General features: G+C 30.5%; 11 protein-coding genes, 1 long non-coding RNA gene and 1 pseudogene across 17 annotated transcripts in view; 8 read left to right on the top strand and 5 right to left on the bottom strand.

Annotated features, from left to right (window-relative positions):
* LOC137806291 (auxin efflux carrier component 4-like) overlaps positions 1-895 on the top strand; it is a 5,586-nt gene extending 4,691 nt beyond the window's left edge. The window contains exons 5-6 of the mRNA XM_068606315.1: positions 153-229; positions 326-895. Of these exons, the coding sequence (XP_068462416.1) occupies positions 153-229; positions 326-392 (144 nt within the window). The 3' untranslated portion in view covers positions 393-895. The remainder of the gene's footprint in view (positions 1-152; positions 230-325) is intronic.
* A 10,587-nt stretch (positions 896-11,482) lies between these two features.
* LOC137805758 (uncharacterized) lies at positions 11,483-12,408 on the top strand. Its single transcript, XR_011080233.1, has 2 exons — positions 11,483-11,730; positions 11,878-12,408. It is a non-coding gene; the product is annotated as an uncharacterized lncRNA (long non-coding RNA).
* A 13,155-nt stretch (positions 12,409-25,563) lies between these two features.
* LOC137808827 (uncharacterized) lies at positions 25,564-27,472 on the top strand. Its single transcript, XM_068610106.1, has 3 exons — positions 25,564-25,961; positions 26,103-27,375; positions 27,419-27,472. Exons 1-3 carry the CDS (start codon positions 25,564-25,566, stop codon positions 27,470-27,472), a joined length of 1,725 nt encoding a protein of 574 aa, XP_068466207.1.
* LOC137808875 (small nucleolar RNA R71) lies at positions 25,955-26,060 on the bottom strand (annotated as a pseudogene).
* Positions 27,473-42,808: 15,336 nt separating the features above from the next.
* On the top strand, positions 42,809-51,996 carry LOC137806290 (protein RAE1-like). Its single transcript, XM_068606313.1, has 11 exons — positions 42,809-42,987; positions 43,091-43,177; positions 43,296-43,373; positions 43,509-43,702; positions 44,646-44,787; positions 45,840-45,920; positions 49,011-49,139; positions 49,237-49,314; positions 49,773-49,844; positions 51,271-51,351; positions 51,688-51,996. The coding sequence occupies exons 1-11, from the start codon at positions 42,940-42,942 to the stop codon at positions 51,736-51,738; spliced, it is 1,041 nt and encodes a 346-aa protein (XP_068462414.1). The 5' UTR covers positions 42,809-42,939; the 3' UTR covers positions 51,739-51,996.
* A 3,483-nt stretch (positions 51,997-55,479) lies between these two features.
* LOC137808825 (DNA glycosylase/AP lyase ROS1-like) lies at positions 55,480-63,857 on the bottom strand. Its single transcript, XM_068610105.1, has 17 exons — positions 63,776-63,857; positions 62,146-62,964; positions 61,066-61,156; positions 60,080-60,524; positions 59,354-59,433; positions 59,169-59,253; positions 58,974-59,065; positions 58,763-58,831; positions 58,637-58,673; positions 58,483-58,565; positions 57,319-57,651; positions 56,817-56,859; positions 56,689-56,746; positions 56,527-56,606; positions 56,382-56,447; positions 56,192-56,306; positions 55,480-55,595 (listed from the first exon to the last, which is right to left on the bottom strand). Exons 1-17 carry the CDS (start codon positions 63,855-63,857, stop codon positions 55,480-55,482), a joined length of 2,694 nt encoding a protein of 897 aa, XP_068466206.1.
* A 6,800-nt stretch (positions 63,858-70,657) lies between these two features.
* Positions 70,658-78,459, top strand: LOC137806289 (uncharacterized). The gene is made up of 7 exons (XM_068606312.1): positions 70,658-71,189; positions 73,840-74,081; positions 74,162-74,284; positions 74,777-74,893; positions 75,023-75,205; positions 76,536-76,677; positions 78,202-78,459. Exons 1-7 carry the CDS (start codon positions 70,793-70,795, stop codon positions 78,354-78,356), a joined length of 1,359 nt encoding a protein of 452 aa, XP_068462413.1. The 5' UTR covers positions 70,658-70,792; the 3' UTR covers positions 78,357-78,459.
* Positions 78,460-83,089: 4,630 nt separating this feature from the next.
* On the top strand, positions 83,090-84,885 carry LOC137806288 (MLP-like protein 328). The gene is made up of 2 exons (XM_068606311.1): positions 83,090-83,360; positions 84,534-84,885. The coding sequence occupies exons 1-2, from the start codon at positions 83,165-83,167 to the stop codon at positions 84,785-84,787; spliced, it is 450 nt and encodes a 149-aa protein (XP_068462412.1). The 5' UTR covers positions 83,090-83,164; the 3' UTR covers positions 84,788-84,885.
* A 1,159-nt stretch (positions 84,886-86,044) lies between these two features.
* LOC137805757 (protein C2-DOMAIN ABA-RELATED 9-like) lies at positions 86,045-89,729 on the bottom strand. The gene is made up of 3 exons (XM_068605683.1): positions 89,610-89,729; positions 87,739-87,834; positions 86,045-86,350 (listed from the first exon to the last, which is right to left on the bottom strand). Exons 1-3 carry the CDS (start codon positions 89,721-89,723, stop codon positions 86,045-86,047), a joined length of 516 nt encoding a protein of 171 aa, XP_068461784.1. The 5' UTR covers positions 89,724-89,729.
* A 5,864-nt stretch (positions 89,730-95,593) lies between these two features.
* Positions 95,594-98,780, bottom strand: LOC137805756 (protein C2-DOMAIN ABA-RELATED 9-like). Its single transcript, XM_068605681.1, has 3 exons — positions 98,576-98,780; positions 97,136-97,231; positions 95,594-95,970 (listed from the first exon to the last, which is right to left on the bottom strand). Exons 1-3 carry the CDS (start codon positions 98,696-98,698, stop codon positions 95,665-95,667), a joined length of 525 nt encoding a protein of 174 aa, XP_068461782.1. The 5' UTR covers positions 98,699-98,780; the 3' UTR covers positions 95,594-95,664.
* Positions 98,781-107,273: 8,493 nt separating this feature from the next.
* Positions 107,274-109,012, top strand: LOC137806287 (uncharacterized protein At4g22758). The gene is made up of 2 exons (XM_068606310.1): positions 107,274-107,958; positions 108,665-109,012. The coding sequence occupies exons 1-2, from the start codon at positions 107,733-107,735 to the stop codon at positions 108,853-108,855; spliced, it is 417 nt and encodes a 138-aa protein (XP_068462411.1). The 5' UTR covers positions 107,274-107,732; the 3' UTR covers positions 108,856-109,012.
* Positions 109,013-118,011: 8,999 nt separating this feature from the next.
* Positions 118,012-123,503, top strand: LOC137806286 (uncharacterized). Of its 6 annotated transcripts, none has more exons than XM_068606304.1 (7): positions 118,012-118,305; positions 119,633-119,895; positions 120,025-120,086; positions 120,191-120,269; positions 120,351-120,489; positions 121,626-121,739; positions 123,013-123,503. In XM_068606304.1, the coding sequence occupies exons 2-7, from the start codon at positions 119,726-119,728 to the stop codon at positions 123,202-123,204; spliced, it is 756 nt and encodes a 251-aa protein (XP_068462405.1). In that variant the 5' UTR covers positions 118,012-118,305; positions 119,633-119,725; the 3' UTR covers positions 123,205-123,503. The 6 variants fall into 6 exon arrangements, with proteins under 6 accessions (XP_068462405.1, XP_068462406.1, XP_068462410.1 ...); XM_068606305.1 differs by having other exon boundaries at positions 118,024-118,155; XM_068606309.1 differs by having other exon boundaries at positions 118,164-118,305; positions 120,028-120,086.
* Positions 123,504-125,210: 1,707 nt separating this feature from the next.
* On the bottom strand, positions 125,211-139,777 carry LOC137806283 (lysine-specific demethylase JMJ26-like). Its single transcript, XM_068606298.1, has 13 exons — positions 139,131-139,777; positions 138,918-139,033; positions 138,648-138,747; positions 138,425-138,560; positions 137,803-137,866; positions 136,980-137,721; positions 135,004-135,333; positions 133,998-134,477; positions 132,634-132,706; positions 132,465-132,550; positions 131,929-132,048; positions 125,835-125,893; positions 125,211-125,637 (listed from the first exon to the last, which is right to left on the bottom strand). Exons 1-13 carry the CDS (start codon positions 139,458-139,460, stop codon positions 125,613-125,615), a joined length of 2,661 nt encoding a protein of 886 aa, XP_068462399.1. The 5' UTR covers positions 139,461-139,777; the 3' UTR covers positions 125,211-125,612.
* Positions 139,778-144,179: the final 4,402 nt, after the last annotated feature.

Raw genomic sequence — 144,179 nt, 5'->3', positions numbered from 1 at the left:
CTAAAATATCTTAATTTTAATTGATGTCTGGTTTTTTACTGTATGTATTTTGTTTTTTATTTTACAGAAGGAAATTACAAAAAATGATATATATTAGGAATTTTTTTTGAGTAAATTTTTAAATTTTGGAAATGTTGTTGTGGTTGCATTAGGCTGCACTTCCTCAAGGGATTGTTCCATTTGTGTTTGCTAAGGAGTACAATGTTCATCCAGCCATTCTTAGCACAGGGTAAGCATGATTTTCTCCATCTCATTCTTGTTGCCATCAACAAACAAAAATTAACCTTTTTTTTTTTGTTATCTTCTCTGAAAAATTCAATTGCAGGGTTATATTTGGGATGTTGATAGCACTTCCGATTACTCTGGTCTACTACATTCTCCTTGGTTTATGATATTCTAGTGCCAAAGTAACCAAGAACGAAGGGAAAAAAATTATGCAAGTGAATTTGAACCTTTGATATGATTTTTGAAATTGGAAGAAACTATATATGACTAACTAGTAATTTCACAACAGAGAGGATGCGATTGAAAGTTTCCAAGAGATTGGGAAATTGAGATAATATGAGAGTTTGGGAGTACAAGAGATGATGATGATGAATTTTGAAGAACCTCAAAGAGGAAGGAATAATAGAGACATAACAGAGAAAAAAGTAGAGTTAGCAAGTGAATGGTTCCCTTATCTTTTACCAGCTTTTGTAAATTTTATGAGAAAATCCCGTTTGGGTCATCAAATTAAGAACATGGTTCAGTAAGTGCATGAGTGGAGGAAATCATTTGAATGAAAATGAGATGAGACTGAGGAAAGTCTTTCCTTTTTCTTTCTTTTTTTTTCTGCTCTTTTTGCATTATTGTTGTTGTTACTATTCTTTAGCTGAAATAAACTAACTTTTTTACACTTTCATTCAATAAATTATTGTTGTATATGTTAATTTTTATAATAATTATTAGAAACGCCATGTTAAAAATAATTGATGATTTAGTAGATTATATGAAAAGGTTTATACACAAAGCATGATAATTAAACTTATTATTTGCCGTTAATTTTTTACTACATGGGTTCTTTACAATTTATTAATGTTCTTGGATGAAGAGGCTTCTTTTTCTTTTAAAATTAAAAAAAAAATGATCAAGATAGTTTTTACCAAATACATGCTCTTCTGTGTGATAAATTGAAAAATGATTTAGAGATAATTTTATATACGAAATTTACAATTTTCGTTTAATTTTTATTTGTGAAGTGAGAACATCAGGATAAACTAAACACACAAAAATCACACACACCATGCTCAATATAAACTTATTGAAGTGACTCAAATGCACTAGTTCTATTTATAAATGCATGTCGTTCCATCACATATGAAATAGTTTAAAAATACATGAGTGATATCATATTAAAAAAGACTCTCACAATCCACTTTCCACTTGAATATTTTTTAACAAGAACTAGTTACATAAGTGTCTTAAGAAAAAAACATGACTTTAATTAAGTTCAAATATCAACTCAAACAGTATGATAGGCTGTTAATTAAGTCAATTTATATCTACGGATGGATAATGTGATGTTAATTGAGTTTACTTATCTTGACTGAAAAGGATGGTTTTAATGGAGCTCATTATCTCGACTCGAAAAGAATGATATGGTGTTAACATATGTCGATTTACAAAGGATGATATGGTTTTAATTGAGCTGACCTATATCGACTCATAAAGGATGATATGATGTTAACTAAGTACACCTATTTCGACTCATAAAGGATGATATAATGTTAACTAAGTACACCTATCTACACTTGAAAAGGATTATATGGTGTTGGATACTCAACTAAAAAGGGTAATATGATTTTAACTAAGCTTACCTATGTCAACTTATAAAGGATGATATGGTTGATATTTTTCATTTAGTAGTTAAATTAAATTATTTATGTGGTGACCGTCCAACACAGTGCTAGACCGTCCAAGACAGTGCTAGATCGTCCAATAAAATGGTAAACCATCTAACACCAACAATGCAATATTGTAGATAAGGTCAAGACACTACAAGAAAAATTGTTATTATCCACTGATATTTACCTACGGATTTGGATCCTATGTAAATTGAGAGTTACCTACAAATTTTACATAAGGATTGTTATCTGTAGGTAAAAATGAGTTACCTACAAATTTTTCCATATATAATAACAAAATAGTATGGTGGAAAAATTCGTACATAATTCTGATGAACTAAGGTAGAAAATTGTTACCTACAGATATTACATACGAAATTATTTGTGGATAATTGCATATAAATTAAAATCCGTAAATAATTATGTAGGAATTAAAATTCATATATGGTGTTGGTAATTATTATAGTTAATTCGTAGATAATTATATTATTATTATTATATTATTAATATGATTATTAATATTATTAATAAATTCCTATTAATAATAATAATAATCATTATAAGAATAATAATAATTATAATATGATTATTTGTTTGGTGTAGTATTTTTTTTTTTTTTAAAGTTTTCATGTTAGGCATCACTTTACAACTTGACATCTCAGCTAAGCTGACACCTCAAGTAACAACAATAATTTGTCATCAGATGAAAACAATATTATTAAAAAAATTACAAAAAAAATGGGGAATTAGACCAAAAACCATATGTTAACAAAAACGATACATAGGTAGACTATGCATATTCATAAAAAATTAACTTACCAGCACACACACTCCCTTCACGAAAAATATAAGTAACCCTAAATATGATTTTCCCACACTAATTAAGACAAATATTTCATCGATTACGAAACATTCACATAACATTATACGAAATGTAAAACCTTTGTTTATTTTTTATTTGTGAAGACAAAACATCACAACAAACTAAACACACAAAAATCACACACACCATGCTCAATATAAACTCAATGAAGTGACTCAAATGCACTAGTTCTATCTATAAATGCATGTCGCTCCATCACATAAACACTCATATGAAATAGTTTAGGAATACATGAGTTATATCATACTAAAAAAACTCTCAGAATCCACTTTCCACTTGAATATTTTTTTAACAAGAACTAGTTCCATAAGTGTCTTCCAAAATTTCCTAAAACGTTATCACATGTTCTATAAATGTAGTAAAGTAAAATTGGTCCACAATACAATTATCTTTCCCAATATTTGTTTAGATATAAATAAGAGAACATGGACAAATAGTGAATTAGGAGAAAAAAAACATGACTTTAATTAAGTTCAAATATCAACCCGAATAAATGAATAATGTGATGTTAATTGAGTTCACTTATCTTGACTAAAAAAGATGATATGGTTTTAATGGAACTCACTTATCTCGACTCGGAAAGAATGATATGGTGTTAACATATATCGATTCACAAAGGATTTTATGGTTTTAATTGAGCTCACATATCTCGACTCATAAAGGATGATATGATGTTAACTAAGTATACCTATTTAGACTTGAAAAGGATTATATGGTGTTGGTTACTCAACTAAAAAGGGTTATATGATGTTAACTAAGCTTACCAATGTCGACTTATAAAGGATGATATGATTGATATTTTTCATTTAGCAATTAAATTAAATTATTTCAGTGGAGACCATCCAACACAGTGCTAGACTGTTCAAAACAATGTTAAGCCATTTAACACCAAAAAGAAAATATTATAGATAAGGTCAAGACACAACAAAAAAATTTCTTATTATCTACTGATATTTACCTATGGATTTGGATCCTATGTAAATTGGGAGTTACCTACATATTTTATATAAGGATTATTATTTGTAGGTAAAAATGAGTTACCTACAAATTTTTCCATATATAATAACAAAATAGCTTGGTGGAAAAATTTGTACATAATTATGGCAGATTAAGACAAAAAACTATTACCTGCGAATATTACATACGAATTTATCCGTGGATAATTACATATAAATTAAAATTCGTAAATAATTAGGTAGGAATTAAAATTCATATATGATGGTGTTGGTAATTATTATAGTTAATTCTTAGATAATTACATTAATATAATTATTATTAATAGGATTATTAATATTATTACTAACATTATTAATATATTATTTCTAATAATAATAATAATAATCATCATTATAAGAATAATAATAATTATAATATGATTAAAATATTTATGTAGTGATTCTTTTTATATAAAAACTTTCATCTTAGGCATCATTATGTAACTTGACATCGCAGCTAGACTGACACTCTAAGTAACAACAATCTTCTGTCATCGCATGAAAAAGTATTATTAAAAAAAAAATTACAAAAAAAATATGGGGACTAAACTAAAACTCATATGTTAACAAAAACGATATATTGGTAGACTATACATATTCATAAAGAATTCTAAGAACAAACTATATGGAAGCCTATGATACCAATGAAATGATTCTCTATGAATAAATCATAAATTAGCCAACTTATCAGCACACGCATTCCTTTAACGAAAAATATGAGTAACCCTAAACCTGATTTTCCAACATTAATTAAGACAAGTATTTCATCGATTACGAAGCATCCACGGAACATTAATCCTAGTAGTAAACGCAACACAAATCACAAATCAAGGCATAATCACATTCAAGCCATACATTAGTAAACCTCATCTTTTGAGCTTCCTCCATAGCATGTATAACTCCATAAATTCAAAAATCATAGCAGTCTGAACTTCAAGAAACACAGAGAAAGCACCAATAAACTCCCACATACTCTCACGAAAAATACCTCCACAAGTAGCAAGACTAGGATATCTCCTAGCAGCCCCATCAGTGTTAATTTTAACCCAGCCTGATGAAGGGAACTCCCATCTAACAGAAAGAGGACGAAGAACTTTACCAGTACGAGTATTAATACCAAAAAACTTAATCACGTTGAAATCCAATATATCATTCTTCATTGAAACTTTAAATGAATTTCCCACTAGACAAGTTAAATCTTTAATTACCAAAATAGTCCTAAAAACATCAATCTTATCCTGAAATCTACCATAATTCTTCATACGTCATATCATCCAAATAGATAAAGTTATCACAACAAGCTTAATCAATTTAACCAAATGACTACCATCACTCTTAATAAAATAAAGAAGATCATCCTTATTAGAGACATGAGAAGTAAGAAAAATTTGTTGAGTCCAACCTCAAATAGACAAAGCATTAGAACATTCAAAATATAAATGTTGAATAGATTTCTCGTGTTTTTCACAAAGCGTACACATAAAATATATATGCAAATCTTTATTCTAAATGTTTGGTGTAGTGGTTAAAAGTTATATGTATTATGGAACTTAGATTCAACTTTCTTCTAGGACAAATTTTATTATATAGTTAATAAGATTACTAATAAAATTAATAATAAGAAGTATATAGTATTAATGTTGAAGTACATTTACACTATTCGAAATCATTTAAAAAAAATATAGCATGTACCGATAAACATATATTGCACAAAATCTCCAACTACAATGAAATAACTATCTCAGATTCAAATTTATCTCTTTTATAATAAATATGTTGATAGAGTTAACTTTTTTATTTAAGTGAACAGAATGTTAGACTTGTAAAAGAATAAGAAATATATCTTTCCTTCTTAATTTGTTAATTTACTTTTCTACCAAATTAGTAAAAAAATCATCACGATTAATAGAAAAGATATTAGTATTTTTTTAATAAAAGGGAATTATATTAGGAGTTAATTGCTTGTTTGTGTTTCACATTGATCCTAAGTCAAACTTTGACTAATTCAGATTGAGCCGGTCTTCTGATTCGGTTAATGTTGTGTGAAGCACAATTTGGGTTGGGGTGGTGAGTGAACTCTGGAATCACAGGAATTTTATCATATTCAAAAGAGGTGTCGCGAACGCGTCTAAAGTGTTTGTTTTGGTGCAAGTAAATATTTGGTCTTGAATTTCGGTAAAAATTCGCTCTGCTTCGTTTTCCTACTCTAATTGGTGTTTCGAACCTTTGGTGTGTATGAGGATGATTTCTTGAAGTTTTTTTTTCAGGATTTATTTTAACGGATAGGCTTTTGTTAGTTAGTTTTGTGGTATTTGTTAGATGTTGGTTTCTGTATAAGGGTTCCACCACCCCTGAAGTAATTTTCATTTATTTATTTTTTATTGTTGATAAAAAAAATTGTATTTAAGGTTCTTTTAGGAGAAAACAAAAATATAACAATTTTTTATTTTAAATAGGAAAAATATAGACATTTTTTTGCACATGTGATCGTATTTTTATAAATTTCTTTATTTTTAATTTATTAAGATTAAGTTGACATATTTTATAATAACTTTTATTATATATTGACATATATTAATTTTTAAATAAAAAGACAATATAAAATAGTAAAAGTAATACTAGTTTAAAATTAATATAATACATTTTAATGCTACATGTAATTCTCTTCAAGAAACATAACATTATGGTTACATATTATTAGATAAAAATATTTATAAAAATTTAAAACTAAAAGGTATTGTAGTCATTAATTATACTTTTAATTGAACTTACACTATTCCAAAATAAACGAGGATAAAAATAATTTGAAAGAAGTGTACTCCAAAAAGTTACATTAACTTTATATATAACTGTAAATAACATAATTGTGCAAATTTTTTTCTATTTAATGCAATAAATATATATATGTAAATTATTTAAAAATTAGAAAACATATAAATATATAATTTAATGAAATTTAATTTTTTAAATAAAAATAATAATTTCTCCAAAGATCAAACCTTCTAAAAGAAAGAGAATAAATAATAATTATATGATATTATACCTAATCCTTGACCTCTACAGGTTTATACATGATATAGTTTTTTTGTTATAATAATAATCTTAACATTAAATACAAGTATTTGATTATAGTTACCTCCATGCAATATTTTTTTATTTAAAAAGGTAACATGATACCTATAAAGTCGTCCAACTTCAATTAATAACCTGTTTCATTGGCAGGGAACACACGCACAGAAAGGTAGCTTCGAAGTTATCGGTTCATCATCTCCATAAATTGAGAACAACCCTTTTTCTTCTATCTTTCACTTTCGGACCACAAAAATGAAAACCTCAATCCAACATCACATTCATTTCACTTTGTTACGTTGGAGGTCACAATATTTTAATGATCTTCGATCCATTTCTAGTGTCGAATACACATTCATTTCACTTTGTTACGTTGGAGGTCACAATATTTTAATGATCTTCGATCCATTTCTAGTGTCGAATACACATGCAACAATTGTGCTGAATTGAGAGGTTTTGGGAACTTGTGGTTTGTCCAATATTACTTAGGGTTAGACAAGAGGCACAAAATCACACAAAGACCAACATGCTCAACTATGAAAACGATGGATGCTTCTTCTTTACGACACCTTCATATACCTCTCATGGCATTCTTCTGTGTACATAGAAACAACCATTTGAAGTGCCTCACGTGTGGTTCTGTTTCTGAAATATATGCTAACTTATTTCATATTGTAGTCTCAAAAACTAAAATATTAAAATAATAAAATGAATTGAAACTTTTCAAATATTATTAATATATTTAATCTCGTCTTAATTTTCAACTTAAGAAAATGATTAGTTTTAACAATGTTATATTAGATTTTCTAAAGTTTAATATAAGTAAAGATAATAAATAAATTTGTATTAATGAATTTTATTTAATGCCCATACAAGCATCTAAATTGTTCAAATATGTATTAAGAAGTGAATTTTAAGTTTAATTCAACCCCATAAAACCGACTCACAGGATTGAAGTTTTCACCCACTTATACATGAAAAGTTCTAATATCTAGTCGATTGGATCAGTGATATCTTGAGAAATGTGTATTAAATAAAGAAATGTGTATTTTGAGATGCATCACTAACAACATTATATTTTTTTATAAATTTTTTAAGGAAAAATAGTTAATAAATATTTAAATTAATACAAATGCTGGATATAAAGGATGGGTATGTGTTTTTATTTAAAAAAACAAAGATAAACAAGTATAGGAAAACTAATAGGCACCTCACTCACTCACTACCCTAACAAAAAATATAATATTAAATTTTTTATTATAGAAGAATGACATGTTCCTTGAATTTTGGTCATGGTTGTACCAACCACACACCCAAGAAAAACATGCATGAATTTATTTATTTTCTATCTTTTGTAGCTTTCAGTGTGAAAGTGACATCCATTCCTGGATTCATTGACATATCCTTAGCATAAGCAGTGACCATTGATTAGCAACTGATTATAGTACCACTTAAAATAATTTCAATTATGTGAGTGTGCAATTTTTTAATTTGTTTATTATTCTTTTAATTAGTTTATAGACATATTTGTCGTTGATTCACCAAGATTCTGGAAGACTTCATCCAGAGAATCTTCCACACCTATGTAGAAAAAGTATAAGAATGGGTCTTCAATAAAAAAATAAAATATAAATATATATATATATATATATATATATATTTCTAAATTAATCAAAATAGAGTGTCCTCTTTTAACTTAAATTAAATCTATTAGATTTGATTAGAACATGGATGCAAGTTTTGACCATTTTTTAAATCTGAAAACCCACTTTTTAAATAAAATTAAATGCAGATTTTAGATCCATTGATAGGAATATTTATAACCAATATAATATTGATTACGTTGATATAAATTTTTAAAAGAAAATAAATTTATTTAGTTTAATTATCAAATTATATATTTTTTATTATCATTTATATTATTTCTTAAATTAAAAAATAATAATAAGATAATCAAATAATTTATATTTTAGAAAATAAAATTGTGTACATGCTGTGAAATCTTCAATTACACTAATAATTTAATTATATTAATTGTCATATTCAATTTTGAACATAATACCTTCCAATTTTGTTGGGTTCCCTCATATTTATCTTCTTTTCATCTCAAAATACTTAGTTTTAGACAACATAACTATATACACAATTTGGTTGCATTCTCAGATTTTTTTTATGTCTTTCTCATTATAATTTATGAGTAAAATGGATAAACAAAAAGAATAGAACTTAATAGTTGATAAATATAGGAAGAATAAAAATTAATTTTATAATTTATTATTATAACATAAAAGAAATATATAAATTGTAAAATTATGAAAAAATAAAAGAAAATTGTTAGAAAAACATACCAAATCTTGATGATGTTTGCACATAGTTCTCTTTTCTATAGTGATAGTTAAAGTAAGTAGTATGACTAATTTGTAAAGCATGATCTATTTTTAAGAAGTTGTTGAGTAAAAACTTGATTTAAAACTATTTTTCATTTTTTATTTTACAATCTTTATGAATCTATTCATCATCTCAATTTCAAGTAATAATTGACTATGTGTTTTCAAAAATATGTTTATCAGGTTTCTCATTTAATCGATTATATAAAGTTTAATTGATTGTTTTTAAAAAAAAATTGATTTCACATATGTTTTGGATATAATCAATTATACCAAGCTTTTTTAAAAACTCAATTTTTCAAAATAATAAGTTAGATTTAAATAATAATTACATTATTATTAAAGTGTTTTTCACTATTGAATGAATATATCACTACAAGAAAATCATGAAATAGAGACCAATTTTTTAAAGACCAAAATAGTTTCTAAATTAGTTTCTATTGTTATTAAATAGTTTCTAAATTAGTATCTAATTAGCAACCAAGGTTTTAACTACTAATTATTTAATTTCTAAATTTGGTCTCTAAAACCTTAGTTGCTAATTAGATACCAATTTAGAAACTATTTAAAAATAATAGAAACTAATTTAGAAACCAATTTTTTTTTAGTTTCTAAAATGGTCTCTAATTTAGTTACTATTGCAACTAATTATTTTGGTCTCTAAAAATTGGTTTCTATTTCATGATTTTCTTGTAGTGGATAATCGATTATCATTAATAATAATTAATTATTTTGATCAACTATTTCAAATTTATTTTATAAAGGAAGTCTATTTTCATTTGAAACATATTTTTTCACACTTTTATAAATAGAGAGCTTTGTTATATTCTAAGAAGATTTTCACATAGTGTTTTTACATAATACAACTTGTTTGAAAACAGATTGTTCAAGATTCATCAAGAAAAGTTGATCATATTTTTACTTTTCATATCTGGTCTCTTATTGCTTTCTCAAATTCAATGATCTTTGAGTCTTCTAACAAGAAAATCAAATGCATTCATCAGTTGAGTCAGATAGGTCTTGTAGGCTTCGCAACTTAGGTTGACGTGACTCTTCTTCTTCATCATGATCTGGAGAATTATTGTTGTATTTATTGGTGCAACACTTAATCTCTGTCTTTGTTTTGCCTCCAGTTGATTCTTCCAGTCCATGTGCTTTATTCATTCACTTGTACAACTTGACTCACAATCACCTTTTTATCAATGGGATTAAACAACTTAAAAGCCTTTGTGTTCTCTTCATACCCAATAATCACATATTTGATACTTTTATCATCAAGTTTGGTTATTCTTTTATCTAATACATGCGCGTAGGCCACACTACAAAACACTTTAAGGTGTGTTATAGTTGGTTTATGACTGCTCCAGGTTTCTTGTGGTGTTTAATTCACCAATTTTGTTTGCAAACATCTGTTTTACACCTATACAACACATTCCACTGCTTCCGCCCAAAATTCTTTTGCATGTTTTGCTCTTTGACATTGATCGAACCATATAAAGTATTGTTCCTTTTCCTTTCCAGAACGCCATTTTGCTAAGGTGAATATGGTGTTGATGTAGTCCAAGCCTGGAGTGGGATGAATGATTGGATTGGCAATGGAAATGAATTGACGAAAGAGCATCGAAGTTTAAAGAAAGTGAGAGGTTTCAGTGGAATTGAAGGTGTAATGAAGGGAAAGAGGTGTGGCCAACTTTTCTTGGGTTTACTAGGCCAATTTGGTTCTCTAGCAAAGGAGATTTGAGAGAGAATGAGGTTTCAAATCTGAACTCTTCATTCAATAATAGAATATCTGAATACATGAGCTTGATTTAGGGTATTTATAGATGAGGGTAGCTTGTTTCTTAAGCTACCATAACCTTAGTTAAATGGACTTAACTAAGGTGAGTAGAGGTGACTTAAAAAGATCGTGTACGCTCCCTTTGAGATGCTCTAGGGACCCTTACTTATATGACACTACAAAAAAACGTGTATATAGTGGCGGTTATAATATGGCGGTTATTAAAAACCGCCACTATTATCTGTATAATACGATAGTTTTATAATCGCCATAATTATCCTTTGAAATATGACATTTAGAACCGCCATAATTATCTTTGTAAATTAGTGCTCTCCCGCGTTTTGTTCCCTCCATGTAATTCCTAAATAATTCCCAAAATTTATTCTCTAAACCTATTTTCCTCTGCAACTCACCGCCCACTCACCATTTTAGTCCCAAGAAAGCCCAATAGTGGCCCAAACATTGAAGTATTCCTCTCTCTTCAAAAACCTATTTTCCCCCAAAACCCTAAAACCTCCAAACGTTGTCTTGGCAACCCTCTATGGCTGCATTCTCTAATCACTAAACAATGAGACCCCCCAAAGGCGGTGGGTGCGGTGGAGGTTTCAGGGGTGGCCGCGACAGTGGCGATTTCAAGGGTGGTCGTGACGATGGCAGTCGCGGTAGAGGTGGATTTGGTTGTGGCGGTGGAGGATGCGCGGTTTTCGCGACGAAGGGCCACCCTCCAAAGTCATAGGTTGTTTTTTCTTCCATTATGAAACTTAAGAAACGTTTAAATTTCTTTGTTTTCTATTGGGTATTTAATGAACAGTGTCTGAAGCCTAAAAAGTATCCTGCTTTGTTGATTTTGTTGTTGACGTTTAATGGTGTTTGGTGTATGTAGAGGTTGCAACGTTTATGCATGCATGTGAGGGAGATACAGTGACGAAGCTTATGAACGATTGGAACGAAGCTTATTCCCTTTTTCAATGCTCCTATCTATCTGAAAAACATGACTCAGATTGGGAAAAATGATGAAATATTCGGCCCCATCAATGAATCAATGGGTTTCTTTCTTTTTCTTTTTTAACTTGTTGGTTGCTTTTATTTTGGAACGGAGTAGTGATGTTATGGTGGTTTATTTGTGAACTTGCAGTACTTCTCAATTAAAATGATGGAAGAGATTGTTGCTACCTCTTATTCAACTGGTGACAAGTTTTACATTGATCTATGGAAACTGTTACCTCTTGCAAGATTTCTTCCACAACCCGAGTATGGCATCTTTGCATCTCTTTGCCAAAAGATGAACCTTTATGAGTATCATACAATTAGTTTTCCCATTGATGTGTTGTATATGGAGATGAATAAGGGTGAAGCAGCGCCCAATTATTTTTGTTCATCTTTGTTTGAGGTGAATCTAAATTTTTTTGGTTTATGGCTACATGTTTTTTTACTATCCATGCCACATCATTGTTTTAAGTGAATTTTGGAGTAAGAACTGTTTCATAGGTTGTTTTTGGTATATGTTATCCATGCCTTAAACAATGTTTTTTCATGATTACTTAAATTAGGAATACTTTGAATGTTTAACTATTATTTAAGAAACAATTTTAAGATTACAAGTCTGCACATTACAAAGGCAATGGAGGATGGCAGTTTTGAAGTGCTTGTGGATCCACGTTTAGAGGGGATTTATGACAAGCAACTAATGGCTTGTATGGTGGCTTGTGTTGCATTTAGCATAAGGCACTCAACAAAGAGGTGTCCAAAAATGAGTCAGGTAATTAATAATATCTCTATACATTCATATCACTTTCCTCCTATTTTAAATCATTAATTTGTCACATGTTATTTTCTCTCTTTTCTAATTGTTGTTGTTTATATAATTTGAATAAGCTTTGTTTAACTTAAGTTATGATGGATGAATGAATGAATTAATTAGGTTGTGAGAGTACTGGAGGGTGATGTGTCAATAGAAGTGCTTAGTGAGTTTGGTGCAACCAGTGAATACAGCCTCAAACTTTCCATCCCAATAAGTCAAAAATCATCTGCTGAATATGTCATGCGAGGAGGGTATGAGCTTTCATCCACACTCCTTGGATATATAATATTCTTTTCATTTATTTTTTAAAATTTGAAAATTAACTCTAAACATATTTTAATTTATTTCAGGCACCGGATGGTGGAAGTTGTATTTCATCACTGAACCAGAATATTATTGGGTCAAGTGGAGGAAGCAAAGGCAGCAAGACAAATTAGAATTAGGACTATGACATTAGTTGTAAACAAATAAAATTTACATTTTGACAATTTAGTTTACTTGTTTTTTTTTTATTAGTTTGACATTATCAACTTTGTTATCTTAATGAATGAATAAAGTCATTTTTAATTATTATATTTATCAATTTTAATTATATTATGAGGTATAATTTTATTATAAAATTAATTTATCTTATAATTTAATTATATTATGAAATTTAATTGTGTACTGAAATTTAATTATAATATAAAATTAAATAATATTATGAAATCAAATTATAAAATGAAATTAAATAAATTATTATAAATATTAAAAATTAAATTAAATTTATATTATATCGTATTAAGTGGCGGTTAAAACTGTCACTATTTACGTTAGAATTGGTTTACCTAGTTTTAAAATTACGACATTTATAACTGACGTTAATTACACACTTAAAATCGCCACTTTATACAATGCATAATATGGCGTCTGCTACAACGGTTCTTAATTGACTGCCACATTAAACTTTGTGGCGGCAAGAATTCTGGCGGTATGCGGTACCGCCACAAACGTATAATGCGGCGGTTAAAAACGCCAGTTTTTACGAAAATAACCGTCGCATTATACACGTTTTTTGTAGTGTGACAAGTTAAGGTTTATAGAGTGTCTTTGTTCATCTATAAAGTACTCTTGAAAAAAAAACAAAGTACAGTTCTCATACATGTTTATTCTAGTATTTATACAAATAGTTCTTCTATCTTTTATTCTTATGTAAGGTGGCTTGGATGGTCCTTCATCACGTGTTGTCAAGAATCTTTTGATATCTTGTTTCCTCGCAATAGTTTGTTAAAGCAATTGACATGTACTCTTTTCCTTTGTCTAACCATAAAGCCTTTATGTATAAATTGGTTGTTTTCTCCACCATCGCCTTAAATTTTTTTAACACCTTAAATGCTTTTGATTTTTCCATCAAAATATGAATCTAAGTCTTTCCTTGTATAGTCGTCAATGAAAGTAATGAAATATCTCTTCTCATTAACAAACTTGGGAGTGATTGGGCCACATATGTCGGTATGAGCCAACTCAAGGCATCTCCTTCCACGATATTTCGCCTTCTTTTGAAAATTTGTTCTTTCTTGCTTACCAAATACACAACCTTCACCAAATTTCTTGATGTAGTCCATGTTCGGTAACTCATGGACCATCTTCTTCTTTGTTAACTCTTTTAGCACACCGTAATGTAAGTGTCTAAATTGTAAATTCCATAACCATGTTTTGTCCTCCATGTTGACTTGCAAACACCTCTCTTTTATATTCTATAAGTTGAGTTTGAACGTTCGATCATTTGACATGTCCACGTATGTGAACATTCTATCATTTTTTCCTTCAAGTACAACATTCGATCTTTCATGAAAATCTAACATCTTTTCTTCAATAATTGCCCATACTAAGAATATTACTTTCAAGTTAGGTACATAATAGACATCCTCTATAATACCTTTTTCTCCGTTCATTTGGGAAAAACATATTTTTTCCTGGCCTTTTACTGGAACCTTTGTTGAGTCTCCAAAAGACACATGTTCATCTTTTATCTCTTGTATATCAATAAAGATGTGTTTATGGCCACATATATGATTACTAGTACCAGTATTTAGATATCATACCATGTCACTATCAAGAGTGATCTTTTTCTCCTTCATTCGCCATCATGAGAATCCCTTCATCTTTTGTCTCGTTTTCTTTGACTAAATTTGCATTTTCTTATAATTTTTTATCGGCATAACAATCATTTGCGTAATGTCCATATTTTTGGTAGTTGTAATTGATAAGTGTCATTACTTCTGACAACACGGTGCACTTGCCGTAAAAATTCATCAGTAACATTCAACATTTGGAAGATTTGAACAATCACCTCTTCCACAACTGTGGCCTCGTCCACGCCAATTTTGTCGGTTCGCCTGTCCTCTCTCTTCATTGTTGTATCCACAACCACAACCTCCGTTGCCACCAAAGTCACGACCTCCACGTCCTCTTCCTTGGTTATGTTGAACATATATCACCTTGTCTTCCTTGATGATCATCTTTGTTTGTAAGGCTTCCTCCAAGACTTCTTTTTTCTTTTTTTTTCATTTGTTGTTCATGTGCTTCAAGAGAAACCGTGAGACCATCAATGATCATTTCTTCCAAATCTCTTTACTCCTCGATTGCACATACAACATTTTCAAAGTTATTGCTCAATGATAAAAGAATCTTCTCCACGACCCTTACATCCGTGAGAGTTTCTTCACTGTGTTTGAGTTTATTAACTACCGTTTGCACACGAGTAATGTAACTAGATACATCTTCTGAATCCTTCATATCATGACCTTCAAGTAGAGTTTGAAGACACATTTGTTTAACTCTATCAGCACCCTTGAACACCTTTTCCAAAATGTCTCACGCTTCCTTCGAAGTTGTGCGTCAACAATCTTCTCAAAATTGACTCACCAACAAATCGATACAACATGTACAAAGTTACGTTATCTTTCGATGCTCCTTCAATGTTTTGTTTTGGAATGTTGAATATCCTGTGATATTTTTTGGTTCTTTGAAACCTTCTTGGATCACCTCCCAATCATCTTGATATCCGAGAAGAACTTTCATTTAGATGCTCCAATTATCATAATTCGCCATCTTTGGTGCACAATTCATGTCTTCTCTAATAATAGGTATACTATAAATTATATTTAAAATTATACTAACAATCAAAACAACCAGAATTAAAAGTAATAATTATTGATTATTTAAAATTAAAAAAAAAACAAAATTGATCCCAATTAAAGGTAATAATTATTGATTATTTAAATTTAAAAAAAAAAAAACTGATGGCAGCTTATGCTTAAAATGTTTTGCATTAAGATTATACGTAGTTCTGCTACTCCATTTGCGGTTGTTGCGTTTCAGTATACGTGGGTACATACTACATATGTTAAGGTTGCACGTTGCTACTCCTTTCGTTGTTGTCGGGTCTCAGTTAACATATATGTAATACTGTGTAATAAATGCATGTAAGGTCCTGGCTCCTTTCTGCTGCACCTCTGTTTCTGTTTCGGTTTGTGAAGGTTCAGTTTGTTTACACGTACCAGTTTCTGCTGCTCCGTTTTCGCCATTCTTTTGAATTTACCTGTTTGTTTTCTTTTACTTAGGGAGCATGTTGCTGCACCTAGGTTAATAAGCATCAAGGTTTCTGCTTCTTTTCTTTTTCTTCTGCTCTACGTCTCAGTTTTCAATATCTATGTGTTTATTTGCATATGCTTTCAGCCCCTACACTTCTGAACGTGTGCCGTTTAGTGTCTTTTGGTAAGCACGATTATGGCTGTACGACGTTGGCAATCTACACGTTTTCCTTTGTGAGGGGTAACCTCAATTTCTTGGTCCATGTGGCACGGGTTTCAGTGCCTTTGAGATATGCTTTTTATGTTCAAAAATGTTACTTTCACACTGAAAAAACACTTTTGTGTTGGCATGGAATTGGTAGCAAAGAAAAGCGTTTATTAGCTTTTGTCCCAACTTGTACGTTTTGCATGTGTGAGAAAAGCTTTTATTAGCTTTTGTCCCAACTTGTACGTTTTGCAAGTGTCCTTTTTTGGGTCTAGAGTTTTTCTATGACTATATATGCTTGGACTTGGCTCTTTTGTGATAGATTGAGATCCAATTGTATTCTAAAAATAAATAAAAAAGTAAAAAAAAATTAACTTTTTGGAAGCTTGATATGAGTTATATATGTACTTTGGGTCTTTTAAATATAATTATAATTTTGTAATTTTTTTAAATATTTTTGCACCGGTTAATTTTAATATAATTGCTTAGTTTATACTACCTATACTAAAGAATTGTTTAGATAGATATATGACCACACGCTTCATCTCATGTCAAATGTCTATTATTTTATATAATAAAAATTTAATTTTGAAGTACCTTAAATAATTTGTTGTATTTAACTTTTAAAGTAAAATCACGAATAAATAAAACACTTGATTATTTGTATGATTGTAGGTATCGTCTCATATTTAATCTAATTTTTTAGTAAATATTAAAAATATTTTTTGTAAATAAAACTCATGTAACATTATTGATGTATATATAATTTACATTATTTTTTGTTTATTGTATGATTTATAAGAGTATGAAGCACAATTGCTCGTCCTGTCTTATTTTAATTTTATTTTAATTGGCGTGAATCAAGAATCAAGAAATTAAAAATGTTAAAATTTGAAAATTAAAAATATCAACACAAAAACCATCTTTTATCCTAAAGAATTACGTAAATATTGATTTACCATTGTAAATGGAAATACGTAGAAGCAAAGTCAATTTTTGTCGAGACCAAATAATAATTAACCATTTTTTGTTCAGGTTGTATAATTTTGAAGAAAACAATCAGAGAGAATGTCCTCCCTAATTTTAGTAGCATCCAACCTTCTCCCATTCAAAGAATTAACACATGGACATCTAAACTTTACTCCATTATCACTATTAACAATATTGTGTTATGTAAATTGTATAAATTTTTCTACTCCTCTCATACTCAACACTAATATGTGCTAAATTAATTCAATCTCAATCCATATGTACGTTTTATAACCATAACAAATATTTAAACATTTTCCAAATGAATGAAAACCTCACTTTTTCAATCAAAGGTGTGACCTTATCATATTCACTTTTTCTAGTTCATTGGTACCTAAATTTTAAACAAAATTTCTTAAATTTCAAAAAATTTAGACAACATTTTGCATTGTCTTTAGACTACACAAAACAAAAGTGGTAATCAACCACAATCACATATGCACCTAAAGATCAATATAAAATGCAATCAACCAAATTTCATAAAATATATGTACTAATGAACTATTAATAAGTTATTAATTGTCCAACCGGGAAACTATAAGATTCACTACATGCAACAACAATGGAATATCAAACTAAAGAAACTAAGTTTGTGCATTTAGCAAACCAATTAGAAATAAATTATATTAAACAATTCTTATTTCAAACAAAATTTCAACATCATAATACATAATAAAACAATTTACTTTACCGAGACTCGAACACCCCATACCCAATACTAATACTATTAAATAGTGATTAATATTCTTTAACTGTCCAACCGGAAAACTAATATTCACTCCATGCAACAACAATGGAATATCAAACTAAACAAACTAAATTTGTGCATTTAGAAAACCAATTCAAAATAAATTATAATAAATAATTATTATTTCAACCAAAATTTCAACTACATAACACCTAATAAAACAATTTACTTTGTCGAGGATCAAACACCCTCATAACCCAATACCAATGTGTTTAAAGATTTCAGCATAACAACAATCCTTAAGGAACCATTATCGTTTTCGGTCATCAATTACACTATTTGCATTAGTGTTCGTATGCCTTTCTCCTTTCCTAATGATTTTATTCAATTCTTTAAAATAGCAAGTAACCATTTGGTCAAATATATTCACATAACTGTTGTTACTTACTCCTTGTGGATACTTTGGAGGATGAGAAATCATGCTAGGTTCCAACAAAATATAAATTTAAACTCTTCCATTCACACTATTAAAGGGTATATTAGGTTGTCAAGTACTCAGTACTACCTCTAAAAAAATCTATGAATAATGAAATGACTAACTTTTTTATTTTGAAGTTCTTTAACATCAACACTAGGCCTAGGAAAGGTACTTCTACTATTCAAGTCATTTAGAAAAAATTTTATGTGGGTTGGATTAAAGTCAACATGGATATTAGAGGGTGTCCAGGGTATGTAATTTGTGGTGGTACTTCTAGAGGTAGTCAGGGTGAATATATTAGCAGCCACATTTCTTATAAGTATCCATAAATATTAATGGAGTCATTCGTACTATTGAGCTCTCCTAGGTTAATGACTATATGTGTGTTTGCCTTGAGTTTGATTCTTCTTTGTTGTGTTACGACTTCCCTTCTCCTATGATTGTCCCTTGGTCCATTAAAGATAAATGGAGAAAAAACATGAAAACTTGTGAGGTTATGGAGTTCAAGGTGTCACACATCTTTCGTGAAAGGAATCAATATGCTAACAAACTTGCTAATATTGAAATTGAGAAAAACTTAGACTTCAAGTAGTTTAGTGTTATGCCTTTGATTATTAGCTTAGACGTTTTTCATTATAGGTTTCAACTCCATTTGTTCTGATTGGTATAGTTTCTTAGTTTATGTTTCTCAACATGAGTTTGGTGTCATTCCACCATGTTTTTGTACTTTTGTTTTTTGTCTTTTTAATGGATTTGTTCATGAAATGAAAGATAATAGTCGAATCTTGGAGGGTCAACTTAAATGAGATGTTAAAATTCATAATGATGTCTAAGTTAGATTTTATAAAAAAAATCATGTTTCTAAAGGTATTATAATGAAAATTAATTATTTTGGTTATATTTTCATAAATCTACTTTTTTTTCTTTATCTTTCTTATATTTATATCTATTAACTAAATTTTTATTATCTAAAAAAGTTACCAGTAATGAACCATGATAATTTAAAGTGTTTTTATTATATATTATAATAATTAATAAAAAAAATATTTATATGCATATTTTATTACCATTGCACTTTTAGCAGTTATTTTTTCTTATGCTGATAATTATATAAAAGTTTTAATTATATCTATTATTTTTTATTATTATAAAAATGTTAATAGCACCTATATATTTCCATAGTATAATGAATTCGTAACATTTTATAAAGGCACTAAAGTACTTCTATATAACCTACATCCACGATTTTGAAATTCTAACGCCTACATTACTTCATCATATGTTTACCTGTTAACACGTTTACAAACATATCTTTTATCTTCCAATTGTTGAGAATCTTTTTTTTTTCAACAATGTTTTTTGTCGACCTCTTCATAATCTTCTGCCAATCTTCATTGAGCAATTTAATTCTAATAGATCCATTTAGAAAATACTCCTTCGATTGACCTTTTATTATCACTGAGAATATTACTCACATCTCTCATAGCAACCCCATGTTCCTTTGTATCATTGATTTTGAAAAAATCAACTACAACAATCCTTGAACTTTAAAGTTGTTTAAAGAAATTGAGTCTAGTTCCAAGTAACATCGAATTATTGGTACCAAAAATATTAAATATGTTTTTTCATTCCGCTATTTTTATGTAAAATTGATTTTTGTCCCCTTTTTTTTTATCAGGATCGATTTTCGTCTTTAGTCCAACTTTTAGACTTCTTGGATATTTATAGTAAGAAAGCTATTAAAATGGGTCGCTGTCAGATTTTTCTTTTACGTGACAAACGGGCTTTTATCGTGGATTAAAATGTTAAAATATTTTATGTTGACTCATAATTGACGTGAATGTCATAATATTATAATATAGTCAACGAAGAGAATTCATTACATAAAAAAAAACTATTTCAATAAATTCCTTACTACAAGTATTCAAGAGATATGTTGGAGATCCAACATCGACTAGATATAAGAATATTACATTGTATATAAGTTGGTGCAAACCTCAGCTCATGAGTCGATTTTATGGGATTGAGTTAGGCTTAAAATCCACTTCATAATATGATATCAGAGTTGTGTGTTGTTTTAAGCTGCTTTCTCAGTTGTCATGTCCTTGGAGCTAAATCTAGGCCATCCACTATTGCTTCTAAGGCCACTTGTATCACCTATTTGAGCTGATTATGGCATTTGATCCCTCAGTTCCATCAGCCCAAGCATCTGATCATGGACTAAAGATAAAAGCTAAAGTGTTATAGTAAAGAAACATACTTAATATGCAGGAAAATTCGTACATGAAACACACACTAGAGTAGTTATAGAAAAAATCTAGCTTGAGAATAGCTTGAAGAAACAAAAGCTATAGTAATAAAAAGTGCAATGATGGTGTGATGGTGTGGACAGTGTGGAAATTGGAAAAAGCAATATATGGGGTCCATGCTCATGAGGAAACCCATATTGGGTTCACGTGAGTGCTGGGGTATGTTGTGTAAGAGTGTTGGATCCATGCCACAAATGGAGTTTCTATTATTGCATGGAAGCGATAGAGAAGGAGAAAGAGAAAGAAAGCAAAAGAGAGAAGCTTGGATAGGATTAGGTTACAACTAAGGTAGGGACTCAGAACAACCAAGTTTTCATCCCTTGCAACATATCCTCCCTTCATAATACACCTTTATAATACAAAAGGAATCAATGGACCCCAACTTTTTGTTCAATAAAGGTATCATGCTGTTGGATCAAAACCTAATTCTTCTGAGTGTGAGATACCATTAAATAGTTTATTTCTCAAACGTTTGCTTTTCTAGATATACATACCAAAGATTCATTTTTTTTATATGGACACTTTGTTACATCATGTTAACATGAATTTTGATATTAACCATCATTGATCATACCATTCACGTGGCTCATGTGTTAGTATGAAAGCATTGTCATATAGTCTCTCATTTGATAAAGATGACTTTGAAACTTGTTTATGTTATACAATAGTGTCCTTTCTGAATCTACTTTTCAACAACTTCAAATTTCCTTCAACCAAAGAAAAAAAAAGAAAGGTTTAAGAATGAACATATTAATAGAGAATCGAATTTAAAACAAGTCATGTTACCTTTATTTTTAGGTTCACTTGTAATTATTAACCAAGCTTATCGTTCTTCGATTGAACTGCAATTTGAAGTTAAGAAAAAAATACACCATAATATGAGGTTAGGACATGCCATAAGATGTTGAGGTTAAGACAACTGAATGGTTGGCAATGAACGTATGGATAGAGAATTGAATTTAAAACAAGTCATGTCACCTTTATTTTTAGGTTCACTTGTAATCATTAACCAAGCTTATCGTTCTTCGATTGAACTGCAATTTGAAGTTAGGAACAAAATACACCATAATATGAGGTTAGGACATGTCATAAAATGTTGAGGTTAAGACAAGTGAATGGTTGGCAATTAAGGTTAAGAAAGTCATTGATCATGTTTGTTTATGATTAAAAGTTCTTGATTTTATAGGTTTTTATTTTCAATTGTGTTATTATATATTTTTTTATTTAATAGCTTAAATTTAATTGAGTGAATTAATTAATTATTTTCGATTTGATTTGTAATAAAGTTTAATAAACCTGAAATTATTTTTATTTATTTATTTTTACTGATAAAAAAAAAGTTAAAAAAAAGTTTGATAAGGGTAATGAGGACAAGAAAGGACTTGGTGGCCAAGGAAGAAAAAGTAAGGAAAGGGCATAATAATGGCTCAGGGAAACCAGTTTGTTTTCAGGTGCTTAAGACTACAATGGAAGATGTTTTGCAAACTAAGAAAAATCAATGCTTTGGAAATCTAAATTTTCAATAATTCATTTATTAGAATTGTTATGTAAAATGCATGATTTTATTTACCTATTGATTATTAATTCAATTATCATTACATATGAATAATACTCTTCAAAAACAAATCTTATTCCAACGCGCCAAACTTATAGTTGACACAAAACTACTTAATGTTACATACGAAAATATTATGACCCACCACATTAACATTTTCATATATTTCAACAATGGTAATGAATGAATTTAAAATAAAAATAATATAACGAAATAAGGTTAGTGAAAATAATTTAATTACCCTAAAGAAATGTATGTTTTTATTAGAAGTACAAATTATTACTTCACATTTTTAGGTAAAAGATTATTCCTATATTGTTAAGGATTTGAGAATTAATATTAAATACAGATTCAAAATGCAACTATGATAGTAAGAATATTTCAACAAATCTCTTACCATTAAAATAAATATCAACACTAAATTAATTTCATCTAGTTAATTAAAGTTTGTTTAACGAAAGTTAAAATTACTCAATTAGTAAAAATAATAATAATTGAATAAAAGAGCATCAAAGAAAAAAATAATAAAATAAGTTTTTAAAATAATAAATAAAAATACTAAAATCTAATAACAAATATAGATTAATTTGAAGAAATAAAAACAAAAATCGTTTTATAATAAAAATATTTTCTTGTCTAGTTGATAAAACTCTAAATTTCATCTTGTATTTTCTCTAATCTCAAATGTGTTTACAACTAAAAAATAACAAATAAAAAAACAAAATCTATATTTTTAAAAGGAAAACAAGACCCTTTCAATAAATGTTTTCTTTTATAAAAGGTAAAAAAATTATCTTCTCAACCACCTACACATCTCAACTCCCCCACAACCAGGGGTGTGGTCATACCATATCATTTAATTAGATTTAAAATTCATATATACTTTAACTAAATCAAATTTATTTGTATTTTTTCAAATTCATTTAAAATAGATTAAATCTACTTTATCAATTAGATTAAATCCATCTAGATTTGGATACAGAATGACTTGGATCGACTTGGATCCGAACCGACTTGGCTAGACCTAGACTCGGGCTGACCCGACTAGACCTGAACCCAGGTCGGCTCCGCTCAACCATGATTCGGGTCGACTCAACTCGACTTACACCCGGGCCGACTATGTTCGATTTTCCGGCTCAGCTCAACCTAGGCTCAAAACGACTTAACTCGACATGGTCCCAGTCACACTCAGCTCGAAATTGGCACAGGTTCACTCAGCTCAAAATTGGCCCAAGCCCACTGATAAGTGTCTAATTTCAGTAATATTTTATATTAAAATATAGGCACTTATGAGGATGTATTGCTAATTTACATATAAAATAATCCCTAATTTATGAATTTATACCTTTTTACATTTTTTATGATCTTTATTTAAATAAGAGTATTTTATTCCCAAATTTGGTGTTAATTGCAGATTTCTAAGGAAGATTGGAGATTTGGATTAAAGATGAATGATTTGAGCTAAAAAGATAAAGATAGAAGGTCCCAGAATGGAAAAAGATGCAAAGAAAGATTGGGCCTTTTTTATGTTTTATCATTTAGCCCATTAGCGCGACATAGGAAACAACCTAACCCTAGAAAACTAGGATAAATAGAGGGCTAGAGGCTCAACCTTAGGGTGCGAGATTGAGAGGAAAACACCATAGAGTGAATTGTAACCCAATTGGGAGAATAGAAGGTGCTAGAAGTATGCGTGGCTAATTCTACCCTTTGGGGTTGGGAGTAATCTGCTCAAACTCTTATGTATTGAGGTGATATTTTATATATTAATATTCAGTTCTTGATTGATTATTGGTATTGTTGTTTTACTTTTAATTTTCCGTGACAAATTGAGAATCTTAAATCTAATCGGGAGGTATTTTTAGGGTTCGGACCTAAACAACCATACTTAACATATTTGAGTGCTAGGAATAGACTTGAAATGTTAATTGCTATTAAACGTCTGAGCTTCGTTCTAAGTTGTTCTTATAATTATGCGAGGGATTCGATAGTTAGGGGACATTCTTAAGGATTTTATATGCGAGGAATCGATATAAATGATTTTTATACGGGCATCAATTTCAATCAAAGAACTTAATATTGACATGCTAATCAAAATACTTGAGAGTGAGAGAGATGAAACTAATCCTTATTTTTCCAATTGAAACAACTAATTCTTTGTTTGTTTTCTTATTGATCAGTGCCAACACAATTAATTCAAAACTCTTTTAATTGTTCTGTTTTTATATTTAGCGATTATTGTACTCGATAATTCACTGTTCCTTGTGGGATCGATATCCGTCCTTAGGGACAATTATTACTTTTGACAAACGCGGTGCACTTGCCGTAAAAAGTCATCAAGTTTTTGGCGCCGTTGCCGGAGAACAGATTTGAATTGTTGAGTATAATTTCCTAAATATTGTAAATATTTCATTTTATTTTTATTTCTTTTGATTTTGTTTATTTTATTAAAATTAGATTTGATTTGATTTGATGTTAGTATAGATTTGCTGTTTTTAAGAAGGAAAAAAGTTATTGTTTTTATATTATTTTCTTTTCTTTTCTTTACGTTATTTATTTTAGTTTATTTTTATTTTATTCTGTTTTGATTTTGTTTTGTTTTATTATATTTTATTTTAGGATTAGTTTACGTAGTTTTATTAGGTAGTTTTATTTAGATTTACGTAACTGTTATTTATTTGTTTTAATTATATTTTATTACTAGTTTTAGTTTTTATTTTATCTATATTGTTTTTTTTTAATATTTTTGTTATTTTTCTCTTAACGTCGTTTTAGTGTTTTATTTTTGTTTTTGTGTTATTTTTATTTTATTTTACATATTTTGTTTTTATTTCAAATTTTTTTATTTTATTTATTTTATTTTATTTTTTAAGAAAAAAAAGTACTCTGTTTTTTTTTCTCCACTAATATGTTTTAGGAAGAAGGCAACATGGCAGAACAACAAGCACCACCTCCTAGGAGAACACTTGGAGATTATGTCATGTACCAAGGACTAAGACATTTTTCTAGTATTGCAATACCTACTACTGCTAAGGCCTTGGAAATAAATCCCGATTTTCTCACTCTCATCAGTGCCTATCAATTTACAGCAATGGAACATGAGGATCCATATTCACATTTGGATACATTTTATGCATTGATAGGAACAATGGGTTTTCAATCAGGTGATCTTGAAAATGTTTATATGCGCTTGTTTTCTTTTTCATTGGCAGGAAAGGCTAAAGAATGGCTGAAATCGCTTCCAAATCAGAGCCTCACTAGCTGGAAGGATGTAGAGGAAAATTTTTTGCAAAGATTTTTTCCAATTTCTCGCTACATCAAAGCAAAGTCTGAAATCTCTATGTTCAGACAAGGAGCAAATGAAGTCTTTTGTGATACATGGGAAAGATTTAAGATGATATTGAGAAAATGCCCAAATCATGGGTTTGAAGATATTGCTCAACTGAGCATATTCCTGAATGGTCTCAGATCTGACATAAAGATGCTCCTAGATGCTGCAGCTGGTGGCACAATGATGGCCCTTGATGTAGAACAAGCGACAATAATTATTGATGCATTGGCATCAACTGATTATAAAGCCCAACATGATGGACAAGATCTTCATAATAAAGGGTTGTTAGAAGATGCACTCTTGGCTAAAAATAAGATTCTGACACAGCAGATTGAGCAACTAATTGCACAAATGGCTAAATTGCCCCAACAATTATATGTTGTTCATTCATCTCAAAGCCAAAGTCAGTCAATCAGGTGTGATTTTTGTGGAGATGTTCATCCTAATGGTCACTGTTTTTATCAGAACAATTTACCTGAAGTTGAGGATCCATCCATGCTTGAAAGAATGAATAAAGTTGAAGACGCTCTGACAAAGATTGTGAGCGTGCAGGACAATATTATGAAAGCGCAGGACAATAGCATGGCCATGATTAGGAGCATAAAGATCCAGATGGGACAACTAACCAAACAAATTGCACAAATTCCAGAGGAACAAAATGGCCAGTTTTCAGTCAATAGCCAAACCAATTCAAAAGAGCATTGTGATAATGTAGTGGCTGAAAAAGAAGAAAAAGATGAGACAAAGGGGAAGAGAGATGAGAAAGAGAGAAGTGAGGAGGAAAAAATAAAGAGGAAAAGTGAAAATAAGGAGAGAGGAGTTCTTGAAAAAGATTTATCATATCCTCATTCTCCTTCAAAAAAAGAGAAGGAAAGAAAATTCTTTGATAAATTGCTCCCTAAAAATTATTTTGCAGGAAATTTGAAGCAAGATTCAACATTTGAAAGATTTCGAAAGAATAGGAGCTATATTGAAGAAAGAAATATAGAGCTGGAGGATGGATACAATGTCATTATTCCAAAAGGCTTGCCTCAAAAATTCAAGGACCCAGGGAGTTTTAACCTTCCCGTGTCTATAGGTGCTTTATTAGTAGCCAATGCTTTATTGGATTTGGGAGCAAACATAAATATAATTCCTTTGGCAATGCTGAAGAAAATAGGGGATTTGGAGATTAAACCCACCAAGATGACTTTAAAGTTAGCTGATCAAGTAACCAAGTATCCATATGGTGTGGTTGAAGATGTTCTCGTCAAGGTGGATAAATTCACATTCCCTGTGGATTTTGTTGTGATGGACATGAAAGAAGATGAGGAGGTTCCCTTGATACTTGGAAGACCCTTTATGAAGACTGCTAGAATCATAGTTGATGTCGACAAAGGAGAACTTCAAGTTAGAACTCAAGATGAGGAGGTAACTTTAAATCTTTTTTATGGTCATAAAAATTTTAATGCAGGGGAAGAATGTGTACAGAATGATGCAACAAAGAGAGTTGTCCATCTTGAAATAAACAGGCGTCAAGCTAGATGACGTTAAACGAGCGCTTACTGGGAGGCAACCCAGTCCACATTTTAGTTTTATGTTGTTTTATTACCTTTGCTGATTTTATTTAAAATAAAAAAATAAAAGTAAATAAGAATAATAATAAAAAAAATCCTATATGCCTCCTAATCATTTTGCAGGTTATGTATTTTTGACCTGGGGACAGGTTCTATTATTCAGGGGGCAGATCCAGCAAATGAAGCAAGACTGTAGATAAAAATTTTAACAAAATGCTGGATGACTTCTTAAGAATAGAGGATTGAACAAAAATATGGTTTTATCTCTCTGATTCTCTTTTCTTTTCAGTTATTTGGATTTTTTCTTATTTTATTTATTTTATTTTTCGGTTATTTTGTTTTCTGTTTATTTGCTTATTTGTTTAGTTTGTTTTTATTGCTTATTTTAAATAAATTTTCCTGTTTTGTTAGTTTGGTAGTTTAAGTTTTGAATTATCTTTCTTGACTAAATTTCAGTTTTAATTTGTTTGTTTTCTAGTTTATTTTTTTTTCTTTTCAAATAAAAAAGAACTAGAATATTAATTTTGAATTGTGGAAAAAAGAATTTGTGTTTAAATATTAAATAGTGAGATGAATTAGACACAGGTTAGAAAAGAAAATATGATTGAATCCCTATTCAAATGTAGTTCAAATATGATACATGAAAATTTAACAGGATGATTGATTAGGACAGATAATGACAAGACAAAAAAGGAATGAGACCATTTAAACCAAGTGAGTGTGTGAACCTTAAACAGTTTTGAGAGTTTTACTGATGAATTGACAGTTGTGGTTGCTTAAATTTTATTTTTGTTGCATCATAAAAGAGCATGAAGATGATTGAGGCATTTGTTTGTGTTAATTAGGAGCCAGGGCTAAAAAGTCAACCTTTATATTAGAATTCCATTTTTTTATATCCCCTTTGGGCCAAGAATTTTTTTTGTTAATATTGCACCTCAACCTTTATTGATATAATTTTCTACCCTTTAGCATGTCTAAGGAAGGAGAACATAGATGCAATACATATAGAAAAGGGAATGGTTGGTTCTGATTTTGAAAGTTCAAAAAGTTGAAAATAGGAAGAATCTTTTCCTATTATTGAAAAAAAAAAAGAGAGAGAAACAGAAGAAGAAGAAGAAAAAGAAATAAAAAAAAAAGATAGAAAAAAAATTTCATGAAAAGAAAGAAAATGAGGAAAAAGGTGACATCGAAAGAAAGTGGTAATTAGATAACATATATGTTCTCTATAATTCCGGCTCAGCTCAACCTAGGCTCAAAACGACTTAACTCGACATGGTCCCAGTCACACTCAGCTCGAAATTGGCACAGGTTCACTCAGCTCAAAATTGGCCCAAGCCCACTCAACTCGACATGGGGTCGAAATAACTCAACTCGACATGGACCCGGGTTGACTCGACTCAACATGGGCAACGACCTACTCAACTTGACATGCGCCTAGGCCGACTCGACTCAGCATGGGCCTGGGTTGACTCGACTCGATCTGGGCCCAAGTCGACATGGCCTAGGCTGGCTGGGCTCGACATTGTCCTAGGTCGTTGGGCTCAACATGGGTGCAGGTCGGCTAGGCTTGACATGGGCGAAGATCGACTTGGACCGAATCAATTCAGCTCGACATGGGCTCGGAAGTACTCAGCTTTACCTGGACCTTGGCCGACTCGGCTCTGCTTGGACCTAGGTAAAGTCGACCTAGTACCATGCTGACTCAACTCGACCTAGGCTCGAGCCAACTCAACCTAGGCATGGGCTGACTCGTCTCTACTTGGGTTCAGCCGAACGCATATCGACCTAGGTCCAGGCTGACTCGGCTCAACATGGTTCTAGATCAAATGGGCTCGATCAGGGCTCGAGTCGACTCAGCTCAACTTGGGCTTGATCCGGGCTCGGGTCGACTCAGCTCAACTTGAGTCGAGTTGACTCAGCTGAACCTGGTTTTGTGTCATCATGACTCGACTTGGGCCGGACCAATTCGACTTGACCTAGGCCCGGATCGACTCACCTAGACCTTGGCTTGGGCCAACTTAGCTTGACCTGTGCCCGAGTTGACTTGGCTCAACTTGGACCCAGGCCAACTCAAAATCCATTTTGGATAATCCAAAAATGTATCCAATCTATATCTAATCCATCTCCAATTAAATGGATTGGACTTAAAATCCAAAATATTGACTTAAAAGTAATATGGATTTGGATAACTATGAATTGGATTTGACAATTTGGACTTTTTGTCCACCCTTATCCACAACCTTTTGTCAGTTTTATTAAAAAAAAGATAAACAAATTATGAAAAGGTGGGAAAAGCTGATAGGGGAATCAATAAAAAAGTAGTGATAAATAGAAAGATTGAGAAAGAAAGGTATCCACAATACAAAGAAACTGAAAAGTGAGAAAAGAGAAGACAAGCAACTGTTAAAAGAAGGAAAAGAAGATGTGGAAGACTTATGGCTCTCTCAATGAAGGTAGAAATGGCTCTATAGAGGGGGGGGGGGGTTGAATGGAGTTTGAACTCAATTGGCGAGTTAACATGCAAAACAAATGCAACATCTAAACTAGTATAGAGTATAGAAAAGTAGACACATGTTTATACTAGTTCAACCTACAACTTGGACTACGTCCAATCCCCTTAAGCAAACCACTTAAGAGATCTCACTAAAATGATTTTGAACACCTCTCTAGGACGAGTATTTAATGTTTCTAGGCACGAGTATTCAACACCTATCTAGGCACAAGTATTCAATAAAACAAATGGGTTTCTCCATGGAAATGAATGCTTCTACCAATTCTCTAGATTAAAAACCATGGTGTTTCTCTTCTCCAACACCTCTTGAGTTTATCAATATTCTCTTAACTTATTAAGGTTTACATCGTCTCTAGATCTTAAAAAGCTTCAAGAAGTAAATTGGGAGTGTTCATATAGTCAACTAGGAGAGAAAGCTTAAGCTTTGTATTCGCCGCAATACACAATCCCTCCCTAAAGACCTAACTTAACGGTCTAAGCTAGGGTAGAACATTCAATCCATCGAGAGATGCAAACACTATATAGTATGCAGACTCAATGATCTGATGATTATACAAAGACATAAACTTTCTACCTTATCCAGGAGTGGTTAGGAGCTAAAAGAATACTCATTAAGTTAGTATTGACTTAGGAAGGAATACTCAAGGGAGTAACCAAGAATTGCTAGGAGCCTAAAGAATATTTGTTGAGTCAGGAGTGATGAGTCAAAAGAATACTCAACAGGGTCAACGGTATTACAAACTCAACTGGTTGTGATGAGTCAAAAGAATACTCAACTGGTTGTGATGAGTCAAAAGAATACTCGTTAAGATAAGAGTGACTTGTGGAAAGAATACTAAAAAAATAACCAGAAAGGATTACGAACTCAAAAAATACTCATAAAATTAGATAAAAGTGACTACAAAGCTAAAAAATAATTAAAGTATAATTCACAATAAGTTCAACTCAACTTAGTTTAGGAAAACATTGAAGTAGTGTTGTACTTCTTAAACTTCCTACGTCCAAAACCAGCACCAAATCGCTTCCTTCTTCAATCAATCTTCATCTTCTTATGCATTCAAACCGAGCTTCATTCAACTTATTTCAGATGGAGGTAACTCAACTTCCATCAATTAAGTAAATATATATATTCATATTTCATTAATATAAATAATGTAGATTAAAATATAAGAGAAATCAATAGAATATTCTTTTGTAGCACTGAACTAACAGAAAAATCATATTGTCACGGTATTAAGATTGTTTAAACAAAGTTAGCGATTCTTTCTTAATTTATTAATAATTTTAAAAAATTAATTATGAAATATATCTTTATTAGACTATTCAAATTGAAAATTATTTATACTATTTGATGAATTTAATTTATTCTTTTTATCAGTAAAAATAAATAAATAAATATGAAGCAGTTCAAGATAGTCCAACCCATATATTTTGAATTGAAAGCTCACAATAGTCTAAACAACAACAAATCTTTCACAAACAGATCAATCCAACCTATCACTAATCACTAATGGATTCAATTCATATGTATAGTATTTCTACTTAGCCTTACTAAAATGCTTCAACTAGCATATATTATGCCATTATTTACACGTCCTAAAATATTTAATGTATAAAAAATAGTTTATACATATATTTTTATTTAAATTAAGAAATTATATGCATTGTGGACTACTTCAAAAGTGGTATATTATATTTGATTAGAAAATAAACAAGATCTTAGGCTATGAAACTATCTTATTTATATTGTAACTCATGATGAAAATGAAATCTTGCCCCCAAGTCTCCGTGACTTGAGATTGTTGCAACTATATCCATAATCTATATTCTTTTTTTTTTTCATTTTTTATCTTCTACTTTATGAGTTATCATCATATTCTAAGTACCCTTGTCATGTCAGCAGCCATAGGAAACAGTGGGTAAACTCCAAGAAGAACACAGTTGATATATTTGGCACTGTCAGTTGAAGTAGACTTAAGATCACATTGTCGATTCTTTCTTGAAGATTTAGGGTACTCATAAAGGAATCACCTTGTCGATTCTAGTCTCTAGCTATCGTACGTGCTAGTGGTTAAATACAATCATGACACGTTCATGCATGCACCTGCAATTCACAAACCTAGCAAAATGTTTTTTCAACCACCGAAAAAGTTGATGGTGAAAAGCTAACCATTGATTGAAACTGTTATATTAGATAGTATGCATATGCAATGCATTTATATGCTAATATTAATTATTGGTGGTCCTTAAAAATGGTAGGGTAATCAAAGATCTACATATGGTGCTTCACTCGTGTGCGTGGCCTTATCTTGGAACATGTATTGGGGGCCAGCCTTCTAATCACATGTGACTCAAATCAAAACTCCACCAAGAATTTGCATTTCAGATGCCAAATACACTAATCAAATTTTAGGCTATTCGATAGCCAAGTAATTATTTTTGCAAATGGAGATGTTATGTCTTCAAGGTCGAGAGTAAAAAAAAATGTCTTCTTTTTCTTCTAGTTAGATGTATAGTTTTGTGTGCTTAACATTCTACATAGATTATGAGTAAAATTGGTGTAAAATATGTAATTTTCGTTAGAGATCTCATATAATTAGAAATAAGATTGATTTATTGTATATAAGTTAGTATAAATCTTATTTTATAAGTCGATTTTGTATGTAAGATTAAGTTATGCTTAAAGTTTACTTTTTATTATGATTTTTTTATCAACAGTTAATAAATAAATAAATTTGGAGCATTTAAGGGATGTTTCAACTATGTGTAGTAATTTTCAAAACAACATGCTTAAAGTTCATCTGGTTACCAAAAATTGCAATCTACAAACACTATTTAGTACCTAGTTACAATCAAAGCCCCCAAAAAAATCCAATGAGCTTACCCAAGTTTTGTTACAGTTGAGTCCGGTAAAGGATCCTTACCACCTATAAAATACTTTTATCAAGTTGAGTTTCACTCAATATTCTTCTTATCATGGTGGTATAAGAGTCATTTAGACTCTATCTTAGTGTGAGTTTGTTGGTTCTATCATGTTACTTTCTATATATGTATCTACCACTACTCATAAATATTTAATCATACACACGAGTTTACAGTTTCAGTATAAAGAAGATGTATTACGGATCTCACATCAACTAAAAATAAAGTGGGTTCAAACCTCACTACAAGTCAGCTGTGTAAAGTTAAGTTAAACATAAAGTTCATTTCTTAAGAATTTTAGATAGGTTCTTCTCACATTTAATGTGGAATCATAATATCAAATTTAAATTAATATTAAAAATATAATGATATACATTCTAAAACCCTAAATCCTGAATTCAATCCTAAATTTTAACTTAATAAAAAAATCCTAAAAAATTATTTTTTACACTATAATAAAAAAATCAAAAATGAATTTAAAAAATTCTAACTTAGAGAGAGAAGTGTAGAAGGGTGCCCGAGGATGGGTGGGTGCAATGCAAAATATTGGTGGCGACGTGAAAGAGTTGACAATGTCACGAGAAGAACTCTCCCAAAGCAGTAATAGCAGCGTTAAGAGTGGTGTCAACGCAGTTACAAGAACAATTTTCACTTCAGTAGAAACACAACATCAATAACCTTAACTCTGCATAGAAAAAGAGTTTTAGAAGAAGAAAAAAGTGAGGGAAAACAAAAAAATTGACACCCTAATTAATGTCATTCTACGTTAGGTTTTTTCTTCGACAACAAAAATAAATTACATAGAAAACACAATTCATTTTTCTCTCTATTATTATTTTTTTTATCAACAAACAAAATAAATAAATAAATATATATGACTCACTTTAAAGATGATCTAATTTTTATACAAAATATAAAAACAAACATTCTTTTCTCTGAACACCACAACAAAATACTCCACACTTATACAAATTATCTTTTAGTAGAAAGTTTAGCTAAAATTACTCTCTATGACATATATTGGGAAGATGATATAGCTTTATTTTTCCAAAATAATTTAAATACCTTTGTTTGGTCCCTTTCTATTGAAATTTTCAAACTTATCCTCGTATTTGTCCTTCAATACTCACTCAACTACTCCTCTACATTAGTTGCTTCTTATAACCAATATAGATAAAATATTAAAACAGTTGAAAACGGAACACATCCAAAACAGATGTATCCATTTAGGTTAACTGAGGCATGTGTTGTAGAAAATTTATTGATAGGAAAGGAAAGTATATGTATTTTTTATGAAGCATAAAGTATAGTTTTTTGGCAAAGTGGAATTTGAAGCATAAATATATTAAAAGTTGTGGTTGATATGAGAGGAAAATGAATGAAAGCAGGGAGGGAGAGGTCATTATCTTTGTAGGACGAACCACGGACATGAGCCAGATGGCGTGGGGCACTGAAGCTTCAGAAGGTGGGTTCAGTTTGACTAAGGACAACTATAAAGGTTTCAAGGGAAGAACTTCCTTTTATACAACTTCTCTCTCCTCTTCTATTTTCTTTTTTTCTTTTGTGTTTTAAGCTTCATTCAGTACAAAATTATAAGTATTATTCTATTTTTGGATGTGGGAGAAGGAAAGAAATATGAGAGAGGGATATAGCAAAAATTAGCTAAAATCATAAAGTAAATATATGAATATTTAATTTTTTATAAATGTGTGAATATTACTAATAAATTGTGGAAAAACTTTAAAACAACCATTAATAACGATTAGTATGTGTCTTCTGGTACATCTAATATAATTATATACATCTAATATAATTATATACTGTTTAAAAAATAAGTAATTGTCATAGCCTGTGAAATCCTTTACTGCCGCCACCACGTCCTTTTTTAGACTATTCCAACAAGATTTTATAAAACTAAAGTTAAAACCATTAGGGTTGGGACTCTTTGAACTATCACACCCCAAATCGCGACTCTCCCCTCTTCTTCCGAAAAATCACCAATTAGCATCTCATTGTCGATTTCTAATATGGAATTGAATTCGACCTTATCCAGTCTGACCTGGCAAGCGTCATTCCTAGCGAACTTCTCTTCAAAAAACTCACAAACCTTATTGTCAAACCATGTGTTATTAACAAAAATCTCGTGCAATTGATTCCTTGCCTTCCTCCATTTTACCGAAGAGTGAAAGAACTTTGTATTGAGATCCCCTGCTTAATCTAGCTCTGTCTTGCTTTCTGAAATAAAATCGCCTCTTGTTTAGACTTGAAATCTCATATGCAATAAAATTAAACAATTTAAATTCATAATTTTAATGTCTAAGTCTAAAGTAAAATATAATCTCAAATTTATTCGTGACTCATCTTTAATGTGTTTTACTCCATTGGATTAAACAACAAGAATTAGCAAGTATTTTTGTGCACTTTATAAAATATTTTTAAAATGTGATTAAAAATATATTTAAAGGGAATAGTATAGGTGTTTTTTTATAATTAATAATGAATATTATCTTATACTAAATAGAAAAAAATAAAGAGATCAAACTTTTAAAATGGAGATTGAAATTAAAATAATAAAATATTTGAATCAACATGTTATCTTCATTGATATGTATGTCCTAAATGCAGCATTTCAAAATTAAATTTATATGAGTATAAGATTATAGTCTTAGTTTTTTTATATTATTTTGAATTTAGTATATCGAAGTTTTAAATTAAAATTAAGAAATAAAACTTACTAAATAAATAAAAAATAAATGTTCAACAGATAATTAGTTGTCAAAAAAGATTAATGCATAGAGTTTATTTAGTATAAAGTGAAATATACAAACTATGGTTGATATCATAAATAAATGCAGAAACGTAGGTCTATTAGCTAGAGAAATATTAATGAGTGGCTATGAATGTGCATGTTCTCTTCTGGTCCCCTATTTCGAATTAAATTTACCACTTTTGTTTGTACGTGTGCATGTCCTCTCTACTTGTCTATTTTTGCAATAAATTTTTATTTATTTATCTAATAATTCTAACTTATGCTACAATATTCATTATATATTCTCATAATTTTATAAAAGGAGTTCTAAATAATTTATTGATTATTTTTAATTGAATATTTGTTAAGAATTTTCATTCGATTCGGTGTTCAAAATATATTTATTTTATTTTATTTAACTACTTTATTATTTAACCTAGTTATTAATGAGATTATATGGTCATTGTTTTTGTTTTTCTATCCCTAACTTGTTGATCAATTTGTATTTTCTCATTCTAATATTTTCTAACTCACTCTTGGAAAAAGAATGAATAAGTTCAATAGCAAGTTGAATTAGTACTAAAAATAATTATTAAAAAATAATTAATTTAGAGAATAAAATATTAGTTATTATATTAACTAAGTTATATGTTATTTCATAAATTAAAATATTATTGGTATCTAAAATAGTTTTTATCAGTAATACTTCTTGGACTGTTGTTACAGGTTCTTTTATTAATTTCTGGAATGATAAATGATATTCTACTACTTCTTTAGCAAATATTGCAGGGTTATCTAATAATGTTAGCATTCCGGATACAGTCTCTCAATTTTGGACAGGTTGTGATTGGAATATTCCCTTCTCTACAGCAGATGCCTCATTCTTTTTAATCATATCATGGTTAGAGAGGAATAGGATATTCCTAATTGGATTCTAGATGAGTCTAGTCGTTTCACTCTTAAATCGGCTAGGACTTTTTTCTTAGAACTAGGAGTTCCATGTGGTTGGGGTAAATTCATTTGGTTTTCATCTATTCTGCCTTCCAAAACTCTAGTACTCTGAAAAAATTTTCATGGGCGACTTCCTACAAATCAACATATTCAGAATAAGGGTTTGCATATATGTTCTGTGTGTACGCTTTGTGAAAAGCATGAGGAATCTATTCAACATCTATTTTTTGAATGTTCTAACGCATTGCATATTTGGAGTTGGGTTCGACAAATTTTTCTTACTTCTCATTTCTCTAATAAGGATGATCTTCTTTTTTTTTATTAAGAGTGATGGTAGTCCTTTGGTTAAATTGATTAAGCTTGCTGTGATAACCTTTTATATATGGATGATATGGCGTATGAGGAATTATGCTAGATTTCAAGATAAGATTGAGGTTTCTAAGGCTATTTCGGTAATTAAAGATTTAACTTGTCTAGTGGGAAATTCGTTTAAAGCTTCAATGAAGAATGATATGTTGGATTTCAACGTGATTAAGTTTTTTGGTATTAAGACTCGTAGTGGTAAAGTTCTTCGTACTCTTCTTGTTAGATGGAAATTTCCTTCACCAGGCTGGGTTAAAATTAATATTGATGGGGTTGCTAGGGGGTATCCTGGTCTTGCTACTTGTGGAGGTATTTTTCGTGGGAGTATGGGAGAATTTATTGGTGCTTTTTCAGTGTTTCTTGAAGTTCAGACTGTTTTGATTGCTGAGTTTTATGGAGTTATACATGCTATGAAGGAAGCTAAAAAATGGGGCTTACTAGTGTCTGGCTTGAATGTGATTCTGCCTTGGTTTGTGATGTGTTTACTACTAGGACTAATGTTTCGTGGATGCTTCGTAATCGATGAAATACTTGTCTTAATTTCTGTGGGACAATCAGGTTTAGGGTTACTCATATTTTTCGTGAAGGGAATGCGTGTGCTAATAAGTTGGCTAATTTGAGATTTATTCATAGAGAATCATTTCATTGGTATAGTAGACTTCCATCTAGTCTGTTCTTATAACTCTTTATGAATAGGTATAGTCTACTTATGTATCGTTTTTGTTAACATATGGGTTTTGGTCTAGTCCCCCCATATTTTTGTATTTTCTTTGTTTTAATAATATTTTTTTCATGTGATGGCAGATGATTGTTGTTACTTGAGGTGTCAGCCTTACTGAGATGTCAAGTTGCATTGTGATGCCTAACATGAAAACTTTTTATATATAAAAAAAAAGTTTATAAAGTAGTTTATAAATTGATATATAACCTTAACAATCAATGTTTTAATTATTAACTACTTTATATTATAAATTAATTTTTAATTTAATTAAAGACTGATTTAAAATTTAAAGTATTTGGTAACTAAAACATTGATACTTAATATTAGATATCAATTTCAAAACTACTTTATAAATTTTTATTAATAATAAAAACTAATTTAAATACTAATAATTTTTTTTAATTTGAAAACTAGTATCTAAGTTGATCGATCAATTCTTTTTTTTTCTAAATTAATTATTATTTAATAAAAAAAATAAGGGTCACACCATTTGTTGATGGTACAAAACAAATGACAAAACACTTAGAGAAAAATAAATAAAAAAATATATATTTTAAACACTTAATAAGGACTCAACTAAAAAAATATACCTAAATTGAGTTACTCTAAATTTAATTAAAATAAATCTTTACAAAAACTTTATAACTTAATATTAAACAATTACAATTACGAGAGAATTGAAACATATTTTGCTCATAAGATAGTATAACAATAACAAAAACATTACTAAACAGTTACTGAAAAATCTTAAACTCTCTAAATATTAAATCCTAAACCATAAAATTCTAAAATCTAAAATCCAAAATTCTAAAATGTCAAATTCCAAATTCTAAATCTTAAACCCATAAACCCTAAATCTTAGATCCTAGATCCCACACCCAAGACCCAAGACCATAAATCCCATCTACCAAACTCCTTAGACCCTAAACCCCAAAACCCGAAATCATACACTTTAGAACTTTATACCCTATAACCAAGACCATAGACCTTAAACTTTGTACCATAAAATTGTAAATCCTAACCCTAAATGTTAGATCCTAAACCCTATGTCCTAGACATGCAACCTTATATCACAAACTCTGAATCCTAAAGACTATACCCCTTAGATCCTACACCATGAAACCCTAGATCCTACACCTGATATCATATACCATAATCCTTATATCTTAAACCTGAGATCATATACCATAAACCCTAAATCATACATCTTAAAACCCTAAACAGTATACCCTTAAACCATACACCCTAAACCCTATATCATATACCTTAGACCCAAGACTATAAACCATATACCCTAGACCGTAGACTCAATAGCCAAGACCTTATACATTATACCCAAGACTTTAGACCCTAAACACTAAGGTATTGAATTTAGGGTATAAGGTCTTGGGTCTACTATTTATGACCTTGGCTCTTGGGTCTAGGGTCTAGGATTTATGGTCTTAAGTCTAGGGTCTAGGATTTATGGTCTTGGGTCTAGGGTCCAAGGTATTGGGTTTAAGGTTTAGGGTGTATGGTCTAACGTTTACGGTTTAGGATGTAGGATTTAGGGTTTATGGTATAGGGTCTAGGGTCCCAAGGTGTAGGATCTAAGGGTATAGTGTTTAAGATCTAGGGTTGCGAGTCTACGACATAGGGTTTATGAGTATAACATTTAATATGTAGGGTTGATGGTTTATGGTATATGGTCTAAGGGTTTGGGGTTTAGGATTTATAGTATAGGGTCTAGCATTTAAGGTTCTAGGATTTATGGCATGTGGTCCAGGGTTTAAAGTATAGAATTCAAGGGTCTAAGGTTTAAGGGTCATGTGCTTAAGGTTTAGGGTCTAAGGTCTAAGGTCTATCATATAAGACCTATGGTATAAGGTCTATGGTTTAGGATTTCGAGTTGAGGGTCTAGGGTTTAAGTCGAGGGTATATGGTTTAGGGTCTAAGGTCAAAGATCTAGGATTTAAGGGTCTAGGATTTATGGTTTAGGGTTTAAGGTTTAAGGTGTATGCGACTCTAAAGGTGAACATTGTGATCAATGATGAATGAAGAACACAAAAGGAGAAAGAAATTGAGAAATTGAGGGGTGGGACGGAAGAACAAAAGGTTTGAACATAAAGCAAAAATGTTGCAATGCATAGGGTTCAAATGAAGATGGGTCACACTAGTAGCATTAGGCAATTTCTTTGAGCACCATATCAATTTTAACCTGCACCCTATGTTTTTTAAATTTCCAAAATTACCCTTATTCTGAATTTGAAAACCCATTAATTAATTTTTATGTAGGCACACACCATCTTTTCTAAAAATGGAGATAAAAGTGCTAAAGGAGAATGAACAAGTTAAAGACAAGATGAAAAGACAAAGCTGGAACATTGAAAACTCGCTCAAACTCGCCCAAGATCCGCTCAAGGCTCGCTTAAGCGAGTTTGACATCAAAGTTGGTTTTTTTATTCTCATGAAACTTGCTTGAGCAAACAATATCTTGGTTGAGCGAGTTTGAAACCAATTTTGTTTATTCTCTAGAGGAACTCGCCTAAGACTCGTCTAAGGCTCGCTTAAGTAAGTTCACTCCCCGAAGTTGGGTTTTTTCTCCTAAAACTCGCTTAGGCAAGTAATATCTCGCTTAAGCGAAATGTCACTTATCCCAAGCCCAATTAGGTTAAATAGAAGGCATGAGGCATAACCTTGGAGATCATTAGTAAAATAGAGAGAAATAGAAAACCTTAGAGGAGGCAGTCGTTAAGGAGAAACATCTTAAATCTTATTTTCTTGCTTTCCATGCTTGAAATGGCTAACATTAGTGGCTAATTTTTCCCTTTGTGATTGGGAGTAATTAGTTCAAACTCTTATGTATTGAGGTGATATTTATCTATAATATTTAGTTTTTGATTGATGATTGGAATTATTCATGATTTTGATCCTTAGATTTGACTGGAAAGTCCTTCTAAGCATCTGACCTAAAGGATAATGCTTAACATATTTGAATGTTAGGAATATATTTGAAATGTTAATTTCTCTATAAAATATGTTTGTAACGATAAGGAGTTTTTATAAATATACAAAGAATCGATATTTAGGAGACTCTTTTAATAATTTTGTATGCAAGGAATCAATATGAATGATTTTTATATGTGCATCAATATCAATCAAGATTTAATATTATATGCTTTTAAAAATACAGACGAGTGAGAAGGATGAATGTCAATCTCAATTTTCTCAATTGACTCATACAAATCTTTTACTTTGCTTTATTTAATTTCTTGTAAATTCACAATACAAACAACCTTTCCAACAAACTTTTACACATTTTATGATGGTGAATATTATACTTGAGATTTTAGAATTGCTTCTTATGGGTTCGATATCCGTCCTTAGGAAAAAACTATTACTTCTGGCTCGGTACACTTGCCGCAAAATAGTCATCAATAATGTCAATCCTAATTGTGCTAAATAAAAATTTCAAAACCTTTTTCTTTGTTTTTATATGTATTTTTGTTGATTTTTGGGGAAAAATGAACATCTTTAAAAACCACTCTCATTTCGCACATTTAATTAAAGTTAAACTGCCTTAGGACAAACGTCATAGGGTCCTAACACCTTCCCTCCATGTAATCGACTCTTGGACTCAAAATTTGGCTTCAAAGATCTTTTTTTTTGTTTTTCTGTAGTTTTCCATAATAAATTATGGTGGGGGCTGATAACATTAATTTTGCAATCAAGTTAAAAGATTTTCCAATTCCAATGCAGAGATTGTTTAACAACAATGTTAGAATATCTAACACAAAAAAGATGATAGTATAGAAGTGGTTAGATGACCCTAAGTCATCACCCAACGAATCTAATAGTGAATCAGAGTTTAAAATTTATCTGCAAACAATGAAAATTAGTAATAACAATAAAGTAAAAGGGGGATTTGTGATTTTTCAACAATAAAATATAATAAATGTTGTAATACAAATAAGGAGCAGATGGCTCCCAAGTTCTACCACCAATAAAATTTTCACAGATTCTATAAAGATTGACATCTTTTAATCCTTACACAGGGTTAAACTTAATCAAATATACATCAGTCAAATTCAACTCAGCAAAAAAATGAAAAAGAAATAAGAGAAAAAATCACAAAGGTAAATCACATGCAATGCAATCGGAAGAAGTGTAGCAAACACAAACTCTAGAATCAAGAACTTAGGAACTGCACACTGAAACATAGAGAGAAAGAAGCAAAAGAGCAAAGAAAAAAAAATTGAATTAATTTCATTAATAAAAAAGTGTAAGTGTAAGAAGTGTTACAAAAAGTAAATATAAAGGAAATGTAAAAGGGCCAAGCTGAGGGGAAAAGGCCCAAAAACGAAAGAGTCCAATAAAGCCCAAAACAAAATAATTTACATTTTAACAAGGTTTTAGGTGCGTTCCATTTAATGTTATCACACAAATAAAAAAGGGAAACAATGCACAAAAATTATAAATATTTTTTTTTAAATTATTTATATTTATATTTGAACAAATAAATAATTAGATAATTTCTTACTATTAAAAAATTTCTAAATTTAAGCATCAGAGAAACCTATATTTAAATTAAAAAAATATGATTTATAATAAATATAATATTTAAATATATATATATATATATCAAATATCTCTATTTACCTACTATTACTATCATTATTACTAGCGGAACACATTATTATTAGTGGAACACAAACGCTTTCGTGTCTAAATCCTCATTTTTTATTTTTGTTTATAATGTATATCTGTATTTTAGTTTTATTATTATGTATCTAATATTTTATTTTTATAATTATTATCTATATTTTTATAATTATTGTCTAGGATGGTTTTCTAGAATAAGTTTTTCACAACACATTTCATTTCATATGTTTTAAAAAGAATTTTTCAAAACAAGATTTGTTTTTTCTCTTTTTCTAACTGATAGTAGTGGTAGGGTGCTTTGAGAGAGAAACAAGATAGTTCTGTCATTTCCTCCAATTATAGGGGTGCAGGTCAAAAAATGTGCGGTGCAGTTAGAAAAAGGCGATGTAAGAAGTAAAAGCAAGTAAGGATAATAATGTTACTAGTGTGACCCATTTTCATTCAAACCCTATGCATTGCAGCATTTTTGCTTTCAGTTCAAACCTTTCGTTCTTCTTTCCCACGCCCCAATTTCTCAATTTCTTTCTCCTTCTGTGTTCTTCATTCATCATTGGTCACAATGTCCACCTTCGGATCCGCAAATACCAATCCCAACAAATCCTTTGAGGTAATAATAATAACAATAATAATAACAATGTTCTCATTCTTCATTGTTGAATCTGTTACATTCTTTGTTCAGTGTTTTTTTCCCTGGAAAATGAAATTTTCAGGTAGCCCAACCACCCTCTGATTCAATTTCCAGTCTTTCGTTCAGTCCCAAGGCCAATTTCCTCGTCGCTACTTCATGGGATAATCAGGTTTCCTTCTCTCACTCTTTTAATTAAATTCTTGTTTACTATCAATTCTAAAGACAAAACAAGAAACCCTAAATGCTAAACCTTCATTCTAATTTTCTGTCAGTTTCTACTTTGATAGGTTCGATGTTGGGAGGTAACAAGAAATGGGACTGTTGTCTCCAGTACTCCCAAGGCTTCAATTTCTCATGACCAACCGGTAATGATTATGAACTCCAAATTCCAATAGGTTTTATTGGGAAAGATGGATTATTGATTAGTATTGTTGTTTGGGACTGAAGTGGCATTGCCATTGGGGCAGTTTTTGAACCTGCTGTTTGTTTTATTCGTGAAGGTTTTGTGCTCTGCTTGGAAGGATGATGGAACAACAGTTTTTTCTGGGGGCTGTGACAAGCAGGTCAAGATGTGGCCGCTTACTTCTGGTGGACAACCAATGACGGTTGCCATGCACGATGCACCTGTGAAAGATCTTGCCTGGATACCGGAGATGAATCTTTTAGCTACTGGAAGCTGGGACAAGACCCTGAAGTATGCATCTTGATCATTTTTCTGCATCTTGAAATTAAGAGGGTTTCTAGAAGGATGGCATGTTTCACTAAGTTCGTATGAAAGAACAATTGATATTGTCAAGTAAGGTGAACCAAACACGCACTAAGAGAGGCTCTAGATTGAGTTAGCTGAGGTGACAGTAGTTTGTATTTTAGGTTGGCACGGGATTAGGAGGCTTGTGTCTGCACGGGAGATGGTAGTAATTAACATAGCAGTTCTTTAGGTTAGGTGTATAAATGAGCAAAAGAGTACTTTTCCTTGAGGAGTGTAGGCCCTTGGTCTTCCCTTATACGCCTTTGGATTAAATAAAATTTCCCTCAACAAAGTGTGCCCAGTTCAGATGAACATTATTCTAGCTAGTAGAGAGCATTTTTTTTTTAAATGTAAAACAACATAACACGTGTTGTACTCTATATAAATTGCACTAGTTAAATGTAACACATGCTATGATCATTTGAAAAATTCCTAATTTGATTTGGGATCACTGAAACTACATCTGTTTAGGTCACAATTTCTGTTAATGTTTTGGTGGGGTGAGCATTTATTGTGTGCTTGATCACGAATATTGTAGTGTGTGTGCATATGTTTCTTTTTAGGATAGGTTAGGAAGAATCAAATAGAATAACTGTGTTTATAAAATGTATATGTCATAATGTTTGGATTCACTTGGAACAGTTTATTCTCACTCTCGGTCTTTTCAAGAACTTGCTGAAAAAGAAGTTAAGATATAACCATTTTATGCATCATTACTAAATACTTGGTTCATGGTGTGAAGCTTTGGCAAATGACCATTTTTCCTTCTTTTGTTTTATCTTTAAGAAGTTTATGATTGTTTATTCGGATAACATTGTGACTTGTATTGAAAACATACAGTAGTAAAAAGTTGTATTGTCTGTTTTACACTGTACTTCCTTTATTTTAGGTATTGGGATACAAGGCAACCAAATCCAGTGCATACACAACAACTTTCTGATCGGTGTTATGCAATAACTGTCAAATATCCTCTGATGGTAGTGGGAACTGCAGATCGAAATCTGATTGTCTTCAACTTGCAAAATCCTCAAGTAATCTTTCTTTCTTCTTTCTAAATTATTTTTCTGTGTTGTTGTTTGTACGTTTGTATGAGTTGGCATTATAATATAAATTTTGACTTTTATGCTTAGGAGATGAAGTTTCAACATGAAATTCTGTTACTGTTGTCTAATTTGTGTAACATGAGTTCTAGTGACAAGCTTCACTGCATGGTACTGTAATTGATATTTTAGAACAAAGAAATAACAAGAAATGAAAGATAATCTGATAGTGGTGCCTTATCAGCCCAATCCACAGGCTCCCCTCACCAGAGAATATTCTCAGTGATCTCACTCTCTACAGTTGAAACCCCTGCCCACCTCTACACTACTTCACCTCACCAGAGAATATTTCTATAGTTAGTTATATTGTTCTGTACACAATTTGTTAAATTTTACATGTTCTTACTATCTTGATAACCAAGTAACCAACATCATAGGGTATCTCTTTAAGGAGTCAACAAATAATAGACAATATAGAATTTATCTTACAGGTTGTGACAGTGATTGAAGTGCAGAAAATATAAAACAAACTCGTGAAAATGCAACTCATATACGAATGACCATATTTAACCACCTTTTTTCCCTTTTTGTGTATGCATATACTTATGTATATATCAGGGTATGTAATAGGGAGGACCTTTTCTTTGTAATGAGAAGAATGGGTATTGACCATTAGATCTTATAATGCATGGTCAAGATTAAAATCCACAACATTTAAAAATATTATTGACTTTTTAAGTGATCTAGTGCCCATATGAAATCTTTTAATCTTGACTATCCATGTTGTGGTTGAACAACCTAATTTTACTCCTATTCTCATTAAAAGCATCCTCCACTTGATATCGCCCATATATGCATATAGTTATTTTTCCAACTTTACTTGCTATTTTCACATGATTTGTTTGTATTTAGTTCTATTCCTTTTGGTTTTACATGAATTTAACAAGGAGAAATTCAGAAGCACCGACTTCATATTAATATTTGAGGAGCTATTGGTTTCTATAAATATGTTATTCTTCTAATTTATATTGAAATCCCAACAGACTGAATACAAGAGAATTGTATCTCCACTGAAATATCAAACAAGATGTGTTGCGGCTTTTCCAGATCAACAAGGGTTTTTGGTATGTATTCAACTTTCACATTTAAATACACTAATAGAAGTCTTATTGTTTCCTTCTTTACTTTATGCAATCTCATTACTGCTATGATATGTGGCAATTTGGTACATGGTTTAGGCTTACACATTAATGTTTTGAAGATCCTTTACAACTCAAGAATGCCCAAACCTATGTTGCAAGAGTGGAAATTTTCAAATATCTAGGATATATAAATTCACAAAATATACATATATTTGAAAATATCATTTATACAAACATTACCAAATTGTAGGAATAGTAAAAAAATACAAAAGGGCACAACTTATAAAAATCAGTATCTATTTCTCTTTTTTTTGATTTTTTTGTGGTACCCATGACTACTAGACAGACATGTACTAGGTTTGAGAACATAGCCAATATGTGTGCTATAACATTTTTATTGTCTTCTAGAATATCTTGTTTTTTTTTTTTTTATTAGCAAAGAATAAATAAAATAAAAAGAGACACTTCAGTGTCTCAACCCTTATACAAAACCCCAAATTACAAGATCCTAGAACCCTACCAACTAAGGATCCGACAAACATTGTACTACATATCAAGGTAAAAAACCAGACCAAGATATAGAAACCCACCAGATACAGTTGTCTCACCCCACCAAAGCGGTCACACCCTCAAATAAAGACATGCATCCAACAACAAAACAAGATCATTGTCATGAAGCTGAAGGACCTTACCCAAGAGACAAACTCAAAAATACAAGACACATCATCCAACAACTAAACCATAACTTTGTAACAGACTGAGTTGTTCTAGAATATCTTGTAAAGTTGTTGTCTTTGCTGTACCTATCAACCATATTATAGGGTCCTAGTGTGTAAATTTTCTTGTCAACCTTTTGTAGTTCAGATTGTATATTTTTCTATATTGATAGATCAACTGAGAGTGATCTCTCAAGTGTTAGTTAAAACTCCTTATTCTCAACATGGTATATGTGTGGTCCAATCCTATTGTACCTATCACTTCATGCCTATTCAAATGTATTGTTATTTTATTAATATTTCTTTTGTGTGTACAAAGCTTTAAGGTAGGGGTTTTAGGCAAGTTCCTAGCCTCTTTTTGTATCCTATATATATACATCAATAAAAAGCACTATAGTATAGGTTGAATACAATGTTCTATCCATCTTATTTGTTCAAAAACTTAGTATTAGAGTAGCTAGGGTCCTGCTCTGTCTTCTTCATTGTCTCTGACAACATCTGTTGTTGTCATCACTGCTTTCGACTACCGTAGCTGTCGTCTGCCCTCGTTTTTTAAAAAAAATTAGGGTTGGGTGTGCCTCAAGAAGCGCGTGGACCAATTGATTAGCCACCTCCTGTCATGCGCCAATCTACACACATCCCATTTGTGGCGCTGTCATCCACATGCTACCTTCTTGTTGTCAGAACCACTTGGCAAAACCTTTGTCTTACTCGCTAGACTCTTTTGCGTTCATTTCTAACCTCATTTTATTGTTCCAATGTACCTTTGTGTTGGAACACATGCTCTCTCATGATTTTAGGGTTTCTTTTCTCTATTTTTAGGTTTGATCATTGTTCTCCCTCTCTAGAATGGATTCGATAGGTTCTGCTCTTTTCTTTTCAGCCACTTTGACCATTTCAAGATCAAGACTCAATTGGAAGAATTATTCATCTTAGTCTGCCTCTATGGAATTATGATTCCTTCGTCAAGGATACCATGACCACTTTGAAATTGAACTTAGCTCTATTTCAAATGCAAATATATCCGAGTGGCAAACACCTCTTTGATTCTCCTAATAAGCTCGCATATTTTAAACAAACAAACCATGATATGACCTTTACTATGAGGAAACTCTAGTTGTTGTTGAAGTGAAGATGTTATTGCAAACTAATTCATTGGAAGAAATTTCGAAATTAGATTAGTTGTATATTGTAATAATTTTCCGTGCCATGAATATAAACTTTGATGATTTTGGTGATCAAATTCTCTCTACTCATGAAGTTCTTTTAGTGGAGAGTTTGACTAGAAGACTTCTTTGTGTTCAAACTCCTAAGAGTTATGATCAAATCTCCTTATTCTAAAGTATTTTTTGATAATGAATATTAGAAATATTTGAGATTAAAATCCTGCTGCCTAGCACAATCTTCCAAAGCTCTTAGTGTTTCAATCACTTGAATTTCTCAATCCATGGAAAATCAAGGTCCATGGACAAATGATTTAGGTGCTTCTAATTGTGTTTTTTGTAATAATTTTCTTATACTCTCCATTTCCTTGCCTAAATTTCCTCACTTTATCACCACAGCCAATGAATCCAAAGTTTCTCCTTGTTAGTTAGACAAATATCTCTATCTCCTTCCTTGAACTTATAATTTATCCTTTGTGTTATTAGTTGTCTTTTTAATGTAATTTCGGAGTCAATTAATCGACTCATTAAGTTGCTCTATGACATTTGATGCTAACTCTTATGTCTTATAGGAGTGTGGTATGGGTTGACTAATTGATGTTGGACATGAATCATGAGGATATATTATCTTAATACCAACTTTGCCATATCCTTTCTTGCACTTCCGTTACTTAAACTTTTGCATGATCGATTGGGTTATCCACACTGGTCAAAATTGAAGAAAATTGTTCCTAGGCTTAACAAACTTCAAATCTTAGTGAGAGTCATGTCAATTAGGAAAATCTGTTAAGTCTTCTTTTTGAAAGAAATATGAAACCAATTGTATTATGCTTTCTCCACCATTCATTCTGACATTTGGGTTCAAATATTGTTACATATTCATTGATGAATACTCCCAATATACTTGAGTTTAGTTAGTGAATAATTGGTCTTAACATTTGTCTATTTTTCATGCCTTTTCTTAATGAAATTAGGACTCACTTTGGCAAAATAATTAAAATTCTTAGAAGTGATAATGCTCACATACATTTTGTAACACCAAGTCACCTCCACTGTCGCATCTATGCTTTTGTTTTTTTCCTGCTGTTTTTCTTGTCAAATGCTTGCTGTATATCTGCTGAAAGATATTTTTTGCTTAAAAAATTTGAACTGCTGGCATTATGGAGTATTGACTATACACTGTTTCTCTGTAGGTTGGCTCCATAGAAGGAAGGGTTGGAGTACATCACCTGGATGATGCACAACAAAGCAAGAATTTTACTTTTAAATGCCACAGAGAGAACAATGAGATATATTCAGTCAACTCCTTAAATTTCCATCCGGTAGTACCATATGACATCAAAATTAGTTTAATTTATTTTCAAGCTGTAGATTTAATATTCTTCTATGTGAGATCTGATTTTATGTCTTGGCTTTCAGGTGCATCACACTTTTGCTACTGCCGGATCTGACGGTGCTTTTAATTTCTGGGACAAGGACAGTAAACAGAGGCTCAAGGTTCCTGCTTTGTTTAATACTCTATTTTTACTTGTCCTTTCATTCTGAAACTGATCTCTCGAATTTCCAGAAGATTCTTGTGTTGTTTATTTCTGGATAAAGTAATATTTTTTGCTCTACTTCATAGTAGAACCTATCTGTATGTATGGCTGAAGACTTCGTAACCAAGATATTACTGTTACTCCCCTTTCTAGCCATTGATTTTCTCTTTCACGGTGGGGCCATGGGGCATATAGTCTGTAATTTGCCTGTTATCACTTGCCAGAAAATGCAAGGATGAATTCCTTTCAATATCCGATTAGGATGTTTGTGTTTCTTTTTGGGTTCTTTTGGCCCTTGTTACTGGGTTGATAATGCATGAAGATCTTGAAAATACTATGTTGTTTCTTATAAGTTCAATCCTTTGAAGTATCTGTTGTTATTGTCATATGCTCACAAAACTTTAATATGTTTTGCAGGCTATGCAAAGGTGTAGTCAACCCATACCTTGCAGTGCATTCAATAATGATGGTTCCATATTTGCTTATGCGGTATGTTCGATTTGCTGTTTTCACTAACCATACATGTTTACTTGAACAATTATATTTGTTTTGCTTCATTTCTCGTGACCTTCCACTTGAATAATGTGAGGGAATAAAGAAATATTTTATTAATTACAATCGTGCTAATTACATGTTCAACTCCTTTATTTGTAACAATCACATTCTCTTAAAATAGGAAATAAAACCTGCTGGTATAAATGTGTAGATTCTAGGAACCTAATTATTATGGAGATATTAAGATATGTTTATCCTAATAATCTCCTATTTACAACATTGTTCCTCAAGTTTGTAAATGTCTTCTTCCTTACTCTCAATTGGTTCTATCCCATTTGTGGGGATTCCATCACTTAGATCTTGGGCATCCTGCAAACACAAATATAGTAATAAGAAGGAGAGATCCTCCACTTCAAGTATTTTCTCCCTCTAAATTGGAGGGTTGACAAAAATGAATTTTATTTCATGAAAAGTGACATCCATTGTGATAAAGACACAAGACTCTCAGAGTGATAACACTTGTACCATTTGTTTTATAAGGATAATCAGTAAAGACACATTTAAGAGCTCTAGGATTTAATTTATTGTGATTAAGAGTATTAGAGTGCACAAAAACAACACAACCTGGCCCGAGAAAGTATACTTGACACTAAGGGAGAAAAGGAAACAAAAGACAGTAGAGGTTCAGTAGGACTACTAATGTCATTTAAGACACGAGTTTTCTTGTAGAATACTCTATGTCTCCACTGCAAATAATTCCGGCCATCAAATGGATAAGGAACCACCACATTTGGAAGATCATTAGGACCCATAGGTGTAAATTTCACCTTAGCTATTGAGGAACGTAAGAAAAAGAACTCTTTGTCAAGAGAGCAAGAAACTTAGATTCACTCATATCAGACCAAACAGGATCACACCACCCCTTGGTATCTCTAAGATCCTATTTGTGGCAAGGTTGGTGGGTGGGGGTCACCGGAACAAGGTGAGCTACAAGCATTGATACCGATGGTTGTGCGTGGCATTTCTATAGGTGACATGACTTTCTGGTGTTATGACCATCAGTGCTAGATGCACCTTTTTGTTCCTCCACTTTCTTTAAGGATGGATGATTGTAGTGGCGATGATTAGCAGATGGTGGCAATGGTCGTGGAAACAGCCTCCAATTAGGAGCTCTAATACCAACTTGAATAATGAGGGAATAAAGAAATGGTTTATTACTTACAACAATGCTAATTACATTTTCAATTTCTCTATTTGTAACAATCACATTCTCTTAAAAAAGGAAATAAAATCTACTGGAATGAATATGCAGATTCTAAGGGATATTTTTCCTACTAAATATGGACATGTTAGGATATTTTTATCATCTATAAAGTTAGCTTGTTTTTTGTTGACATACCAACTTCATTCATTTCTTTAGGTTTGTTATGATTGGAGCAAGGGTGCAGAAAATCACAATCCAGCCGCAGCCAAGAACTACATTTATTTGCACTTACCACAGGTAGGCCTGTGCATACGTCTACATGCATGCTTAAGTTGTATAATCTTTCCATCAACATATTTAACAACTCAATGGATGGATGAGACTGCATGAATGTAAAATAGTGAAACAGAATGAAACAATTATTATTCTTTCGTTTGAAATATGATTAAAACAATGATAGACATGCTTCATCATACAATATTACTCTAGTCTTTCCATCTCCTGATCAACCCCCTCTTAAGAGGGTACCCCAAATAAGTTGAGGGATGCTTCATTCCTGTCCTGCAAATATTAACTATCGTTTATTTCATTTTTTTCCCATTTTAAGTCTAACCTTGTTTCTCATGTGAACAGGAGTCTGAGGTTAAAGGCAAGCCACGAGCTGGAGCCACGGGAAGAAAGTGAAAATTTCATGCTAAAGGTCCATTTGGTTTTGGCACTCACTGTGATTTAGTAGAATCAGCTATAATGAGAAAAATTCATACTTTGATTTTTTCAATCTAAAATTTTCCTAGTATAGCCCATTTTTCTACCATACAAGTGTATTTTATCACGATTTAGGTTAGGCTGTTGTTACCCTTTTATCACATGGACAGTTTCAGATGAAGCTGATATATGTTTCACATTTTGTGGTAGAAAAGCTTTTTAGGAGGTTCATTTCTACATCCATCCACAATGATAACTATATTTTAAACTGTATCTAGACATATGCATTGCACATATACTATTTTTAGTTATTAGTAATCTCATTTTTATTTTATTTTTTATAATTCAACTAGGGACTGAAGATATTGATAATAGAAGATTATTAAAGATGTTAAGAAAATTTTCTAAAATTGTTGAAAAAAAATCTTTTTAAAGAGTGATAATTAAAAAAATAGCTTTTTAACCTTTAGGAAAATTTAGTTTATTTTACTTTATTATTTTTGTAACTGTACATCGAGAAACTTATTTAAAAAGGTTTAATTTCAATTAAGTATTTAATGTGGGTCGGTATTTTTTTTATCATCAGGTGCATAGATGTGTTGCACAAGGGTTAATTTAAATAGTGTTGATTAATTTACAACATTCAAAGGTTAAGATTGACATGTATCTAAGCGAGTATATTAATATATTCAAAGGTTACTTTGAAATTAGTTTTTATATTTGACCTTTTATCAATATATATGAAAATAAATACATTAAGATTAATATGTATTTTCTTAAATATTAAGAAAGCTTTTACCTAGTTTCAAATTATAAAAAAAGTCCCATTTATAGAAGTTTTTATTAGGTTTCTTAATTATATCTAATTATGGGAATGGTTGCAGTTTTTTCATGTTATTTGGGTTAGATGTTTAAAGATAAACTTGTAAGAAAAGTTTATTTTTGGAAATGAATAGTTAGGTTTGAATGATTGATTCTAAAAGCTCGTGTGATAAAAAAAAAATCTTAGAACTTGATGCATATAGTTCTTCAATAATGCCTTGAAAGAAATTCTCTTGAATAAATCAAATTAAATATTTAATTTCATGAAAAAAAAATTATTTTTATATATCTCAAATATGAAAATACATGATCGGAGTTGCAATTCTTTTGTCTATTTATTCTCGAGTTAGGTGTATGAAGTAGCTCTAATTACTAATAGTTAGAGTTAATTTATCATGAAGGAAAGTGAGAAAATTTATCATAAAAATATTCTAAATAACACACTCATAGGTATGAAGGCAGAAACATACACAAGTATATACACTGATGCACATTATCACTTTTTTGGAATTTCTTGTCAGCATAACCTTTTTGAATTATTTTTTATTTTCGCTGTGACTTGTTTAACCATTCCAAACCTAAGATTAACGTTTTTCCAACCTCAGACTAGCACAGAGATATTCTACATTTTCTCCCAGTGCCTTTACCTATGCTAGAATGAAAATTGTTGTTGTAAGTGAATTTGACTGATGATAGATATTCATCTTAACTACAAAAATCCTCTATCACCCAAGTCCTCATCAAATATTTTATGGATTAGATATTTTCTTTCTAATTATCCATTTGTTTAGGGATGATAGACTAAGCTAATTCACAACTTAGTTTCTAAAGTCTGATGTAAACTTTCCTAAAATCTAGAAGTGAACCTAATTATATTGGATACAGCCTCGCACAACTTATGTTGGACTTGAATAATAGACTTAAGCTTTATGAAAAGCTATTTTGATGATGATGTTTGAAGTTGTTAATTATTAAGATGTTTTGAGGTGTTTTAGTATTAATTGTATGTGGTTAAGAGTATTTCACATAAGTTTTCATTTTAACACACAACCTATATCAAAATTAATCAAAATAAGATTATTTTTTAAAAGTTAAAAACATCGAAAAAAAGGTTTTCCGACTATGTTAATTGATTAAGTTTCAATATTCTCATAAATTAACCAATTAAAATATTTCATAATCAATTAACTTCATTTTCTAAATTAAATACTAAGTTGAAATAATTCATTAACACATGCTATAATCGATTAAAACAGGAAGTGTTGTGACTGTTTTTCAAATTTCATAAATAATAATTGATTACCAACTTAAAATAATCAATTAAATGAGTCTAAACTTGTTATAAATTAACACTTTTTTAACTCTATATGTAGAATCTTGGCTCTTTTATACAACAAACACTACTTTAAAAACCAAATTTATTAAGATCTTTCTAAGCTACTTTCATTTGTAAAGAGTGTTTACATTTACAAAATTTAAAAGGTTGTGTTGTGCTGAAATTACTTCTGAACGACTTTTGTTGTGATAAATCTCTAGTACTTTTTTTTCTTTTATGAGTTGTTGAGGTTTTCAGTGTATATCATCTTATGTGATCAAGAGTTTATTAGGTTTGTATCTTCCTAGAGTGTCTTTAATAATTGATCTTATGGTTGTTTTGTTGTCTTGTTCTTCCTTTCCTATTATAAATGCTTCTACAAACATTTGAAGATAGTGGATTCGAGGCATTTAAAGGTTGAATAACTAAGACTGAATGTAGATCATTTGTGATCTAAACCAGCATAATTTTTCTGTGCAATCTAAACCTATTCCTTTTCCAATTTTGACTATTTTATTTTTTATTATTTTATATTTCTTTTCAAAATAAAAAATTAAAAACTGACTAGTTGTATACGTTGGCTCAATTCAATTTATATTTTCTGTCAGCTTAAATAAAAAGTTATTTAAATTATTTATTTGGTTGAACAACCTTTACTTTCCAGTTTCTACCCTTAACTTTTTAAAAATTAGTATAAATATCCCTTTGAATTTATTTTTATCCATATAATTTTAAATTATATAAATTAACAAAACTAAAAGTAATATCTATAAAGTAGTACCACTAGAAAATGAAATAAGTGATTTCAAAGTATTAAGATAAAACATAAAGATGATATGATTGTAAAGATTAAATAAAATTCAACTGCTAAAAATTAAAATTATATAACTATTAGATTAAATAAAAATTGTATGAGGTATAGATGAAATAAAAATTATGACGTATAGCTTGAATAAAAATTGTATTACTAAAAAAATAAAGATCATACGATTCAATATATGATGATAGAAAATTCGATCCTATTAAAACAATTCTGAACCATTTTTTTTCTTCCATATTCATTTATACTAACTTTCATTTCATAACATCAACCCCTATTATCTCCATCAAAACAAATAAAAGTGTTCCGTATATTAAAAATTAGTAATAAATTAAATTAAAGTAATTAATAAAACTTATTATTTCTTTAAATTTATTTATAAAATATATTTTAAATAAAAAAATCGATATATATTACCATATAATATTTTATTTCATAATATTTATTTAAATCAATTAAATATAATTTTTTATAACTGGATTTAAAAGTACTAAATATATTAAAATTATAAATTTAAATGATTGATAAAATAGTATGCATTATTTAATTAATTTTAATATATTGTTTATATAAATATATAGAGGTAGTTTAAAGTTATTTATTGTAGTTCATATTAAATTATTCTTTGATTTTACAAATATCTTTATAATTATAATACACTTAAATAAACTATCTAAAATGTGAAATTAATACTGCATATACACTATATATTTTATAATAGAATCAATCATACAAAACTTTTCTCATTTATACAAAAGAAAAATTATTTCTTTATTTCTTTGTCTTTTCCAAGTTTAAAAGTTGTGTTACGATGCAACATCTCGGATATAGGTCTAGGAGCTCTTGTCTTTACATCAAATGCTCTCACACAAACAAAACCTGCAAAATTCACAAAACTATATTTTCAACAAGAGTATCATATATAATTACATTTGATCATATCAATAATTAAATAATTTCTTACCATTCCAAAAACAATTCTGAATTTGAGGCATGGACAAACCTATATTTAAAAATAAATAAAAAATTATAATCATCATAAACAATACAATTTACATTAGATAAATGATGATATGCTGATAACTTTATACTAGATTACCACTAAAGAGAAATTTATTAAAATGGAACAATTTTGTAATTACATTGTATCAATCACATTTATAAATTAGATGTATTTTCAGTTTAGGGTTTAGGATTTTTATAAACTAACATTTTTGTTACATAATATAAAGTATTGATATTGACAACTCTTCACTAGATTAAAAAAATATTTTTTTTATTAGTAAATTTCAAATAAAGAGATTGAACAATTTTTACAGTTGTAAACTGATATCTTTTATTGCTCAGTTGTTAAATTTACAAATGTAAAAAATTTTCATCAATTCGTTTGAAATTTACATTTCAGTAAAAAAAAAAATTTTTTAATTGTGATTTATTAACATATATGTGATCTTTCTTATAATGTATTTGATTACCTCTCATAATTGATGATACAGTAGTTCCAAAATAAACTGTTCGATTCTCTAAGTTCCATAACCATTTTCTAGGTACTTTCATGGGATGCACCATTGAAGCATAATCAGCAAAGACCTGAAACATAACAATAACAAACCCTAAAATATACACATAACTATTGTTTATAAAAACACTCAATCAAATTCTTACCTCATTAACTTGGAAGTATGTTCCATTAAGTGGAAAACGACCTCTCATAGCAGTTCTACATGGTATCTGTTTAATAAATCATTAAACACAATTTCTTAATTTTTAAAATATATTTTTAAAATTAAGTGAATTTAGTTACCATTACCATAAGAGTTCCAGCTACTGTAAGTCTATTTTCTTTCTCACCCAATATATCTGATGACTCACATGAATCTTCTACTTCATCTGTAAAAAAAAAACTAATATTTCAATACAAAATAAACATTTATGACATACAAAATAATTTCATATCTATATATACATATACCTCTGTCCCATAATATCAGAAGGTAAGGAGAAGGATCATCTGCTTCTCTGGTTATACACTGCACACAATTTCTTTTGTTAATTAAAAATCTATATCAAGTTTATTTGTTTCAGAATAAGAAAACAAACCTGCATCAGTGACAGCAAAGGATGATTATCCGGAAGCACATAACTGCATAATGAAAATTTAAAAAATTATTATTAGATTTTTTTTTATCAGCAAAGAATTAATAAAATAAAATGAGACACTTCAGAATGTTTCAACCCTTATACAAAATATCCAAAACAAGTTTCTTAACACCCAACCAGCTAATGATTCACCAGACATTACAACACATTAACCATAAACCTACCAAATCAAGATACAGAATTCCAACAAAAATAATTACATCAACCCAAAAAAAAACAAAAAAATTATTATTAGATAATAATTTATTTAGATTAAAAGGTTAAATTATTTTTCATCCCAAATTATAATGAAATTGTTTTTTGTTTTAGTCCAAACTTTAAAGTTTCTGAGTATTTGTAATAAAAAAACTATTAGAATGGATTTTTTAAACGTGAAATGTATACATAAAAATCAATTTTGCATTACATATACGAAAAACATATTTAATACCGAGAAACTTACGCTAAACGCTCAGTCTTTAAGCGACTAACATCTTTCATTTTTGGCATAGGAATATTATCTGGTTGAGATGTTACTATAGCAGTTGATAGACTGATATCGTCATTAGATTCTGCATAATAATCTTTAGTTTGGTGGTTGAGAGTGATAGTTGGAATGTCTTCAATGTCGTTACAATCTTCCACATATTCTTCTGCTTCTGGTGATGCTGGCAACTCAATGATAGGCTCACATGTCTTTGCCTCATAAACCAAACTTGTTGTTGATTCAGGTAAAGCCAATTGTGGTTCAATCTTATCCTCATCCACCTTTGATCCAGGCAATGCAAATTTTGCTCTGCATATTCAGTATGTATTAATATATCTATTAAGAATTGAACTTTAAACCTAACTCAATCTCATAAAATCGATCTATAAGATGAGGTTTACATCCACTTATATACTATGAAATGTCCTAATCTTTAGTCGACGTAAAATCTCTAACAGAATCAAATAATTATATTATTTAAAATTTAGATCTCTTGAGTAGTTGAAGAGTCTGACAAACTATGTAGCACAGACACTCACACGGATACGACACGGACACGAAGATACGTATAATCTCTAAAATGTAGGACACGAAGATACGTATAATCTCTAAAATGTAGGACACGAGGACACGAATCTATATATTATATAATTATGAATTATATAAATTGACAATAAATATTTATGTGCACAAGTATGTTTCAGATTATTTTTTGGAGCAGAAAGATGTTTTTCATGACTAGTTCAAAATGATTTGTTTCTTATTTTAATAATCATAATAAAAATTTATACAATAAGTTTGAGTTTTTAGAAGATTAATGTATTTTTCCTTTTTAAAATTATGTTAGAACCATACTAGAATTTTCAGAAATCTAACAAATATTTTTTGAATTGGACACTTCATAAATACATGTCCTACAAGTTTAATGCGAGTGTCGGTGTCCGATACGATTATCTGACACCAACATGCCATTTAAGAGAAATGTCTAATAGCTGACAAACCTATCAATACATATTTAAGGAAAAACTTTATAAAAAACACTAACACTAACAAGCTTCTAATTAGAGTATATAAATTACGATTTGGTACCGTTGTATGTAATAAAAGTATTTGCAACACATATTTTAATGCAACACATACCTTAGAAAAGCACTTGCATAATATTTACAATCAGCCTTTAGTGGACAAGCATTGCAATTTGGCTTTTGTTTTGTACAAAAAACCTGAAAATAATTTTAAATAATCTTATAAATAAAATGAAAAAACAAATGTAAAATAATAATCATATATTTACCTTTCCAAAAGTTATGAGCTGATAGTGCAATTCATACCTGTTAAAGAAAAGAAAAAAAGTCATTAAATAAAAAATAATTAAGGAAAATTGTTTGAGAAATGTACTAAATTAAGATGGCATGATTACAATTGTCGCGGATCAAGAGTGCATAATCGTGGCCAAAGGTATTGTTGAATTTTATTAGAATCAGGAAACCTAAAAGAGAAGAAGAAATTAAATTAATGTAGGAAATAAATATTGATGAAATAATAAAAGTTGAATGATGAAGACTTTGCCAATAAAATAAATAAATAAATAATAATAAAAAATAAAAAAATAAAAAATGATGAAGACTTACATCTCTAAATTATGTATTTGAATAGATTCTGGCAATGGTTGAATTGGAACCCATCCTAAACGTACAACGATTCTTGCAACGTTTATGTCCACCTTAATATTAAAAAATAAAAATAAAAAAAATTATGTTATGAAAACAGTTTTTATATACAATTTAAAAATAATTAAATTGTATTTTATAAAAAAAAAATATTACCGGAAAAGCACTGTGATGGAGGGTTAAAAGTCGTATGCATTCTACACTTTTCAATCCCAATCCATGTATGGTCAATAGATATTCCCTATGATAGGAAAAAATGATTATTATAAAAACTTAATTATTTTTATAATTAATAAATTCATAATCATAATTAACAAATTAAATAAGTGCTTTAAACTTACTTTACTTCTTTTGGTGGAGCATATCTTAACCATTCCAAGTTTAAGCTTTCATTGGACTCCTTCAGACTCTTAAGTAAATTCTGTACAAATAATTTATAACAAAATAATTATTTTAGTAATAAATTAATGTGAAAGATGTCACCTTAACTAAAAATAAAAATATTTCAATAATATATAAATAAATAATATATGAATGGATGTAATCTTAATTTATAAGTTAATTTGATAAAATTGAGTTACAAAATTTATTTATAAAATAAGATTTTACATTTAGTTATACACTATGATATATAATAAGAGATGTTTTTATCTCTATAACAACATTTAAAATAAAACTATTGAGATAAATTGGCAACAAATTTAAAATGACATTTATTATGAAGTGGACTAGCCTAACTCAATCTCATAAAATGACACTTATTATGATAGTTCGTGTGAAGTACAACCTATTATGGATGATTTGATAATGACTCGATAACGGGTGACTTGATAAGCTTAACAAATCACTATGATAGACTTTAAATAACTCTGATATCATATTATGATGTGGACTTTAAGCCCCACTCTTATAAGATGAAGTTTGCATCCACTTATATACAATAAAATATTCTCCAACAACATTTACAGCTAAATAGTAGAATGAAATAATGTGTTTGATATAACTAATATTTGTTAATAAGAAAGAGAAATTAAATAAATAATAATAATAAGGAAATAATTGTGTACCTGTATTCTTCCTCCAATAATATTATGTTGACCTCTAGCTGAGATAGTTTCAGCAACTTTACTTGCTTTTGCAACTCTGACTCCTTCCCAATCCACAGAATCCATGTCTTCTTCACTTCGAAAACTTTTAGTAAATATTTTTCTTAATGTATCCCAATATTCTCTCTTTCTTTCCATCAACTTCTCCTTTTCCTCTTGATTTTTGTTTTTCTTTCCATTTGATTTTTTCTCATCAACAACCACTTCAACATCATCTCTTTCTTCACCTCCTAAACCACAACCCTTTGTTCTTCCCTTTTCATCAACTTTGTTAGAGTCTGATTCATTCACTTTTTCACCTTCATTTTCTTTGTTTTCCTTCATTTCTTTCTCAGATTTCGTATTGCAAACAACTGCTTCTTCTTTTTTCAGAGGAAACTTTGAAGCAAGGGTCATGTAGGCAGAACTGTAAAAATGATGATAAGCACTTAACAAATGATTTTATTGATAGAACATTGATATGTTGATAGCTATACATATATTATAATTAGAGAAAAAATTATTTTGTTTAAATTAAAATTTTTTAAATTATATTATGTCACATCACTATTTAACTTATGTATATTAATGTATAGTTTTTAAAATAACATTTTTTTCAACTCAATATTTTAACATATGTAATATAAATATGTGATTTAAATTAAGATGGAGATAAGGATTTAAGTGAGTTTTTTAATGTCTATATTTAAAAAAAAAATATTTTTAAGGAAATAAAGGTCTACCTTTTTGTGTTTGACTAATCTCTTTATTTAAAAAATAAATAGTTGTCTCATTTAAAAAAAAAGTAAGAAGTAATTCATATGTATTTATTATTAAATAAGTGATGGTTTAAAAAATACTTGTTTAATAAAAAACTTATAAGAAAATAAAAAACATTAAATTACTTCTTATTTTTAAAACAAACTTATTAGAAACACATACAAAAGCATAAAAATAATTAATTTTACCTGGACAAATAATCAGCCACATTTTGAGTTAAGAAGACTCCAACCACAGAATCCAAAACTGAACCTTTCCATGGCAAAAAACGTCTATCTCCTACAAAATTCATCACCAACAACCATTTGCCAAAAACAAAAGAAATATATAAGAAACATGATTTATATTTCAAATTTGCGATGTATTAGTTTTTTCACGTCACAAACAATTAGGAAAAAAACATTCTTTTCAATTGAACAATAATTTTTTTTTACCAACAAACAAACAATCAGTGTGCAAATAATAACAGAAAAAAAAAATACGTATATACGATTTCAACAACTCAAATTTACTATAACTAATAAGAGGAAAATAATATTATATTTTGAACTTAGGCTGCGTGAAACACATCTTCATTTATATAATCCTAAAATATAACAAAACAAATAAAAATTTCAATGTAAATTTTGAAAAAAAAATAAACAAAAAGTCATCAATCCAAATACTTTACAAATTTGTAGTCTAACTACAAAATTAATACTTTCCAAACAGTATCTCGAGTTAATATTAAATTATTAAAAGTAACTCTTCAAAAAATATAATTATTCAACTTCTTATTAAGCCAATAATGTTTTAATAACAATTTAAATCCGTTATGATTTATATATATATATATATATATATATATATAATTTTGAGATATATATGCAAAAAAATATATGATAGTTCTTATAAATATTTTGAAAAATAGTTAACAAATTTCATTCCTAAAAAACACATCTTTAATAACAATAAATAGTTAACACCTATAAAAATTTTGTGGTTTCCTATGAACTAGGGAGCTTGAAGGTTTGTTAAATAATATGTTTAGTTTCTATATTTTAGCTTAGCTTTTAACAAACTCAGTTTGTGACACAAATGGGTTCTTTTTATATCTTTCACCAATTTAAAAATGGTATTTTAGTTTTCTATGAAAAAAAAAACGCATGAAAATTGATATCTAATTAATTAAGACTAAAAAGATTGTTTTAGATTTTCATTTAATTTTGAAATAAATAAAAATTAGTAGGATGAAATATGAAATCAAAACAACATAAACAAAAACATACCTTGGAGGACATGCATGTGATCCATGAATGATTCAACCTTGAATTTATATATTTTTCTAATATTCTCCCAATATTTTTTCTTCATCTCATCATACTCATCATGTCCTTTTTCCTCTTTTAGCAAGTTCCACACTCTTAATGTCTCTTCATCAAGTAAAACATCAACATGTATGGATGACCTTTTGTAAGGAACCAATTCTCCTAATCCTTTGTACAAAACAAGCTCTTTGGTCCTTTTATCTTTTTCCATCAAAGAACGAATCTTCTTGATTCTAGATATCAACTTTTTGCACTTGAAAGTGCAACCTTCTACACTGAAATTCATCCAATGTCTTCTCTTTCTAATGAAACTCTTTGATCTCATTCTTTTTGCAAAAGGGGTCAAGAAATGTTGCAAACACAATCTTCTTCTCACAACTCTTTTCTTCTTGAACAATAATGGAAAATTTGGTCCAATTTGCTTCTCTTGTAGTAGACATACACTTGACAAGGTTGACACTTTGTGATAACTTTGCATTGAATTGTATTCAATGCCTAATTCATTGCTAGCAGTTGAAGAATCTTCATTGAACAGTTGCCTCTCACAAGAAGCACCCCTTTTTACATGACTCTTTCTTTGTTTTGGAGTTCTTTGTTTTGGGGTTGAAGGTTTTGGAGTGCTGCTTTTGGCCTGAGATTTTTTTGTTCTATTAGGTATTTGAGAGAACACTTTAGGCCTATATATCTTCTTCTGAGCTTTTCTGGGCAATTGATCATTAGTCTCTTCCCTGTTTTTTCTTTTCTTGGAAGAGGAGGGTAAATCAAATTCAACTTCATCACCTTCATAGAAAAAAAAAATTAATACTTTAAGATTATATGAACATTGTGAAGCACAAAATTGTGTTAATTAAACCAAATACCCTAAAAAAAGTCAACAAGCAACAAGTAGATTGAAGTTACGTAAAGTTTTTTTTTTTTCAGTAATAAAAAATCAATAAATGGAAATCACTTCAGGGTGATCCAACTCTTATACATAAATACCATTATCATTCTCCTAGCTAGAATGGCCTACCAGAATACAAAAAAAACATTAACAAATCATCCTCATACAGACCAAAGGATTCAAAACCCAATTTAAGTAAGGAAAAGGAGTACCACTGGACTTTGCGTAAATACAAGACTAAACCTTTATTTAGTCAAAGCAAACACTTCCACTGCATCTGTCACTCTCCTATTAAAGATGACAAATTTTTTATGTTTCCAAATTTCACTCTATTAAAAAAAATAAGTTAATTACATTTTAAGCTCAATATTATCATTAAATATTCAGCTATAATATGTTGGTATGATCAATTACAGAACCAGTTTAATTAGACCTAAATTTTTCAGCTTCCATTTTTATAAAAAGATAATAAAATTTACTGTTAAACTATCAAAAATTAAAAATTGAAGAACACTCTAGCACACCAATTTCTATTTGTTCCCCTCTATCCTCCAAATATGATAAAAAAAAATATTGAATTTAACCAGAACAATTCATGAATCACTCTAAAAATTTGATCTTTTTCACTGAGTTTATCAGAAATACAATTCATGAATATCACTCTAAAAAATTTGATATTTTTCGTTGAATTCAACAGAAAACAAATACCTGTAGCAGTAGATTGCCCAGTGACTTTAGACATTGCAGGGATCTCTGTAGATGCATCTTTGTGTTCAATATTGTTCATCATTTTCTAATGTTCTTCAGGTTTGTTACTAGCTGATTCCATTAGAATAGTGTAGAGAAACTCCACATGAAATTATATGTAACTTTTAATATCAGTTAGTTATTTTATTAGACAGAATAATTAGAGAGTTGGTTAAGGTTATAGTTCTAGTATTATATTATAATAATATTTATTATTAATTTATATTTCTTCTAATATTATAATAATTATTAATTTTGTATCTTTCTCAATACTATAATAACTATTTTAATTTAAATATATACTTATAAATTTAAGTATAACAGCGCAGTCTTAAATTAAACATGAAGTATTTTTATCGAATTATTGATACTAATTTTATTTTGTTTAATTAAAGGATAAATCAGAGAATTTGTTGAAATCATAATATTTCAGTTTAAATTTTAATATTTAATATTATAATAATAATTTGTATCTTTTCAAATATGATAATAATTGTGAATTATTATTAATATATTTTAAAAATTCTTCTTTTTGGTTATACATTTAATAAAAATTAATAATGTTTATTTTATATTTAAAGTGATATCATTGATCCCAGAATGATTTAATTAAGAGACAGAAGTTCTTCAAATTTAGTTAATTTAATAATTTAATTTTGATTAGTTCAGTACTTTTAGTTTGTGATATTTAGTACTAGGCAAAATATGCATATCCATACGATTATATGTTTTTATTTTTTAAAATAAAAAATAATTTGATTTATTATTAAATATTTCAAATAAAAAATTATATATTTTTTTAATATATATTTTTTTTATTTTTTGTTGAAAGTAAAAATATAAAATAAATAAATAAAAATTGATTGAAATAGCTTATATGTAAAAGAAATAGTCATACTTAAAAAGTAATTTTTATAAAAGAAGTGTACCAAATAGGAAATTTCTCTTATATCTGAGCTACTGTGAAATATTACAATTAGAAGTTTATAAAAAAAAGATAAATTATTTAAAATATATTTTACTATTTTTTTAACAAAATGGAATAAGACCACTAAATTATACAAGTTTTTTTTTTATGTGGTAAGTTATAAGTCTGTTACATTTTGTTTGTTTGTGAAGTTCCTTTCATTAGTAATTAATAAAAATAATAAATTTTTAAATTTAGATTATTATGTTAAATAATTTAGTTTTTTAAGATAAATATATCTAAACCTCCTTACAAAATAAAATACCCATAGGAGAGTACGTGAACATGGTTAAACAAATAAACATTACAAATTTATTATTATCAATGTTTTCAGCTGTTACATTTTCTTTAAAAAAATATTAAACTTAAAATTAAGATTAATTTTAGATATTTTAATTATTGAATTAAATAAGTAAAATTTAAAACTTTAAATATGATAGGATCTCTAAATATCTTTTGGCATCAACAAATTACTTTTCTATTAAATGACATTATTTTGCCTTTTAATAAAGATATTTTTTATATATCAAATATATTTTTTTAATCTGTAAAGATTAATCTGATAAGTTCTAATTAAATGATAAAAATCCAAATTTTCAATAAAAAATTCATAATTATTTAAATTTATATTACTTTAATTTTTTTAATAAATTTATTTCTTATTTAAATACATATTTTTGAATCTTAAGTTAAACCTATTCAGTTATATTTAAATTAATTTAATTGGGTTGTATTTATATATGAAGTATGTATGATCCAACCTAACTTATGTGAAGACTTAAAAATATTTTTTCAACTAACTTTAAAAATCCAGAATTATTAATTCACATCACTTCTAATCAATTTTTATTTTAAAATTGTGAATTAATAAAAACAACATCAATGTTGTTTTCTTTTTTTACCATAATATAATTTTGATACTGACTATAACACAAAAATAAATAAATAAACAAATAAATAATACTAATCATATATTATTGAAAACTCAAAAACCAAATATCAATAATACTATATATATCATTATTAGTCTTTTTATGATTATATTTATAGATTAAGGTTAAAACATATAATAATATGGTAGTAGATTTTAAGTGTTTTTTTAAATGAGATTAAAAAAAATTATGAATAAAATAAAATTAAAGTTATTATGTTAATTAAGGAAAGGCACTATCTTATTTGTGACACACTTTTTATTGTTGTTTTATAATATTTTTTTAAATAAAAGCGTATATATATTATTAATTTATTTTATGAGAATTTATTTATTATATAAAAATAAAGAAAAACTATATATGTTATGTATATTATATTGAAGTTATGGTATAATAAAATAATTTTACCTAGAAAGTAAGTAATTACTTCTTTTAAGCTACCTCATAATGGTACTGTTTATCCATTATTTATGTGTTTATTTTATTTTGTAAAGTATCAAAAAGAAACTACTACTAGAAGTAAAAAAAGTTTGTGTAACCATTAAAAAAGATTAAATTTAATTAAAAGTTAATAATTATACAAATCTCAAATATATAGATTAGATAAGTTTAAGGTATATTATTATCCAAACTCTCACATAAGTTCTAATTCACTCTTTTAAATCCCAACACATGATCTAACAATACAATAAATTCTCTTTCAATTTTTCACCACTTAATGTTTTAATCTACATGACCCTAGAACATCAGTAAAGTCAAGAAATCTTTGTCAATAGATTTTTGCACCTACATTTATCCATGATTCACATATTGTTAGAGCAAACTTACAACAATGCTATGATTCTGATTAAGTAACCAAAACAACAAAGTATGAATCATGATGTAGCTACATTTGATAGAAGCTGAAGGAAAAAAACATATCATACAAGGGTAAGTGCTTTGTCTGAGAGATAATAGAGTGTTAGAATTAAATGTCAAGTTCAAGAAAGAGTGAGTTGAATTATTTCAAAAAAATTTAGAGTGAATCTTTAAAGGATTTATCAAAGTTGTCTTTCTTTTAATGTGTTAAAATGCAATATAATAGTAAAAAAAACATAATCAAAATATTGAAAATAATCGGAAAGAAAAGGAAAGATGCTCAACAATTTTATAACGGTTTACTCTTACATAATAGCTACATCTAGTTGTTTGACTACATCGGTCAAGCTTCCACCAAAATAAAATTATTTAGGATAACAAAACAATACAAAGAAACACTAATACACCACTCTTAAATCCTATAAGAGAAAGATACTACACCACTCACACCTTGTGTTTTTAGTTGGGTTTGGAAACACTTTGTAGGAATAATAGCATAACAAAATAAATGAAGAATACAATTGAAATGAGGTCACTTGAATCACCATAAATACAATGAGAAAAGAATATTAGGTGAATGCGCAAATTTCTCGAACCAAGAAGATTGATCTTGAAAACAGAAAAAGCACCAACTCTCTCAATATTGAAAAAGATTTAAAACTCATATTTCAAAATTCATACCAAATAAGATAAAAATAAGAAAGTTATACAAAATATACTTTATTAGTTTTAATGGATTAAAACTTTTTCATTGTGGAAGGTTCATCAGCTAGTGAAAACTTTATTGTTAATGGAGTGGTTGGCGTTGACATCTTGATGAACTTGTTTTTGCTTTTGGAAAGAAACTTAAAATAATGTGCTCATGCAAATGTAGTGTACATTTTTTTATGCAATCAATCAATTTTAATTTTGAATTAATGGTTTGTATGCAGTTAGGTGAGAATGACAAAGGTTTTGTAAATGCTTTATAATTTTGAAATTAAAATAAAATTGTACAGATTTTAATTCATATAAGACAGTTATTGTATTATAATAGATTAATAATCAAAGAAAAAATTGTCAGGAAACTACTACAGACTTATCCAATCGATTAATTTACTAATATAAAATATTGAAATATAGAAAAATACAAAGACATAACCAAAATTAAGTTGTTTTAATCAATTGTTTGAACAATACAATCAATTAAAACATAATGATAAACTGAAACAAGAAGATTTATATGATGTTTGAGTAATCTAAAATACCAAGTTCAATTCTAAGATAGTTAGACCTATCTTTAGCTAAAGGTTTGTTAAACAAATAAGACCATGATGAACATTATCAATGAACTTAATTGGATTATTAGTTAGGTTAATTCCTAACAACAATGATATTTATAATGTTTATATTATTGTAATATATATGTTCTTGTTCGGATATTGAGGTCCAGAGAACTATTGTTCGATGCACCTTGTCAGTCAGTCACTTTAGCCTTCGATCCTCTTCACTTACCACTTTTCCTCCTTTTCTCATCTTGTGTCGTGGTTGCTCGGGAACACAGGCTCGGATGGTACATGCAGAATGCACTCCGACGATCAACTTAGTAAAAGACTCGACTCTCGGTTGTCAGAGCACGATAGATAATGACGTACCTAATTTTTGGAATCTACGCTATTTATATTACTTTAATGAGCCTTCGTTGGTGGGCCGGATTAGGGGATTGATTCGTGTTTAAGGTTGCGCTAAATAACCTTTAATTATGGGTTAGTCTTGCTGACTTGGTCAACCCATGACTCGTCTCTATGGGTCGGTCGATCAAGTGCTACCTCGCGACCTTCGTTATCAGAGATGAACGATCAGATGATCTGTAATATTGATCGAGTCTAGATAACTGTCCGACCATACCAGTACAATATAGTTCTAATATATAACTTTTTATTAATTAATGGTGGTGTAGGTAAAATATTTTATTTTAGTAAGAGTTCACATTTCACTAGTTAATTACACGTGAAGTAATTTTCTAGCTTTATTCGTGAAAGTATTTATGAAAATTTTATCTTTATATTATTTCAATATATTTATATTAGGATAAATAAATAAAATATGGATATTTTACTCTAATTTATAAACACAATAATAATAAAAAGACAGCAACGTTAAACAAAGAAAAGAGTAAATGCACTAATAGGAAATTTAACCCACAGCATTCCGTTTCACCATCGTAGTTACAAATTACAACCAAATATTAACACTATGGTATTATTTAAGAGTAACTTATTATTTCAATAAATAGTATTTTGCATCTTACAATAAAAAAATTAAAATAGTTGAGTTTTTATTTTTATTTTTATTTTTATAAAAAAGTAAATTTCAACTACTTTAATTAAACTTATTTAATAAATTAATAAACTAGCTGTTAATTTATTTTATTAATTTATAAGCTAATCTAAATAATATATAAGTATTTAATAAAATAACTTCTTTTTATAATTTTTTTAACTCATTATTATAAATTATTTTAACTAGTTTTTAATTTTTTGTTAATTTAATTATTTTTCTTCATTTACTATTCTTTATACTTGAATATAATTTTTTTTATTTTTCGTTTTGTTCTTAGTATTATTATCGATTTCAATCTTACAATGATAAGTAAGTGTGTCATTATTAATTATTTTTTATATAGTTCAAATAAAAATGATTTAATATTATAAATTAAAATAATTAACTTTATGAAGTTAGTGTAAGAGTAAAAAAATAAAAAAAAATTAAATTTATGAAAATAAACAAAAGTTAAAATTTGATTTATAAAAATCTAATTCCTTTTTAAAAGAATATAAGAGTCCAAAACTCTTCTCTTTGGAAAGTTTTTTTTTTTGTGAGGCTTCCTACAAATCAGCATATTTAAAATAAAGTTCGGTATATTTGTTCTATATACGCTTTATAAAAAAACATAAGGAATTTATTCAACATTTATTTTTTTTGAATGTTCTAATGCTTTGCGTATTTGTAGTTGGGTTTGACAAATTTTTCCTACTTCTCATTTATCTCTAATAAGGATGATCTTCTCTCTTTTATTAAGAGTGATGGTAATCCTTTGGTAAAATTGATTAAACTTATTGTGATAACTTTTTCTATTTGGATGATATGGTGTATGAGAAATTATGCGTTTTCAGGATAAGATTGAGGTTTCTAGAGCTATTTCGATTATTAAAGATTTAACTCGTCTAGTGAAAAATTCGTCTAAAGCTTCAATGAAGAATGATATGTTGGATTTCAACATGATCAAGCTTTTTTGGTATTAATACTCGTACTGGTAAAGTTCTTCGCCCTCTTCCTATTAGATGGGAGTTTCTTTCACCAGTCTGGGTTAAAATTAACACTGATGGGGCTGTTATGGGATATCCTGGTCTTGCTACTTGTGGAGGTATTTTCGGTTGGAGAATGGGAGAATTTATTGGAGCTTTCTCTACATTTTTTGAAGTTCAGATTGCTCTGGTTGCTAAGTTTTATGGGGTTATACATGCTATGGAAGAAGCTCAAAAGATGAGGCTTACTAATGTCTGACTGAAATGTGATTCTGCTTTGGTTTGTGTTGCGTTTACTGCTAGGACTAATGTTCATTGGATGCTTCGTAATCGATTAAATACTTGTCTTAATTATTGTGGAAAAATCTTAGGATTACTCATATTTTTTTCGTGAAGGAAATGCGTGTGCTAGTAAGTTGACTAATTTAAGATTTATGCATAGAAAATCTTTTCATTCGCATAATAGGCTACTCTGTTATTAGAATTCTTTATAAATAGATATAGTCTATCTATATATATCGTTTTTGTTAACATATGAATTTTGGTCTAGTTCCCATATTTTTGTATTTTTTTCTTTTTTAATAATATTTTTTTTTTCATGTGATGGTAAAAAAAATAAAAATATAAGAATGTAATTATATAGTAATACAATTTTCTAGAAATTATAATTTTTATTTATTCTATTTAGAGCTATACACATAATTTATGTTAATGACTTGTTAGTAATGGTATTTACAATGGACCCTTGATTACACATATTTTGAAAATTTCAATTACCTTATATTCATAAGCAATCAAAAGAGAAAATCGTGCTGCTTCTCTCTGGGTGCGAAAATTGATGATTCAAGGGTGGCATCACGATCTCATGACACTGTTACAAGGCACATATATATATTTTGTCAGTTCTTGGTCATCGTCGTAACCCAAGCCAACCATGGCATTGCCCTCGCACTGTAGGACTGCACCCTTCTACCTCGAACCTTCTAGAACTCCTTCTCCGCACAATTCCTCATTTCTCTACCCTTCCCTTGCCAAACGGCAACGTTTCGCCGATTGCTCTCTGCACGGCCAGAGCCCGCGCCACACTTCTTCGCCAGTTACATCCAGTTCGTGTCACGGGTCGAACAAGCCCGTTATTCTAGACTCGAATTCGGATCCCACGTCGGAGGATGAAAATACCCGTTCGGATGAAAACCCGAACCGTTTGAGCGAAACCCGGAGTTGGAACTCCGTGTTCGGGTTTCGAAAGCGGTATCTGTGGCGGAGGATTCTGTTCCCGTCGAGGAAAGTGAGAAACATCATTTTGCTGAATGTCATCACTTTTATTTACGGTAACCTTCCTTTGTTTCCTTCTCTTACCTAATACCTCTCTGTTTTTGGGAAATGATATCTTGTTGTATTTTCCAATGATTAATGCTTTTATTTGCGTAAGCTTATAGCTATGTGCAGACTCAGGAGTGTTATCAGATATGAAAATTAACGTTTTAGTGCATTTATTTAAATGTCATGTTGCTCTAAGGTTAGATAACAAGCGGTTTTGTTAATTTTTTTAATGTCTAAGTTTGTGTTTTGTGGATGAAAAAACGTGGTTGGAGGGGAGAAGTGGTTGGCCAGGCTCCCCATTGGGTATTAGTCATCTGTGGGGCAGGTAGATATTCCGTATTAGTAATATGGTTACTAAAAAAGTGATAAATAGGTATTCTCAAGAGTCAACAGATTGTGATTTTGTCGTGGTCCATAATTTTGTGGACAAATGTGATCATTTCATCCTCAATTGTGGTTGCGAGAGTTATTTAAACCTTGACGTTGTGACTGACAATCGTGCAGCCACAATTCCTGTTTCATAGCCCGACCCAAAAGAAGATAGGGAGGCTCAACTTTTAAGTACCACAACCACAAGTAGTTTATTCTACTCAAAGTGGGATTCGGAACAACTTTTGTATTTATTGGATTTTCTCAACATCCTGGTGAATCATGTATTTGATTTTAAGGATATTTTGTTGTATAATATTGAGAAGTTCTGAATTATGTACCACTATGGCTATTACTCTCCTGTTAACTATGTCTGTTATAGGAGGTGGGTTGCGACTAGAACTACAGGAGGGGGAGTAGTAGCCATTACACATTTCATACATGCTGATTAAAAAAACAAATAAAATGACCTTTCATACATCAACCCACCCATTTTTGGTCAATTTCTGGTCAAGCAGGGGGCACATTTTGGTCAATCTACCGTCAAGCAGCTAACACATTTTCTTGTCAAGATAACAAGCTCAACCCATTATTGGGCAAACCACCCTGTTTTCTGGCATACTCATCTTGATGGTTTTAGTTTGCAAAAAGGCCAAAGTTCAGGGAGTTTAGATGCACATTTCCAATTTAGCTTTCATATACATCACATTTTATAACTTTCATTTTTTGTATGATATAATAGATGTAGAAATTAGGAAAAATAAAAGAAGGGAGAGTTGAATTGTGTTCTAATATCTTTTTTTTAAAGCTTTTGTGAATATCGTTTGACTGTGATTACTTAAATGATAGTTTTATATGACAAGCAATATGTTAAAGTCTTTTTATCTGAGATGGAATGTAACCGACACAACTTTATAACTTAACAAATTTACTTGTTTTAAATTATTTTTCAAACTTAGTTTTCACAATGATTCTCCCTTTTAAATTAGCACAGACGATGATACTATGCAAAGTAAAAGAGATAAAGAGGGAAGAGAAAATTACACAATATTTTTATACTGGTTCGTCTCTTAAAACATACTACATTGAGTTCTCAATCAATAGATTGAGTTTCACTAAATAAACTAATTCTGTAAAGTACAAACAAGTATTCTTTGGGTATGAGCCATTTTTGGCTAACCCCTTGAGTATTGTTTGGGCTCGTAGTCACTCAAGACTCACCCCTTGAGTATTGTTTGGAGTACGCTCACTCCTGGCTACAATCGAGTATTCTTTGGACCCAACCACTCCTAGCTAAAATTGAGTTTTCTTTGGACACAACCACTATTCTTTGGGCCTAGCCATTCCTGACTGACACTGATTATTCTTTTAACCTATCACTCCTAGCTAAAATTGAGTATTCTTTAAGCATCAACAATTGCTCCAGGATAATAATCAAGTATTATTTGCCAAACAGTCACTTCTGCCATATAGCAAGAAAAACTGTTTAACTTCCATCCATTTTGAACTCTACAGTCGAATCCAGTCTTCTATATCTTGCTTTACATGTTTTTGCGACTGTACTTTGTATGTTTTTTGGGAAGCTCTTATTGTTTATGACTGAACTCTATTTCAACAATATATTGCCTATCGCTATCTATACATTTCCACAAGATAGTTTATAGTATCAGCTGAAACTTCAAGTAAAACAGAAAAATTACAGGCTAAGCAACTGATTGCATTAGTTTTACCTATTGATTTTGTTAGAAATATGAGAAATATACCACGATATGTTAGAATGTTTTTTAGTATTCATGATGATCTCACAGGATTTAATATTTTATTTTATGATTTGTTTTCTTCTTTAATTAGGATACTTGTAGTTATAGGGATATCTTATTAGAATAAGATTTATTAGAGTCTGATTTAGAGACATATTATATTGTGTATTCCTACTACTATTTATATTTATTACAATTAGCCTATATAAAATGAGTTCTGTTGTGCAGTTTTTTTTTTACAGGGTTTCAGCATTTCCTTTATTTTTTTTTTCTCTCTTTTAACAGATTTATTATGACAGACCAAAACATGTCCTTGGACTGCTAAGTAAAGCATTATTTTTCAACAAATTATATTTTGTCCTTTGTATAGTGCATCATGCATACCTTTATATTTGCCATTGCATTTATTGCTTTGGGGGAAATTGCTATTAATAGATATTTTGGGTGTAGAAACATGTAATTTTTGAAATGATCTTGGTACTTTTGTACATCTTATGATCTTACTATTTCCTTGTCAATTTATTTTTAGCTAGTAACATTCCAGTTGTCAAAGAGGTCCAGGCAATTATGAATCCAGCAGCTTTCACATTTGTGCGCTTTGCTCTTTCTGCCATTCCTTTTATCCCATTTGTAGTGCGAGGATGGGGAGATTCTTGTACCAGAAATTCTGGCATAGAACTGGGTATCTGGGTCAGTCTGGGATATCTTATGCAGGCACTTGGACTACAAACCTCTGATGCTGGTCGCGCATCATTTTTATCTATGTTCACTGTGAGATAATTGAATTTTATATATTATGCGAGTCACCATTCCTTCATGAGTGTATTTTAAATATTAGGGTGAAATAACAGGTTATTGTGGTTCCTTTACTTGATGGCCTGCTTGGAGCAGCTGTTCCAACTAGAACCTGGTTTGGAGCCGTAATGTCGATCGTAGGAGTTGGAATGCTTGAATCCAGTGGTTCATCTCCATGTGTAAGTTTGATCTTCATCTTTTATTCTCATTTATGGTGAGGTTTATGATACAATAAGCCTTTAAATCATTATTCTCCACTTCAAGTTTGTAGAAAGGAGAGTAGAAATAGAGATAGAATGGGTAATGAGATTGGAAGTATAGAGGACCAGGCTGTTATGCAAGAAAAGGTGGCTCTAATGTAATGGATACTTGGCAGCTGGTAAGAGTTATTTTAGTGGGTGTTTGAACACAACCTTAATATGAAGGGAATGGATTGGGGAGTGGTTGGGGTGGGGCGCATCATGTGGATTGGATGAAGCCGTAGGGCAGAGGTAGCATTTGGCTTACCCAATATTTATTTTTTATTTCCCATTTGTATGTTTCAGTTAATAACTCCAGGAGCTTGCTCCTAGTTCTTTCCCTCTATTTTTCACTTTTAATTCAGAACCTATCATAATAATATATAGGGCTAAGGACTATGGATAAACATTACCGGAATGCTTTGAATGCAGGTCGGAGATCTTTTGAACTTTTTAAGTGCAGTGTCTTTTGGCATTCATATGTTAAGAACTGAACATATATCAAGAAGCATAAGTAAGGAGAAGTTTCTGCCCCTCCTTGGATATGAGGTTAGTTAGTTACTTGTCCATGCAATGTCACTTTTCTCTTTCTTGTATATGTGTGTATGTGTATATGAAAACAAGTCCCTTCTGGTTAACCTTTGGCAATATTTACCTTTTTTAAAGTTTTAAATGCAGATTTGCGTTGTTGTTTTGTTTTCTGCAATATGGTATCTTCTTGGAGGTTACATTAATGGTTCCCAGCTTCCCTTGCCATCTTCTTGGACGTGGAAAATGCTTAGAAACTGGATGACTGGTTTTCCATGGATACCAGCAATTTATACAGGGATATTTTCAACTGGTTTATGCTTGTGGGTTGAGGTAAAGTCATCATTCTTGCCTCACTTTGTGGGTGTTTATTATTATTATTTTTTGTTTATTTTTAACAATGAAAACACTTCTTTTCTCCATTTCATTATTTGCTTTTAGAAACAAGAATAATAGATAGGTAAGATTTATTTTTAATTATTAAAGGAAACTAAAAGGAACGTGGGTATTATGGGGTGCCCAAGCCCCACGTTGAGTAGTATGGGATGCTGGTAAAGTATTTAAGTGTTTGGTTCTACACCTTAAATGCTAGCTTTTGAGGGTGGGTTCCCCTACACTTTGGTACTTATTAATTAGTATCATGTCTCAAAAAGTGCTATGATAGGAACTTGGATTTATGGGGTGCCCAAGTCTTACTTCGAGGAGTCCAGATTTTTCGGCTGGATTTTTGGTGTTGTTCATCTACTATGCCTTCAAAATATACTGATTTTGATGTATCAAAAAAGCTATTAATCTTTTAAATATCAAAATCAGTATATTTTGAAGGCATAGAGACAACACCAAAAATCCAGCAGAGAATCTAAATTCCACTCCGAGTAAGTATGGGATGTTCAGTAGAGTATTTAGGTGTTTGGTTCCTTCTCCCTTAATAGCTACCTTTTAAGGGTAGGTTCCCCAAATGCTTGGGTACTTAATAGAAACACAAACTTAAAATGAGTTAACTAAAGCAAAAGCAAACCAAATATCCTTAGGTTTTCCTCTTTTTAAGAATTCTTGTGTGTCCATGATCTCTAATGGATGCCTCAGTTTTGAACTCAGGATTGATTTTCCATAGTTCCTTGTTTCACGATTCTGTTTTTTTTTTTGAGGAAATGATCTCAACTTCATTTTAGTGGTCATCCAACTTTCCTATTACAACTTATTTCGGGTTGGCAACTCCGTGCCATTATTTGGGACTGATTGCTGTGCAATGACGGATCCATGTTGAGCCTCTTGAGGGAAGTTTCCTCCACTAGTTTATTAATTTTTTTAATATAGGATATATTTTATGAAATTGCTCCCATAATTTGAAATGTTAATAGAAAAAGTCAATCCTTATTATGAATATCTTTGAGCATTAATGCGACTTAATTTTTTTTTAATATGTTACTACCATTATCTTATCACTATTTTGCCCCTTTGTTTTCTAGCTTTAAATATCGTATGAGATTTTTCTTATCATCCTTTGTGTATTTGGCTTCATCCTCTCAGTAATTCTTTTTCCAAAATATTTATTTGTTATTTATCATCTAGCTGTCAATTCTTTTTCCATGCTTCCTTATAGCTATGGTTTTCTGTGAGAAGATTCATTTTCCCCATAAAGATTTCTTAGATTCAATTGCAGATGTCTGCAATGTGTGATGTATCAGCTACAGAAGCTGCTATAATTTATGGTCTGGAGCCAGTCTGGGGTGCCGGTTTTGCATGGTTTCTTCTTGGTGAAAGGTGGGGTCCCACAGGATGGGTTGGTGCTGCCCTTGTGCTAGGTATGATATTGACTTGAATGTCCCAGTTGTATTATTTACTATTTTCTGATTATCTTATTGTATGACTACCTCGTTGACCATATCTTTTAGTGAGTCTAAGGTATGACATAATGGGATGCACTAAGAGCCATTAAACACCGTGACCTCTGTAGAATTTGTCATTGTGTGTGACACTTTTTGGACATGACACTTGTGAGACATGCTTTCGACATGTGTCTGACACTCCTTACTGTGTCAAATTATTTTTTTGAGCTTAGACACTTCTTCGAAACAGTTTGAGCACAAGTAAAGAGAGTAACAAACACATAGTCTTGGCTAAACACTTCAAGACAGTGCTATAATAAACAGTTAAAGTGATTAAAGAAGATAACTTATATTTAAAATATTGTAAGGCTTATAACAATTTTTCGTGAGGTTTGGTTTTGTAAGAAGACTTAACTAGTTATTTTTTAACTATTAGGAAAATTGTAAAACTTAGCAAATTTATTTTTAAAGTGAGAATTCAATAAATCTTAGTTCTCAATAACAATTTTTGTAATGTTGTGAATCCATCTCCACCACAATCCAATGATAGGCCCATACAAGTAATATCCAAGCCCATTTGGATGAAGGATTATGTTTTTTTTTTCTTTTATTAGTTGGTACAAATAAGAATCTTTTCTGTTAGAAGGGTGAGATAGGTATCGTACATGTATCTTTTTCCAAGGTCTTTATAAGACCAACTTTTACGCTTGAATGAAAGGAGGAAAAAGATTTGTTTTTTTTATCTTTCTTAGTTAGCCGTATCATGTTGATTATATAAATATATCACTGGTGTTACCATGTCCTATACTTAAGTCATTAATTGTTGAAGTGTTTGTGTCACTGTTGTTTTCGTGTCAGAGTTAGTACTTTGTAGATTTAGACAACGAACATAAATGGGAGGAAAAATAGAAGGGGAAGTTCATAATATAGAGAGAAAGTAGTTACAAAACCGAAAGTAGAGAAATTAGTTACAAAATAGAAAGTAGTTAAAGAGAGAAAAAGAGAAGTTTGTAGATAGAAATGATGGAAATAATGTAAGGCGTAGAAGATTTTGTTTTAATATTGGAAGTTAGAGGGAGGGTTCTCTGAAATGGTGCTTATGCTATACTTGTACTGTCTTTCATTACAAAATTAATACTGTTAGTAAGTTCTCATCAACAGTGAGAGTTTGGGAGGCAGAAGGTGAGTCTTCAACATTAGGAGGCACTAGCGAGGGAACAAGATGTTGGGTCCCATTCTCATGAACTCTAAAGGATCATATTGTTTAGTTTGGCTGCTTGTGAATAATGTGTAGCTAGTAAGCGATAGTTATGGAGTTACTTTTCTTGATCTAAAAAAGAAATAATACATTGGTATTGAAAGGAAAAACGAAATCTTAATAAGAGAAAATAAATCTCGTGAAATAAAGGAATTATATAGTTTTTGCTCCTGAATTTGTAATGTTATTGCACCAACATTGTGGTCACACGGTGATAATTCCCGATATTCAATATTTTGTAGGGGGAAGCTTATCAGTGCAGATATTTGGAAGCTCAAGTGTTTTGGATAAAGAACAACAAAGTAAGAAAGATGACAGCCTACTGATTTCTGACAAAAATAATGGTTTGTCTACATCCACGGTAATCGTTAGATCCAGGACGGATATTTTGAAGTAATATCCTTCATCACTTTCATATGTATATTTTTGGTTCACTTTATTCATCCCATCATGACCCACCTATAATAATCATTTAAAATAATGATATAATTGTTCTTAAATGTAATGTTCTAGTTTTTAGAGCTGATTATGGAAATGAGAGTAAAATACCTGGGTAAAGATTTAGGATTTAGGGTTTCAATAGGTACTATAAAATCCATTATGCATATATGTTAATTTGGTATGACCCTGTGGCGGGTTTGACTTCTTTTGCTAGACAGGGTAAATTAGGCTTTTAAAGAGAACTTAAAATTTTAATACCCAATTACATCATTGGTGGGTTTATTGAATTCGAAAAAAATTATGAAAAATTGGCAAATTTGTTTTGAAAGAGAATTTAAAATGCTTTAAGAAAAAAATGTTATTTGGATTGGAAACTTTAAAGTAAATTGAAATTATATAAACTTATCATACTAGTTTGATTAATGAAAATTATAAAATTTCAAATTTCACTTAACAAGAATGAAAGTGGGTATACTTTGATGATATTGTCAAGTTGGTTGAAGCTAGGACTTAGTTCAACTTGGGTGTCATATGTTAACTTTGATAGGAACATTGTAGACTTTGTCTCATGGCAATTTCACTATGAAAAGATGAAAATTCCCTTAGATAAAATGGAGGTATATATAAAAATATATTTCAGACCCTCTTTTCCGAAATATTCTTTGATTTCTTGTGAGCTTGTGGTATTTGATTTAATAGTCTAATCTTCAGTCTTTAACTATCTAGTGGTTGGTCATATATAGTGCTCTTATCATCTATTAGACGATGTATTTATATGATCTCATTTTAATCTTATTAAACACAACTATATGCATTTTTGTTGATTTAAGCACTTAATCAAAACTAGAACATGTTTGACTTGTGCTCTAATTTAACTATGAAAAAATAAACTCTACAAATTATAAGATAATTTTTTTAAAGAACTGTTTTTGAGTAAAAGTATTTTTTTGTTATATACTTTTTATGACTTTTTTTAAAATAATTCTTGTATATCTTTGTTCTTTTTCCACTTATTCATCATAGACTAGTCACATCTTTTTTTACTTTTGCATTCACTCATTCGCACGAGGAGAAACCACTTTTCTCTCAACTCACTTTATTCTCTCTTTTTTAGTATTTATCAAATAAGTGATTATTTAAAATTATTTATTTAAAACTATTTAAAATTTAATCAGATTTGCTCATAATGTATCTTCGTGTGCATTTACATTGCTGTTTTTTGGGTTCGGTTGATGTCCTTTCATCTATCCAAATTGTTTTAATGTATATTTTATATGCTTATAATTGGTAGTGCAAACACAAGAATCTCTTTTGGTGCAGTGATGCTTGTAACAAAATTAAGTTCTATAACCTACTTTTATTGTCTTATGGTTCCATATGACTAGACTAGACGGTCTAATCATTTGAAAATAAAAATGAACGAATTATTATCTATTTATTTAATTATATGGATCATTAAATCCAATTTGAATATTTTATAGGTTTGAAAATAAAAATGGACGAATATTATCTATTTATTTAACTATAGAAATCAATAAGTTCAATCTTAAAGTTTTTAATTATTACACATATTTGAATTAAGTTTTATACGAAGAAACTCCATAATTTTTTTATGAACGAAAAGATTAAGTAAGTCATATACTTAAAAAAAATTATTTAATAAAAATAATTTAGAGATAGAAAATAATTAATCACAACTAAACTAAATATTATTTTATAAATTAAAAAATTATTAATATTTAAAATAATTTTTATTATTAATAAAAATTATAAAATATTTTTTAAATTGTTATTAAATATTAACTATCAAATTTTCAAGTACTAATTATTTTACATTTTACATTAATTTTTAATTTTTAAGTTAAATATTAATTTAAAATTTGATAATTAATTTTGAATATCAATTTAAAAATTATTTTATAAATTTTTATTAATAATAAAATTTACTTTAAATATTAATAATTTTTTAATTTATAAAATAATATTTAGTTATAATATTCTTTTTCTCAAAAAGATTAGTTGCTGCTAAATATTTTTCATGATATTATCCAAGCCTAGCCAGAATCTGAAAAAGGAAAATGCTTCTGCGAGTGGTGCTACAGTTTATAACAAAGCATATATCCCATTAACCACTAACCAATAAACTATGTCAAAATCATAATTTCTAAGTCACCGTTGAGATTTTTTCTTCTATTTTTTATTTCTCCATTTCCTTTATTGAATTACCCTTACCTCTCTCTTAATGTATAATTTGTAGAATGGACTCAAACTTTAAATGTGTTCTATCACAATTTTAATTTTAAAAAACATTTTGATAAATTAGAGGAGGAAAAAATATTTAAAATTATTCTTAACATTCTTAAATGATATGTAACACTATATTGATGATATGAAACCATATACACTAGTAGAGAAACTTAACATGCGTTGCATGGCAAAGAAAATCGGTACAATGGGTTACAAGAAGTTCAATAAAAGCAAAATTTCAAGGCTTCATGAAGTAGACGGTGCAAAAGTTGAAATACTGGTGGAAAATATTCATTTAGTTGAAAGTAGTTTGAATTATTAGTTACAATTTTCGGGAGGAATATTTTAATCGTTTTGCAAAGGAATGAATATAATTCCACCATATACATATATATATATATAGATACAATTTGTTGTAGCCCACAAAGTAAAACTCTAGAAGAACAATAATGAAAGTAAGTGGCAAGAGCATGGAGTGCACTGCTTGCATAAATAAAGAGAGAGAAGAAAAGAGGAAAAGAAAGAAAGAAAGAATTAAAATTGTATTAGAACTTTTAGGATTAAATCTAGTTGGTCCTTGAAGAGACTCAACAATTACTTGAACAAGAGCTCTTTGAGTAAATGAATTTTGTGAAAGAGTTTATTATGCTAACAAATACATTTTTTCAATGGATTTATTAACTAACATTACATATGAACAAAACAAAAATAAGCAAGGGATAATTATGAATATATATATATATATATAATATAAATATTCTTTTTTTTTCACCAATATCACGTGAAAACATTATTTACACTTTGAAAATAGGTAGAACTTTTTAAAGATTTTTATAAGATCAAAATTTGATGAAACATAGTTAGACACAATTTTGACTTCTCAAAAGTTTTTGTAAATGTTCGAAAAAGACTCTCATTCTTTGGTTAGTTGCAGTTCCATAATTGTATACAAATAAAGACTACGTCCAATTTTTGATCAACTTGATTAAGTTTCACTAAACATGTTACCATTACAAAATACAACCAAAAATTGCTTGGATCTCAACCATTTTTGCCTAATCAACCAAGCTTTATTTAGAATTCAACCACTTTTAGCTAAACAATATGTGTATTCATTAAAGTGTACGTAATCACTCTTGGCTAAAACAAAATTTTACAAAGAAAGTGATATAAAGATCATAGTTTCACTCATCAAAGGATAAAAAACATCCTAAGACGAATACAAATGAAGTACATTCTTCTAGATAACTAAAGAACATAAATAATGTTTTATTAAAGCTCACAACGATTTTGTTAAGAGTCATTGGTAACTTCAACCAATCTTTTTCAACATGTTTTTTTATTTATGTATAGAGGATTAGAGGAAAGTAGTCTTTGTGAATCCTATCTAGCCATTGTGAACGTAAGAGTATATCTCCTTCTTCATGAAATGAAAAATCGTCGCAAATACAAAGTTTTGGAGCTAAATCCATTGCTAATTTCATTTCTTTGTTACTAAATTTTGTGTAATTCTTGTATTTCTTTTGCTCATCTTTTTCCTTTGCTTTGGTGTCTTGGAAAAATATCTTTGGTGCAATCCTATCTCCTTAGCTAAACTTTGTAATAGGTGTGCGTTTTTTAGTTGTGGAAATTTGTCAAGACGCTCAAAGTGTCACTTGCACTTTAACTTAAGTTTTTTTCTACATTTTTCTTGCACTTTAATTTGTTCTTTGTTTTATTTTTTAGACCTTCATGACAAAGTAGCATTCAATCTCTCAATTGTAAGTAACAGTAGACCACATAATACATTTGGAGAAAATCTTTTTGAAGTTTTTTTTACTAAGAGATTTTTTAAAAGTAGTCTAGGGAAAACTCTAACTAGGAAATACTTAGTCTTTTAGTGTATCCATTAGTGATCCACCTATCTTTCTTGGGATAATATTTCAAAAATTTAAGAAGATTGTCATGTTTAAGTGGCAAGTGTTAATACTAAAGATTTCATCTAAATTGCTTAATTAAAAATATCGTTTGATACCTTCACTCTAGATAAGGCAGATATGCTTAAGCGAAGTATTGTTTGAGTCACTCTATTGAGTACTCCACCTGATACCCTTGCTTAGTGGAACTACTTTCGCTTAAGCAAAAATATCATCTAAACGATCTTTACTTATTATATCTAATTGTATTTACTTGTATATACAGGTGTGTTTTATACCTAATTATTTGATTAAGAGCTTGGATTATTATTGTTTTAATTGAATGCATAGTGATTAGTAAATAATTTATTAACCGTTAAATTAAAAAAAAAAGTATGAGATGAATACGAATATATATATTCAGAATTTAGTTTGATGTGAATTGATTCTGATTGAAAAGTGGTGACATGTTCTTTCAACTTGTATTGGTGGAAGAGATTAATTGATAAATGGAACAGTAACATCTCATTCAACTCTTATATATATGTATAGATACAGAGAGGGAACATAAGAAGAAGAAGAAGAAGTAGGAAGAAGTAGTGAAGTTGAGGTGATTTGAGAAATGGGAATTGGTGAAATGTGTGTTCTTGAGGAAAAGGTGGAACTGAAATCGAGTGGAGAGAAGTTCTACAACTTTCTAAAGAGCCAAAACCAGAAAATTCCAAGCAACGTTCACAGTGAAAAGCTGCATGCTGTTGAGATCCACCAAGGAGATTGGAACACTCCAGGCTCTGTCAAGCTTTGGAAGTATAACATAGGTATTATTACTATTATTATTATTATTAGAGTCATTAAATAGTTAATTTCAATGATCTTAATGTGTTATTTTCATCTTTATATTTAACCAAATTAAAAAACATCTGAAATTATTTAATTATTTCATTCAATCAAACTAAAGTCATATTATTATATTCACACTAAATTGAGCATTTGTTTTTATCTTTTGGTAATTGTCACGTGTATTTTTTATAGTCTGTTTGCTTTTAAAAATTGATTTGTGAAATCAAGGAAAAAAAGAAAATTTTACGAAAATTAATAAATAAAAAGTAAAAAAGAAATATATTGATTTACGTGTTTTTTCTTTCCAAGACAACGAAGATTTGTGGAAGAAAGATTATTTTTTATTATATATTATGTTTTATTATATATACATAATTATTAATTATATATATTATTTTTATATTACTAATTCATTAATATTTATTTTTTAATAAATAAATATAATTAATTATATAATAAAAATAATAATATATAAAATAATAAGAAATACTAATAATATATAAACTAATAATAAAATATTAAAATAATTAAAAATAATAAAAATTACAATTTTTATTATATCTATCGCATTCACAAATTTTTATAAAATTTACTTTTACTTAATTATCTATTTACCTTAATTCAATCAACCTTACTTTTCTTATATTTTTCTTTCAAATTCAATCTCTCAAATCCTCCCTTAATCTAGACAAACCATTAAAGAGAAAATTTATCTTCAAAATAATTTTGTAGGAATCACTAACAATTAACTTCACAAAACAAAAATAAAGAGTAAAAATTTCTTTGAAGATTAATTGTATATTAATGTCAATTCTTCCTCCAATAAAATTATCTCAACTCAAATAAAATTAATGGAATTAACATTTTTATATTATAACTATAACTTTTTTATACTAAAATTGAAATATTAATATTTGTTATATTTACCTAACTATTTACCCTAATGATACTATATAACATAGAACATATTATTGTAATATAGTATAATAGTTTTTTAACTTATTAGTATAAATATTTTTTATAAATAGTGATATATAATAAGATTGTCTAAGATCGTTGAGCTTGAGAATAGTTTCAAATTATATATTTTTTTTAATTTGGCCTTGATAGTTCCTAACAGGCTTTATGATTTTGTTGAGTGTTTTACTCAGAGGGAAAAGAGGAAATATTCAAGGAAAAGGTGATAATAGATGAAGTGAAGAAACAAATAAGTTATGTTGCTGTTGGAGGAAATGCCTTGGAGTTGTACAAAAGCTACAAGGCCATTGTGAAGGTTGAGAAAGGAATGTTGAAACTAAGAATAGAATATGAGAAGTTGAATGAGCAAATCCCTCCACCAAAGAAATACCAGCAATTTATCATCAATATTGTTAGAGACATTGACGCTAATTTACTCAAAGGTTAAGGTCATTTACTCTCTAATTGTCAAATTTAGATTTTAATAATGTATCAAAACTGTGTATTGTTCATGTATGAATAAATGGAGGTTTGAACGAGGATGAATATTTGGTTTTTCGTTTTTTATTTTATGTAAGTATGAAACAACATCAGGTTCATATTTGACATTAATATCGCAATAATTTCTAAGTTTTAATATACGTGACCAACATATTAATCTATGACCAACAATTATGGAATATTGAGGAGGTTTAACAAACTCCTAGTTATGGACACTTGGAGCATATCATTAAATGAGAGGTTGAAGCATATTCGGTCCTTACTAGTAGTATATGGGTATGACGGATGGTCTGCAAGAAATTCTGTTTCAATAACTTCAAAGTCTAGTCGAAATTGTACTATTAAGGATCGAACGATGAATATCAGGTTCGGCTCCCATAGCCGAGTCGACCGAATGATGCATGTCTGTATGGATCGATACCTTCGGTCCATTAACACTAAAATCAATGTCAATAAAGTTAAATCATCATTAAGAATTAGGTAATACGTCCTTAAATACAACCCACATTACTAATCCGGTCCAACAAGTTATGTCTACTAAAATAATATAAATAGCGCATAGGTAGGTACGTCATTAATTACTGTATTCTGACAACCGAATGTCGAACACCCTTTGCTGACTTGAGTGATAGAGTGCCTTCTGCAGGTACTCCCACTTGACATTCCCTAGAAGATTGAGTGACCAAGCGATCGAGATCCAAAGGAGTAGGCTGAAGTGTGAATCAACCGCCCGATAAAAAGGAAAAAGACGAAGTCATTCAATAATTTTCTAAATCTCATCTCTCTAACCGGAACACTAAAGATAAACATTCATTCAGAAACAAATGTAATAAACAATCTCACACTAGATTAAAAAAAAGACTTTATTCTTTTCACAAGTCTTCTATGATATCTTATAATAAAAATAACTTCCAACCAAATAAGATATAAAAAATTAAATTTTATAAACATACAAATTTAAGATTTTTAAAAAACACACGTACCAAAACGAGACCGAAAGAAAAAAAACAAAGTGAAAGACAAACAAATATTTTATATTAATCTATTTACTCTTAAAACATATACGATCTCCTTTGTTACAAGTTAGTCACCCCAACATAGGATAAAAAAAATAAAAAAATTACATCAGAATACATTAAATTAATACTCCATTAGGCTCTAGAGTTGCATCCTAGGTTTTAATGCTTCATATATGAAAACATTCTCAAAGTTTTACATGCGATAAGCCCCTAAAACCAATAACATCAACCCACTCAATTTCCACAACCAGTTCTCCCTTCTCAACATTTTTCAATCTCAAAATCATTTCTTGAATAACATCACCATCTTTCCAAATGCAGCTGCTTTCTTCAGAAAGGTAATTAGTTCTACTTGGTTGGATCCTCTTCAGTGCACAACCATTTGGGAGGTTTTTCATTTCCATCTTTTTACACTTCAGAAAGGGTTTAAAGTCTATCTCTGCCTCCCCCATTTTGTCATCCACAGTGAAAGTGTCTTTGTCAAAAACTGTCTGCAAACAAAAACAAAATGAAAAATATTCATCATCAATTTTTTGGGTACTTTGGTGTTTAAGAACAAAAACTTCAATTTTTTAGCTAATAATGCAAAAGTTACAGAAATCTTGTTCATGATTTGAATTTTCACTTGTGCCCTAGGTATGGGTAGCTTGTCATCGCAGTACAAGAAATAATAATATTAGTCTTTTCAAAAAACTCACACAAAAAGTAAAAGAAAAACACTAAATGATACTCAGAGTGAGTTTAGTGTCTCATTAAGTTGACACTAATCTAAATGTTGCTAATGAATTAGTGAAGACTATGGGGGACACAACTATTTTTTTTTTATGATTTTAGTGTCCGTTTAAAACCTCTTTTGTCCACACTATAATTAATATTTAATTTTGTGTCTCAATTATGTAGGATTTGGAGACACTAATAATGTTCCTTACTTGATTCTCAATTTTTTTGACAGCTAATTACAACTTTTTTTTTAGTAGATGTAGACGTGAAAGAGGCATAGAAATCATGAGAAACATGCTTGTTGATTTAAATTCTTTTAAGATTTAGAAACAAAGCATAAGAACCTAGAAGAAAGTTTTCAAATATTATAATTAAACAAGCCATATTCTAAAAAAAAAATCTTATTTGATTAAAATAAGGTTGGTGAATTGTATAATTGATTAAATACTTTCCTTTTAATCAATTTCATACAAGTTTTGATTTAAAGAAGAGAATAATTATCCCAAGTTGAAATCAATTACTCATTATTAGAGTGGTATGCATGGTAATTATTCTATGTTTTTGAAAACAAAATAATCTTATGTAATTAATTACAATATTGAATTGACCAATTACATAATGTAAATTTGAAAGTGTTTTAAACGAATCCAACTAGGACATGTATTATTTCATTATTTATTTTAGTTGTGAGATATTATGTTATTACTCTAACATTTATAAAATCTACTTAGTTTTGGGATGAAAGTGAACAAATATAAAAGAGCTGTCACTTTTTTTTTCTATTCTTTTATTATTATTTTGAATCTTTAATTGCTTCTCATCATAATTGATATTCTCTTAACACTTCTTTAAAGATTGTTTAACTATTAATTTGAAAGTAGAAATGTTATATAAAATTGAGCATACACTCTTATAGCACTACAGAAAACTCTTTGCAATAACATAGATATGATGGATGTAGTACGATAAAAATTAATGAAAAATAAATAAATTATGTGACTTAAACTATTCTAACTTAGTTTTAATTTATAAAAAAATAATTCTCTTATTATTTTTCTTTTACAAGTACAATGCTTAAATCATTATGTATAAGTCTTTGATGACTGATTTTCTTTTATTAGGATAAGACATTATTATTTTTTTGGATGAAAGAACTTACCAATTGTATTGGGGTTTCAACGTTCTTTACAAAAAGGGTCATTTCTTCATTCCACGTAGGATTGCAGTTGTTTTTTATAACACGAGTCTTCATATGCTGCATGAAATAAATCTTTAGACTTATACAAAACTTAAATTAATTATTTTATAAATTAAAATTAATTTATGCATAATTAATTAATAAGTACTTTCATATATACTTTTTTTTGTTTTTAATTTATATATAAACTAACTTTAATTTATGCAACATTAATTTTACTTTTAAATACTTGTAGGGAAGAAACTTGTCCAAATATAATCTTAATGATCCAAAAAAAAAGTGTTTCATCGACAATTTTTTATTCAAAAACGTATTTGTTTTATGGCAAATGTTAGTTCTGGATATGATAGCTTCTGAAAATGATTATGTATTTAAAACTTGGGGCTTTCTTCCTGCACCCCATGATTTTATCATGCACCCCATATTTTTAAAATTATTCATTTTGAATATTTTACAATTCAAAAGACAAATTTGTATTTTAGATTGATCTGAAATACAAAATTTTTATTTTGAATTGTACAATCTAAAATACATTGTATTCTTAATTGTACAATTCAGAATATAAATTTTGTATTCTAGATTGTATATTCTAGAATACAAATTTTATTTTTGAGATTGTATATTTTGAAATATAACTTTTGTATTATGTAATTTGTATTTTATAATATAAAAAATCACAAATTTTAACTTGCAAATTCTATAGTTCAAAAAGTCTCTGTATTACAGAACTAAAAAAAAGTGTTCAATGAAAAAAAGTAATTTGAGTATTTTTCAAAATATAAAGTATGAGGTGTAAGTATGGGGTGTAGGAAGAAATTCTTGGAGGTGCAGGAAGAATTTTCCTAGAAATTTTTTCAGGAAAAGTCCAAATCTAATTAAATGGACTTATTACAGAATTCACCATATCAATTCCAGGAGAATTTGTTTATGCACCCTATACTTTTCTTTTTCTGCACCCTTATGAATATTAAAATCCCCACTTTGTCAGTTTAAGGTTTTTTCTAGACTGTGTAATTTGAAAATCTTTATATTGTGCAACCTAAAACTTAAAACGTATACCAGATTACATAATTTGGAAATGGAATACTAATTTGGAAGTCAAATTTAACTTCTAGATTCTATAATATTGATGTGAATTTTAACTTAGAAGTTCTTATTTTATGAACAAATACATTTATGATTGTGTAATTTAGAAATTATTTTTAACAAAAAAATATGATTCTAGGATTGTGTAATTCATAATAGACTTTTAAATTATGCAATTTAAAATAAATTTCTAAATTCATAAGTGACTTCATTTTAAAATTTTAAAATTTGAAAGTCATTTTTTTATAAATTTTTTTGAGAATTTGTAATTTTTTTCGAACAAAAAATATTTTTGATCTTCTAAAATATCTTAAGTTTAATTTTAATTCATCTAAAGTGATACATTTAAAAATTAGAGGGAGTAGAAACAAAATATTTGTTTTAGAAAAAAAGAAACCGAATTTCAAATTTTAGAGGAATAAAACAACACACATTTTATACTATTTTTTAATTTGTTACGGTAACATTTTCAATAGTTTAATTTAGTTTCTAAATTCATGTATTAGGATAATGGTTTAAAAGAACAACAAAGTTTCTCAGGAAATATAATGCATAGTTTTCAAAACCCATCATACCACAAATCACAAAACATCATAAAAAATGTTAAACAAATTTAAAAAAAAAAAAAAAAAAAAACTAGAGGTTTTCTCCAAATTGTTGAAGATGAACACAAACAAACAATCACTACTCATTAAATGAAGTTTGAAAGGGAAAAAAATTGGACTCAGAAATGGCAAAATTTAAACCTGATCACCCATTTTGACAACAACATATGGATCACTGGCACGTGCATCACGAATTGCAAGATCAATGCCTCTTTTAATTCGAAGTTTGAGAATACCCAACACAGTATTGTCCATTAAAACACAACTTCTTCCCTAAAAACTCTTGTTCTAAGCAAAACAAAACAAACACTTTGATGTATGAACAAAAAATTGAACACATCTAAAATTTGGATTTTTTATTTTGCTCCAAAACAAACCAAGGTTGGGTGGGTTATCTTCGGAAATCTAATTATAAGTTTTACCTAGATTTCGTTTTTTATTTTAACAATTTTGGCTTACAATTAAATGTGTGGTTCCTCTTGTTTCGAGATCCTACAAGGATGCTCAATCATACAACATTTTTTTCTCATGTGTTCTCGTCATGATTAACAACAAAGTAAATTAGTTTTAATAAGAAAATTGCAGGTAATTTCTGTTTTTATCATAAGATATTTAACCAACTTTTTGTTAATTACATAAATCATTTACTTTATTTTTTTCACTTTATTTTGAAGACTTACATGAGCTTAAAAGAAGATACCAAGGTAGATGAAGAGAAGAAAATGATTCCAAGTCATATCTTAAATTATTGAAGAGAAACTTTTAAAGGAGGATTTCACCCATTTCTTTTTCGACCGAATGTAATTTGTCTTTTTAAAATTTGTACTTACCCGCTCATTTTCGATAGAAACAAAAATTTTAAATATATTATTCATATTGCTTTGTTGCCAAGTGAAGATTTGTATATTAAAAACTAATAAAAAAAATTATAGAAGAAAAAAAGAAGATAACAAAAGGCAAAAACACAAACATGCATGAAGATCTTATAAATATGTTATTTCTAAATTTGTTGTATACTATTGGAGGAATTCATATGGACATTATACCATATGTGCAAAAATTTATTGAAAAAATAGACATTTTTATCTTTGCAAAGTTTGATTGTATGGAAAATTATCCATTGTAAAAATGAAAAATTTAAGTAAAAATAATTTAAGTTTAGCAAATTCAAAAGATTGTGAAAAAAGTTTTATAATATTGAAAGTACATTTGTTTGTATTTGATATAGGAATGCAAAAAGTTAAAGAAGTATGTAGATACTATTAAGTAATTTTATTTTTTTCTTTAGAAAACAAACTTTGTAGGTACCCTCCAACTATAATAGTTTCAATGTTAGTGATTTATAGGTGGTTCAACTTCTATGTTAAATTATTTTCAAAGAGATGGATATGATATCATAACTTTTTTTTTCTACAAAATTATTTTTCATCATTGTTTGATCCATTTGACATTCATAAATCCTTAAGATATTTTCTTTCTCGTCATAACATTAATTACACATTATTTTGTTTGTACAATCTTGTTCAAATGATATATTTTAAAACATTTTTAATATATATATATATATATATATATATATTTGATTTATTTTATTCTTTAAGATATTTTTTTTATTTTTTATTTACAATTTTTTTTAAAAATTTAACAATGTAAACAAAAAATATGTTTTTTCGACACAAAATCCTTAATAATGTGATGTTTCTTTGATGTAATTTTTATTTTCTGCTAATAAATTATTTAATTAATATTTAAGACAGTGTGAGAGTAAATACTAGTATATTAATTAATGTATCTCCCATTTCAGTGTATGTAACCCTAATTTAATTAACTGAATTATTGCACAACTTTGTTACAAAGTATCCTTACAAAGTATCGTCATGTGAAAATATGTATTTGGATTTCATACTTTGTCTTAACTATGTACTTCACATGTTGTATAAGTTAAGAGAAGCATTTCAACTTAGGAATCTCCAATTGCACCCTCTTACTTTGTTGTTAGACAGTTTTGGTGAGCCATGTTCTTGCATTCCTATCTTGGGCCAAATCTTTACAGATAGGAAGAAAATATCATTTGAGTATTGGGTCGGTTGTTTTTTCGAAGGCAATTCCTTCCTGCACCTAATCAATTGCTTTCTGCACCCGACAAATTTTTTAAAACCCAATTTTACCCTTGTCTTCTTTATTTTGAAAAAGGTGTAGGGTGCAAAAAAAACTTAGTTTTCCTCTTCTCTTTGGTTGGTGCTGGTAGTGGACGTGCCGTTTTCAGTGTAATACACTAACAATTCTGGAAAAACTTCCGAACATATGCATCCGCAACACAAAGTTGCACTTCCGGATAACCCACATCCAAAACAGCGAAAAAACTTCCAGACATAGACATTCACAGCACAAACTCACACTTCCGATAATCCACATCCGGAACAAAAACCAGAAAAACCAATTCCAGATAAAATTATCCGCAGCGCATAAAGGCATTCCGCTATATTTGGAAGACAATGTCAATGAGAAAACTCACTTTTTTTGCGTGTCGTCTCTCCCGGTAACTTCGTTCTCTCTTGCCGTCCAACTCCGTCACATTCGATGCCGCCTCACTGACCACCACCACCACAATTGACGTCGTCGTTCAGTTGGTCTTCGACACAGAGAAGAAAACGGTAGAAAGATTGAAAACGAAGGGGTTGCAGTGTGTTTGGTGCAGGGAAAACTAAGAGACTAAAAAAAACCCTAATTTTCATTTCATTAAGATTAGTTTAGTCTTTTCACAAAAGTAATTGAGTGTCAGTCATTTTTATTGGGTGCAGGGAGAATCTGCCTTTTTCGAATGTTCAAGCCCAATAGTATTGGGTCTTTCAATTGTTATTCTTTTGCAACACCTTCTACTTTTGTGCTACTTTTTTTGTTGGATTGCAATGGATTTGAACATCATGGTGAATCATTGTTCGTTTTCTTGAACTTATATGGCTATATTCGCACCCTCTGCTTCTGGCATTAGGACTTGATCATCCCAAGATATCAAACTCTTATATAACCTTTCACACATATTATCATGTTCTCTTTGACTTATTTTTATATCACCTTACTTAGCTTTTCCTTAACCATTCAAGTTCGCCTTCTTTAACTTTAATCATCAGTCGTTTTCATCAATCCTCTATAAAGGAACTTATTTTTTTATCTCCTTTGACAACTTGGACATACATTTTATTTTTTACCTTTCTTTTTTATCTCCTGTTTTGGCCTTTGATGACTCTTTTATGGCAAGTGTACCAAGTCAGAAATTATAATTTGTCTCTAAGGACGGATAACAAACCCACAACAAATAGTTACTTAAAATCTTAATAGTAGCTTTCACTAAGTATAAGAATATGTACAATAATTTGATTTGAAAGATATTGATATAAGTTTGCATGAAAATTAAAGAAAAACTAAGTAAATGATTTGGATGAGTCAATTAGAAAAATTGTAAATGGGGTTAATCTTTCTTACTCGTTTGTATTTTAAATGAATAAAAACATATAACATTTCATCTTGATTGACATTAATGCCGTATAAAAATCATTCATATTGATTCCTCAAATACAAAATTATTAAGAGAGTCTCTTGAATATTGATTCTTCGCATATTTATAAAAACTCCTTATCATTACGAACAAATGTTACAAAGCTATTAATATTTCAAATTTATTTCTAGCATTCAAATATGTTAAGCATTACCATTTAGGTTAGATACTCATAAGTACTTTCCAGTCAAATATAAGAATCAAAATCATGAATATTTTGAAGCTTTGAGAATAAAATGATAATATCAATCATCAATCAATAACTGAATATTATAAATAAATATCACTCCAATATATAAGAGTTTAAACAAATTACTCTAAATCCCAAAGAAAAGAATTAGTCACATATTGACCATTACAAGCATGGAAAGCAAGAAAAGAAGATCTAGAGTGTTTCTCCTTGACGACTGCCTCCTCTAAGATTTTCTATCTCTCCATATCCTCCCAATGATGTACAAGGTTATGTCCCAATGATGTACAAGGTTATGTCTCACGCCTTCTATTTAAACTCATTAAGCATGGACTAAGTGACATCTCGCTTAAGCGAAATATTACTCTCTTAGGCGAGTTTTACGAGAAAAAGTTCAATTTTACTTAAGTGAACTCGCTTAGGCGAGTCTTTAGCGAGTTTTCAATGTTCCACTTTGTCTTTTTTTCTTATCTTCAATTTATCGATTCTCCTTTTATCCTTCTACCTCCATTTTCCCCTAAAGTCCTGAAATTAATACAAATTTAGGAATAAATCGTTCATATCCATCCTATAATCTAAAAATATGCAAAAAGAATAAAAATTCATAAATGTCTATTGTTCTATATTACTTCATTACGACACTTATAAGCTTTTTCCGTGACTTTTTTTTTTATTGCTGGTTATTCCGTTAATTTCTTCTATACTTAGTGTATTAAGATGTATCTTCATGTTTCCAATTCTAATAGCTAACTCCCAAAAACTTCAAGAACCCAGATCTCTCACCTATCTAATTCAACTTCCTAACGATGAATACCTCATGTGCCACTCTCCAGCGTTCAAATATCCTTCTCATCTCATTCTCTTTCAAGTTCATCGAAAAGTGTGAGAAGAAGAAGGATGTCCTATGATCTATCTTTATTACTTTAATTTAACATATCATTAAACGTTTTTAATATCTTGTTATTCACATACCAATGTTATCCAACTCTTAAGTCAAGAGGTTACTTTTGTAGGTTAGATACGCTTTTTGAACTAATTTTATTACTTTAATTTTTTAAAATGGTAATAATATTAATCTAATGAAAAATCTCAACCCCCTTATAAATATTTTTTTTTTCTACTCTTCCCATAAGTTCTAGTTTTTTTTTTTTTTAAAACAAAAACAAAAATAAATGGTTTTCTTTTCCTTCGTATTGAAGATATCTGTTGAAGACTGCAGTTCAAAGCGGCGCTTTATCTTTTCCTTTTCATTGAATTGGTAGTTTTTATTTTTTTAGTAGTCTCTGACAATGTCTTATAATAATATCAAAGATTTTCTTAGTTTTCCTCTAACTCAACTTGATATATTTTTATGAAAATGTATTTTACAAACATTGAAGACAATAGTTATTTACTTGTATAATTAAATAATATTGCATATTTCTTACGATTATAAATCTTCATATGAGTTTTTATAGGTTTTATAAAGAATTCTTGCTCGTAACTATTTTTTTTACACAAATCTTTTTCAATTTTATCTTTATTGATATATCTTATTTTATATTTTATCTTTTAAATTTTAAATTTTAAAATTATAAGAAAGAATATTTTTGTCATTTTATATGAATCACTTAAAAATGCTGAAAAAAATAAATCACTTAAAAATAATTATTTTTTAAATTAGTGTTAAAGGATTTTTTATTTGCAAACTAATCTCCACTCTTCCCTTAATTCCTTATGGACCTAAGACATAACCTTTATTTGAGAATAGGAAGAAGACAACGGTATAAACGAAATTTGACATATAAAAATGTGTTGTTCCACTCCATTTCAAACAACTTCATTTTCTGGTAAAGCCATCATTCTTTTACATTTATCATTAAGTGAATCTCAACCTTAGCTTAAATCACATTATACTTTTTTGATTCTGAAACCATCAATGGAAGAAGCGAAAAAATTCGGAAAAAATACACAAATAAAAAAAAAGAAAAAAAGATTGATTAATTAATTCATTACTTTCTTTTTACATATTATATTTTTCTTTTCAACTTCGACTTATATGTTGGAGATCCCATATCTCATTATATATAAGTGGGTGCAAACCTCAACCTCATGAGCCAGTTTTATGGGATTGAGTTAGGCTTAAAGTCCACTTTGTAACATGGTATCAGAGCCATTTTCAAGCATATCCTAACGAATAATTGTTGGGTTTATCATAAGAGGGTGCAAATCTCAACCTCATGAGACGATTTTATAGGGTTGAGTTAGACTTAAAGTTCACTTTGTAACACTCTTCTATTATTATTATTATTATTATTATTATTATTATTATTTCTATTATTCTAATACTATTAAATTTCACAATGAAGAGAAAACATCGAGATCATTGTACATTTTAGCATACATAATTTTGGAGTTGCATGCTAGGTTTGAATGGTTGATACAAGGTATAGGGAGGGTGGAAGCAAGAGTCAAAGTTGTAGATGTGATAAGCCCTTGCAACCAATAACATCAACCCACTCAATTTCCACAAGTATTTCCCCACTCTCAACATTTCTAAGTCTCAAAACCATTTCTTGGATGATGTTTTCGTCTCGCCAAATGCAGGTGCTTTCTTTGGCAAGACAATTAGTTTCATCTGGTTGAATCGTGGCCACTACAGAACCCTCTGGGAGGTTACTTAACCCTCTTTGCACACACTGAATATATGGTTTTAAGTCTATATCTGCATCTCCCATTTTGTCATCCCCTGAGAATGTGTCTTTGTCATAAACTGCCTGCAAAACAAAATCCATAACCCATCTATAATCATTCACCTCTTCTTCTGTTGATAATTCATCAAACAACTAACTTTATCTCATTTTAGAATTATATAGGTTTTTATTAGGTGTGTATGCGGTGTTGTTGGATTGGTCGGTTTGGTGTTTTGTGTTGGTATTTTTTGGTCTATTGTGTAGTTTGTGTAAGTTGTTTGGTTTGGTGTTCGAAAACTTGGCTCTTAGGTAAGAGACTTTAAGTATTATGTATAAAGATTGGGATACTTTTGAAATGTTCTATTTTATTTTATTTATTGTTATAGAAAAAAAATAAGTTATATACATATATATATATGCATACATAACGAAATATCCAAAACGGGGCAGTAAATGAAAGAAAGTGTTTATGAGAAAAAGATGAGTAATGAAATAATAATAAATAATACGATGATAAAATAAATCATAATAAATTTAATATTCAAAATAAGAAAATAAATAATCTTAAAATTATTTTTATATTTTTTTTCACCAAACAATTTCTATTTTAATTATATTACTTCATATTTTACTTTTTTAAACTAAATAATATCTAATTTTTACTAATTTTTTACATATTTTACTTTTTTTTATTAAATATGAGTTTTGTCCTATATTATAATGTGAAATTGTTTTTTGTCCCTAATCTAAACTTTAGACCCTCCTAAAGACTCGTATTAAGAAAACTATTAAAATGAGTCATTTCCAGTGACAAACATGTTTCCAATGTGGATTAGAATATATTTGTCACCTAAAAGAAGCTGGAATGACTTATTTTAATAATTTCATTACTATAAGTGAAATATCATTACTATAAGTGTTTAGAAAGTCTAAAGTTTAGATTATGAACGAAAACTAATTTCGTGTGAAAGTAAAGAGATACCGCGAAAAATACATTTAACCCTATTTTTTTTCTCTTGTTTTCTTCTTAATTTTTTCCTCCGTACCAAACATACTATTAATGAAATAAATAAAAGTAATGAATCTTTCCTTACAAACTGAAATTGATTTAATCCTTGAGTTAGGAAAAACTCATAAAAAAAAATAAAAATCCAATGAAAACATATATGAATATAGATAAGCCTAATGCTAATAGCTTTTTGGGATATTATATGAATTTTTTGTGTGATAGCTTGGCTGAGAACTTTACCAGACGTATTGGGGTTGTAACGTCCTTTATAGAAATGGTCCTTTCTTCGTTCCACTCAGGATTGCAGTTGTTTTTTATAACACTAGTCTTTAGCTTCTGCATACATATCAAAATAATCTTCAAACCAAAATTATCCAATGACCCAAAACTCTTCCATTCAAAACATGTATTTGATACTGAAAACATGCAGCTTTTCAACGTCCCTCCAAAACAATCTTTCCCAAAAAGATAAAAAAATTTGTAGACCCATGCCACATCTCAGAAAGAATTTAATACAAATACCATCATAGTTTTTTTAATGTATAAAAAATGATTAAATATATTTTTTAAAAATTGATTTTGTACCTAGTCTATACTCTGTACCTACTTATTATATAGGTAGTAAGGAAGCTTCATTGTTAATATTTTTTTTAATAATAAACAAATTTTCAATGTGAATTATGAATATTAAAATATTTACTTGTTTATGTATAAAAAAAAGTAGTAAAAATTTATTCTAATAATTTTTTTATTATAATTATTCAGAAAGTTTAAAGTTTTGACAAAAATAAAAATCAATTTCGCATTATATTAAAAAACGAAAAAAAAACATATTTAATTAATCATACTAAAATCAAATAGTTAAATACAAATACCATTACAATAACTAGCTATTCCATGTCAAAATATCAGAAATTTACAAAATTAAATTAGACGTAAACCTATTTATTAAGATAATATATTAGAGTTATGTTAAAAAGTATATACTATTCATTGAATCATTTATAAGGTCTAATTATTATAATCTAACTTGGTAAGAAAGACATCTCCTATGGCACAAAAACTAATGCTAAAGCAACTAATGATTCTGCTTTAGCAAGTGAGATGTGAAGAGTGATTTGGATTGCAGTGGTAAGTGAGTTGTGGAAGCATAGAAACAATGCAATCTTTAATGGGGGAGTTGTCGATGGTTTAGAAGTGGTTGTTTTGGTTCAAGTGAAGATTTGGTCTTGGATTACGTCCAAGTCTCTCTCTGGTTTGTTCTCCTTTTCCGAGTGGTGTCTCGAACCTTTGGTATGTATGATAATGGTTTTTTGAATTATTTTTTAGCTCAGATTGTATGGGTTGAGTTAGGATTGTTTAGTAATTCTAGGCGTCTGGCGGTGTGAGTATTGAGATGGAGTGTCTTAAGTATTTTATGTTTGTATAAGGGTTGAATCACCCCGAAGTGGTTCACATTTATTTATTTTTTATTGCCGATAAAAAAAAAAACTAATATACTATTAAATAAACCACCCATTAAGAACCCAATTTGATGAAAAAAGTGGATTAAAAAAGTAGTTGTTTAAATTGATTTTCCCGAATTGTGGAAGACACCAACGCTCGTCACAACGAAAGGCCAACTCAATAAATTGACTTTGAAAGGAAGAAAAGATTAGCACAGAAATTGCAGGTTGGAACCTGATCACCCATGTTGACGACGACATAAGGGTCACTGGCACGTCCTTTAATGGCATCACGAATTGCAAGATCAATACCTCTTTTAATTCGAAGTTTGAGAAGACCCAGAATACTATTGTCCATTGAAACACAACAATAATAATACCTAAGAACTCCTCTTGTCCACACACTTTTGCTCCAAATTAAACAAAAGATAGTGTTTGAAATGTTGACGCAATTCAACCCCTAACAAATTTGGAAAGCTGCAGTGCAAAAACAGCCACCCCTCAAACGAGACATTTCAATGCTATCTACGTACCCTGCTTTTTGACAGCTACGATGTTGCTTTTAATGTTATTAGAAAACAAATGAGTGAAAGGAAAAGCCAAAAGGGAATAAATGTGTTTTGTTTTGACAGGTAATTCAACGTGCGATCCATCCTCGTGCTTCAATACACGCCTCTCCTCACCCTACAAGCAAGGGTCGATGCACATCCTAACCTACATTTTTTTTTCATCATAAATAACTATATTTTAATATACATGTATCTTTTGCTTCTACAAGATTTTTTAAATTATATATAAACGCTTGGAATCATCATCTAAAAATAAAATAAAAATTATAATAAATAAGTGAATGTTTTTTTAGATTCCACGTCGACTAGAGATAAGGACAATTCATTGTATATAAGTGGGTGCAAACCTCACCTCATATACCGGGTTTTATGGGGTTGAGTTAGGCTTAAAGTCCACTTCGTAATATGATATCAGAGTCAATTAAAGCCTCTTTCATGGGTCTATTGTGTCACCCACTATCGGATCGTTATCGGACCACCCATCATCATATGTTATCTCCATGAGCCGGTTTTATGGGGTTGAGTTAGACTTAAAATCTCACCTCATAATAGATGCAAATTTCATTTTATGAACTAATTTTATAAGGTTGAGTTAGACTTAAAATTTATTTTTTAATATGCTATCAGAGTTATGTTATTTAGAGTAAATCTTGTACGAGATCATCAATCAGACATAAATATATAATCTCATACATCAGGAAATGCGTTAGATATCAACATTATTAGTCAATTTTATATGATTGACTTAAACCTCAATTTCAATTCTTAATATAAACTAAGATAATTATTAAATTTTGAAATTTTAAAAAATAGCAAACATTAAAATAATAAGATATTTCTTATTTTTTAATTAAGTAGTATTCTCTTAAAAAGTATTAAGGTTGTTAAACTTAAATAAAGAATATAAACTTTCGCCGACTTAAAGTAATTGTACATATCACATTGTATTTATTATTATTATTCTCTTTTTTTCTTCCATATATATCTACATTTTATATTGTTCTTCGACAGAGTTTTTCATTCAAATTATAAATTCCACATTAAATATAAAAAATGATAGATATATTTTGATTTAATATTCAATTTGAATTCATTACAAAAGCAATACTTTGATTCTATGTAATCTTCCTTATGAATTCACATCATTTCATTCATGTTAGGAAGCATCATCCATTCAAACGGTGTAAAGGGATTTTCCTAAACATCTTCAGAGCTCCACCCGTTAATGCTTCTTCTTTAGCCACTCAATCAAAATCACTTATTTGTTTTAGAGCCTTAGTTTTTACTTCATTCAACTCAACATCGATCTTTTGTAAAATGTACCCTTTGTATCTACCTTAAAGTGGTTCCGTATCCTTGAAAATAAAACATGTACCTTATAAAAAAAATCATTAAATGAAAATTATTTTAAAAAAAATTATTATATTAATTAAATTAGATATTATTTCAGAAATTAAAAAAAATTAGTATCTAAAGTAGTTTTTATGATTGATAAATAGTTTTTAAATTGTTATTTAATTAGCTACCAACTTTATACTTTAAATAATTAGTATCTCAAACCTTGGTAGCTAATTAAATACCAATTTAAAAACTATTTATCAATAATAGAAACTATTTTAGATTTTAATAATTTTTTTGTCTATAAAATAATATATAATTTAGTCAATATAGTATCTAATTATTTTTTATTTCTAAAATTAATTTTTATTTAATAATTTTCTATTAGTGATAAGGATACTTATAATCAATAAGTCTCATTCTCTTCATCATTAAATGTTTCCAAAAGGACAAGCATCCAAACCACATTTACACCATTTTTTAGAACGTATGTTGATCATGAGAAAAACAAATAACTTCTTCAGAGACTAAATTTATTAAATTTATATTTAGTTATCTTTACTCTTTTTTTTTTTTGAAAGGATTAGGTATAAAAACTAAAGATATTATTTAACATTCAAAAGAGACAATTTATATATACATATAAGGAGACCATGCAACACTAGTTGTCTAAGATCCCCCCTTAAACTAATGGTTGGCGAAGAAACAACCATAAGTTTACACTTAAACAAAACAAAAGAAGATCTAGAAATAGGTTTTGTTAATAAATCTACAACTAGGAACCTAGTCGGTATGTGAACTAAACAAATACGATTTTGTTGTACATAATCCCGAACAAACTGCAAATCAAGTTCAAATTACTTCGTGTGTATGTGTATAATTGAATTAGCACTAAGCAAAAATGCACCCATATTATTTGAGAAAAGTTAAGGTTGAGAAGCAGAGATGTGGAGCTCTCGCAAAAGAGACTCTCATCATTGAGATGACTGACTTTCATGCCCAAAAAGTAGTGCAACGAACCCAAGTTTTTTTACAGCAAAGCACGAGCCAAGGTTATCTATAAGCTTGTTAACCTCGCAACGAGATTAGTCAATTATTATGATATCATCAAAATATATTAAGATGAAAATATTATAAGACGGGTTGAACTTGACAAATAGTCAAGTATCACTTTTAGTTGAATGAAAACCAAAAGATTTAAGTGCATAACTTAGCTTGTTTTAATCCGTAGATAGCTTTGTGAAGCTTGCACACAAGATGAGGAGATGCAGATTCAAATTCACGAGGTTGTGTAATGTACACATTTTCTTGGAATTCACCATTAAGGAATGCGTTATTTACGTCTATTTGGTGGATACACGAATTATTTATTGTTTGACAATTGGGTTGTATGTCTCATTATAATCAAAACCTACATTTTGGGTGAACCCCTTAGCAACTAGGCACTGATGACTTTTTATGACAAGTGCATCGCGTTGTCATAAGTAATAATGTGTCCCTAAGGACAAATATCGATTACACAATAAACAATTGAAAAATTAGGTACAAGATTCGCTAAATATAAAAACAGAATAATAAAAGTTTGTTGGGATTTGTTGGAATGACAATGATTAATAAGAAAACAAAGCAAATAGTTGTTGCTTCAATTGGAAAAATAGGGATTGAGTTTTATCTTTCTCACTCTTTTGTATTTAGATTAGCCTGATAATATTATATCCTTTTATTGATATTGATGCTCGTATAAAAATCATTTATATTGATTTCTCGCATATAAAATTCTTATTTTCCATACTAGAAAATTCTCATTTGTAAGTTTTAGGGATATAGGTGTAGAGAAATGATGAAGATTGGGAGAAGAAACCATGGGAGGTGCAAAAAGAGAAAGATTAGAGGTGAGGAAAGGAGAAGAAAAAGCAGAAGTGGCAATGGAAAAAATATAGCTTTGTATATCATGTTAGAGAAAGGATTAGGCATAGAAAACTAAAGATATTATTTAACATTTAGGAAAATTAACTTATATATACATAAGAAGACTCATGCAACATTAACCGTCTAAGATTTTTTTAAGTTATACGCAAGCTAATTTGTGGATTGTGGATAAATTGAATTCATTTTTCTTTCTTACTTCTTTTTTAGAATTTATATAGAAGTTTCTCCGAAAAGACTCACACTACAACAAAAGTGGGAAATAATCAGAAGAAAGCATCAATCAATATAGGGACGCAAGTAGAGTGAGCCAATTTGACGCTAGACGAATGCAAACCCTAAACTACATTGACACTAAAAACAAAAAACTACTTTAACAAATACAACTTTTAACACAAATTCAAAATGATCAATATAACCATAATTTGCTCAAATATCATCTTTCACTCATTTCAATTCAACCTTTATCATTAAACCTCAAGATATATTTTCATTCACATCAAACTCAAACTAATATATGTCAAACTATTAGAAAATAACTTTACTCATTTAAACCACATTAAAAACCCACTTTAAGAAACATTATCCTTTAACATCCATAATCTAGCCACCATATCAATATCTCAATAAGAGTATCCAATTCAAATCATTTTAGGACAATAATGTATTAACCAAAAACTCAAATAAGATTCCCACTCAATTTCAAACATTCAAATTGTTTCTAAAAAAACATAATCCTTACATAGAAAATAAGATATTGTGACCAAGTCACTTTCACATCTAGATCATTTATCCTAAGACTTCATATAAAAAAAAACATAAATAGTTTCTCTAACATGTAATTTCTTGCTTTAAACTAACTTTTAACTCAAGCAAAAGAACTACTCAAAATATTAAGACTTAGAGCAAAGTATCTAAACATAACAAAACTTAAATATAAGTTTAATCAGATGGAGAGGATCACCGTTTTCAACTAACCCCACAACGATTGATGATAAATTAAAAAAAAAAAATCTTTCTGATTTTAAAATTAATCGGTTGAAAATGATCCTTAACTCTCTAACTATTATAATGTGTGATTTTGAAGAGGTGAACTTTAGAGAAACAAAATTATAAAGAAGATAAACAAAAATCCTAAAGATATAGAAATTAAAAAAAAAGTTGAAATGGAAAATTGGAATCAACTTTTATTTTTCAATTTTTTTGAATTTATATTTAAAAAATGAAATTAAATTACTTTTAATAATTTAAATGATATTTATTAAGTGAAACTACTTTATTCAAAGTTATAATATCAAATTATTCAATTTTAATTACTTAATTAATAATTGTTTTAATGCTTAATAAAATTTAAGTGAATAAATTATAATATTTAATTATAAATGTTAATAATTTTTTAAGTATAATTAAAACATTAATTTTAGTAATTATTTAATTAATATATATTTATTATACTAATATCTTTAACTTTTAAATCAACATAATTTCTATTAATAAACTTGATTTTAATAGTAAGTTAATATATTATGAATATACGTGGTTCTGAGGTTTCTTGTTTGGTAGTTTCTTCTTTATGACTAACACGTATCGTGGTCTTATTTATGACTCTAACATGATTAAAGATGATAAACACATCATTTGACAATTCCACATCATAATAACCAATTTAAGATAAAGAATAAGTATATTACATAATAATATAACATAAAAAAATTACAATTATTAATTTTTCCAATATAAAAATAAGATTATTATTCTAAAAAATCATTAAGTATAATTACTAATTATTTTCTTGAAAAAATAAAATATTGAAACCAAAATATATACATAAAATTAAATAAAACAATATATATATCTCATAAAATATTTTACTAAAACAAAAATTTATTTAATTTTAAATAACACTATATATTTTTTAAAATATTTTGATTACCAAATAAAAGTGTGTATATATATATATATAATACTCTTTTATTTGTGTATAGTATTAAATAAATATTTTTACCATAAAATTATATTATTTATAATAGATAATATATGTTTTGATATTTTTTATTTTGTAACTCTTTTGAAATAATGACATTTAAATTAAAAAAAATATATATATTAAAAAAAGGATATATATATATATATATAGAATAATATAAAATAGTGTGAAAACAATAAATATCAAATAGTTAAAACAGTGTGTGTATTTGAACAGAAAACAATAAATAACGATAGTGAAATGAAGTTAAAATACTTAATAGTTAAATATAAAGTATATAAAAATTAAAATATCATGACAAGTTATTAAATGTATACTTATTATATATTTGTATCTGAATTTTTTATTTTTATCATTTATATATAATTATGTCTAATATTAAAATTGAATAACTGATATTATTATTCACACACTTATATTATCAATATACATTTACAGTTTATTTTAATAAATAAAAAATACACAAACTACAAACTTAATCGAGAAAATAATTAAATAGAAAAAAAAATGGAGAGACTGAAAGTTTTTCCTTATCTTATTCCTCTATTTTGCTATTGAATATTAATTCTCTACAATTAACAAATAAAAAACAAACAAAATATCAGTATAACATATAAAAAGTAGAGTTAAGAACACGATGACATACTTTCTCTACATAATGCTCTTTGGTGATCAAACATCTTTTGGTTTCTAAAGTCATAAATTTATAGAAAGTTAAGATGATTTCGAAAATCAAAACCTAAAAGAAGAAAATATAGAAGAAGAGCAAAGATGGTGATGACAGAAAACCAAAAAATCAAATAAAAAATAATTTTTTCTATGATTTTATTTAAATCCATAAAATTGTTACAAAAAAACTTTATCATCTACCTTTGAGTCATTATTATCCATATAGTAGGGTGTTGGATTATGTGTACTGGAGAATCATAAAATTTATTTTTTAAATCAATTTTAAAATTGCTACAATAGTGGAGAATTAAGAAATAACAAAAATAATTAAAAAAAAAGTAAGGATATGAAATATATTTTTTGGCGAGGTAGTTAAAGTAAATGTCCATCAACCCTTAGATTCATTCTTTTCAAACGGACACAACCAATATCTTTAATTTTTTATTTAATAGAGAAGAATATCAGGTTTAAAATAAAAAAAGTAACTACCAACTCCTGCTAAAGCGATTCACATCTAGCTGCAAATATTAACAAATATCTTAAATTTTTTTATTTAATAAAGAAAAAGATTTTTAAAACAGAAAATTAACTTAACCAATCTCTCCACACTCCTTCTAGTTAAATGATAAAAAATAAAATAAAATTTTAAAATTAAAAGAAATTACTTTATTAACTTCTAAAATTATAAAATATCTAAATAACCAAAATAAATTAATAAAATAAAATATTAAGTAAGAATAAAATAATATTTTTTAGAACAGTTAAAGTGGAAAATTTCCTTTCTAAAATTATAAAAATCCAAATAATCAAAATAAAATATTAAATAAGGATAAAATAAAAAAATATTTTAGAACACTTACGGTGAAAAATCTCTTATAAGTATAGATATTACTCTATTAACTATAATAAAATATAAACAAAATATTTTAACAGAATAGATATTTGAAATTAAATAATACAATACAAAATATATCTCATAAAAGGTTTTATTAAAAAATAAAAAAATACTTAAATCGGAAATATATTTAAAATTAAATAATACAATATATATCTCATAAAATATTTTATTAAAACAAACAACATATAAAGTATGTTTTTTATGAAATCAATCATTTGATTGTCAGAAAGATTCTTTTATTCAAAGTTAAATATTAAATTTAATGACTTAATTAATAAGTATTCTAATAACCAATAAATCTTAATGATTAAATTATAACTTCTGATATCTTTTAAGTGTAATTAAAATGTTTCGAAATACACAAAACTTGTAAAGAACAAAAACCCAAACACTTTAATTTTTTTATTAAAATAATAAACTCTTATATATTATAAATAAAATACAAAATTTCATTATATATACTTTTTCAACCAAACAAAGTCAAATATCGCTTTTTTCTAGGCAAAGAATTTCCTCCTACCATTTCGATTTCCGTTTCTTTCTACCTTATTTTATTTATAAAATAACTAGTACAAATTCAAAACATACATTTAACTATCATTTTATATTGAATTATAAATTTTCATTCATTTTACAATCCAAAACGTTAATTATCCAAAAACAACGTCGTTTTCCCAACTTTTGCACTATATATTATTACTCACTTAAAAAAAATTAATGATAGATATTTATAAAACACGGTATGAAGCTTGAACACTTTTTCTTAAATGGTGTATCCGTGTTAGACACATGTATCCGTGTTGGACATACGTATTTGTGTTGATATTATACGATACTTATTGGTGAAGTGTTTAATTAAAAAATTATTTGTTAGACTTTTAAAAATTATAACACAGTTTTAATACAATTTTAAAAGGTATAAATACAATAACTTTTTAAAAACTAAAATTTATTATATAAATTTTTATTATGATTATAAAAGTAAGAACAAATTCTTTTGAACTAATTATAAATATCTTTCTATTTCTAAAAAAATCTGAAACATACTTTTACAACATAAATATTTATTTTTAATTTATATAATTTAAAATTATATATTATATAAATTTGTATTCACATATCCTACATTTTAAACATATCTATATCGTGTTTCATTTAACGGTAGTATATAATATCTACTAGCTGTCAGTATCTCTATCGTTCATAGTGAATATCACTAATTAATTAGAATAAAATTTGTTTTAAACTTCAAACAATAAAACAACCGATTTTTAAAATAAAATATTATATTATAATAAATATATTTTTTAACACAAAATTAGTTTTAGTCAAATTTTAGAATGAAAATTCTGTTATTTTTTTCAAAAATTGTTTTAAAATTTATAATTATTTTGATTGCTGTTATAACTATTTCAAATAAGTTGTTGAAAAATTCACATGAAAATAATTTATTTAAATGTAAAATAAACATGTTATAATAAAAGGATGGTTGTTGAATTAATTATTTAAAAGAGAAGATAAATGTTGGATGTGACCTGATATCCGTACGTACGATTGCAACAGATTCGGTTCTAAACGGATCCAGCCCATCCGGTAAAAAACCCGAAAGCAAATTTGAGTCCGAATTCTCATATTTAAATACCGCTTTCTTCATCTTCTTCTTCCTCCTCACCCTAGCCCCAAAACCAATCTGAATCGCTTCAACTTCCTTCAGATCGTTCCCTCGTTGTGAATGGTAGAAACCTCGTTCTCCTTCGGTTTCATGCGCTCCCTTTCCCCATCAAGGGCGAGCGCTCCCTCTCATTCCTCCCTCTTCGGATCCTGCAAACAAGGCTGGTACTACCGCTGCCTTGGCGTCGACCCATAAACTCCAACGCCTCCAACGAACTTCACGATTTTATCCAAAACCAAACCGTTGCCAGCTTCGATTTTCAGATCTCCGAATTTCGGATCCTTCTTTTCGTCTAGTTTCCTTGTTTTGTTTATTTGTTGAGTTTTGGACACCATGTTGTTGATCAAGCAGAAGAAGAACCAGAACGTGAGGAGGTTCCTCATCAGCATCAACGTGCTGGGGAGTGCAGGCCCCATTCGGTTCCTCGTGAACGAGGAGGACCACGTCGCAGCGGTTATCGAGACAGCGCTCAAGAGTTACGCGCGGGAGGGGCGCCTTCCTCTGCTTGGAACTGACAACGCTGGATTCTCTCTCTATTGCCCTCATCTTGGACCTGATGGTAATTTCCCCCTCAACTGCACCAAACGTGTTTCTTGTTTTTTAATTCCCAAATCGTGTCATTTCAACGTGCTTTTTCATGATTCACGAGGATTTCGGAAGAAAAAAAACATCCATTGCTCATCGTCTGTTGATATTATTCGCGTTTTCTGTGAAAATTGATTTTTGTCAGGTTAACGCCGAATTAGGTTATGAAATTTCTGATAATTCAATGCTTCATGTTGTAATTTTAGAGACTTTTTTTTATAAAGTTCTTTACAGAATTAAATCAGGTTTTTTATTTAAAAAAATTAATTTTTTTTCAGCATCTTGCACATTCAGAAGCTTAGTTTAGGGTTAACGCATACATTCAAATGGGGAGATTGAGAATTAAAGATGAGATTTGATTCTTGGGATAGATTTTGATACATTGTTGTTATGCATATATTATATAGTTCTTTTTGTCTTGGCGATGAATTTGATTCGATCATTGCTAAACATGCCTTTTAGTTTTGAAGTAAAATAGATTCAATCGGTTGCGAGAAACTTTAATTGCTAATATCTTGCATGCGTTCATATGAGAACATCAATTATTTGGTTAGGGAAATTGAGAATTTGAGATGGATTCTGGATTTGAATCTTAAAATACGTTTTGATCGAATTGTGGTGGAAATGGGAAAGAGTAATATGAAATAATTGTTGTTATTTTGGGTTTGATGCTGATGCAGCTCTGAGGCCGTGGGATACAATTGGATCACATGGGGCGAGGAATTTCACGCTCTGCAGGAAGGCGGCGAATGCGGATGAGGCGGCAGTTGATGACGGAAGTGGGCCCACCGCCGCACTTCCGCGGCGGGGAAGTGGCACTTGGAGGTCTTGGTTCAACAAGTCCCTCAACCTCAAGATCTCTTCCCATTAATTAATTCAATCAAATTCAAGTTCAAGTTGTGGACAATTTTTGTAATGTTTTTTTCTTCATCATTATTATTATTGTTGTTATTTTGTTTCGGCATATGATATTATGTTTCACTTCCGAACTATTGCATCAATGAAGTTGTTTTATTTTTTTGGATTCATTGAAGCTTCTTTTGTTTACACCTGCAAGTTGTGACGAATTGTGAGAGTTGGATGCGCCGAATCATGCCGCTCCTTTCTCACAAAGTAAAGAACAACATTTTTGTTTTTTGCAAGACACGTGTTTGACTAGCCAGCTCATGCTTTAAATTTACTTTCAAATATTCTGTGGGTTGGTGAACCAAAATTGGAACATAGCAAAAGGAAATCTCCTCATCTACCCTGTTTTTGATTTCATAGTTTTGGTTTCATAGTAAGTAGAGAAGGGATAACCAAGTATTTTTTAGAACATTTTTGTCCTTATTGAGGAAACAAAATTATTGGGGTGTGATTATGTTAGAAATATTATATATCAATATATATTAGAAACCATGACTAGAATTTTTTTCTCTCAAAAGTCGTTTAACTTTTTATAGTGTTTTTGGTTTGTTATTAGTCCAACAGAAGAGACTGATAAAATCAATGTAAGAACAAAAATGAGAACTACAAAGTATATAAAAATGACCAAAACAGAAGGATGCACAGTGTCTCTCTTGGGAGAGAATTGTATAGTTCTGAGATCCAAATTTTATATGTAATGAAAGTCAAAAGTACAATCTAATAGTATCTTTTTAATGCTTAATTTTGACAAATGTCCCTATACTTGTTTAAAAAAAAAGCGTAATAGTTAATAATTGATAGTTACGTATTCCAAGTGTCTCTGAGAAAAAGTTTAAGAAGTTGAAAGAGTATTCTTTTGGTGTTTGGTGAAGCATCCATCTTTGCGAGAAAAAAGGTTGGAGATGGCATATTGAACTCTTTAACTGGCGACCGTTCATTTCAATCAATCAATCACCTTTTGCTTTTCTTTTTATTCTTCAACGAAATTTCCACATCGTAGGTTTTGTTTGGTGAAGTAAAGCTTTAATTAAAATAAATAAGAGTTTAAAAAATAAACGAGAAGTTGTTTTGTAACTTTTATATCTTAAAAGGTACATTTGTAAAAGTATAATAAAAATATTTATAAAATTAAATTACTCAGATAAATTTACTTTTAAGGATACAAAATACTTAAAAGTAAAAAATGCGTACCTTTACAAGTTTAATTTAATTTTAAATATATTAAAATATTTTGAATGATAAAATAAATGTTAAAAGTAATTTATTATATAAAAATAAGCTTAAATATATTTTTAGTTCTATAAAAGTAATATGCTTTAATTTTGATTTTATAAAAAATTCTTTACTTTTATAAAGGTGAAAGTCGAAACTTTTTCATCTCAAAAGTGAATGTGCACAAAGTTTGAAATACAAATAATTATTATTATTTTGTTTTCAGAAAATGAATGGTCATCTCAAAAGTGAATGTTCACAAAGTTTGAAATACAAATTATTATTTTGTTTTCAAAAAATGAATGGTTACTTCTTCATGTACAAATTACATTTGAGTTTAGATATTAGATTTACGAGAATATTTGCAAATCACATTTGAGTTTTGATATTAAATTAGATATATGATATTTTTAAGTATTTTTTATCTCTCCAAATATATCATATATTCTCTACCTTTCCGGGTACACCAATTATTCTCTATCTCTCTAGGTACATGAAGTATTATCTACCTCTCCAAACAATCAGTCTTAGTCTCCCTATGAGATCAAGATCTTTTAATAATGAGAAAACTCTCTAATGAGAGAACAATAATATCTTACAAGTATATATACTTTATAGTGTGAAGAGTTTGCAATGTTTGGCTCACTACCCAATTTCACAAATCACTCTACAATAACATATGTAACTTTTATAACACTATCTTAATCACACAAATAAATATCACTAAGCAATGGCGTTTCTTTTTCATTATATATACATTCATTTTTGTGTTATTCATCTTCATGGTCTTTAAATAACATTTAGATTATGATCGTTGAAGTATTTTGTTCTTCATTCTTTATTATAGTCGTTAGACACTCAATATAGAAATTTTTGCTTTGATTGATCTTTGCGCGTCTTTGACGTGTGAGGCCTTCCAAATTCTTTCTCTGTATTTCTCAAATATGAATATTGTAGTTTTAATATTCTTAACTTCATATCGATCAGAATACCACCTTGATCTTCATCTTCAATATATTAGACGTTCGAAATGGAAACTTGAGCTCTAATCCATTCTTCACGTCTTTAAACAATTACTTGCTCTTCAAATAGTTTCTTTATTTGTATAAAGTGAAACGTTGAAGCTTGAATCATCTTAGCTAGTTCAACTGATGATATATGCCATGTTCTTGTTCCTTTATTGCAGTAGACGCTTGAAATGGAAATAATTGCTTTGATGTAATCTTTGCGTCCATAAGCATATATTTACTCTTCAAAATACTTCTTTAATTGAATGGATGTGATTGTTGAGGCTTTGACGATTATAGACTTTCATCTTTTCTTTTTTGTACTGTTCATCATTAGCTTCGTACCAGGTGCTCGAAAAGGAATGTTTAGATATGAGCCTTCATTGTATCATTTGTTTATACTTCAAATCTTCTTTCCCTTTGTATATATTTTCTCACAACAACTTGATATGTCTTTGATCTTCATCTGCACGAATCTCACTTCTCAATGAAAATCGTTTTCCCTTTAAATCCTTGATAAAGAAATTTTTTCAATCATCTTTATACGCATCTGTATGATCTCTTGATAATTTATGGAAACAATATCAGTTAACATTATAATTAACATAATAAGTTATGGGTAACACTAAAATAATATTTTTCATATTTTATGAATTGTCAAAGTCTATATTTTCTCATGTATTTGTTTGTAAATCCTTTTTCAATTACTTTCCAAGTTAATATAAAATTTGAATGTTGAAGTATAATTACATTTTAACTTGGATATCTTCTTACAAAATCTATTTTTAAAGATCTCTTTATATTGAAAATGAACGTGTTCTGTTTTTCAAAAACTTTCTAGTTAAAACACTCTTCATTTGAAAAACTTTCCAATACAAGTTTAAATTTAATTCTAAATGGATAGTTTGTGTTCAAAATCATTTATAATCATTATAAGAAAAAAATTCATTCAAAAACATTTAAGCAAATGATATTTGAGATTTTCAATATGCATTGTTACGTTCTCAAATACAAAAACATTCCAAAATTTGTAATCATTAATCTTGTTTAAAAATAGTATTTTCTATTATTTAATAATGTTAAAGAAGATTCAGAAACATATGAACAATGTCATAAAACATTTCAATAATGTAAGAATTAAGTATATACACTCCTTGATGTAACAGATCATCTGATGAGTAAAAACTAAAGTGATCGTTTGTCAAGTGTAAGCTTTAGTGAGTGTATGATGAGTTTATAAAACACTATATAATTGAGCTTTCTTTGTGTCTTTGTATTCATCCAACATGTTGTCTCTTTTGGAACCGTCTGACAAGACCTTCTAATGTATTCATGAGTAATAGGATAGTTTGACAAGACATTCTTATCAAGACAAGTGATCCAATCCTTTGAGATTGTCTAATATGCCTCTTTATATTTGAAAAATCTTTTTGGATAGCGTTCCTTATTTCAAATATTCTCTATATATCAAATAAGAACTAGTGTCTAGCGTGTTAATAACTCAAAGCAACAAGCCTTTTTACCTTGGGTGTCTTGGAGGAATATTTGGTGTTCTTCCATATGCCAAGTGTTGACTTACTTGTAATTGAAAACACATGTAGATGGTGAAAGTGTCTTGGAAGCTCACAAGTACTAGCAAGCTTTACCATTAGGAGTCATCTAGTTTTATTCTTTGCAATCTTTTACGTTTAGGTATAGGAACTTGGAAAGTTCCAAAGGCTAGCCTTGTTACATAGAAGTTTGGAACTAGGTTAAAGTCTTCATTGGTTTCTTTCGAGGTTTAATAAACCTTTGATTCAAATATATATAAAAACCTTTCACCATATGATAGTGATTAAAGTACTTATCCTACGAGTTTAACACACTTAGTTTATGAACTTAAATATCACTAAACTATGGAGAAAACAAGAAGCCCTCATGAAAAAAAACGAAAAGATTTGAAAAGAGGCTAAACTTGTCATTCTTGAGGGAAAAATTAGGCTTTTGAAAGAAAGGAAAGAAAAAGTCCAAAAAGAAGTAAGCAAGAGTAGGAGCAATTCTACTATGAGGATCTATGTTGGGAAACTCAAGATAAGGATAGTATAAGGATTTTTGCAACCGGGATCACAAAGGGACGACAAACAAAAGGCTTTGAAAAACAAAAAGATAGATTCTATCATAGTTTATTACGAAAAACTACAAGAAAACCAAAATAGAATTTAACCAATCAGGATTTTTATTTGAATCCAACCAGGATTAAGCTTGTTTCTACAAATTTTCATTCACAATAATGGAAAATTAAGAGTCATGTAGTTTTAATAGTAACACAAATGTCTATGTTGATATTTTTCTTGAAGTTTCTAATAGTTTTAATAGTTGGGGATTTTATTTTTTTATGATTCTTGGAGTATAAGATAACGCAAACGACTTATGAATCATATAGTAAGCAGAAATTGTATAAACTATATACCAATATTATATACGGTTTGCGTGAATTTATTTAGAAGAAAATAATTTTTAGGAAAATATTAAATAAGAGATGATGCGGACGGTCATGCACATAAGTGCAAAAAGTTATATTGATTATTATTATTTTCTCAAAAAGTAAAAAACATGTGGCAAATAGCTGAAATATTGGGCCAAATGTATGGTTTAGAATAAGAAAAGTTGGTGGGGCGTGTATGTAAAATCAATGAGTGCCATATAGAAAATTTTCTTGGCTAATTGAAACAACTTGCTGGATCGGGTGTCAAAATGAAAGAAAGCATAGCAAACTGGGCCAATGCGAAGGCCCAAATTTAAACATTGACAGTGGAGGTTGAATGAATAAAGGGGTCGCCAAAAGCAAAAATGGCCCCAGAACTTCCCTGCTTGCACCTCAATGCCTCCTTCATGCACCTCTATATAATTTGAAAATTGCAAATATACCCTTGATCCTATATTTGAGGGTTTTGTGGCTATGGGGTCACTTCTTCTTGCTTTGAGCTCTCTCCTTCATTGCTGGTGTATATGGTTGTAAGTGGTGGTTATAGGTGGTGGTCGAAGGGACCTGCGATGAGTTCTGTGTGTTTTTATCCCATTTTTTTTTTCATTTTCATGATATATACGTGCGTTTCATGGAATCCTCTTGTTTTTTAATATTGGAATGTACATACCGATATTAAAAAAGAAGTGCATGGAACAAACAATGGTATAATCGAATTCAGATATACATATACTGGAATTTATGAATTGTGTACCGGTCGGCATCGGACGACCGAATGGTTTGCGTTAAATGACTTAATTAAATAAAGAACGTGGTTACACGTGGAATGAATAGTTATAATTCCCGCTGAGTAAGTCAAACACGTTAACATTCCCTGGATTTTCGGGAACACTCCCTGGATCTCAGGAAACCATCAAACACGACCCAGAGACCACTAAGCACGTCTCTAACTGTCAGCTGCTTGACCCACATGGCCAAGGCCCAAGTCAACCTACTAAAGGGACTGCTGAAAGGAAAAAAGGTACGTTTTTCATATATCAGATAATTCTCACTTAAGCATCATCGCTGACTTGAGCGTCGGAGTGCAATCACAGGTACCCGCCGGCCGACTGAGACACGCGAAGAAGAAAGGATACGTGAAGAATAGGATAACCAAGAGTGAAGTAAAGAGTGTATCGACGTGGATTAAGATTACTTGGCCTCCAATATCCTTTCAGGTACAAATTGGTATATATTTTTTTATTAATATACCGATTTATACATACCGAATGTTCAAACCGATATATTAATAAAAATTGTACATGGTCTGTATATTCGACACTTAAACAAAGCGAAAAAAAACACAGAAAATGCAAAATGGTGACAGCACATTTAGAAGAGAAGAACTTACCTTCACTACGCTTCCTTCGACCTTGCAAATGGGATGGGAATAGAGAAATAGAATTTTAATATTTTAAGGTTTAGTAAAGGATAAAAATGTAATTTTATTTTGAGTAATGGAGGTGCAGGAAGGAGGCATTAAGGTGCAGGGAGAATTTGCCAAAACATTAAATCTACTGCCAAAAAGTCACACCACATGGTGGCCTCCTTGCATGCAAACTTGATTTTTGCATGTGAATGGGTTAGCGAAGAACAAAATGCCACATGGTGGCTTCACTTGCGTTTGAAATTGGCACAAACGAAAACAAATTTGGAGAGGAAACCTTAATGGGCTTTGTTGTTACCAAAAATGGATTAGGAGAGGATCAAGGTAGAAAAGAGAAAGAAAATTTGTTGATCGAGCTTTGTTGTGTTGACTGAGAGACGGGAGGTCTAATTGTAAAAAAACTCTAACGCTCAAGTTCGAAAAAGTATATGATATTTATGAGTATGAAGAGTTGAGATAGTACTTCTTGAAAGTTATCACTTATTTATAGGTTTTCTTGAATTCAGACTGATAAGAAGACATTGAATAGTTATTATGAGATATAAATTGATTTTGTACTAGTAACCTATATCACTTATAATTGAGTTATGGTTTTATTTATGTGTGTGAATGCATGATAGGATTCTTTGTCAAATTCATGACACTTGTATTATCACAGCAACTCCCTGTAGCTAAGTATTCAGCTTCAGCTGTTGACAAAACCACACAAGTTTTCTTCTTGCAATGCCATGAGATTAAGCTTGAACCAAACAAATGACAAGTTCCACTTGTACCTTTTTTGTTAATCTTACATCATGCAAAATCAAAGTCACAATAGTCAATTAAGTTTAAAGAAACTTGACAAGGATACCACAAACCAACTTCCTTAGTTCCTTGCAAGTACTTCAAAATCCTTTTGGCAACATTGTAATGCGACTCATTTGGTGCAGATGGGAACCTTGCACATATGCAAACAACAATCATTATATCTAGTCTACTTGCGGTAAGATACAATAGTAAATCTATCAAACCTCTATACTTGGTTTGATCCATTGACTTTCCAACATTATCTTGATCTAGATGGCAACTTGTAGATGTATACACCCTTCTCAATATTCCCAATGACATTATCCAGGGTTAGATCTTTGGGAGTTCTCCATTCTCTGAGCAATTATGGATTTACAGTTTGTCCTTCAACAGAAATAGAATCAGTTGTTTCTAAATCAATTAATTGATTTTTCTGAAGTGTGGTTCTTAAACCACTTGATTCAAGTTCATCTTGTATCCCTTGTCACAAAGTTGACTAATGCTGAGAAGATTGTGTTTCAACCCTTCAACATAAAGAACATATTTTGATGACGGTTGATGCTTTAGTTCTAATATCTCCTCTTCCAAAAACCTTTCTCCCACGGTTGTTGTCACCATAGGTAATATACCCTTCTGATTTCAGTTTCAACATAACAAACTGAGATAAATCACATGTCATGTGCTTAGAACACCCACTATCAAGATACAATTGGTTTAATACTTTTCCTTCTTTTGTTTTCTACAAAACATATGTAAATCAATAAAGATGGTATGCACCTTTAGTTTTAGGTCCAAATGAGTTACTACATTTCCATTTGTCTAAACCTTTTGGAACAAGATAATTTTTTAGCCTACGAGACGTAGAAGTATGACCATTCTTCATGTAGTAAAAACAAGATATTGAATGCATATGTTTAGAACTGTTAAAAGAAGCATACTTTGTTTAAGCAGGAATAAAAAAAAAACTAGATAACTTCTTAACATTGTTATTCTTTCTAGGTTTATATCCTAAACAACTTTTACCAAACACTGCATTTTGTGAATCTAACACAATTTCAAGATTAGATTTTGACATCCAAGTCACACAAATTAAGTCCAAATGAAATCCGCTTCAACTTCCAATTTTTTATACAAGACTATTCATGTACATTTTTTTGACAAAGCTAAGAAGAAGGATACATAAATATAATAAAATAAAATACTTTCCATAAAATAAGGTTTTCTAAAGTCTTTTTTCTCCTCTAGTCTCCTAACCATGACTTTGATTAGAGTCTCAATGTGTTCTTTTCTAAATAGTCCTCCGTCAACTTTGAAATATTTTTTAAATATAAACATATAAAAAAACCACCAAATTTCAAAATAAATAGTATTTAAAATACGATAATTAATTGAAACAATAATTTGAATCAATTATATTTATAAATATAATTGATTTGAATACCTATAAATATATATAATTATTCATACAACTTTTTCATATATGTACCTATTAATATTTATTTTTTAAAAAAGATAAGTTAAAAATTATAACAAATAGCGGCAACACAGTCACATATGAATTCGTATTTTTTAGTTTTCATTTATACTATTATATATATATATATATATATTTTTTTTATTTTATGTATGAGAGATATGTTTTTAGGTTTTAAAAAAATTGAGAAAGGAGAGAGATAAAATAAGAGAGAAAAAATTAAAAAACTACTCTACATTCAAAACTACTTCAGAAAATTATTTTAAAGAGGAGAATCAAAATTTTAAAATTAAAAAGATGCTTATTTAATAAAGAAAAATTTCAATTTAAAACAGAAAAGTAACCAATTTTTCTACTCTTTTATCAGTTAGATGACAACAAAATAAGAATAAGATTAACGTAACAATTTCTCCATTCTTCTATAGTTAAATAAATAAAATAAAATTTTAAAATTAAAAAAAAAGTTTTATTAATTTTTAAAATTATAAAATGTTCATATAATCAAAATAAATTAATAAAACAAAATATTAAGAAAAGATAAAATAGGAAAAGAATTTATAACTGTCAAAATCGAAAATTCTATAGATAAAAAAATTTATGAACTGCTTACTTAATTTCTGTATCTTACGTGTAATTACCCCAATTTTAATTATGCACAAAAATTTAAAGAAGAAAAAAACTATTTACAGTAGAATTAGGAAGTTGCGAAATGCCAAGTCACCTTGCAGACGTAAGAACAACAAGAAAACAGTGGGAAGAGACAAGGACGAATACTCACAAATCAAAATTGAGTACAAAAATGGAAGAGAAAGATAATGAGTGGTATTTTTGGGTTTTGTAGTGCGAAATTGGAAAAGGAAACGAATATGCGTGGAGGGAAATAGGAAGATTCTTGCGTAAGCAGCATCTTCCTCTCTCTTATTCTATTCCCTTTTTTTATTTTTGTTTCTTATATCTCAAAATTCAAAATACCCATCAACTCAAAAATCAATCACACCCTTCTCCTTTATATACGCGCCTCTGCATTGCTTCCTATTCATTCTCAGGTTCTCTCTCTCTCTCTCGCGCACTATTGTAAACTTTTTTTTTTCTTTTTTGTGGTTTTTAGTTCAGGCGAAATCAAGGTTTAACTGTTGTTGGTGTTTAATTCAAGGGAAACTTCATGTAGTAATTATGCTGGTTATATTGTTGTTTTTTCTTTAGGAATTTTGATGAATGATTGGGTAGGTTATGTTGTTGCGTTGAGACTCGCGATGGAATGCGGTTTTTTTCTGGTTAATACAATTTTTAAGGAATATGGATGGGGATTAGCTTTATGAGAATTGAATTCAGTACATAAAACGTAAAAATGCGCAGTAACATTTTCGATTATCTCTCCGTATTCGGTGTTTTTTTTCCCTATAATTAGGATTGAGAGTTTATGATATAGGTCTATAAATAGGAATAGGATTTTGAGTTTGATTTGCGTGCATTAATGCTGTAAATAATTTGTAAGAATCGACTAATGTATCTTGCTTGTCGGATTGATCTTGGATTGGTTCTTTGTCTTTTATAACACTAACTCAATGGTATATCGTGTTGAATCGAGTGGATACACATTGCAAACCATGGTATTCTTGTATTTCTTTTCTGCCTGAGTTCAATGCAACGGTGAAGGAGGGATTTTTTTTCATATCTTAGTTCATTGGGTTTTTTCCATTAGAGGAACTTTGTTATATCTTGATGCATTGGATTTTTTCATAAGAGGGATTTTGTCACCAACGGCTACCTGTGTATTCTCCTTGTCTTGTTCTGTTCACCAATAAATTAAAAGCACTTGCGTGCCTATGAAACATAGCTACTAGGAGATTTGTTTAGATTGTTTTAATTGTGACAATCTGAAGAGAGATGATGATCGAGTTTCAGCCATCTTAAGTGCTGAATTGGAAATTCTTTCGAAATCTGGGATATTCATGTCATGATTCTCTCTCTCTCTCTCTCTCTCTCTCTATATATATATATATATATATATATATATATATTTGGATATGTATATATTTAGATATGTATACATAAGGCATATCTAGTAAGAGGTTCATGCCGAACAAATTTTATATTGGACCTATCAAAGAAATTTCTATAAATTCAGGGATATTCATCTCAAATTTAATTTTGAAGTTTGAAGTCAACTGATCTTGGCCAATTAATTACGAATTACACTAAAAAGTGGAAGGTCACCTGAGTCAAATTCTTGGATCATTTGTTATATAATCACTGTCATTAGCAGTTCTTCATGCTTGGATGTTAAAATTTGATTGTGGTAGAAAGTTAAAACTACATGCGCACTGGTTCCAAATTTTATGAAGTAATACGAATACTCTCTTTTTAATACAGCATTGTTGGCTAGACTCAACACTCTCCAAACAACCAGTGCCAGCAACTTCTTGCTGGTACTCAAGTTGACCAGGATCTTCTGTGGGGGAGGACATGACTCAAAACAGCATACTGAATCACAGTAGAGCCCTTGAGGGTGTCCATGGAGTCCAAGTGGCACCTCACTCACCGTTTGACTTGACAGAAACTACTCAAAGTGGGGACTTTCGTACTTCAACAGGCCGATCGTCAACTACTGAAGCAAATCAGCAGCTGCTAATGCAGTGAGTGAAATATGTTCCCAGCAGAAATGTCATACAATTTTTACATGACTATAAATTTTTTATGACATTGACAAGAACTGAAAATTACAAAGCCGTGCACGCTACTAACCTACTTCTTACATGTACCAGAAGACTGTGGCACCAGAGACCAGCATGCTTAAGACCCATCCATTGTAGTATTAGTTGTCATGGTAATATTGAGAATTATTCTTTCCATTTGATGTTTTGTTAACTTGTTTCTCATGAATGATCCAATCTTATGTAAATAATTGTTATTACTGCATCCCTTTATCAGGTGATCAGAATCTTGCTGAAAGGTTTGCTAATGTGATTACTTCAATTCCTTTTATAGCTCTTGGAATCCATGCCCCCAGGTAATATTTTCCTCCTACCGTCACAAATTACTTTGGCTAGAAAAATAGCTTTGTAATCTTATAAATAACTGTGTAATGTAGGAAGAATGTCAATTCAAAGTTGTATGCTAATTCACTAATTGGAGTTGGAGTGGCCTCAAGCGTGTATCATTCTTCTAGAGGAAGGTTGAGGAAATTTTTGAGATGGGTTGACTACACAATGATAGCCACAACAACTGTTGTGAGTAACATAGATAAATATAATTATTGGTTATTCAATAAAATGCAGAAACCTGATCATATTTGCTATATTCTGTACTAGGAAGTATTTATCAATATTGTGTCTAGACCTAATAATTGGAAATTTTGCCACTACTACAGCCAATGAATTAGACTCTGGTTAGGAGAACTAAGTTTTCTCTGCAGCTATACTGGTCATCAGCACATCTGCACGTCCACACAATTTAGAAATGTCCTTTTCCTCTAATTTTGTTTCAAATGGCAAATTTCTTGTCTATGTTTTACGATGATTAAAATAAATCTTCATGCCAACTATTGTGTTTCCAGTATCTGGATTGAGTACGAATATCTAAACTTTATCTGGAGAGAAAGTTGTTATATAATTGGTGGTTTCTATAGATTACATATTTCTTTCATAGAAAAAAAAATGCCGAGTCACTGATATGGAGAAAGGGATTGTTTTGAAATCAAAGACCATTCTATAAATGAGAGGTTTGATTATCATTACGCTATATTCGGAAATAACCAAGTTTCAATATTTTAACATACAATTTGGGGTTTGGGTTTAACTTAAGTATTTTTAAACCTACCGCATCAGGAGTTGTAGGAGTTACAACTCCAGGAGTTTTCAAAGTATCATTTTTCTTTAAGTCTATATGTGTTACTCCAACATACCCTTTAATACCAAGTCTTGACATCTGGATCATGGCAAATGTGGATGGCCCAATAATAACACCCTCTCAAACCTATGAATAGACATCTAGAGCATAGACAAATCCAAGTATCCAATAATAGATAAAAATAGGCTTTTATAATCTTAGAATTAGACTCTTAAGTCTACTTCATCTCTACAAACCCAATTTGTAAGCTGAGAAAGTCTTATGAAGGTTACATTGATTATATCTCTATTTAATGTTTGGGATCTCAACAAAAATAAGGTCTTGTTGGCTTTTTCATGATTTTATGATCCTCTATGCCTTAAGTATAAACGAAATAAAGAGGGCACATTACTTGCGTATTTGGACATGTTTTGTGTATGTGTTGCATTTTTCTTTATTTTCTAGCATGACATAATTATATTATTTTCTGTGAGTAATCAATTTGATATCATATTTGAATATAAAAATCATTCTGCAGTGTTTGTCAATGGCCATCAGAAATGAGAATCCCAAGTTACTGATGGCAGCGTCTGCAATATTTCTTCCAGTTAATCCGATGATGGTTTCAGTTATTCACACTGGGATGATGGAGGTAAGTTTTACAACATTTATTTATGTAGTGTTGTATAATTTACCAATTAACTTGTACATATTGATTTTGGCTTACCTTTCTCAATTTAAACTTTATCAATGCGTCACACGACTTGCACCACAGGCGTCTCTACGATTTTTTCAATTTTTTTTCAAACAGTTTTCTTAAATGTACTCATTAAGTTATCCTGCTTGTAGCAATTTTTTTTTTAATTTATATAATAATATAAAAATCCTTTTTTTTTACAATAATGAAATATCTCCTAAAAATAGTATATTTCTTCATCAAACAAGATTTCATCATTGTTTTGTAATGATATCCTTTTTCTGTTTATATATTTTTTAATTTTTAATTTCTATATTTAAATTTTGTCTAAATATAAAATGGTTAGGTATGTGTCAAAGAGGGTGGTTAAGGAATCGGATAAAAATAATAATAAATGAATTTTTTTTATAAGAAATAAGAATGGGAATACATTAACAACATTGACTGAAATTTGCTTTTTTTTTTAAAATAAGTCACCTTTGATTCTTTACTATTGTCTTTTGTAAAGAATTTTTTTTGGTACCTTTGAATCATGATTTATGGGAATTTTATAGTTTCTGGAAATTATTAACTTTGGTTTGTTTGGTAAAAAATATTGCTAAACCTATTTATATTATGATTTAAATTTTCTATAATCAAAAGTATTGTGTTATTTTTTCTTAAATCTTTAATTTCTTATCATATCAAATGATTTCATAATATTTATGTGAGAAATTTCTTCAAAAACTATTTCCAGGAAACATTATTTCTTTAAAATGTCATTTCTAAAAGATAAATCAAACATGGAAAATATACAATCCCGATTTTAGATTTTCAGAAAATTAAAAATATTTCTTCTATCAAACGACTAAGATTAGCTAAACAAAATTTAAAAGCATTCATGTCGAAATATTGTTACTTTGGCCTTTAAAATGCTTTATAGATCTGTCGATTAATTTGAGTAACACATAAACAAAGTTAAATATTGCAAAAATAAATAAACGATAAATGTTTTGAGTAAAAGAATTAGTATATAAAAGTATATCTAGCTACAATATTTTCTAGTTTGTTTTTTTAGCATAAAAAGTGTAATGTTACCATTAATACCTTTTCATCCTGGGAATATATTCTCTGAAAAGGTGTTTTTAGCACTGGCTCTACATGTGTAGTAACAAGTTATGATCTTGTAAAAAATTAGAAGTAAACATTTTATAATTAAGCTTTTCTCACTGTTATTTTTCTAATCCAGGTAGCATTTGCTAAAAGGGCATTGAAGGATCCAGACTTGAGGATGGCTCACACAGTTCATAAGATGTCGTCATTACTTGGTGGTATGCTTTTTGTAGCTGATGATTTATTTCCTAAAACTCCTTACCTTCATGCTGCATGGCATCTTGCTGCTGCTGTTGGTGTTGGCACCTGCAATAAGCTTCTTGAGTAAGAGTTCATACTCATTCGAAAGCTGGAAACAATGCATTCTGAATTAGAATAGCATCAGCATAATCTGTCGACTTAATTTGTAAAAACAGTTATTGGGACCATGAGGTAGTCATTCTATCTTCTTGTATTAGGTTCATAATGTAGATGAGGTCAGTGCAAATTGAGTTCGTTCCCAATTATTTACCTAATTCAATTTGTAATTTTATGTTCATTAGAAAGGGATTCATGCAGAAAAAACTGGCGTCTATTCTTCTTATTTGATGAGCATGCGGTTATAAAACATCTTGCATTATACTTTCTTCCTGCACATATATGTTGAGAAATTGCTTCTATGGAGAATCTTGACTATTTTGTTTGGATGTGTTGGATTTTCTGAAAATTGGAAAATATGATATGATGATTTTTACGAAGTACATATTAACTCATTTCCGAATCAACAGTTTAAACTAGAATCGCATAGGATGAAAAACAACAAAGATTTGATGTGGATGGGCCAAGGTTATGATAAGAAATAATAATAAATAAGTAGTCCTAATATTTAATTTGAAAATCCCACTATGATTGAGATGGCATTGAACCAAAAAAAGGCAAAAGGAGAGGGAGAACAGGTCAAAGACGAAAAGAGCAAAAATAAGAATATTTTGTTTGAGCAGTAATTAAAGTTGAAACAAAAATTTAAATCCTTGATCTTATATAATTTAAACAAGACAAAATTACGTTTTATGAGAAAATAACTATTTTCACACGGATTATCTCATAAAAATTAAGATCTGGAGGGAAAACTAACATGCTGCAAGCATGATTATCTACTTGTCATAACCTCGAGACTTGAGTCTCATAAGTCAGGTTTAAACAAATCCCTTTTTAAAAAAGAAAAAAGTTTTTATCACCATTGTTCAAACTTGGACATACCTGTTAAATGCATACTTAAATGGTAGGATTATTGATATTGAGTCTGTAGAAATATTTGCTTTAGTTGGCATTGTAGAAATATTTGTTTTAGTTTGCATTAAAATTATTTTATATGTATGTGACAGTGAATATATAGTTTTATTTTAATAAGAACACATGTGTAGTATCATCGCTAATGTTCACCGTTAGACAAAAAGAACAATGTATATGAGATTATGAGATTGATTTCTTGGTTAGGTTTATCACTGGCACAAAAAGTATGAATGCCTTAATAGTCATGCTAATATGAACCATTTAAAATTCAATTACCATAAAATCATATAAGTTCAATAGTAAAAAGATATGAAACCACTAAAAGTTCAACAGTAAAAGATATAAAACCACTAACTTGATTAAACATTCAAACAAGTAAAATAATAAAAGATATGAAACCGCTTACTTGATTAATCATTCAAGTTATTATATAAATTCTAATAAAGATGTTGACAAGAAACAAATAACACTAGGTATTGAAGAAGGACGCAATGATGAACATTGAATTTAACCTAAAGAAAACTTTTATTACACTTGCTAAGATATAATAATTAATAAAAAAAATTTAAAACTTCTTAATTTTTTTTTTAAGAATCTTACACAAGAAAGTCAACCCAGTTTTAAAATTCCCTTTAGATTTGTTGAAAATAATAACTTGACTTGTTAACTTAGTTGAAGTCTTAAATTAATTTTTATAAATATTATGTCTTTAATTAAGTTGATACTTAAAAATTGATTTTTTAAATCTTGACCAATTGACTCAATCTAACCCAACTCGTCAACTCGTTCAAGATTGAGTGGAGGTAGAATAGGTTTAATATAAGAAATACAAAAACCCAACTCAATATTTTTAGTAAACTGGTAATAAGTTTATTCAAATTTTACCCAACCAAATCTACAAACAGCCCTACCTAAAACAAAACCCAAAGCATGGTGGTAAAGCAGACGATTTTGAGATGTCCCCTTTGACAATTTTTCTTCCTACTCCCAAAAATATTAAAATTAATGAAGAAATTTATAAAACTAAAAGCTTAAAACCCAGTCAATCAGTATTCCCAACACTTTGGCACAATGTTAGTGCAACAGAGGCAACATTGAATCTCTAATCATTTATGTGCACTGAGAAGAGTTCAAAAAGTACAATTACATCAGCATTTTAGAGGTAACCTTTCTAGAGGTGCTGAATTGGAAGGATGAACTAATGAAAACTTAAATAAAAATAAGTAATGTGTTAATGTGGTGTCCATTTAAGGACCTCAAATCGATTGGTGGGTTGTGGATGCTCTTAACTGACAACTACATGTACACTGTTACAAGTCATGCATAATGTTTCAATAAAACTCTTCCAGGTGTGCTAGGAAAACAAAATATCATCATGCATAGAATTCAACATCATCACACATGATTAAGCTGATGACATAATTTAACACTTCCAATGGCTTCGATTCGTTACAGATAGACTTACTATGGAACCTTCATTAACCCGCACCTGTAAATTGAATAATAATCATCAGTTTCACAAGTAATAATCGAATTAAGAGCTTTAAAGAACATAACCAGCACGACCACAATACATAAGAGATAATAATCTAACAATGCCTTTGCCTCTGACAGCCTTACAACGTACTCAGCAAACGCAAGAATCACAATGCATACCCAAAGGGCCAGATGATTACAATCACTAACCTTGATTTCTCCAACTTTTCAACCACATCTTGAATTGCAAATACTGTCATTTTCTTTACCTGTTTCAAAATCAGAAATCAAGGGGAAAAGTTACACAAAGTCACAGTGCAAACTGTTGATATGACAATATTGTTCAGTGAAATAAAGGTCTATGGCACATTGGATCGTTATAAAAAAGGTTAGTTGCAAAAAGATATACTTAGACATATAGTATTGATTATGAGGAGGCATTTGCTCCAATGACAATGAATATTGTCAAGATCATTCTCTCATTAGCAACACATTTTGGTTGGGAATTGTTATAGTTTGATGAAAAAAATGCCTTTTTGCATGAGCATATAGAGAAAGAAGTCTACATGGAGATTCCTCCTAATTTTGGATCTATTGAAGGAAGTACGTAGGTTGAAGAAAGCCCCGTGCTTGGTTTGAGAGAATTCAAGAGACTTACTCAGGCTATGATGTCCTTGGGGGAACCAACAAAGTCATGGCTGTTATTTACAACAGATGATGAACATGAGAAATTAATCTTGAAAGAAAAGCTTCTTGCTCAATTCAGTCGAGGCGAGCGGGCACAAGCCGATGTCTAACCGAGCAGTCCCGAACCCATATCAAGTCGAGCAGGCCCGAGCCAATTTCGAGCCAAGGGCGCCCAGGCCGACATCAAGTCAAGAAACCCAGGCTGATGTCGAGAAGCCAGGCCTGCGCCAATGTCGAGTTGAACGGGTCAGGCCAATGTTGAGCTTAGCAAGCTCGGGTCGATTGGGCCCGGGCCAATGTCAAGTCTCCTGGGCCTAGGCCGATGTTGAGTCCTCTAGGCCCAAATCGATGTCGAGTTGTTCGTGTTCAGGTCGATGTCAAGTCCTCCAGACTCAAGCCTAAGTTGAGTGAAGCGGGCCCGGGCCGATGTTGAGTCGAACAGGCTCATGCCGATGTCGAATCATCCAGGCCCGGGTCATTGTCGAGTCGTCTGGGCCCAAACCCATGTTGAATTGTCCGGGCTCGGGCTGATGTCTAGTCGATTGTGCCCGGGTAGATGTCGAGCCGGCCCAAGCCAATGACAAGTGTCCCGGGCCGATGTCTAATTGCCTGAACCTGAGCAGATGTCTAGTCTCCCGGGTCGATGTCGAATGGAGTGGGTCTAGGTCTATGTCAAGCCGAGCTGATGTTTAGTCGTTCGGGACCAGACCAATGTTGAGTCCTCCGGGCCCAGACTGATGTCTCGTCGTTCGGGTCTGGGCCGATGTCGAGTGGAGGGGGCACAGGTCAATGTCGAGTCGATTGGGCTCTGGCTAATGTTGAGCCGAGCAGGCCCGGGCCATTGTCGAGTGGAGAGGATCCGAATCTATGTCGGGTGGATTGGGCTCTGGCTAATGTCAAGCCGAGTAGGCCCGAGCCGATGTCAAGTCGTGCGGACCCGGGCCGATATTGAATCATCCAGACCCGGGCAATTGTTGAATCATCTGGGCCTGGGCTAATGTTGAATCGTCTAGGCCTGGGCTGATGTCGAATCGAGACGACCCGAGCCAATGTTGAGTGGAGCAAGCCCGAGCCGATGTCGAGTCGACTAGGCCTGAACCGATGTCGAGCCGTTGGGGCCCGGACAAATGTCGAGTTGTTCATGTTCAGGTCAATGTCGAGTCTATTGGGCCCTTGCCAATGTCTAGTGGAGCGAGCCCGAGTCAATGTCGAGTCGTGGGCCCAGACCATTGTCGAGTTGAGCGGGCCCGGGCTGATGTCAAGTCGTCTAGGCCCAGACGGATGTCGAGCAGTCCGGGCCCGGACCGATGTTTAATCGTTCGTGTTCAGGTCAATGTCGAGTCAATTGGGCTCTGGCTAATGTCGAGCCAAGCGAGCCCGGGACGATGTTAAGTCGTGCAGGTCAGGCCGATGTTTAATCATCCAGGCCCAGGCCATTGTTGAATCGTCCGGGCATGGGCTAATGTCGAGTCGTCCAGGCCCACGCCATTGTCGATTCGTCCAAGCCTGGACCGATGTCTAGTCGTTCGTGTTCAGGTCGATGTCGAGTCATCCAGGCTCAAGTTGATGTTGAGTCTATTGGGCCTTTGCCAATGTCGAGCCGAGCCGATGTCTGGTTGTCCAGGCCCAGACCAATGTCGATCCTCTAAGCCTGAGTCCTTCGGGCCCAGACTGATATCTCGTCGTTCGGGTCTGGGCTGATGTTAAGTCATTTGAGCTCGAGCCGATATCGAGTGGATGGGGTGTTGGTTGATGTCCAGTCGATTGGGCTCTGGCTAATGTCGAGCCGAGCGGACCCGGGTTGTTGTTGAGTGGAGCGAGTCCGAGTCTTTGTCGGGTGGATTGGGCTCTAGATAATGTCAAGCCGAGCAGGCCCGGGCCAATATCAAGTCATGCGGGCCCGAGCCGATATTGAATCATCCAGACCCGGGCAATTGTTGAATCGTCTAGGCCAGGGTCAATGGTGAATCGTCTAGGCTCGGGTCAATGGCGAATCGTCCAGGCCTGGGCTGATGTCAAATTGAGAGGACCCGAGCCAATGTCGAGTGGAGCAGGCCCGAGTCGATGTCGAGTCGTCCAAGCCGAGACCGAATTCGAGTCAATTGGGCCTAAACCGATGTCGAAACGTCGGGGCTCGAATCGATTTCGAGTGGAGCAAGCCCAAGTCGATGTCGAGCCTAGCAAGCCCGAGCCGATATTGAGTCGTCCTAGCCCAAGCCATTGTCGAGCCGAGCAGGCCTGAGTTGATGTCGAGTCATCTAGGCCAGGACCGATGTTGAGCCGTCCGAGCCCGGATCGATGTCGAGTTGTTTGTGTTCAGGTCAATGTCAAGTCGATTGGGCTCTGGCTAATCTCGAGCCGAGCGAGCCCAGGCCGATGTTAAGTCATACAGGCCCAAGCCAGTGTTGAATCGTCTGGGCCTAGACTGATGTTGAGTCGATTGGCCCGGGCCGATGTCCAGCCGAGACGGCCCGAGCCAATGTCGAGTTGCGCGGGCCCGAGTCGATATCAAGGCGAGCGAGCCTGAGCCAATGTCGAGTCGTCCAGGTCTGGACTGATGTTGAGTCGTCTGGGCCCGGACCGATGTCGAGTCGTCGAGACTCAAGCCGATGTTGTCTATTAGGCCCTTGCCAATGTCGAGACGAGCGGGCCTGGGCCGACGTCTAGTCGTCCGGGCCCAAACCAATGTCTAATCCTCCAAGCCCGAACCATTGTCAAGTCCTTTGGGCTCAGACTGATGTCTCGTCCGAGCTCGAGCCGATGTCGAGTGGAGGGGGCGCGAAACGATGTTGAATCATCTTAGCCCGGGCCATTGTTGAATCGTTTGGGCCCGAGCCCATGTTGAATGTCCAAGCTTGGGCTAATGTCTGGTCGATTGGGCACGAGACGACCCGAGCCAATGTCGAGTGGAGTAGGCCAAAGTCGATGTCAAGCCGAGCGAGCCTGAGCCGATGTCGAGTCGTCTAGGCCCGAATCGATGTCTTCCGTCTGGGCTTGGACCGATGTCAAGCCGGCCGGGCTTGGACCGTTGTCGAGTTGTTCATGTTCAGGTCAACGTTGAGTCTTCCAGACTCAAGCCAATGTTGAGTCTATTGGGTCCTTGCCAATGTCGAGTTGTCCGGGCCCAGGCCATTGTTGAGTCGTTCGGTTCTGGACCGATGTCGAGTTGTTCGTGTTCAGGTCAATGTTGAGTCGTCCAGACTCAAGCCAATGTCGAGTCTATTAGGTTGCCAATGTTGAGTCAAGCGGGCTCGGGACGATGTCGAGCCGAGCGAGCCCGAGCCATTGTCAAGTCGTCCCGGCCTAGGCCATTGTCGAGTCGTCTGGGCCCAGACCAATGTCGAGTACTCCGGGCCCGGACCGATGTCGAGTCCTCCGGGCCGATGTCGAGTCCTCCGGGCCCAGACCAATGTCGAGTACTCCGGGCCCGGACCGATGTCGAGTCCTCCGGGCCGATGTCGAGTCGTCCGAGCTTGAGCTGATGTCGAGCCGAACGGTTCCGGGCCGATGTCGAGGTTAGCTGGCCCGTCGAGCTGGCCCGGGCCATTAGCGAATCGTCTGAGCTCAAGCCCATGATGAATCGTCCGGTCCTGGGCTAATGTCGAGTCGATTGTGCCCGGGCCGATGCCGAGCCGAGACGACCCGAGCCAATGTCGAGTGGAGCGGACCCGAGTCGATGTCAAGTCGTGTGGCCCAGGCCATTGTTGAGTCGTTCGAGCCCAGACCAGTGTCAAGTCGTCTGGGCCCAGACAGATGTCGAGTTGTCTGGGCCCGGACCAATGTCGAGTTGTTTGTGTTTAGGTCGATGTCAAGCTAATGTCGAGTCGAGCGTGCCCGAGCCGATGTCAATCCGAGCGAGCTCGAGCTGATATCTAGTCGTCTGGGCCCAGACCAATGTCGAGTCCTCCGGGCCCGGACTGATGTCTCGTCGTTCGGTCTGGGCCAATGTCAAGTCTCTCGGGCTCGAGCCGATATCGAATCATACAAGCCCATGCCATTGTCGAGTCGTTTGGGCTTGGGCCCATGTTGAATCGTCTGGGCCCGGGCTAATGTCGAGCCAAGCGAGCCCGGGACGATGTCGAGCCGAGACGACCCGAGCCAATGTTGAGCAAAATGGATTGAATCTAGATTTAATCCACTTTAAATGGATTTAAAAAAGATCCATTTAAATTTGATCTAGTTATAATTGATATGGATTTTAAGTCCAATCCATTTATTTGAATTTGGATTGAATCTAGATTGGATTTTGAAAAATCCAATCCATAAACACCCCTACGTGGGAGAGTAAGAAGTAGAAATAGGAATGTTTGACGTATAGTTAAATCTTTGTGATTGAAGTTCGCTTCTCCAAAGCTAGAATCGAAACTACCTACTAACCACCTTGTAACTAACCGAAGCCCAGGGCACATCATAACGAAAACTCGTTTCCTCTTCAAGCTAAAGTAAAGCTAGAGCCCCTACTCTATTTAACAAACCAAGGAAAGGAAAGAGGAGACTATGAAGGCAAGCATTGGGGACTGTGAAGCTAAGAAGCCCAGACACGGACACGAAGATACGGCTAAACTGAAAATTATAGGACACGGGACACGGCTATATATAAATTAAAATGTAGTAATATATTTTGTTATATGAAAAAAAATCAAGAAAAACATAATGTTTAACTTTTACTTTTTGGAGATTTTAATATTTTGTTTGAGATTTTATCATATTTTATCTGAGATTTAGTGTGGAAAATAAGAGTTCTTTAAAACACTAAACCGCGTTTTTTTTTCGAGCTTTTCTGGCGTGTTCAAGGAGGGAAACCTGTCCCCTCTGGCGTATCCAGAAAGAGGGTCGTTTCCGGCTCAATAAAAAGTGTCTGACACTGTGTCGGGCACGCTTCCGCCGCGTGTTCGTGTCCGCAATGTATCGGACACACCGACGGCACATTTTTGGCCGTATCCGAGCTTCATAGCTATGAAGGCGAACACCAACAAGTGTTGCAATGACAACAATGGTTGTGACTCGTAGGTCTTTTTCGTCCACGTCAGCTTGTGATTTCCTCCATAATCATAGGATTGTGAGTTTCTGAGTTTACTTGCGATTTTAGCATTGGTAAGAAACAAAATGTAGTTGCAAGGTCCAATGAGGAAGCTTAATTCCAAGTTACGGCACAAGGGGTTTGTGAATTTGTATGATCCTTACAACTCTTGAGCATCCAACAAGTAAAGCCAAATTGTTAAACTCAACAAATGAATTCTAAATAAATTACGTAAATAAATTTATTTTAGACTACATTTCAATAGAAAAGCATCAACAAACACTATCAAACCCTTCAACAGATTTCCTCCTTCAAAACATTCAAAACAAACAACAAATTCCTTATACTTCCTTCAAGTCTATCAAACCCATATATATACAACACTATATTTAACAAATTATATGTGTGTAGAGCTAATTTCCAAACCCATTAAAGACTAACAACAAAACAAGAGATGCTTTATCACAAATGGAGAAGCAAATAAATACCAAAATCAAATCAAGAAAATTAGTTTGCCATACCTTCAATTTGTCCTCTATGGACTGGAGAAGCAAATAAATATGCCAAAATCAAATCAAGAAAATTAGTTTGGCATACCTCCAATTTGTCCTCTGTGGACTTGTGATTTATTGGAAGTGTGCGAAATTCCTCTGTCAACCGAAAGCACTCCCCAACATTTTCAGGGGACACAAAATCCAACGCAACCTTGATACATGACTGCGAAGGGAAAACATATACTGTGGGTGCTAACATGGAGTGCATTTTGAAGATTAAATAAAATCAACCAAGCCATAATAGGTTAGGTAGCAAAACGGGACTTGAGTGGTATATAAGATATAAGAGATTCAAACCTCCATGTTGTCATTATATCATAAAATAAAAATACGAGTTACAATGAAAATCAAAAAGTAATCAAATTGAATGTATCATCGAACAACCTAGGGATGTAAAACCAGCAGTTTTCACTTCCTGAAAAGTCTTTCTTTGTTGATGATATACCTAGGCTTAATTTTAGGTACTAAACAAAGATACTACCATTGTATGTTAGAATCATACCTAAAATAATAACATACTTAGCATTTATACACTTCTAGGACAACAAGGATACATCAAGCCTACAATAAACAATTTACCTTCAGATTTCTGACTTGGTGAGGACAACCAGCAGGAATAAAAACAGCATCTCCTAACTTTTGAATAAAAGTCCACGGCTCAATTCCTAAAAGAAAATACAAAACTATCAATACAGAACCAGCTGAACAACTCTCCCGGTCAAAATATGAAAAATTATGTGTTACTAACCATACTCCTCCTTAAGCTTCCTCTTATGCTCCATGGTAAGATAAAAAGTCTGGTCATGAATGGGGTGAATAACCTACATTTCCAAAGATATGTCATTCAAGAAAAAATAAAGCCTAATGAGTGAGGGACTCACGGACTCATGGGTTGTCTATATACAAAAGTTATGGTCTGCCAAAGTCAAGTAAATAAAACATGATTGTTTGAAAAAGTAATGAGCATTTTGGATTGGTAGTTACATACAATGTTATTCCCTGTCTGGTAGGAACTAAGAATTGAAATGAGAAAGAAAAGGAAGATTTAATTGAATTGGGGGGAAAAGAACAATGAATATGATGGAAACTCTCTTCCAAGGGTTTTCCCTTCACAAAGAGTAAATGCTCAATTAACAATAATGGCAAATCTTCCTCTGTCTTATAATTCTTCCCTATCTAATTAATCTCTCTAACTATCTGAATCTCCTTCTCCTTATATCCTAACAATGCTCACCCTAATAAAAATCAAGCTTGTCCTCAAGGTTGACTTTGAAAACGGGAAGTTCACACTTAAATGATGCACTTGCACACGTTTTTCTCAAAATGTTGGAAGAGAATTGCAATCACTGTAGATTGGCTGGGATTGAACAACTAATTGTTGCATGTTTGGTTGAGTTTGTTGGCTCTAGTGGAGGTTGGAATGAAATTAGATTCTGAATAATTTGGATGTCCATGGGGAATGCTACAATCTCTTTCTGCCTCTTCTCTGTTAACATGTCATCAGCTACACAAGGTTCCAATTCAGTGGTTCATAACCTTCGATAAACTTCATGGGTAAACTTGGGGTTGTTGGGTTCAAATTTGATACTTGGTTTCTTGTATGCTTTGTTTTCCATACACAAACCTAGGTCCAAAGGTCTGAATGATGATTTATGCTTCTTCCTATCAGAAGTATTTGTACATGGGCTCATCCCTAGGTAATGTTATGTTTTATATGTGTTGCGTAATTAGGAGATAATTATTCCATAATTAGTGCAGATTCTGTTTTCTATTTATTAGGATAGATTTGATATCTTTTGGTGATTTAACTTGATTTGTATAGCATTAATTACCTATTATTTATTTCCTTAATTAGGTCGTAAATGGTCTATAAATTTATACTATCAATTAGCAGTGTCATTCATCCTTCACCCAATCCTTTTTTTTATGGGTATATTTAATAAAAAAATTATCAGAAGAAAATATGAGAATGGAAGAATGTTAATATTAAAAAGGTGTAAAGCTTCAAATATAACAAATATAACCCAGTAGTGGAAGTATTGGGTAGGAAATAAGTTTATAAATGACTCAAGTTGACATAACAGAAAGCTGGAAAACATTTTACTAATTTACCTGCTTTAAAGGACAGCAATGGACATGCCTGAACTCTCGGAAATGCTTCTTCAGATATTCTTGCAATTTAGATACATCCTGCCTCCGAAAAATATCCCAGAGAGCACCTTCTGAAGCATCACCACCAAACAACAAACCATTTTCCAGTTTTATTTCCTCTTTGACTTCTTCTAATTCACATAAAAGACCATCCTCCTTAGCAGTGGCAATCTCATTATAACCAGATTGATGGAAGTGGTCAACTTCTTTCAAATCACATAATCCACCTTCATGTTCCATGACTTGAACACTGTTCTGGTTGTCCAAAGCATTTATGATAGAGGATGAATTAGTAAGCATGTCAGTGTTAGTTTCTCCACCATGATCATCACCAAATAACTCCCTTCTGTCCTGCTCAAAATGCTTTTGTTTCAACTTCTCAATGGCAGTAAGTTGCTTAGAATTCAATTTCACTTCAGCAATATGAGTCAACACATTTACCTAAAACAGCCAAATTATTAAAAATGATAAGTCAATTCCTTCATTGATAAGCATACACATTTAGAACAATAAATACAAAACACTAACAAATATTTTATCAAGAAAAGCTATGCAACTGACAGAAGTATATATACCCAAATTACAGCTTTTCAATCCCTTAAAAAGAGTAACGTGAATGTATGATGATTCCACCAATCATAAAAAGAGTACTGTTTCTAATTATCAAATCAATCATTAAACCAACCAGAGAAATAACTCATCAAATATAGAATCAAATGAGATTTTAAGCAATGAAGACAATGCACAGAACAAAGAAACTGACATGGAATTGAAGCCACAATCAACTTAAAAAAAAAAACAGATCAGAGAAATGCAATGGCTAATCAAATACAACAATTTATACGTCCTACAAGCTATGCACCTCCCAAAAATAAAACTGTTTAAAATAATAACTTGAAAAGTTCAAATATCAAAATATAATTTTGAAGATGACAGGACAGCAAAAAAATAAGCAAATAGAGCATACTGCATCAGACATATCACAATGGATCTTAGTCACAGAATCACCACGCCCAAGCTCCGGAGGAAATCCATAAGCAATATAAGACTTTGGCCCCATGTCTGGCTTTAGACAATCATCAGGCAACTTCACAGAAAGGTTAAGAGCACCTATGAGAGGATCAGTATACTCCTTGAAGGGTAAGGATGATATGAACTCAACAAAATGACGAGGCAACTGTTCCTCAAAAAGATTAGAAGGAGGCCAATCTTTTAATTTCAATATCTGAGGCCAACCAAGCCAATCCATTCGACCTTCTGTATACCCAGTAAAGAATTGGTGGATATTGATTCCCCCCTGCATTTAACAAAAAACTCAGATGAAAAATGTAAAAATAAGCAGCAACAGAATAAACAAGTGAATTAAAAGCAGTAAAGAATATTTTCAACAGAAACATATATATATATATATATATATATATATATATATATATATATATATGATTTACTCTAGTATGATTACAAAACAAAACAAAAAAGTTGAAAATAATACTTTCTATTAAGAAGTTGACTTTAAGTCTAACTCAACCTTATAAAACTGACTTATAAGGTGGGATTTGCACCCACTTATATACTATTAAATGTCTTTATCTCTAGTCGATGTGGGATCTCCAACACACACCCCTCACGCCGAGACTGTCAACTCGTGCGTGAGATTATATATTATGGGTGATCCGATAGCGAGTGGTCTGATAAGCCTAACAAAGTCTCGCTAGGATAGGCTCAAAATGGCTCTGATACCATGTTAAAATAAAATAAAAGGGATTTATCCTATTCTTCCTTTTTATTTTATTTTAATACTTTCAACAATAGCAACAAAAACTAAAAGACGCATTTTACCCAACATCAACTATGTTAGAGATATTTCTCTTTGTATCTTTCTTTTATGTTCATCTTCTAGTTTGATGTTCTGTTCTTTAAGTTGCAACAAACTGGTCAAGTCAATTACAACTAACTCTTCTCAAGGCTATTCTCTAATCCTTATATATGGATCTACTGTGTCAAAGAATGATCAAGCTTAGACAATGTAATTCTCCATTCATTCTGGAGACATCATTCCTCAATTTGTTAACTCTAATGATCAGTTGGCAAATATCTTCACTAAATCATTGCGAGGTTCTAGAATTGACTATATATGCAACAAGATTGGTTCATATGATTTATATGCATCAACTTGAGGGAGAGTGTTAAATGTAACTAATATATGGGCCTTGGGCCATCTCTTTGTAATGTGAGCCTAAACCTTGGTACAATTAGATACCAATTTAGAAACTATTTATCAATAATAGAAATTAATTTAGAAACCAATAATTTTTTCAGTCTCTAATTTAGTCACTATAGTAACTAATTATTTTTTATCTCTAAAATTGGTTTCTATTTAATGATTTTCTTGTAGTGATTCTACCCTAATAACTGAGACACTGCCCATTTCTTGACAATGTTGGGAGAGACAGCATAAAAATACACAAAATGATTTCTACTTACCACTGTACCACCCCTATTGTGTTCTGTTCTGTTGGCCAACATTCCACCTTCGACATCTTTATGACCCAGACAGCAGAACATGTACAAACAGTTTCTTGTAGTGGAACCATATACCAAAATATTATAATTTTTCCGTACTTCCCAAATTATTTCTAGGACACTCAGCAGTGATAGCTATGGAATTCAATAATTAACAATATTAAGTGTGTACTCAAACAATACTCAATCCAGAAAAGATGGAGTTACTGAATTCAGGAAACATGTAGGATATTCAACAACACAAAAATTGGGACAATTAAATTATTCTACAAATGCCATTTTCAACTGTAGTGGTTCCAGTATAAATAAGTATCATCAATAAATTAAATAATTAAGCATAAGCTTCGAGAGGATGAAGGTGAACAACAAAATAAAGCTCTCCAAGGTCTTGAAAGTTAAAGATTGAGAAATTAAACAGACCTCACACCAATCTAAGCAATCAAGTGTTTCCACGTCCAAATGTTGACCACGTTTGGAAGCACTAGTTTTATGACGTAATGCACGCCACATGACAAGTGGTTCCCAGCTTAAACCAGAAGTGCATTCAAGCACATTGCTGACAATGACAGGCTCCCCCTTTTCCCAATGCCACTGAAAATGCTTTAAATCCTTGTCCTGTAGATCTACAGCCTTAGGACAATATAAATAGTTGTCAGCCAAATTATCACGAGAAGCAGCCTTCCTCATATTACTATTCCTAACATCTGTGTTTCTATCGAGCCCCAAACATGAACAGAAGCTGTCAGAGGGCTTAAATACATTTTGAATCTTGTATGCTTGCAGAAGTTCTTTCCCTTTGCAAACTAACTCAGAGATAAAATGTTGACCCAATATACTTCTCAGTTCCAGAAAACCATGGTTGCATTTGTCGTTGACTTTTGGACAAGGAATGCTACCATTACTATGTGAATGCCACCCGGATCTTGACCATTCGTGAACCTCGGGCTTAGCACCAGCATTTGATTCAATTTGTTCTACCTTTTCAATTGCTTTTTCAGCATGCAAGTAACCACGACCTTGCCAAACAAACTCTAACTCAATTGGTTCTGCACCACCTACAAGCTGCCCACTACGAAGCTCACGGCAACAGATGAGACAAAGGTCAAAAGAGCATTTTGTGCAGCTTCTGTGGTAATCGAATATTGATGTTTTGCAGTTGTCACTACATGAGAGTGTTAAGTTAACAACTAAGGAATATGGGATAACTGATGAATAAAAGATCAGAAATCAGAAAATTCCCAACCAGTACACACGCTCTTGTAAAGAGAAATCTGCCTTAACTATATTTAGCTCGGAGACTGAGAGCCCTGTATTACACATCCCAAAAGCAAATTATACAATGCAAAAATATGGAAATTGTAATGAACTGACTGGGGTATGAGATGAGATATAAACTCAAGCTATGCTGCTAAAGTGCATATAAGAAAAACAGTTCAAAATATGTAACGGATCCAAAAGTGAGAGAGAGAGAGAGAGAGAGAGAGAGAGAGAGAGAGAGAATTAATTCTAAAATATAGAACCAAAACCAGGAAATACTCGCTAGAACAACAAACTAGAGGGGAAACTAGGAAAATAGGTTGCAACATGTAACAGTCAGGCAGTTCAAAAGCTAAAAGTTTATCCATGATTGTAAAACAGATAATTATTTCTTTTTGCAGTCAAACTTCAGTGCATAGAGATCTGTGGCTTCAGGCATCACTTCAAAACAATGACTTAGTTCTGTAGCATAATGTGTATTATAATTTAGAACAAACATACACTAATCAAACCTAGCTTTGCTTCAGCATCAATTTAATTTCTTTGAAGAGTAACATGATTCACACAAGAATAAGCTCAACCAAGTCTCCTACAGGAAAACATAATACCTTGTATCTTAGCTTCTGTCTCATTCTCAATCATATGTTCTTCATCCAGCTGCCTTATAAACGGAAGAAGTACTTGCAGCAAATACAAAGAGACTTCAACCTTCTCGCCCTTTTTCATCGTTGCCTTTTTCATTTGCTATAGGAAACCAAACAGTAGCATTTCAATGCAGAATACAGAAAATCACAGGAAAAAGCCAATGTATAGAAGGGGGGAAAACCTAACATTAATAAGTCCAACAGAGCTCAGGCATGCTTTGCAATTGCAATTACCACGGCACACAGGACATGCCTCAGCAATATCCTCCTCTTTCAAATGAGGGTACCTTAACAAGATCAAAAAAGAAAACATCGGTCAAGTAATCATCATTCATGACCAAACCTCGCAATAACTGTCTCTATCATTCAAGACTTTTCTCCCAACAACAAGAAACAGTCATGCAGTATTGTAAACATGACAAGGAAAGGAGGAAAGCAAAGAAAGGCAAAGTTATACCAAGATCGTAAACAGAATAGGCAAAATCTTTTCTTGTTACAGGTGGAGCACCTCACAACACGACCTTTATCGTTTCTCTTACATTGGTGGCATGTTAAGGGCTCCTCTTCACCATACTGTTGATTGAGAAACAGAAACAAAACATCAAACACAATGCTGTGTGCAAAGACAAACTCAAACATGCATCCACATTTGAATGATAAATCATGTCACCTTAGCTCTTCTCTTGGTGACTTCTTTTGACATCATCTCTTGTTTACGACCCCTAATACCATACGGTTTATCAGCGCCAGACATTCCAAGCTCACCATTTCCATCATCGTTCTTTCTTTTCCTAATCGGTCTCTTCTCCGAAACCGCACCCACTTCAGCAGCAGTAGCATCTAACATTTTCTTCTTTTCCATCTCCTCTTTTTCCTTTTTACTTTTTCTGCCGCGCTTCTTTTTCACTTCTTGAACACGGCCAGAATCCAAACACTGTGTTTCTTCGTGACTGGGATTTGGATTTGCATCCACGCGAGGCTCTGCATTCCCTTCCTCCATTGGAAAGAACCAAACAAGTTTCAAACTGTGAACCCTAACTTTGTCTACCAGGGTTCAGTCTGTTGTCATCTCAACAACTTTGTTGCGCGACATGTGGGCCCAACCGTTCATCCACACGTGCCATATTTTTCTCCTCGATTTCTCTGTCACTTTTTTCTTTATGAAATCACGAAGGAAAAATCTCTGACGCAAACTCTATCACTATGACGAGAGAAAAAGGTAAAAGAAAAATTATTCGCGCGTGGATTGTTCACGAATTCAGAGGATAAAATAAAAGACTTGGTGTTTTTTTTTTCGTTATAGATGGATGAGTAAACAGGTAAATCTGTTGTGACCTTAAATTATATCAAACAAATCGATGAAAAGGGGTTTAATGATGCTTAAAAAAACCTTAAAAAAAATTTGCAACACACAGATAAATAGATTATTAAAAACATTTTATTAACTTTAATATCTTTGAATGAGTTATTGTTAGTGAGTTATGTTTGAACTAACAAGACACTTTTAATAAATAAATTATAATTCATATGTATCTTATGAAATCCAAAGGACATGATAAAAAAAATAAAAAAATTACAAGTGAGACTTATGAGAAGAAAGTTTACACAACTTTTGAAGAGGCATAATAAATTGGTAACTTTTTAGAAGTTTATAGATTCCAATAGTTTTTAGAAAGATAGACAATGTGTAAAGATAAATAAAGTTATTTAACTAACTCATTAATAAGGTAGTTAAGAAATTTTAGGCACTTAATCATCTCATTATGTAAAATTTATAATTTTGTACACATGTTACTTTTAAGAAAGATTTTTATATGTCACTTTCATAAGATTGTTTTTGCTTACTTTTATCTATTTATTGTATAAGATGGTTTAACCTCTTCGTCTATAAATAAGAAGTTTATTTTCTCGTTTTTCTTCATATTTAAATTTGAATGAAATTAGTTTTGAGTGTTTTGAGAATACCAATTTTTTTTTCAATAGTTCTTATTTGAAAGCTTCTTCAAATGGAAAATCATCATTGTAGTTATCTTTGAATTTTCATTTAAAGTAACATGTTCTACTCATTTATTTCCTTAATCCATTTTTATTTTTCAATCTTGCCTTATTTTGTGTTTGGTCAATAATTTCTCCTTCATGGTTAAAGTTTACATGTTTTTCAAAGTCTTTTAAAGTTGATAGATCTTATAAATGTCCAAAAGAGTTATGGCTTCAACTCAAACTTATAGCCTTCCAATAAGTACCATTTTCAAATGGTTTTTCTTTTATCTTTCAAACTCATTTTTATGAGTGATGTGATTACATGTTTTTCTCTGTATATTCTTTAAGCATAATTGCTACTAGGTGTTCTCATACATGATTTTTAGTTTACTTTACATATTATTCCCATTGATCAAGCTTTTATATCTTTTTCATTGATTTTGGCTTGATGTTCTTTGTATAATAGGTATGAATTATTTGCTTGGTTAACCTAGTTTCGAGTCTACCTTTTGATGTTTTGAGTTTGTCTTTTGTTCCTCACTTTTGTTTTTTCAAAAAGGTTAAGATCTCTTTAGAAAGTTTCTTAAACTAAGCATATTATTATATTAATTTAAGAAGTGGGATTTGAGTTCAAGAATTAGAAAAAGAAACACAAAGGGACAATTTAAAGTTGTTGAGACCATTCAAAATCCAAATAACATAGAAAAAGTTTTAAAAAAAAACTAGTTAACAATGTTGAAGAAAAAAGTCTCAAGTTCCTTAACCTTAAAATCTCGAGCACAATTTTTTAAATTTTTTCTCCTTGGAATTGTCAAATTGAATCATTCAATTCGTGTAAGTTTTGTCTTTGATAACTTGATTGTTTTAGTTAATTTTCTTGAATGTATTTTAGCATGAATCTTGTGGTAAACCAACTTGCTTTCTTTTCTATCCAATTTGAGTGCCTTTTTAAAGCTTTTAATTGTTTTATTTTGAGTCTTTTAGTCATATTATGCCTCTTTTGGTTTAGTTTTATTTTTTTACCTTTTCTAGTTTGTCTTTAGAGTTCCTATCAAATTTTCTCTTGTAGTTTGTCTTTTAAATTTCTTTTTTAATTGCTTGGTAATTTGCTCCTATTTCATTTGAAGATATGCTTTTATGACTTGGTATCTTTGGAAAAATTTATCATATTCTTTTATACCTTTGAGTAATTTGAATGAACCACAAACCTTTGTATCTTTTTATTTTGAGTAAAACTCTAAACATTTGAGTGGAAAAACTTAGGAGAGTAATAAGGATTTTTACTTTAACTCAAATATAGTTGTACTTTTGTTTGTGTATTTTCTTTATTTAGTAGATATCTTCTAGTTCACCCATGAATCCAAAATAAGATGAGATGATTATCCAAATGAAGGGTATTCAACTTAAAGCTAGAAAGATATAAAAATATGAATCAAGAATTTCTAAAAGAAAAGAAAGAAGAGAAAGACTTGACTAATATGGGAGTTTTAGGAGTCTCTATCCACCAATCTTCCATTCCATTCACCGTTGAGCTTATTGTTCACTCGTTTAAGCTTATTTTTCCTTTGCTCAAGTAGATTATGTCTAAATCAGTTCCTTTAGTTTATGAGATCAACCCAATGGATTTGTTAGTAAGTGATGAATTCTAAGATTTGAAGGAATATGAAGACATCTTTGAATTGTAAAAGATAACTCACATGTTTCATGAAGAAGAGGTCCAATGACAATGCTTTTTGGAACAATATCAACATCATCTAAAAGGTAGGTGTTTTGCCTTTGGCTTTGTACAATATTGTATATCTCCATCAATGTCTTATTTGATAGTTGTAAATCACCCTTAATCACATCTATCTTTAATGTTTTATAAAGGTAAATAGGTGGGCAAAGCAAACGATTATGAGTGATCCTTTCTAGGAAAGGATCCACTAATTTTCCCAACCAAAGAGCAGCCCCAATATCTTACGTAAAAAGACCCTAAGTATTAAACATGGTATCTTTTGTGTCCACTCATTAGGTCAAAACCAAGAAGAGTTCAATCCAGTGATCTTGCACCTAAGGAGAAGCCTCGTCTATATGTTGTTAGTGAATCCTTATCTTTCTTTGCTCTCGCAATAAAGATTTAGCACAATGCCTCCACTATAAGAGTAAGAAATATCCAATGCCTATACTTTTATGTTGTTGCATCTGACAATACTTTCTTTGTGGTGTTACCTACGTGTGTCTTTGCGTTTTTGTCTTAAGTCGCACATGTCTTTACATGCTTTACGGACTAAGAAACTTCGTCTCAAGGTTGCTTTGGACTTCGTTAATGCATTTATCCACTTCCCTATCATTTATAATGCTCATACTAGAAGGGAAGACAAGAAGTAGTATGACATGACTACATGGCTTCTCGCTTTGAGATTTAAGCATCTTTGGCCAACATTTTCAATTGCTCTCATAGTTAATCTTTATAATGAAAAAGAAGTCAACTAAGATAATATTTTGATGGTCCTTAAGGGGGAGAATATGGTTAAAGTTTAAAGAGGAAAACAATTAAAGCTTTTAAAGTAAAATGGGAGAAAAAGTTTAATAAAAGATGTTAAGCTAAGGGGGAGCAATGGCAAGAAGTAGATGATAAAGACGAAGATGAAAAATAAGAAGTTTTTTTTTTTTTTTACTTTTTTTGGAACCATATTGTAATAGACTGAAATATAAATTCTACATTCATTCTTTAAATCATTTATTCCTTTTTTTCTCCATGTAGATGTATAAACTCAAACACGATTATATCTCCTTAATATAATCAAATATAATGGAAATTCTTATTCAGTGACCAATTTTGAAACCATGCCAAACTTATGATACATTGTTTATATATTTAAGTGTGATTGTTTTTTTTTTAAATATTTGAGAAAACTTAATCTCTTAACCTTCTTATAAAAAATTTCATGTTTTAACTATATTTTTTAAGTGCCATAAAAAGGGGGAGATTATTAGGATAAAGTCTAATAGACCCTTATTAACTTTGGTAAAGTCTTGTTAAGCAACAAAGTGCAAACATAATTATGCTTTGTCTGCAGATGATAGTTTTTAAACAGAGCATGTAAGACACAAATTACTCAATATGACAAACGGTATTACACATGTGTTCTCTATGTTCATGCATGAAAAGAAGAGATAAACCTTTAATGTTGCTTAAAGAAGAGATAAACATTTAATTTTGCATGGATTACATTCAATGCATCTCTATGTTCATGCATGAAAAGACAAAGGGTTGAAGATGGAGATTTGAAGTGAATTTTCTTAATGGGCAGAAAATGAATTGCAATGACACTTTTTTAACTCCATATATAAAGAAAATTTCCAAGTTGAAGAAAGATAACCCAGTTATCAAGATTTGTCAAAACATGGGTAAATTTGTTGCTCAAAGTTTCTAGTGCCTTATGCTTCACAAGAACATCATCTAGCAAACTAGTAGAGTGTTAAAACCCTGAATTCATTGAAAGAAAGTGTTTATTTACCTAGTAAGAAAAATCTTGTGATATTTTAGATCACTCCCATTCTTTACAAAACCCCTAGCCATGAGTGATTGTTTTCTAATCAATACTCAAGTCTAGCCATGGGTGGCCACATTCCAAAGAATACTTTGGATTGTCTAGCCAGTGGTGGTTATTGTTCCAAATTATACTTAGGTTTTAGCTAGAAGTGGTTGCATTCTAGATAATACTTGAGACTTTAGCAAGAAGTGGTCGAGGTC

This window comes from Phaseolus vulgaris, chromosome 3, assembly GCF_000499845.2.
Source record: "Phaseolus vulgaris cultivar G19833 chromosome 3, P. vulgaris v2.0, whole genome shotgun sequence".
Classification (NCBI taxonomy): domain Eukaryota; kingdom Viridiplantae; phylum Streptophyta; class Magnoliopsida; order Fabales; family Fabaceae; genus Phaseolus; species Phaseolus vulgaris.
Note: the sequence above shows the minus strand (reverse complement) of the source record. Positions and strands in the feature narration are given on the sequence as shown.

Bases quoted from the DNA above. Each gene is read 5' to 3' on its own strand.
- LOC137805756 (XM_068605681.1), bottom strand. From the start codon at position 98,698: ATGGACAATAGTATTCTGGGTCTTCTCAAACTTCGAATTAAAAGAGGT. The intron at 97,232-98,575 runs GTTCCAACCTGC...ATATGTATGCAG, and splicing joins TCGTCAACATGGGTGATCAG to AAGCTAAAGACTAGTGTTAT. The intron at 95,971-97,135 runs GTAAAGTTCTCA...TTTGTTTTGCAG, and splicing joins TTACAACCCCAATACGTCTG to GCAGTTTATGACAAAGACAC.
- LOC137808825 (XM_068610105.1), bottom strand. From the start codon at position 63,857: ATGATGAACAATATTGAACACAAAGATGCATCTACAGAGATCCCTGCA. The intron at 58,674-58,762 runs GTAATCATGCCA...TTTCTTTAACAG, and splicing joins ACTCTTGATCCGCGACAATT to GTATGAATTGCACTATCAGC. The intron at 55,596-56,191 runs GTAATCAAATAC...TGAATTTTGCAG, and splicing joins TGTATCATCAATTATGAGAG to GTTTTGTTTGTGTGAGAGCA.
- LOC137806289 (XM_068606312.1), top strand. From the start codon at position 70,793: ATGGCATTGCCCTCGCACTGTAGGACTGCACCCTTCTACCTCGAACCT. The intron at 74,082-74,161 runs GTGAGATAATTG...GTGAAATAACAG, and splicing joins CATTTTTATCTATGTTCACT to GTTATTGTGGTTCCTTTACT. The intron at 74,894-75,022 runs GTTAGTTAGTTA...TTTTAAATGCAG, and splicing joins TGCCCCTCCTTGGATATGAG to ATTTGCGTTGTTGTTTTGTT.
- LOC137806287 (XM_068606310.1), top strand. From the start codon at position 107,733: ATGTTGTTGATCAAGCAGAAGAAGAACCAGAACGTGAGGAGGTTCCTC. The intron at 107,959-108,664 runs GTAATTTCCCCC...ATGCTGATGCAG, and splicing joins CCCTCATCTTGGACCTGATG to CTCTGAGGCCGTGGGATACA.
- LOC137806288 (XM_068606311.1), top strand. From the start codon at position 83,165: ATGGGAATTGGTGAAATGTGTGTTCTTGAGGAAAAGGTGGAACTGAAA. The intron at 83,361-84,533 runs GTATTATTACTA...TGTTTTACTCAG, and splicing joins GCTTTGGAAGTATAACATAG to AGGGAAAAGAGGAAATATTC.
- LOC137805757 (XM_068605683.1), bottom strand. From the start codon at position 89,723: ATGGACAATACTGTGTTGGGTATTCTCAAACTTCGAATTAAAAGAGGC. The intron at 87,835-89,609 runs GTTTAAATTTTG...TATTTCATGCAG, and splicing joins TTGTCAAAATGGGTGATCAG to CATATGAAGACTCGTGTTAT. The intron at 86,351-87,738 runs GTAAGTTCTTTC...TTTTGTTTGCAG, and splicing joins TTGAAACCCCAATACAATTG to ACAGTTTTTGACAAAGACAC.
- LOC137806286 (XM_068606304.1), top strand. From the start codon at position 119,726: ATGACTCAAAACAGCATACTGAATCACAGTAGAGCCCTTGAGGGTGTC. The intron at 120,270-120,350 runs GTAATATTTTCC...TGTGTAATGTAG, and splicing joins CTTGGAATCCATGCCCCCAG to GAAGAATGTCAATTCAAAGT. The intron at 120,490-121,625 runs GTGAGTAACATA...ATCATTCTGCAG, and splicing joins TGATAGCCACAACAACTGTT to TGTTTGTCAATGGCCATCAG.
- LOC137806290 (XM_068606313.1), top strand. From the start codon at position 42,940: ATGTCCACCTTCGGATCCGCAAATACCAATCCCAACAAATCCTTTGAG. The intron at 42,988-43,090 runs GTAATAATAATA...TGAAATTTTCAG, and splicing joins ATCCCAACAAATCCTTTGAG to GTAGCCCAACCACCCTCTGA. The intron at 43,178-43,295 runs GTTTCCTTCTCT...CTACTTTGATAG, and splicing joins CTACTTCATGGGATAATCAG to GTTCGATGTTGGGAGGTAAC.
- LOC137806283 (XM_068606298.1), bottom strand. From the start codon at position 139,460: ATGGAGGAAGGGAATGCAGAGCCTCGCGTGGATGCAAATCCAAATCCC. The intron at 137,722-137,802 runs GTTGGGAATTTT...ACTCTCATGTAG, and splicing joins TTACAAGAGCGTGTGTACTG to TGACAACTGCAAAACATCAA. The intron at 132,707-133,997 runs GTAAATTAGTAA...TTGGAAATGTAG, and splicing joins ATTGCTGTCCTTTAAAGCAG to GTTATTCACCCCATTCATGA.
- LOC137808827 (XM_068610106.1), top strand. From the start codon at position 25,564: ATGGCAGAACAACAAGCACCACCTCCTAGGAGAACACTTGGAGATTAT. The intron at 25,962-26,102 runs GTCTGAAATCTC...GAATGGTCTCAG, and splicing joins TCTCGCTACATCAAAGCAAA to ATCTGACATAAAGATGCTCC. The intron at 27,376-27,418 runs GTAACTTTAAAT...ATTTTAATGCAG, and splicing joins TTAGAACTCAAGATGAGGAG to GGGAAGAATGTGTACAGAAT.